Source organism: Astatotilapia calliptera, chromosome 1, assembly GCF_964374335.1.
Source record: "Astatotilapia calliptera chromosome 1, fAstCal68.1, whole genome shotgun sequence".
NCBI lineage: Eukaryota > Metazoa > Chordata > Actinopteri > Cichliformes > Cichlidae > Astatotilapia > Astatotilapia calliptera.
Window position 1 is genome coordinate 12,217,960 of NC_137422.1, and position 144,179 is coordinate 12,362,138.

Below are 144,179 nucleotides of genomic sequence, written 5' to 3' on the forward strand. Positions count from 1 at the left end.
CAGCTGAGACCTTAAGAACAGTGGTCCTTTCTTGTGGTTTACACACTCCTTAATATTTTCTGTGATGGATGAGTCTATTATTAGCTTGAACCAGCGGCACAGAAGTTGGTTACATCATATTATTGTGTTTTGTAACAATAATCTGCTGAGTAGATTAAATAATGGCTACCAAATAATCCTGCTATACGCTTCAATTACAGTGAAGGCCAATCATGTTTTACTCTGAGCACAGATGTGCGTCAACAGCAAATGACAATCGCGTACCAACACAGTCTGAGGTCTGCACGCAGAGGTTTAGGCTTCAATTAATCTAACAAGAGAGCTAATTGCTGCCAAATACTGTCAAAAATGCAGAATTTGTGAGGTTCATCCTCCTTGGAAAGCTCAAAAGCTTTTACCAACTCAAAAGCAGAATGATAGAAAATAGATAGTTTAAAAAGTCTTTAAAAATGCTTTTTTCAAGTCCACAATGTTTTGATATGCAATTTCAAATACTATAACTTTTGGTCATTTAACTTAAAAATGTGCAAAAATAATTTATTAGGAAACCAGGTTATTTAATCAATTAAAAAAGAGAAATAACCCTATTAGCAAAATCCTGTTTTATTATATTTCAATATCTTAATACTTTGGTTTTTGATCCTTCCTGCTAATAGATGCAATTTGAGGCAAACCTATGGGTAATGTTTTAGCTAACATTGAAGTAAGTAGTAGCTTCTGCACATTACATGTAAAAGGCCTACTACTGATAAAAGAAAACATTCGTCAACATTAGCTTGTGCTTTTTTATTTATTTATTTTGACACATTATTTATTATCCTTTTTGAGGTTTGAAACTAGATGATGCTCAGCTAAAGAGAGAGAAAGCCACATACATATTTAACTCAGTTAACCAGTTATCACTTCCTTAAACATCCCAACCAAAAACATCACTGTATAACCTCCATAACTACTTACACTTCTACACTTTTTGTCCTCACCACCAGTATATCATGTATACCCTCTATGAGCTATGAAGCTTCAAGGTTTAAGCTAAGCTAACATTAACTGTTAGCTTAGAAACGTGGTGTTAAACTTGTAGGCCTAAATGCACCACTTCTGTTAATATGATTAAATTTGAATAGTTTCCATGGCACAAGTAAAAGGTATTTTTGCTGGAGAAGCTACTGCATATGTAAGCAAGGCTTTCCCGGTTTCCTATTAAAAACAGAAGGAATGATAATAGCAATGCTTATATCCAGTACACTTCCACTGCTTATAAAGCGAGAAATTTATTTGAAAATCATCCACTGATAAAGACCCTTAAAGCCTCTGTGTAAAGTTGATGAAAACTTAAAACAAATGCCATGTTTAGTAGGACCAGACTATTACCTGGAGGTAATGATATTGTTTCACCACAAGGTGGAAGCAAAACATCAAATATGGAATTCCTCAAAAAGCCTTCAGAGGGTTAGACTGCTAAACAATAAGGAAATTAAGCTCCTAATGCATAACAGACCTGGTAAAATACATCCTCTTCCTCTTTGGAGAGCATAGCTAGGCCAGATCAACTGACTGCTGTTGTTTATTATTGCATTTTTCAAACCTAATGTTGTTCACATCCGTGCATGTTAGCTGTCACCGTTAATGAAGACAAGTTCTTTCCACTTCTGTTTCTTTGAGTAGAAGCATGTAGACATATGGTGGAACATATGAGCCACGGTGGCACCTTCAGATTTAATGGTCACAGGATTTGCCACCTCCACCCTGTGGATGATGTCTTTTCCTCCCACACATTTTATATGGTGTAAAGTGGAAAATTTACTTACCTCCAAAAGCCTGAATTAAGAAGTGGCAAGAGATGCAAGTTTCGCACTGTGTTACAGAAATGACCATGGGCTAAAATCCCAAATTTTCTCAAATTTCATCATTTATCTCAGAAATGCAAATTAGTTATGATGTGTGATCATAAACTGAGAAAATCCTGATATAAATAAAATCATCATGTTTAAAATCATGCTGATTTCAACTCCCATCCCCCAGATATTTTCTTCTATATTTGAAATACCCTCTCCTCCACCCAAAGTATGCAAACAGACACAGGAAATACTATTGTTCCAGACAGGAAATGCTGAGAGTGGGGCCATAGATGACACTCCTAAAACTCTGAGAATTAGGAGCAAAGTGACGCAGATATATGAGTGACATAAAAACAGACTGAGAAAGAAAACTGCGTTCACTCGGGACTCTCTTTGTCTCAGTAACCTTAACTCCAGCATGTACAGACACTTACAGTACACACACGCACGCACATAAACGCAAGTAGTTACACATAAATGGGCAAAACAAAGACTGTGTTGTGGCTCGCAGCCACTAGAGAAGACTCTCACTCAGCTATTCGGGAATCTAAGCCATGGTAACTGAGCTGGAATCTTGGCCTGTCTCTAGCATCCCTCTATTCAGCCAGTTAGTATGACAAAGATCTGTTATTCTGTGAGTGTGGGTGGATGCCTTTGTGCTACTACACTGAGACACTCAGGGTGAGAAATGCTAAGAAACGTACTCCAAAGTGAAGACGTCATAGACTCTCAAATTTCTTTGAGAAAATCAATCAAAGTTAAAGTAATTGGAGTAATAAGGCAGTGAGGTGTTGTTAGCATTAGGGCCAAATCTGACTGATGATCACTTATGTTCCTCATCAAATGTTTTTCTTGGTTTGTAATGCTTTCATTTACAACAACATAATTTGGCAAAACCAGATGACGATATCCACTGAAAGCTAAGTTCTGCCACGGTTCACCATTAGGTTATAGCATGCATGAATATTAGATTAGTTGGTGTCCTCCAAGGTGGAGCTTCTACAACTTTTACCTGTGTGTCCATTTGTATCTGCCAAGGACTCCTTTATGGTTTTATATGTAGAATTAACATCCCTTCAGTGTAGTCTGAACTTGGTGCAAATATCTAACAGACTCTTGTCTCCCCTCATTATTTCCTGTGTCGCTCACACACTTAGGCACACACACGCACACGGCAGATGACGTGCAGCCGGCTCCATGCCTGAGTAGCAGACTGCGACACAGCATCTGACTCCCCTCCCTCCCTCCGTCTCTATTTCTGCAGTCCTCTCCTATCCCGGGGTCTCTGCTCCCGCCTCCTCCCGCAGCCTTGCCTCACTGCTAATAATCAGTAATCTGTATTAGCCCATCACTAATCATATTGTGATAGACAGTGAGAGAGAGTAGTGCAGTCAGGCTTTGAGCACATCATCCGCATGTGTGTGTGTTTGTGTGTGCGTGCGGGCAGCTGGGGAGGCAGGAGGGAGGGGTGTATCTTAGCAGGGAGCTCTTCCCTGTTGTAGTAACCAACCACACGTCGACTGCCAGCCATTACTTCACTGCAGCAGCAATCAGCCCTTCCGTACTTAGTGAGCCAGACACACTAACCTGTCTGTCCCCTCCTCTTTCCTCTCTCTCTCTCTCTCTGTCTCTCTCCCTCCCTCTCCTTGTGTGCATATTCAGCAGAGCTGCCCTCCTCTCCTCCTCATCACTTTGCCACTCCTGCGGCATTGCTCTTTGCTTGAAGGGGACACCGGCCTGCTCCTCACCCACTGATTCTGCATGACTGTCACAAAGGTAAGACCGCTTCGGATCTGGAACAACTTTTAGGATCTCCACACAATTTGGCTCAGGGATGCGCTGAGGAGACCGAAAGCATTATTTTTTCTCATGCATGTGTGTTTTTGAGTAGTGTTGGAGTTCCTGTATAGAAGCTGGTTGTCAGGATGTTGCTGCCTGAGGATGTGTGTCATGTATGGTTTTAATAAGACTACAATAATTGACATTCTCTTACCCTAACTGCATTACATTACGGGTCAGCAACAGTTCATTCTGGGATGAGAAGTCTTATTTTTATCCGCATAGAAACTATTTAAAGTTCATTCAAAAAGTCCAAGATGCAATCCAGTAGGAGGCCTGGCGTCTAGTAACAAAGCAGATGCTTTGCAAGCTGTTATCATGCATATTGGACTGATGTGGTGCTAATAATGGGCTGTTAACATGTTTGGCATGTTTCTTTCATTATAAAACACGAGAATCAAATCATGAGGTTGAAAGCAATTTATGTTGTTTGCTAGCAACTGTGGGAATAAAGCATGTTTGAAAGCTCTGTGGTTGCTTTCACGAATAATCACATGTAACACTAATATGCAGAAAGATTACTTTTAGCAAATTATACCTTACATGGATGCTTAGTCCAAGTCCTTCACATGTAAACACATCTCAACTGTTAGTGGCATCAGTGTGACTTCACCCTGATCTGATGTGCCTTGGATTATATTTACGTTTGTCCAGTGATTGGAGTGAAATAATCTGCCTAATGAACAAGTGTAAAAGTAAAATGCAAAAAATGTTGTTCAGACATCAGGGGAACTCTAGCCTTATTAAGGATTAGACAAATCTGAAAATAAAGACTTTTTGGTTAAAGTTAGGTGAAGGGGTGGGGTTAGGCAAACAAATATGGTGGGAATAATGGTGCATCCTCTGGGGATATACTTTGGGGCATTATGCTGTTCTCTCAACTGACAACAAATGTGTTTGTGTGTATTAGCAGCCTAAAGCTAATCTTAAAGTAGGGTAAGAGTTCATGTGCACCTAAGTGTGTGCTGGTGGTCGTAGTTTGTGTTGACGTTCATCGGCGACTCGAATCCTCTTAATCAATTTAGCACACACACACATGCAGAGAGAGAGACAGACAGACAGAGAGAGGAAATTAGCACACCTTCTCCCATGTAGAGAATTAACCTGGACTGAAATAGATGACCTACTGTAGACATGGGATAATGGCCTATTTACACACAATCGTGGTCACACACCTCCATGTTCCACCAAAAAGTGTTGGTAATAGAAAATGAAGAGGTCTGCATTTCCAGGATGCAATCTCCAACACAAACCTGCACAGATTCACAGACAGTTGCTCTCAAAGCACAATTTTGCTGCCAGTGTATGTGTGTGAGTGTTTGTGTGTGAGAGAGAGTTTGTGTGGGAGGTGTGTGTGTGTGTGTGTGTGTGTGCTGCTGCGTAGGTGGACGTTCTCCACTATGAGAACTGAAAGAGGAAAAGGTCAGGTGCTCATGTGTTGGCACTTAGCCATAACCAAAATCTGACTGTAGACAAGACGCAAAGCACTGAAAAGAAATGTAATGAATATGACGCTTTTTTCTTACCTGTAATTATGGAAATGATGTGAGGAGGAGGAAGTGAGAGAAAAAAATTGAAAAAAAAAACATGCTTTGACATCTTTGTTAAAAAAAGAAAAGGTATGAAAGCGTTTTACCCGGTGGTATCTAAACGCTGATGGGTGTGTGGGAGAAGAAGGGAGAGAAAGAGAAGAGAGAGGGAGAGTCTTGGGAGCTGTGTTCATGGCTCTGCCTGCCAACAGCAGAGAAGTCACCTTGGGAAGGATACAGGACAAGGGCCTCTATGCTGACGGGGCTAAACACCCTTCTTCCCCTCAGCGCATAGATGCAGACTGACAATATTGTGGACAGGAAAGCCTTGAGATTCCTCTTTAGTATCAGACCAAGATCTGCATTGCCTTTCCTCGCTGTTTATTTAAAAAGTGTGGAGCTGAAATAAGAGTGTAGATATTTACACAGTTGCAGTAATGCTCTCTTTAAACAGCAGTGAAGCACAGCTCACTTATGCTGCCTCCTGAGCACCAGCATGTCAAAAACACAACAGAATGTGGATCATTTCTAAACATCAAAGAGCACATCTGCATATTTGATTATTAAAAATATTAATCAACACCGCAAGGGCTGTTAAAATCTATTTTCTCTATTTTAGTACATTATAAACATTTTAATCCTTATCCTATTAAGTAGGACAAAAGAAGAAATACAGTGGTTATATATGACTTTAGATTTATCTAACAACCAAAAATAGCTATACTTGTTATTGTTCATTCCATAAAAAGTATGTATTTGATTTGAGGGTAATGAAAGTTGCCGGAACTACAGGAACTCCTGGATGTAATTGAGAAACAGCGGTTGCTATGAAGAAGGTCCACCAACCAGAAAATGATCATTGTAAAGGTCAAAGAAGTGCGTTGCTTTCACATTGAGCTGACAGAGTGAGAAGCTACCGTTCAGTCTTTTAAAATGCTGACAGAGAAAATAGGTCATTGCACGTTTAAATCCACAGCCTTTGCTTTCAAACATGGCCTCACTGGACTGAGTTCTCTGTGAGACAGAGCCATAAGCTCTTTAGCTTTCAAAGACTGACACTTTAGAATAATTTCTTTGGGCCAAATGCTACCAGCTATTATGCTACCAAATAGCATAATACCTCAGATTGATATGATTTGTAAATACCTGAGGGCATCCCTAAACTGTATGACTTTATTATGCTGTTGGTTTACGAGCAGAATTAATGCCCTGTGTGCAACTATTCTACAGCAATATTTTTACGCTACAGAGTTGCTAAGGAGCAAGTGATCTACAACTTAGTAGAGTTTTTTTCTCAAAATGCAAAAGAATTATTTTAGAAATATCTACTCGTCTCCCCTTCATGTTTGTTTTCATTTGAAATCGATCCATCCCTGAGTTTTTAAGAGGTATGTACACACTGGAAGCAACTTGCAGCAATGTGGAGACTAAAGACCATAGATAGTGAAGATTTTCAGAAACTTCAAGCAAATAAAGGCGACACAACACTGACAAAATTAAGTGGGTGGGACCCAACATAAACTTTTCTAATCAATTTAATTTTATTTATATAGCTCCAAATCACAGCAACTGTCACTCAAGGTGCTTTATATTTTGAGGTAAAGCTCTTACAGTAATACAGAGAAAACACTCAGATGATCTTCTATGAGCAAACACTTGGAGACAGTAGGAAGGAAAAACTCCCTTTTAACAGGAAGAACTCTCCAGCAGATCCGGGCTCAGGAAGAGGAAACCATCTGTTAAGTCTGCTTAACGTGTTATTTCTGTGGAGAGGTGAATTGAATTGCTAAAGGGGTGAATCAGAATTAAATAAGAACATTTCAGTTTTGCGAGCACACAAAATGTGTAGAGAAATGTTGAGTTTGTCAAAATCGCCAAATGTAGGTTTCACTCACTCCATTTGAAAGCTCTGTTGAAACCACCAGTTAAAATCGATCTTCGACTCAGTGTCCCATTAAATCAATCTCAACCTGTACTCTATTGTAACAGACACAAAATTTATTTTTCCTGCCTCAATGCTTTACTTTTATGAATGTTATAAAAATCCTAAGTGTAGCAGCTGTTATACAGACATACCATGCAGCACTGCGAAATTAATTATATTCATTTTTTGACAGTCAATATTAAAACATACCGTTTAAAAATAACAGATATTTTTTTAACATATTTAAAATGAATTAAAAAGTAAAAGGCAAACATTAGGTTTGTGAAGTCCCACTTTGAAAACTCGATTTTTATGGGCGTTGCTATTTTGTTGTTCTGGCTGCAAAACTGTATGCTTAACTTGTTAATCATCAGTCATTAGCCAATAATATCCCAGATAATCCTCCTTTCTGAAACATATGTACAACATTTGCAAAATGGACTCAAATTTTTATTCAATATAACCTAAAATAAGTGACTGAGGCCATGCCATCAATAATAGTGTTTACAGAGGTCCAATAGACTTTTATAGGACCGGAAGTACTTTTGCAACCACATGTAAGTGAGTCAGAAGACTCAGAAGCTGAGTCTAAAAATCAGTGCTGTGAAAATAAACACATACAACAAGTAAGTATGCACAGTACTGTGCAAAAATCTTGAGTCAAACGTCATTCCTTTATGTTTTGAAACCAAGGATCAAGACTTTCTTTTAATTTTTCTGATTTTTTTTTTTTTTTTATCTTGAACTCAGCAATAGTTTTCCAGACTTTTGGAAAACTTTCTTGGAGTTTTTTTTAATATAACTATCTCTAATCTAATACTAAAGGGTGCTGGCTCCCATTAGTCTTGTTCAACTAGTTTTTGAGAGTTGCCTTGATATCAATTTGTGTCCACTGAGATTCCAAAATATCTTCAAAAATGTATTTAAGCTCTGGTGGATACTTACTTTAAGTCCAAACAGCAGACCACCAGTGTTGGGTAAGTTACTTTAAATTAGTAACTTAGCTACATTACTAGTTCCTTCTATCAAAAGTAACTCAGTTACTTCAAGTTACTTGTTACTTTCAAAGTAACTAGTTACTAGGGGAAGTAACTTTGGTTTTACTCAGAATTCTCTTGTTAATGTGTTGCATCCGTAACTGGATACCCAGCAAGATTGCCAGTCTTCTAGCTTGCTTACTTGCCACAAGTGCACTGTGCCACCTACCAATACAAAGGAAAAAATAATGTGCATATTTCCACGAGAGAAATCCCACACCTGGACCGTCGTTGACCGCTGCCATGATTCTAGCCTACGTCACAGCGTCATGTGCGCTTTTTACATACAAAACGAAAACTGCAGTCGTGGTGCTTTCAATTGTACTCAGAACTCGGAAATTCTGCCTTCCGAATAGGAAGATGTAGATAACACCAGACTGCAGATGAGCTGCATACAGGGCTGGCCTGGGACAAAAAACCTTTTGACTAGAGACTGACCCACCATTATAGCAATAATCATAAAGCCTTTGAATGAAAACAAACGCTGTTGTGACAGTGATGTACACAGTTTTGATGGAATATATGCATCAATCTATCAATCGTTTGTTGTAAGATTCAGATAATAATTTTTTAAAAGCTATACATTTTAAATGGGAATAAGAAAGAAAAGTACTTCTTTGTGTCCCCCTCTCCCTGTTAATGCCCTACCTGGCCCCCCTGGCAACACTTTGCTAGACCCGCCCCTGCACAGTTACCAGCTGTCAGCAACATAAAAAAGGATCCTGGTGTTATTTGTCTCTCAGAAACAGTTCATAACTTCCCTTCAACTCATTCATGTCACCTAAAAGGTAAACCTGTTTCTCCATCACCTGTTCAGCTCTGATGATCCAGTAAGGACATCTCCTGGTTTCATCTTCATGTTTCCCTCTCACCACATAACCAAACCGATATCATGACCAACAGCTTTACAGCTGTGGCTCCAGCAAACATCAGCTGATACTAGAAATTAATATTAAATAAATTCTAACAACAGCTGATCAAGCTTAAACGTGCTGCTGTTGTTTAGCGCGACATCCGCTGGTTTCTTCTTTCTGGCGCAAAGTGAGCGATAAACAAACAAGAGAGGAAAGCCGATCAGCTGATCATTGATCAGTTTCATGATTGAAGTAGAAACAGGCGAGAGAGGGGAGAGAATGAGAGAAGAAGAGGCAGCTGTGCAGCAAAGACACAGAGTAACTCCAGCTTTGTGTCTTTTTCATTGTAGCTGAAGTCCGGGACAAACTGTGTTCCTTTTCACCTCAACACGAAACGCGTAATATTTTCTCTGAATACGAGACGATTCCATTTTTTAGGGGATGGTTGGCAACTCTAATAATTAACCCTATGAACAAAATAAAGTTCAACATCAGTAACATCATAGCACCCACCCAGCTGTATAAAACTCTGTCATGCTAGCTAGCACGCAGTACGAAAAAGTCAGCATAACGAAAATAAACTGCACCTAAACTTGGTTTATATCTGACCCAGATAGACTGCAGGTCATAACTTCTTACCTGAAGTTCAGTTCTCCTGACACTCGGACCAGCGGTCGCCTCGGGTCTCTGCTCCTCCTGCATCCCTTTCCCACCTGCTGGCCTCCACCACTTGCTAATGTTACTGAATCTGTGGAAGCTCCGCGATAGCCACCACACGAAGTAACAAATAACGACCCTATCTAAATCCCAGTAACGTTTAACGCGTTCCTGATTTTGGCATAATAACTAGTTACCGTGCTCGTTACTACAACAATAACGTAGTTACTGTAACGCGTAACTGTAATGCGTTACTTAATAACGCGTTAGTTATTGTGAGAGCATAGAGTACCGTTGACTGACATATGAAAAATACCCACATGTGACCAGCTGTCATCTTCAAAGCAATACAACAAGCAAATTGCTTCCAGTGTGAAGCAGTTTTAGTCATCCTCGCAACTTTGGTCGTATTCAGACCACATTGCGTGAGTTGCAGTGCTCACTGTGGACATGTGACCACTCTGTTGCAGGTCAAGCACACAGAGACTGACCATTCACTACTGACCAGGCTAATTTAGAATCACAGATTAATCTATCACGTTTGCATCTATGGGCTTTTGGAGTAAAAGGAAGGACTGGGAGAAAACCCAAACAAGTACAGGGAAAACATGCAAAATCCACACAGAAAAGCCTCATTGTTATGAAACACTTTCTGATGGATCCCTAACAGGAAACTAGTGTTTTAGTGTGTTTTACCCCCAAAAAAAGAGAAAAAGAAAGAATAAATAAGTAAAGCAAAACATGTGCTTCTCACAGAGTAATTAATACACTTACAATTATACAGCATTCAATTATAGAAGTTTAGTCAGTTTAGGAGTTGTATCTTTTATCTTCCACCAGAAATCACCTTAAAGATATTTTGTGGGTAATCCATTAGAGGTCAGCATACCAAATCATAAATGCTGTGATGAGTTATTTCACATTTTATCCACAGATTAGAAAAGACATAAAAAATTAAAACAATGCTTTTCTTGAGCGAGCTGCTTCGTTCTGCACACAGCATGCTGCTCTCAGCAGGCAGCGCAGAAAGCATACTTGCGCTTGCTACCACATCAGGGAACAGCTTGAAATTATCATTACTATATCTGGACACTATGTTCTCATTTGCTGTGTGATTACGTGTCCGTCTGTGTGTGTGATGAGCCCGTGGACATAGATGGGATGGCACAAATGTGAACTGGCAGACGTGTTATGCGTAGGCTGATGGGAAACACAAATTACTATCATGAGCATAGAATATTAGAGATCTGGTAATACCAGCAAATGAAAAAAAAAAATTAAACAGTTTACCTGCTGTGTTTTTACCTCAAAATTAAGGCTTTAGCCAAAAAAAACCCTGTGGCTCACAGCTACTCCGTGCTCAGACAGTGAAACCACTCGGCCTTTGGTTTGCTTCATAAAAGACCTCTTCAGAGTCCTCCAGCAATGCAGGGGGCAACAGACACTCGCTTCAGCATTGATCGTTGCCCAGAGTTACCTTCCTGTCAGTTTTAGTTTTACTCTCTGTCCATAGGACACATGGGAGAGTCATATTAGCCACAACGGGAATTCTCTGTGAAAGAAACAAACCTCTTCAGAAGACTGAGGTCACCCAGCCCTTGATCTGCCAAATGACCTCCAGCCAGAGACGCTGGGCAGTAAAAGCACAGATGGAAAGAATTCTGTTTCAAATTTTAAGCAATTTCTGAGCATTTATCAGACTATCCAAATGTGCCACAGTGCATTAAAGAAAGGTGCCACTTTAGAAATTTTTTCCACAGACCATTAGCACTGTTCTCTTGAATACCCGCTTGATTAAAAAGCTGAAATCCCTTAAATGGTCCACTTGTTTTTGGTAAGTTACCACAGAAAGGGCAGTCTGCCAGGACTGGTGAGGGGGCGGGAAGAAGGACAGAGGGACGCTGAGGGAAGAGATGAGTGACCAAGATAGGGAGGGGCAAGAGCGGCCCCTGGTGTACCCCCTGTTTTGTTTTTTCGTTCCTTTACAGACCAGTAAAAATGATCCTCAGCTAACACCATGTGGTGATAAATGATGTCTGGCCCAACAGGGCACACAAATACGCTTACATCTAAATCTCAGTCCTCATAAAGTACGCGAGCGCACGCATATAAATGCACTTTAGTCTCAAGCGAAGGCTTTACATCTAACTTCCTGACACGAATCGAATATAATTCAAAGCAGCATTCCAGCTGTGTTGAGTGTGTTTGCAATTACATATCTGCAAACACCCCAATTATGAAGGAGGCCCACGCTGCTCTAATGTCAAGCACACATGTGGTGGGAAAGACGTCTGAAAGCCATTTTCAGAGTGTTTATGGTACAGCTTCTGCTTTTAACTGTACGGCAGTTAAGTCTCTTATAGCAGAAAGCAATTCCAGATCTATTTCAAGGTATGGAAGCTAGATATTTTTTTTCTCAGTAGACATGCTGATAATAGGGACTTAACATGTCCAAGTGAAAGAGAAAATAAACACTTGCTGCAGAGAAGGCTGACACACGCACACACAGAAATCCACACTCAAACTGCCTAAATTCTTAAGTAGCGGCACCTCGCCCACCATAAATCTTAATTGAGTCTGATTTAGACCACTGGCCATTTGTCAGGGGTAATGTTTACCCTGCACGCTCACTAACTAACACACACACCTTGACACACAGACTGGAACATTAAACTAAATGCTAAATCACTAACCTAGCAACACCAAAACCTGCTTTTCCTGAAGCAGGAAAAATACACAACAGCTTAGTGGATTAAGAATGCTAAATCCAGAATTAGGCTTTTTTCTTTAAATATTCACTCTAAATGGAGCAGATAAAAGAATTAACATAGGGGAGCAAGTTGCATGAGGAGCAGGAGCTGACAAAAAAGTGTGAGAAAATAGAGGAAAATAGGGGAATAGTTGTGAGAAAGCCACAGAAAAGCATTCACCACAGGAAGACATTCAGATCTCATGAGCTCATTGCCTGTCAGAAAGCTTCCTTACGCTGCTCTGTGTGTACGTGTCGGTACGTGCAAGTGTCTGTGAAATCTGTGCTTTTCAATTCTGTGTGAAAAACCTGAAGTAGATTTCCAAAAGTTGGGAAACTCTTCTTTCCTTGTGTCACTGCATAAATCATTCCTCAACTTCAAACGCTTTCACACAGCGCAGGCTCCTTTATAGCAGATGACCTTCTTCTCAAAATATGACTTGAATAAATTGGGCAAAGTGTGCAGGAGAAAGCTTTGGTGTGGCTAAGTTGGATATGAGTGTTCATTTTTAGATTCCCCTTTGGGAAGCTGCTGAAATGAAAAAAGCCAAAATCATGTGAAATTATTTGTGAACATCCTCCGGAGGGAGATAAAAACAGAGTAGAGGCTGACCATTATGAGCATTCCTATTCCACAGCAGCTGAGATTGAATGTACATCCCGTGTGTGTTTGTGTAGTCTGTAGAATCAACACATAGGATGTGCTTCCTGTTTGTAGGCCTGCGGACAAAGAAATAAGTAACTCCAGAGAGAACGGGGGCTTTACTTTGTAAGTGCAAGTGTGTATTGTCGAGTGTAAGTGGGAGATTGGTAGCAAAAACTATTCTCAACACTGTCCAGTGTGTGCAGCCTTTTTGTCAGATGTAAGATGAAATATTTCAGTTTCAAAGTAAAATGTTTAGCATTTATGGTGTATGTATTTATTTATTTTTTGCGTGCATGGAGAAACTGATAGTAAGTGTTTTGAGCAAAGTATAAACATGGCCACTTTATGGGCAGCTTTATTGGGCCAACTGCTCATTAACGCACATATACAATCATCCAATTACATACTGTAGCTGCAACCCAGTGCATTTAGGCGTGTCAGTATGGTCACGTTAAGGTTCTGAGCAGAAAGGGGATTTAAGTGACTGAAGGTGGCATGGTTCCTGGTCTCAGGTTGGCTCGTCTGATTATTTCAGAAACTGCTGATCTACTGGAATTTTCCCACACAGCCATTTCTAGGGTTTACACATGATTTGGGCTTGTTTTTCACCCTGCAATACTGGATTCTGACTTGATGACTTAGGAGATGCTGTCAGGCATTCATATGAAGATAGATTTTGGCTTTATAAAATAAAATAACTGGTTTGTGGACTAATGTTTGAAGGCTTGACTTTGGCATTTTGACCATTGGTGGCTTTGTGCTTTGAAGAATAACTCACTTTTCTCTGATGCATCACTGTGATTGCACCTGCAGCAGTGCATGCATGCCCATGCAGGGCTTTGCAGTGGCACTGCAGACTCAGGGTGGTCCATTTTCTTGCTGAAACAGCAGCTGCCTGTGAGACCAAGCTGTCATGGAAGTATCATGGAAACATTTTGCACAATGCTATCACATTCTCAGGTGTGAGGCTGACAATGGCTGTGCTGTGTTATTCTTTCTAGCATGCTTGTGCAGGGACAACACACAATGCAGATGCATAATGTTTTGTGATTCAGGTATGATGCACTGGGACTGTCTTGTGTATGTTACATTTAAACATGCACATTATGCATTCCTGCAAACATGCTTCATACTTCAGGTATTCTACGCTGAATATGGCGGCACTAAAAAGCTGAGTGAACATAAGAGAGCAGTGAGTGAGGAGTAGGGCAGCTAGGGAGAGCACATCCATGGAGGATGATACTTCCACCCACACTTGCGCTCACACACACACAAACACTCAGACATTCCCCATTAGAGTTCATCGGGGTCAAATTCAGCTCTGTATTTTGCCCATGGGCACTAATCACAGTGTAAATATAGAGATTCGTTTCTGAAACAAAGAAAACGTTAGTTCTTTTTTTTTTTGTGCCAGTTTCTTACCACATGTTTCTACTATTCCCACTCGTTTTCCTCTCATAACAATCTGTGTCACAGTCTGCTCAGTGCTGTTACAAATAAGACACATCGAAAGTATTCAAATGGATTTTAGTTAGGTCTGTACAAACTGATGAGCGAGCGCATCGATCTCAGAGTGTCAAATACTGCTGTCACATACTTGCGTTCCTGCCTGATGTGCTGGGTTTAGAGAATACTGAGATAGATCTGTGCCTTCCAGCTCATCTCACATGGACTATTTTAGTATCCAGCATATTTTGACCCAAACTACTACCTTCTTCTAAAAGTAACACGGTAGTTTTTACCGCTCAACCCTGAAGAGTGACTCAAAACGTAACAAATCAAAGCCCAAAATATCCTACTGCTGACTTTTTGATCCTTGAATGAAAACCATTAAGACACAAAATCCAATATTGCTAGAGCCTCAGCCAAACGGTGCCAAAAGGAACCATTATTGAATGGCAGTCTTTCACCCCCCTGGGTTAAGAATGTGGTACAGCCTGCTCTCATGAAAATGGGATGAGAGGGATGAGAATAGTTGCAGCTTCCTATAAGCTCCTTATAAAGGCTGCAATTCATGATGAAAGCGTCAGCTTTAAGGCACACGTAAAGCCTTGTGTGTCAGCAGTTTGTTACATGAGTTTAGCCAAAGCAACACATTTTAATAGTAGGGCTTGTTAGAGCTCAGTTGTAATTTGGAAAGATCAGGAATCAGGAGGTGGAGGAGAAAGAAAACAGCGTAGCAGAAACCTGAGTTCAATTTCAGCAGTCTCTTTGACTATGGAGTGGTAGTGTTGCTTTTTTGGTCACATTTGTGTCATTTGAAACATGAGGTAAAAGTTGTTGGGTTTTTTATGCTATACAAGTGACTTTTTGTGGTTGGTGTTGTATTTAGACAAATACAACCCCCGTTCAAAGTAAAAATCTACAATGAGGCAGGTAAACTCAGTGCCTAGATTCTTCTCCTACAAAGCCATGTTATTGTAATAGATGCAGTATGTCTTGACAGTGTCTTGCTGAAATATGAAAGACCGTCCCTGAGAAAGTTGTTGCCTGGATGGGAGGGTGTACTTATCTAAGACTTCTATATATCGTTCAGCATAGATGGTCCTTTTCCAGATGTTCAAACTGCCCATTTCATAGGCAAAGTTCATTCATTTTAAATTAGCTTTAGGCCAGAGAAGAACGTGCCATTTTTAGATCACGTTCACATACAGCTTCTTTCGGTGACAGAACTTTAACCTGCATTTGTGGATGGCAAGCTGTGTTGATGGACAGTGATTGCACACGTGCAGTGATTTCCATGACAGAATTTTTACATCTTTTTAATGCAGGGCCTGAAGATCACCAGTATCCAGTCTACCTTGTCCTGTGCACATAGAGATTTCTTCAGATTCCTGGACTCTTGCATGATTTTGTGTACTGCAGATGATGACATAATGAGGTCTTCATAGATTTACTTTGAAGAACGTTGTTATGAAGTTGTTCCACAGTTCCAGGTTTTCTGTTTATGAAAATCAGCTGTGTTTGTACTTAAATTTGGTGTCCCTTTTTGGAATTGGTGTTTTAGGTTTACAGACAGGTGGTTTAAACAGAGTATTATCTTCTGAAAGGTTGGCAGGTATAAAAATATGAAAATAAGAATCATATGGATGATTACACCCTGCAACAGGCGGCCAGAGAAGTTAGTAGCTCCTCCGTATAAAAATCAAGGAAATACATTTATAAAAAATCATTAATTTTATGATTTAATGATCTCAAAAAACCACTAGTTGGTGCACTAGGTTAAGATTTTTTTTTCTTCTTTTTTTTTCTTCTTTTTTTTTCTTTTTCTTTTTTTTCTTTTTATTTTCACTTACTGAATACGGGACAGACTTGACTGGGGGAAAGAAGGGGAGAAAGAAAGAGGGAAAGAGAAACAGCTGAGAAGAGGGACGGGGGAGAAGGGCAAAAGACAAAAACCAACAGAACGGGCAGAGAAAAAAAAATGCATATATCAATCACCTGGGTCACCTGCTGAGAAAGAAAAAAAGAAAACAAGCAGAAGAGAACAAGAGTAATAGAATAAACAACATCACAATGATATATGGGAATATGACAGTAAATACTAAATATTAAACATTATTGTGCAGCACATAAGATCAACAGAACACAGTGTGCTTTGAGGTAGGAGCCAAAAAGGGTGTAGTTTGTGGGTGTGATCACCCGTGTGTACACCTGTGAGCATGGACGCGCTTGTTTTTTTAAAAGGTTCCTTCATGTAATAATCTGCTAGAGGGTGTGGGGGGGCCACAGCCCCGTCCTCCAGGGCATGAAGCAGGTATGGAGGAGATCAAAACTCCAGACATCCAGAGGCCCCCAGAACACAAGAGACCAAGGAAGACCAACAGAGGGGCAGCCGCGCCACTGTCCCAGAAAGAGCTGAGGAGAGTCCCAGATGAGGGCTCACTCAGCAGCCGCGGAGCAGAAGCCAGGGGGGGTTGCAGTGATGTGCCCGTGAGCTCCGCCGGCAGCCAGCCGCGCCTGAGTGACCGAGCCCCAGGCTGAGAGGCCGGGGGCACCCCACCTCCGAAGTGGCCCGAGCGAGCCCCAGGCTCCAGGCCCCGATAAGCGGCCGCCAAGGAGTGAGCCAGTGTGTACCTGGACGCCCATCCCCGGACACAAAGAACCACCAACGCACCGATACCTGAGGGAGTCCGCCACTGGCAGGGGAAGTGGTGGTGGGGGGAGATAGGCCTCCATACCTTGGAGGGCCTGAGATGTCCCCAGAGAGGTGGCGTCTGACACCCAACCTGACATATAGACACAGACATACAGGCACACACAGATACAAACATCCATTCCCACCCTCATGCTCTCATATGCACTTACTCCACACTCAACCAACGTGGAGACAGACATAAAGAGACGCTGTACACACGATCACACTCCCCAAGCGTACTCTACAAACCGGATTTTTTTTTCTTCTGAGTAATATATTTGTGGTCCGCAACATGACACTGTACCACTGGTTTGATTTATAGCCTACTGGGATTTGTTTCACAGAAGATCATCCCAGATTTTTTTTTTTTTTGCCAGATATTTTTGGTCACAGCTGAGAAACGTTGGTATTAATGTCAATTGGCTCTTATGTTTGGAAAAATGGTTTTTTTTTAACTCCAAGTGTCTGGGTTTCACTTGCTGTCACTATAGCAACTCAGTGGGCATGCCAGTCTAAAAAGGAACAGTACAACAATTGAGGCGGGAAACAAAGAGTTTTTGGAAACGATTGGGCTTTAGAATTCATAGTTACGTCAAATATGAACTGCTGCAATCGTTGATAGCTCTGGAATCATTTATGATTACTGTAACACGTTAGACACATTTTTCTGGCAATCAACATATTTTTAAGAAGTTATTATCTTTATGCAGTTTCTACAGAAAGCCCAACATTGATCTTAATTTAAAGTTTTAAGGAACGAAAAATCTTTTTTGCTAGACACATTTATAATGTTGTTCTCACTTTTTAATAATAAGATCTATATACTTTGCACTAGACGACACATAGACTGTAGCTAACAGAATTCCTATGGGCACCATATGTTGACTTACTGTATGAATTTTCCTCGTCTCTTATTGTTTATCAGATGGATTCGCCAGCTGAGAGCCAGCTGTGTCTGCATTTCAGCTGCTAGTTTTTTCTCCGTGGGTGGTGACTGCAGCTGGGAGGATTCACTGGGTCTGTGCTGATGCCATTTATTTATGTAGTTGGTTCGTGGAGAGAGATGAAGTAGAGCGTAGGAGAGAAACAAAAGAAAAAAAAATGGCTACTTAAAGTTTCACTTGCTGGGCCCACGTCCTATTTGAGGCTTGAGACTTGAATTGAGCTGCAGTTTGGGGAAGGCCGGAAGACCTGGCAGATCCCCATGTACTAAATAGAAGTGAAGAACTTAAAGAATTAAAAAGAGGAGGGAGCACGGTGGGGCACGAAAACGAGAATGAACAGATTGTAGAACTGGGGGAACATATATAGATGAGAACCGGAAGGAGCGTGTTTGGAGGCGTGGTCCCGCTCCTGAAATTCAGATACTTTATCTCCAATTATGTTTGTAGTTTCTTTATTTTGATACATGGTTCATACATTGATGCGTCATTACCTTTGAGTCTGGGAACCTATTAAACAGAAATCTGTGGATTTGTTTTGGTTATTTTGCATTTTCTGAAAAATAAACATAAATTATTCTTTAGTGAATTAAACCTAAAATAATAAAAGAACCAGTTTTATTGTTTTAGGTTTATTATTGATTATTTCCCTTTAACTCAGGATTAAACCTCTTCTGGGACACCAGAAATCCCCACTGATAGCCATGGTTAACATAGATAATCCTCAAGTTAAAAGAATGACGCATGGTTAACATACTGTCTCGTTATATTTGAATTAAACCTGCAATTGTAATTCTATTAAGCCATTAAGAGCACCACCACACCTATGTTTTTGGCTGTAAAAATTTATATTTTACAATATAACAACCTTTCCAATGCCCCTGACAATGAAAAGTGGGATTACTAAATAGCAATGAAGCAATGATTCCAAGCCTTCACAGCATATAGGAAACAGAACATAATAGAATTATAAGCCTTGAAGTTTATCTTAATTTAGGATATCACATATAGCTCAATTAACCCTCATCCCTACAGCCTTATTTCTCTGCTACCACAGGAAAAAGTAAGGTATTTGCTGGTTGAAGTTCCCATCTATCAATCAATAAAATCACATCACTGCAAAACTCTTAATGGTTTGGCAATAGAAGCTACTGTGCCCTTACACAATTGAAACCATAGCAGATAACATCAACATTTAAATGACACAACTTGGAGGGACAGAGAGCTTACCAGGACTGCTGCTGATATCAGCTGCCTTGCTCTTGTGCTGACAAATTAGGTGCAGTATTTTGGCTTCGGTTATTTTGGTGCAAAACAGGTGCACAAAATGACAAAGAAAAATAACTCAGGCCTAACTACTACAGGCAATGCCTGGCAATGATTTTTGACCTAAATGTACTTTCTATCTACTGCAGAAGTTTTTCAGGCACATTTTTTTTAGTCTAATTTTAGTATTACAAGCATAAACTAATGTGCATTTCTATGCAAGAACACTGAAGTTTATTATTTTGAACTTCCGTGGAAGATGGACTCACTTTCTAATTCATGGTGAGTTCTTGAATGAGGTTGGTGTCAGACATATACAACCTCATAATTGTGTAAATAGATTAAGATATGTGGAAATAAAGGGGGATAAACTTGGCTAAAGTATGACTTGGGAAGCAACCAAATTTAGCATGTTGCTAATAGAGACTTCCTTATGGAATAACATCCAAAATTAAATATTATTCTCCATAGAGCATGGTGAAATTAGGTCTGTGCTTTACATATGGCCTTTAAACTGGGACACATACTGTAGCGTAGAAACCTAATTAACAGACTGGCAATAGAAGGATCGATGAAACAGACTGGAAATATGTGCATGAGTGACTGAGCTTTTAATGGATAGCTAACACAGTACGTGGTCTTACATAAACCTCATAATAAAATTCGTCAGCACGGGAAAACCTGTATTGGACATATGGAGGTTTGCTTATGCAGAATGACAGCAGCATGAGTGCTATAACCCTGTGGTTGGTTTTCTGTTGGTGATCTCTTCAGCACAGTGGAGGCTCAGAATTAGGTCAAATTCACAACACATTAACCTTCACCCTCATATGGGGATACTGTCGTTTCAATGTAGCTTATGAAGCTCACACATAGATCCAAAGGCGATTACTGATGGCTGTTTCTGCATGAGCGTGCTCTTTTTTTTGTAAGAAAAGGTCACTTGGCTCATTTTCCTTTATTTCTGTCTTTCTTTCTTCTTTTTCTCCTTTTCTTAAAACCTAAAACTGAAGAAGACATTATTTTGGAGGCAATGGAGAAATGATCCCGGATATGCAGAAGTACATACAGGTTGAGATTCTGTATGTGAGAGTCAGAAAACTGAGGAGATGGAGCAGTACGCAATAATCTACGTTGGCTTGATTTGTATCCTTGTCTATTTGGACTGGGGATATGACTTTGAGTCAGCTATATTTCAACATGCTCACTTTAGTAGAAAAACTCATTAGACGTCCTTCCTCATGACTGCTGCCCTGGATAAGTCGTAACATCTGGAACTTCCCTTCCCCCACATTGGTGCCAGAATTGCTGAAATCTGTCTGTCTCTTTGCAGCTTGCAACTTCTTTGTATGCTGCTTAACAGACTGTTGAATGCCTAATTTGAATTTATTTTAAAGTCCCATAAAAGAAAATCCTCTATATTGATATGCTCTCGTTTATTACTGTTCTCTTCTGAAGTGACTCGGTTCAATTTCTCCAGCACTGGCAAACCACAGCTCACCTTTTCCTGGCGATAGTTTAAAAGGAAAGACAGTAATTTTTTTGGTCCTGAGCTAAATTTCTTTTTATATTTATATCCTTTCCTAGTTTCCTAGTAGCTGTCATTAATTTGTGGATCTGCCCTCCCTGTGTATTAACTATTTTATTCAATTTGATGTAACCAGTGCTTAATATGCAAATTTAGCCATCCACTGAAGGTGCTGTTCAAGCACAGCCGGAAACAGAGGAAGTCATGAAACACATCAAAAAGTGACTGAAACACATTACACAGCATCCCTGTAAACAAAAACAAAACAAACAGTTATTCAAATTTAATGATCACAGAATTCTGATATGAACTTAAGATCAGCAGGTGGAGAAAAAAAAAACAATGTCTTGCATGAACTGCTTCATTAGAGGTAAATGGAATTGGGGCCAAAAGTTGACTTTGCATTCATATAGGAAAAGAAACCAAACTACACCAACCAGACATGAAGACCACCTGCCTTAACTGTTGGCCTGCTGGTCCCCCTTTTACTGCAAAAACAGTCCTGACCTGCTGAGGTATGGACTGCACTAGACCCCTGAAGGTGTGCTATGGTATCTAGTCCCAAGATATTATCAACTGATCCTTTAATTCCTATGGCACCCATGGACTGGATGGGTTTTTTTTCAGCACATCCCACAGATGCTTGATTGGATTGAGATCTGGGGAGGACAGGTTAAGACCGCTAACTCATTGCTGTCCTCCTCAAACCATCCTGAACTCTTTTTGCTTTGTGGCAGGTAGCATTGTCTGGCTGAAAAAGGTACAGTCTTTTCCTAGGGAATACCATTTCTATGAAAGGTTGTACACAGTCTACAGCAATGCTTAGATAGGTGGTACGTGTCAAAGTAACATCAGGCAGGACCCAAGGTTTCCTAGCAGAACTTTGCCCTTAGCAGAACATCACACATTTGAGCCAGCACTGTGTGATCTGAAAAACTGACGTCTATCTTTGTCAACATCAGGCTTCTAATATATCGAGAATAGGGAAACAAGCGATTTACAGTTAACTTCAATTTCAAACAAAAGCATGGAGGCGCTTTTCTTTCCAAGCTCCTTAGACTACGATGACCTGGATGACTGAGAACCTTCACAGACCAAAGCATGGATGGATAACATTAAATATTACAGACGTTATTGATAGTGATGACGGAGGTACGTGGTGCACTCTGGGAGGGTCTGCATCCTGTTGAGACAGGATGCAGAACAAATTAAACCCTGGAAGTAGGCATAAACTGATTAAGAAGAATCAACATGATGAACTACTATGCGAGAGGCTCCTGTACAAGGACAATGTTATCTCATTGCTCTGGATAACTATATCACACAAATAGCAGCATTAGCTTCTGGTATCTGTACTGTCACTAATACAGAGTTAGTGTCGCCATCACTCTGATCTAAAGCAAGATATCTCAACAACTGCCATACAGAGTGGAAAGGAAATGTTGAGGCAATTCAAGGTGACCTCATGATTCCTCAGATATTTAGCAATTACCTGTCTTCTTGTGTAGCCATCATTAGATGGGAATATTCACTTTTACAGAAGATAAACAAATCAAAAGCAATTATCATTTTTTATGAATTGTGATTCAATGTAGGACATAACCGCACACGTCAGCACAGGGAGATAAACACATTTTTTGCCTAAAGGCCGACCATGTAATTAACATGTGATTGCCTAAGTGTTAAATATACATTGCAGCTTTGTGGGTGCTCCTTTATTTAATAACCTAAATGTGACCTTTCAATTTGCAGTGTGATTGGCTTATCTGTTAATGGACAAAGTACTGACTGACATTCAAACATTAAGATGACTTATTTGTTATTGGGTCTGATGGATATTAGAGCTTTCTCACTCTCTCCCTTCTTGCATTCATTATCTTTAGCATTATCTTCAGTATTCCTACAGCGTGAACTAGTCTCGCCAAGGTTCAGACAGTCACTGTCTGCAATGGAGAAGTCCTTGGCTCGGCAGATGGTCTGGCACTTCTCTGTCTAGGTTTGCTTTTTCACGCTGTCCATCTCTCCAATCCTGTGAAGAGAGACGGAGTGAGAGAACGAGCTAGTGAAAGGACATAGGAGAGAAAAGAGAGAGCGAGACAGACAGGGAAAGATCGAAGAGGCAGTAATACCAAAAGGGTGTTGAGTCCGTCTGGTGCTGGGTGCTGACACAGTCGGGCAGGAGTGCCGAGCATACTAAAGCTCTGCACTTCTGAACCTCAAAGCTGAGCGCTTCATCCAATTTGGAGTGAGTAGCTTTTCTCAGACATGTGAAAAAAATAATAAATACACTGTAGGCCTTGTGTGAGAAGGAAAAATCAGACGAAGCAGTTGATGGATTGATGTTTTTATGGAAACTGGTGGCTGGCCATCTGTTTCAGTCTGCCCATGTTGTAGCATCTGGTTATTTTTGCCTTCTGTTTTTTATATTTGCTTAAGAAATGTTGCAATGCACAATAATAGGCCAGGTTAGGCCTTTCTTCACAGGAGACTTTTTGGCTTGACATTCTAATAAAGCACATGTTTTACTCATAATATTCACGCCCTTTTTTTGTCTCTGTAATTTGTAATTCTAAAACTGAAGCAGCTTCTATTAATTCACATCATTAACGCTGGTTTCTCATGCCAACATGTCGAAATGTCTCCTATGGCAAATCCTGGTTATAGAGTTGTTTTCTGCCAAGTTTTGACTACGACTTAGTTAAACTGATAGGAAACCAGACAAGCTCTTCTTTGTGTTTCTTCAGTGGGTAATCCAGAAATGTGTATGGGTGTGCAACTAATTTTCTTCAATCCTCCAGTGTGAAAATGCTTTGTTTTGCACTCCACAACTAGCAAAGAAACAGAACACCAACAAAACAGCTCATCCACCTACAGTCTCTTAACTCTTTAGCATCAGACAGAACTGCTGTTTGTATCTGACTCAGAGGAGGGTGGCTCTGTGATTAGCACCGCTGCCTGAACAGCGAGGGGTTCACTGTGGAATTTAAATGATCTCCACTAAACACAACTTTTCTGCAGGAGCTCCAGCTTCTCCCACCACCCCAAAAAACCTAGGTTACATCTCCAAAAGACCTAGGTGGCTGCCTGCACAGTGGCTGCCCACTGCTCCTAATGAATATGATTGATTTAACGCAGAGAAAAACATTTCACTGTAGCAAATCTAGGCATGAATAGCAACTTTCATCTTCCCTTGATTGTGGTGTCAGGTTCTTGGCACTCTCCAAGCGCTGTTATAAATGCCTGGTGATCCAAACCTTCTGCAAGTCAATATTCCCCATCAGCATTCACCAAAAGCAATACCTTAACAGATCTGAAATCATAACTCACTCACTGATTAATCACTCCACAGAGCTGTTCCTGTGCTCTTGCTTCAGCGATGGGTTTCAATAATCTGATGAAAGTGTTCCTTCATCTTCTGTCTCAGACTCTGTGCCATTTTTATTTTTTCCTCCCCGTTTTGTATCGCTGCCAGACGGCTTTCATTTCAGAGCTGATGCGATTCGTGCAGCGTGACATAAAATAACTTTTGCCCATACTGCTTCTGTCAAAGTTCTTTAAACACACAGGATGAATTGGTTTATCTGTTAGCTTTACACAAACAGATGTTCACCGTGTAAGATGAGATAACTCTTTATTGTCATTGCACAGTCATACATAGTACAATAGTACAATGAAATTGGAAAACTGTCCCAAGTCAGCACTACGTACAACAACACGACACGGTAACTTAACTTATTGATAAAATGAAGAATAAGTGTACGTGTATTGCACACTGTTATTATAGCACATTCAGTATTATTGCACCTTCTTATAAATATAAATATTATTATTGTTATTGGTGCCCTGTTGAGGCAGCGCGTGCTGTACAGGTTCTTCTGGGAGAGAAGAGGATGTCCAATGATTTTTTTTGGGCCATATTAATGATAAAGGATGGAAACTGTGTATGTATTCAAACAGACTGTATATAGGCTGGGAGTAGTCGCTGTAATGTCAGCCATTGGTTTGTTAAGTCCTGTTATGAAGCACTGACCTGAGACTTTTTCCATCCATCCATCAATTTTCTTTATATGGTGGTTATATGGTTTATATGGTATATTTCTTTTAACAAATCAGTAACCAAAGGAGTCGCCCCCTGCTGGCCATTAGAAAGAATACAGGATTAAAGCACTTTTGCACTGGCCTAAAATGTTTTATGGATTTATTAGGTTAGTATTACTAGACATTTGTCCTTTTGCTGGATTGCTGTCAGGATGTTGTTCATTAAATAATGAAGCTTAAGTGCTTTTTGGGTGATAATATTTTAATCATTTGATGGTACAATAGAATCACGCTCGCTGTGTATGCGCGTGTGCTGCAGAGCAGGCAGGTGGTCTGACAGAGGGGAGTTAATCTCTGTCTGGTAAGAGCCTCCTCTGCTCCTCCTCTCTGTCTGCTTTTTCTTTTTTTCTTTAAATATTTCATCAGTCTCTGTCGCCCAGCCTGCCCTTTTCTTTCTCTTTATTCTCTCCTTTTCTGGTCTTCCCTTTCACCTCAAATACCTTATTCTCTCTCTTTTAGTTAGCTTTTATCTCTATTTGTCTTTCCCCTCTGGACCTCCAGTGTCATCTTCTGGTTCTCTCTCTAGACTTTTCCTTCACCTTAAATCTGCAGCCCCCTTCTGTTATTCAGGGTGTGAGGCCCAGATCGCATCATTATGCTCCAAAAAGCATGTGGCAGAAACTCCTGGGGGAAAAAGAAAGGCAAGCACAGAGGGAGATTATTAATTTAGACCTTTCTTCTTGGTTTTGGATGACTGACCTTATAAGTGGTGCAGGGTAAAATGTGTCTCTGGTTTGTGTTTGTATGGAAAATATGGCATGCGTTAGTAAGAAGGATAAGCAAAAAGGCTCAGAACTTGTATCTGAAACTATATCAGAATATCTAGGAAATAATATAGAGTGTATCCATAGTAATTACATTACCTGGACGATAGCGCTGCTGCTGATAACAACCTCCTTTTACCCTCCGGAGGGATAGATGGATTCCGGGACACCCACTTCTTCGTGTACTTGTGCTCTGATAAGTGCCCTTGAGCTGTGTTTCAGTGTTTCCTGTCCATGGGCAGCGTGCTCTTTGCATTACAGCTGCTTAATGGGCCTGGCTAAGAGCAACCATTATCTGGGCTTCTGCATCTCCTGTCATTATTCTGAGTGATCCCCTATCATCAAGAAAGCACACTCCAAGAGTCACACAGCACTTGTTGTTACTGAGGCATTGACAGAGATTGATTCAGTGAGTTTCATGATCTGGTTACTATATGCCAAGACTAAAGAAACTGCGAGGTGTTCATCCCTGGGTATTGGCCGTGTAGGAGCCATATGAGTTGTTCCTTTTTTGACTAAGTGGGTTGGTTTAAATGGACTCACTGTATTGGTGCACGGGTGTGGGGCGTGTCTCATGGGTGAGGTAGTTGATAAATGTGGTTGCACTCACCTGTTCACAGCACCTGATGTTGATGAGCAGAAAGGTAGGGTGAGCATGAGGCAAAACTTTCTGTTGACCGCAGCTTGAATGATTTTGAGTTGCATGTGGAATAAAAGGAGCAAATGATACAGAAGTGTATTTCATGCGTTTATTGTTGCGCGTCATCTGTGTCCTCATGTTTAGCCTGCCGCGGCCGTTGGTTGAGACGGAACAGGCCGAACTTTTAAACGAATGTGCCTGATTTATTCGGTCCTGTCTGATTAGTTACAACAAATATTTCCACAGATATGTTTTTCTCTCTACTGTGGCTTTTTAAGATGCCGTATGTCCACTTTAAAGGCTTTTGAAAGCTGGGGTCTACTGTAGCTTTATATGGTACACACGTGGAGTTTATGTAACAACACCCCACCTCATGGATACACCAGCTACTATTGGCTGAAATGCTGACATGAAAAATGGGAATATTTTGCCCTTTTGCCCAAACCTCGAGTCTTGCTGATGCTTTAATCTGTATTCTTCACTTTCTGAGAAACTCCAGAAATGATATAATAGAAATTAATGAGCAAGATAAATGGGAGCCAGTGAGTTCCAACAGCTCCTGTGACCCTTCTTTTTAACTGATTGAAATTAATGCAGGCTCAAATAAAAGATTAGCTTTCCAACATTCCTGAACAGGCCATCTGGAAAATCTGACAAAAACTCCAGATGGGCCGATTCACTTTAGGCTGCTGGAGCAGGTGTGTTAAATCTATTCTGTTCTGTTTTATTTTATTCCATTTGCCGCTCGCTCACAGCTGCTGTCCTGTGCTGCCTCTGCCCTTCCTTCTGGAAGTGTTAGGCTTCAAATTAACTTTGCATTCATGACTTCTGTGAAAACAATCAGAGTGCTTGCAGCGCTTTTTCTGGCTGCATCATATATTATAATTCAGTTTTGAGGTCATTTGGCGTGTCAGTGTGCTTATAGTATCTTGCAAGTCCATAAAGGAATGAGGGGCTAACCTCTCATTTCTTGACAGCACATATTTTCATTTGGGATTTTGATTCAACTGCTTACTTTGGATCTGTATAGATGATAAAGTTAGGTATTTACATGCATGTAAAAGTGATGAAGAAGTCCTGCACTCATCTTCGGTGACTGTCTTATCGTAGCTCTTGTTGCCATCTGCTCAACAGCAATGCTTGCTACCAGGCAAGACAGGCAACTGCTTGTGTGGGGCCCCGAGGGCTGTCAAACTTTAAAGTACAGCACTGGAAATGTGCGAAATTTGAAGTGACGTTAGACAAGAGCTGACTTCCCTAAGGGGGACCCACTATTCATTGTAAGTGGCACGCATGATTTTATTTAAACAAACCTAATAACAACAATGAAAGCCATCCAAACAAAATGAAGAGGCGTTATCCTTATGGGAGGGGAAAAAAGAAAGAAAAGACACGAAAAGGAAAAAAAAGCAAGACAGTGGCAAATAGAGCAGATAATAAGGGTTAAATATGATGCTAACTAATTGCTGCTAGTTTAGCCTTAAATGTGGGGGAGAGACACTTGAATAACATAACAATACACTAGCATCACATTATTTCATTTATTTACTTTGATGTTTAACATTAGTTAACTTAGCAGAGCTAAGCTAGAGTCTAGTGTGTCTGAGCTCTGCTGGCTGATGTGACCGATCCGTGAATCTAGAAGCGAGTAGTTACAATATTAACGCTTCATAACCACTCAGCTCACCTTGGGGCATTGTTACTAAAATACCTGTCATCTCTGCAATTTCTAGTTTTACCTGTCATTTTATAGGACTGTGTTTGACCTTGTTGCTGTCAGATTATTCATCAAATATTTGTGATGAAAGCTGGTTAGAGGGGTGCTTGTGAATTTTTGCATAGGCCTCCAACAGACACCAGAATTCTCGCTGCATTGTGTTTGATCAGATCTCTGAAGATGGCTGTTTGGCACTAGCTGCTGTTCTAAGCTGCTGTTTGTGGGAAAAGGGAAAAATGATGTCCTTTTGCATTTAGGTCATTAGATTTTAGGGCTGTGCGATATGACCAAAATCTCATATCCTGATATAGAACATCTATCATCCCGATAACGATATAAATCACAAAAAAATTAATATTTTCTGTAAATTCTGTGAATCTCGGGTAGGTGAAGTGTTTCCAGCTGGGCGCCGTGTACCTGCAGTCGAGTGTTTTAACCGATACATGAAACTACACATTTTTAGACATAGGTTGTAACGGCCACCGTTTTCTTTGTGAGTATTTATTACAGCGTGCTGCAGGGAAAAGCCTGTTCTTACGGAGCCCCCCAGGGGACATGGGAGAAAAAAAAATTACGGAGGAAAAAAAAAAATTAGGGAGAAAAAAAAAATTAAGACGCAAAAGTATTGCGAGATCTCGCAAAAGTAAGTATGGTGTTACCGTCGCTGTTGGACAACCCATAAAAACAGGCGCTTGTCTGTCCATAGTGTGGTTATATTAAATATAAGAGAAAGAGAGAACTTTAAGAAATTAATTTAGCCACTACAGTGACCATCAAAACGATGAAAAAAATATTGCCGTAAACAGTTTATTTTGCGACACCACAAAACAAACTATAGCGTAAAATGAAACTAGACGTTTTTATATTGTAACGATGGTTAAGTGTTATTGTACATGTTGGTTATCTTTGCACACTGTTGTTGTTCTTTTAAGATTCATGTCTGGTTGTGCTGCAGGAAGTAGGGAGGGTGGTGTGGAGGAAGGGGAGGGGGGACCTGGGTTCTGTGTTGTGTGGGTGCCAGGCTGAAGAGAGGTGTAGCACGAGGGCGCTCTCCCCTGAGTTAGCAACCCGCTTGCTTATGTGCCGAATAAACGGACAAACTGAGACCCAACCGTCTGGTTCTTGTGAACGTTACATTGGTGTCAGAAGTGAAGAAAGAAAAAAGAACCCCAGAACGCCCGACACCCTGTTGCTGGCGACGCTTGCCGTTACGAGACGAGGATGTTGCCGGGCAGGATTAAGAAGGAGACGGAGGAGAGGGAGGTTCGTCCGCGCTCGCCCGCCCATGGAGTGAGGGAAACGGCGCTGCGGCTGTCTGCCGAGGCTGGATTTTCTCCAGGTTTGACTAGGCTCGGGAACTGTTCGCACAGCGGCCGCGATTCCGGCGGGAAGGAGTCGACCTCGCTTGGCGCGCCGTCACGTGATGTAAACAAACATGGCGGCGCCCAGCAAGCTGCAGCGCATATAAAAACGCCTAAGTTCAGCGGCAAGACGCCATGGGAAGTGTTTATCGCACAGTTCGAGCTGTTAGCTGTTGCAGCTGGCTGGTCTGAGGAACATAAAGCTCTCCAGTTGGCTTTGTGCCTGTGTGAGGATGCAGCTGCATGCCTGCTGCTGCTAACCGAGGAGCAGAGGGGAGATTATAATGCTCTGGTCGGAGCACTTCAGAGGCGCTTCGGGCAGTATAACCAACCAGTGCTGCTGAGGTCGGAGTTCCACAACAGACGCAGATTGCCAGGTGAGCCCCTCCGCATTTTGGCCCATGAAGTCGAGTGCCTTTGCCGGAGGGCGTATGACAGCATGCCACCATCAGTGCAGGCGGAGTTAGCTCGGGACCAGTTCCTGCAGGCCCTGAGCCCTAAAGAGCTCCGTATGCAAACTCAGCTTGCTCGTCCGGCCACACTCAGTGCAGCCCTGGAGCTAGCGTTGGAGAGGGAGATGCTTGCGGGATCCTCTGGGGGCGCTGATGACGCACACGTGGTGAGGGCTGTGTCAGCACCTGTGGAACAGACGGAGACGCCAGCGGGCCTGTGCAGTTTGGTGCAGGCGGCTTCGCTGCAGTCGCCTTCCCCTCGGGCTGGCCCACACCGCCGACCGCAGAGCTGCTGGGGATGTGGACAAGTCGGACACCTCATCAGGCAGTGCCCCAAGCTTGCAGCGGTTCAGGGAAACGCCCATGGGCCCGTGTAGGCGGGAGTACACGGGCCTGGGAGAACGACATCCCCACTCCACCGCCACCCCCACCTGGTGCGGCCATCGCTGTGGGCTGGACCCAGGTTGGCGGCTTTTGCCATGTTCCAGTGACGATTGCGGGGGTGTCCTGTACGGCCCTGCTGGACACGGGGTCCAATGCAACGCTGGTCCGACCCGATGTTGTCCCACCCGGAGCTGCTGTGCAACCGACTAATGTGCAACTTAAGACTGTGACCGGTGATCTGGCCCCAATGAGAGGGAGGGGAGTGTTCCAGTTTAAGGTGGGGGACCTCGGTGTGTCTTATGCTGCCTGGGTGGCTGACGTGCAGGACGCCTGCATCCTTGGGCTGGATTTTTTACGAGCCATTGGTGGTGTACTGGACTTAGGCAAAGGCTTCCTCGCACTCCCTGATGGGAAGAAGGTACCGCTTATTCCCCCCCCCGGTCTGCACAGCATCTGCCGCGGCGTCCACCTCCACCGCAGAGACCCCTGCAGACCCGCCAGCAGAACAGCGAGTGGAGGAGGAGGAGAGGCTCTCAGCAGTGAGGAGTATCTGGTCAAAGAACTGTGAGGGGCTGACTCCACAGCAGCAAGAGAGTCTATGGCAGGTACTAAAAGAGTTTAGTGACATTTTTGCCCTGAAAGAAAGTGATGTTGGCTTGACACACTTGGTAGAGCACGTCATTGAGACCGGGGATGCCCAGCCTATTAAAGTGCGCCCCCGCCGCCTGCCCCTGGCTCATCAGGAGGCTGCAGACAGAGAGTTGTGTGAAATGATGAAGGCGGGCATCATAGAGCCATCTGATAGCCCGTGGGCCTCCGCGGTGGTGATGGTGCCTAAGAAAAAAAGTCCTAGGATGCGTTTCTGTGTGGACTACAGACCACTCAACAAAGTGACGAAGAAGGACTCTTACCCCCTTCCCAGGATTGATGAGTCTCTCGACTTAGTAGCCGGGTCCTCCTGGTTCTCCACCCTGGACCTGCGGAGTGGCTACTGGCAGGTGCCACTGTCCCCGGAATCCAGACCGAAGACAGCCTTCTGCACTAACAGGGGACTATGGCAGTTCAAAGTCCTGAGCTTTGGTCTTTGCAACGCTCCTGCGACCTTCGAGAGGCTTATGGACAGTGTGCTGGCTGGCGTCCCACGGCAACGGTGTCTGGTTTACCTGGATGATCTTCTAGTGCACGGGAGCTCCTTTGATGCTGCCCTGGATGCCCTGAGACAAGTGTTGGAGAGGGTGGCGGCTGCAGGCCTGAAGCTGCATCCCGACAAGTGCCACTTCATGAGGAGGGAGGTGGAGTTTCTGGGCCACAAGCTGGGTCGTGAGGGCATCAGCACTTTGGAGGAAAAAATTCACACCATTACCGAGTGGCCCACACCAGCAGACCAGAAACAGCTCAAAAGCTTCCTAGGACTGGCGTCTTATTACAGGAGGTTTGTGAAGGGCTTTTCCTCCATAGCCGCACCACTCTTCCACCTGCTGCAGAAGGACCGTGACTTCATCTGGACCCAGGACTGTCAGCAGGCGTTCAACACCCTCCGCAAATCGCTGACAGAGTCCCCAGTCCTCGCCCCCCCTGACCCCACCCTGCCTTTTGTCCTGGACACTGACGCAAGTAATGTGGGGCTGGGAGCTGTGTTGTCGCAGGTTGGGCCGGAAGGTGAGAAGGTGGTGGCGTACTTCAGTCGGGTCCTGAACAGGAGTGAGCGGTGCTACTGTGTCACACGACGAGAGCTGCTGGCTGTGGTGGCAGGGGTGAGACACTTTAAGTACTACCTGTGCGGCACAGCATTTGTTATCAGAACTGATCATGCTGCCCTTCAGTGGCTGATGTCTTTCAGGGAGCCAGAGGGACAGGTGGCTCGCTGGCTGGAGGAGCTCCAAGCCTTCAATTTCACTGTGGAGCACAGAGCAGGGACGCACCATTCTAACGCAGACGCCCTCTCTCGCCGCCCATGTGCTGCAGCTGGCTGCCGTTACTGTGAGAAGCGAGAGGAAATAGAGCGGGAACTCACGACAATAGACGGAGCAGCACAGCTCGCCTGCAGGGCTCTTCTGGTGGTGGGTGCAGCGGAGTGGAGGGCACGGCAGGAACAAGACACAGACCTGCTGCCGGTCCTGCAGTGGCTGGAGAAGGGGGAGCAACCCCTTTGGGATGAGGTCACTGGGTTTTCCATCTGTACCAGGGGGCTATGGGCCAAGTTTGCAGCTCTCAGGCTGAAGGAGGGGGTGTTGGAGCGTGCCTGGAAGGATCCTGCCACGGGGGAGGAGAGGTGGCAGGTTGTGGTGCCAAGGTCGCTGAGGTCAGCGGTGCTGGAAGCCTGCAATGGGAGCACTGGTTCCGGCCACTTTGGGGTCTCTAAGACTCTCCGCCGCCTCCGCCAGGGCTATTACTGGGGTCAACAGCGGAGGGATGTGGAGGACTTTTGCCGGAGCTGTGATGCATGTTCCTCACACAAAGGGCCACAGGACCAGTCCCGGGCTCAGCTTCAGCAGCAACCAGCAGGGGCTCCAATGGAGCGAGTAGCTGTGGACGTCATGGGCCCATTTCCTCGCACAGACAGAGGAAACCGCTATGTTCTTGTGGCCATGGACTATTTTACCAAGTGGCCGGAAGCATACGCCATCCCAGATCAGGAGGCTGAGACTGTCGCTGATGTATTAGTGGAGGGGATGTTCAGCCGCTTTGGAACAGCAGAGACCCTCCACAGTGACCAGGGGCGTAACTTTGAGTCCAAGGTATTTGCTGCCATGTGTGAACGCCTTGGGATCAAGAAGACCCGCACCACCCCACTTCACCCCCAAAGCGATGGACTGGTGGAAAGGTTTAACAGGACGCTGGCCCAGCAGCTAGCCATCCTTACCTCAGAACACCAACGGGACTGGGACTACCATCTTCCCCTTATCCTCATGGCCTACAGGTCGGCAGTGCAAGACTCCACCCAATGTACGCCTGCCCTGCTCATGTTAGGGAGAGAGCTGAGAACTCCTGCAGAGTTGGCTTTTGGGAAGCCCCCGGACGCGCCAGAAGCACCACCAGGCCGGGACTACGCAAGGAAGCTGCAGGACCGGCTGGATTCTGCACATTCCTACGCCCGGGAGCAGCTGGCGAAGGCAGGCCTGCGCCAAAAGAGGAATTATGACATCACCACTAAGGGGAGGCACTTCCGTGCTGGGGAGCTGGTGTGGGTCTACAGCCCAAAGAGAAAGAAGGGACGGTGTCCTAAACTGGATAGCAGCTGGGTGGGGCCTTGCAGCGTCCTAGAGCGAGTGGGGGAGGTTGTTTACAGGGTGCAGTTGCCTCCTAGGGGGAGGATAGTAGCGCTGCACAGAGACCGGATGGCCCCCTACAGAGGGCAGTCCCTCCCCTCCTTTCCAGAGGGACGTGTACAGAGCGTCCATGACCCTGCTCAGAGGGGCCCCCGACCGGGGCTGCGTTCCCCTCCCTCGGACTCTTCACCCCAAAGCCCCGACGCTCCGCGCCCACCTCAGGGGCTCAGGAGGTCAAGGAGGGAACGTAGGCTGCCACCCCGCCTCAGAGACTGTGTCGTTCCCTCGGGGACGAGGAACTTATTGCTGGGGGGGCAGTGTAACGATGGTTAAGTGTTATTGTACATGTTGGTTATCTTTGCACACTGTTGTTGTTCTTTTAAGATTCATGTTTGGTTGTGCTGCAGGAAGTAGGGAGGGTGGTGTGGAGGAAGGGGAGGGGGGACCTGGGTTCTGTGTTGTGTGGGTGCCAGGCTGAAGAGAGGTGTAGCACGAGGGCGCTCTCCCCTGAGTTAGCAACCCGCTTGCTTATGTGCCGAATAAACGGACAAACTGAGACCCAACCGTCTGGTTCTTGTGAACGTTACAATATCGTCATCTGATATATATCGTTATATCGAACAGCCCTATTAAATTTACATGGTAGTATATTTATTCTTTATTCTTCAGTTAATAAAAAGATGTAGTCCACCCATCTGAACTGGACTAAATAAATTTGGGACAGTTTATTGTGATTCAGGCGTTTATATGGAGGGCTTTTATCCAGTTTTGGCTTTTAAAACAGCGATAATTAGTATTATTATTGCAATGCTAAGCTTTAAGTAAATGTAGCCATTGTTTTCAGCTTGATTTACTTGATGCCCTTCCTTATATAGAGCCTCTGCAACCAGGCTAATCCCACTTCCTTTGACTCAATGCAATGCCAGCAAAATAATCAGAATTAACTCTATGCTGGAAGAAGTATTCATAAAAACTGTTTACTGATCCCAAAATATTTCTGTTAGATCAGAATGCGGGAGAGGATGTGCGTTTGTACTCAAACGTATTATTTTACTTACGCAACTAGCTTAGCTTCAGTCGTAAACATGTAAGAAAATCTGCACGAGGCAATGTTAGGATCAGCACTGCTGCTGTAAAGAAGATTAACATCAACCAATGATGCGGACTTTCAGCTGATAGCGTGTAAAATGGAAATACTTTGCTTCAATAATCTGCAGCTTCACAGCACACAAAGGCCTTTTTATAACCTCAACTGTCCCATCAGGCATCGCCATAGCACTGTAGAAAATATTTTAGCACTTTCAGCCAAGCTGTGATACTTCCTGTGTGACTCAGAAATACAGAGCCCACTTCACGCTGAGACACATTTTGGCTGAAATAACCAATAGTAAAGCTCTCTTTTTGTGGAGTTTGCTCCTCGCAGAGATGGGAAATCATCATAAATGACTGTACAGTGTCAGTGCCAAGGGAAAGGAAGAAAAGACCAAACATAACACGGTGGCTTGACAGGGCTTCAGTGCGTCTGAGTGACAGGACATGCAATCTCCCCGTGGATTTCCCTTTTGTGTCTCCTGAATGGGAACGCAGATGGTTCTACTTCCTTATTTGGCACCAACGCTGATAAAATCCTGATTGGAATATTTGAACCCTATCATTTGATTTAGTGTTGTATGGATTCCTTTTTAGGGTTTATTAGGAGTCAAAGAGCTGCTCGTTTCACTACTGCTGAGGCCAAAATGAATATTCAAAAGAGTTTTTATGTAGCAGTTAGACAAGTAGTTTCAGATTTTGGCAGCTATTTAACTGAGAAACAAAAATCTGCTATTGCATATGAGGGGAAAAAAAAACCCTCAGAAAGACAAGAGGGGTCTGGTGCTCACAAAGAGCAGCAGCATTGTCTTGAGGCAACATGTAAAAAGCTCAATAAACACACTCTTCTCTCTGGAGTGCTCTGCCTTGCAGCTATGAACACTATACTGAATGTATACTGGTACAAATAGACAACAAATGGTCAGGCATGGATGCAGGTGCAGAAACCAGCACAACATGCTCACACGAACACGCACCAAACTAAGAAGCCTCTGGATGTCTCTTTCACACTGAGCCCGAAGGGGCCCGTCCACATTTCAAATACACAGACAATCATCGAGGGAGGCAATTTTCACTACAACACCTGCTTCAGTATCGAACTGACCTTTTAGAGGGTGTATGTAGTGAAAGAGTGGAAGCTTGCACAGTTATCTCTATTTCCATTAAATCCTTAAATATTCTGTAGGTTGCAGACATTTTTTTGAGTTTACCAGTGTTGTTAAAACAAAACCCTTGAAGAAAAAATGTAATTTTAAATGTAATCATCTCTCCTGCTAGAGTCGACTTAAATGGGCCATAATCTTTCTACTTTCAGTTACTAATTAATTTAACAGGTTTTCAATTTGTATATCAACTGTTCTTCTTCTTTGCCTTCGCCGCCGCCTATCCATAATCTTTGTCCAACAACAACATTTTATCTAACTCTACCACCCAGTAATCCATTCATGGCACTTTATAATACGTTTTTTTTTTAAGTTTGTTACAGGAAATTTTAAAAAGAATTATAATATAAGTACATTAAGTAACCCAGCAGAAAAACAAAGTATGTAAAAAAAAAAAAAAAAAAAAAAAATTAAGATTAATCCACGCCATAATACAGCCCGCACCCCAAAAAGTACAGCTGCTCGTTATGTAAGGTGGGAAAGTGCTGTTTGTTTTTCTGCAAAGTTACCAGTTATGTGCTGACATGGCATATTTAGAAAGTAAATCTGGTTTGTTGCAGCCAAAAACCAAACAAAACAATATTACATTCAATCACAATCAGGTTTTTGTAGTCAGATGCCCACTTAACCATGTGACATTAACGTGTTGGCCATTTTGGACATGTGACACGGTAGGTTCAAGGAAATAAGGCAGCAGTCACACAGCCCAAGATATTGGATTTGGGAAAAATAAGTATTTCGTGACTGGATGTTGATTGGCTGCCAGAAGCTGATGAGCAAGCACTTGGTGACAGTGGGAAGGAAAAACTCCCCCCTGCACAAACAGGCTCAGGGAGGGGCGGCGATCTGCTGTGGCAGAAAAAAGGCATGCTGTGGAAGAGAGCTAGAGCTTAAATATCTAGATAAGCTGGATGTAACTGTTTAATTGAAGACTTGTTTAATTGTGGTGTCGTCTTCATTTCTTGTCTGTGAATATTTCAAGTTTTACGCAAAATTCCTGATTGAATTTTACTGTTTCTGTTAGCTACAAAGTCCACAGTTGGGAGAAACGAGATTAAAAGGAAAAAGATATAAGGGCTGAAAAACTGTAAGCGTTGCTGGGAATCCGCCAGAAAGGCCTTCTGATTCCAAACAAGCAGTGGGTGGGAAAGGAAAGAGGATGAATGGGTACTTCTCTGCTAGTCTGCCTGAGCTGGAGTTTCAACTGTAGTGGACACAGAAAGAGATGCAGAGGGCTGACTGAGTGGCAGGATGGAAGAGAAGGGTAAGAGGAAGAGGAGGGGGGTGCTGGCCCCTCAGCTATCAGTGCTCGTAGGAGGAGAAGAGGGTGGGAAGAGTGAATTTTAAAGGGGAGGGCTGAGAAAAACATGAGAGAAGGAGGTAGAGTAGACACAGGCCGCCAGCTTACATTCGAAAGGGAAGGAAGGAAGAGAGAAGGTCCTGCGGCTTGTGTAGATAGGAGGGTGGATGTTTGCAATCTCAGAAAGCAGCAGGAACACTGTGACTGGAGTGTCATTATAAGGACACTTGTAAGGTAAGGCGACATTTTCAGGTGTGGAATTAAAATATGTGATGTTAATGAAATATGAAAGTGGTGAGAGTGAAGTTTATATGATTCAAACTTGGCACAAAAACCTTCATATTGTGAAAATCTGCAAGTCTGCAATGTCCTGAAGGATTCACAGTGCATACCGCGAGAAGAACTCATGCTCACAACCCACAAGTCTTGTGATATGATGGATACCAAATCATTTCTTGACTTGCTGTCTTTCTGTGTATGTGCATGCTCTGCTCATGATCTGCGTGTGAGCTGGTGTGCCGCAAACCCTCGTGAGATAAGAAAGACACAAACACGCTCAGACAGACATCCTCTCTGTGCCATACGCCGGGGACCGATGAATGAGCATCCTTGTAAAGAGAGCTCAAAGCGGACGACTCTCCTCTAACTGTCCCTTAGGCCAGTTTCTGCTGCTCTTCTGTTCCACATTAATTCTTTAACAAGCAGCTACTATTGAGCTTACACAGACCTAATATTGTCGGATCTTTACTTAACAATGTGAAGTTCTTGGAGACAACTGCTTTTTTGAGCTGGAATTAAAAGGATTTGAATGTTCGTGTGAATGTTAAATAAAGAATAAATGTTTTAGTTTTCATACTCCTGAATATGATAGGAGCAAAATTCATGCCTGCACTTTAGAGTTTTCTTTATATTCTGTTTCTTTAGACCGTACATGTGGTTCAGCTTGCTCTGTGATTAAAGGTGTTGTTTTAAACCTGTGGCTCGTTCCCCACGACAGCCAGTCCTGCAGTGTCTGCCAATGACAAGCCAGCACTTTGCATGGCAGCACAGCCTCCACTGGTGTGTGAGTGAGAGAATGAATAGTGAGAAACACCTGCTTTACATTTACCATTACCATTTGGGTTTTTGGGTCTGTTTGTATTGCCGGTACAGATTCACATAGCTAATCTAGCATCAATAAACACCTCGGACGGTTTATGGTTTTAGAGAAGATTAAGCATTTTTTCTTTGTCTTATATTTGCTCGCCTCAGACAGCTAAATCACAGTAACCCACAGAAAAACTAGTAATATAAAATAAACGTATTTTCCTGCATACGTTTGATTTATACGGGGTATAATTCATGCACTATCTTGAGTGTTGAAGTGAGGAGATGGAGGTCAGCCACACTGTAGCCTCCTGGATGCTACTTCTGCTGTCCAGTGAGAAACAGGAAAAGACAACGGTAGCAGCATGGTCAGGGCATGTTTCTATTTGCATGCATACACCCCTCCCACCAGTTCCCCTCCTTATCCGCAGAACAATGCTGAATAGAGGATTGCCTGATGTCATCCAGAATTGCAGCCACTGATCTGACAGCGGTCATAAATTCTCTTCCTCCAGTCCCCATCGCAAACTGATATAGTCTAGATTAAGTGTCACTAAAAATATGTCTTTGAACAGATCTCCCTTCAGAGAATTTTTTTTAGAAGAAATTCTATAGCCACATTCATTCACCACAACTTCTGTCCCGTTGGGTCAAAGGTCATTTAACATCCTTGTCCTGTGGCTGAGTCAACTGTTAAATCCCTATGCAGAGCCAGACCATAGCAAAAATCAAGCACTCCACCAGTGCATTCTTGTGGTGAAGTGGCAAACAAAAGAAGCATCTTGAGTCAAGACCAACCACTTCTCTTTTGTTGTGAGCAGCAGCTGCAAACAATGGTTGCTATTCTGTTGTACAAGATCCATCTGAACCAAAAATAGAGTGACAAACAATAGAATATGGTGTGTTTGTCAGAAATGAATGATTTTTGTTCTTGATTGAGATTCAGTTTGGTTTTGTTTTGTTCCACGCGTTAATCACTGACTCTGTGGCAGCGTGGAGTAGCATGAAAACATTTTCACCCAGTTTTCACCCTTCAAAAGTCTCACACCCATGACCAGTTTGGATGATTTCCCACAACTGTATGTGTGACTCTTATCATATGTGCACAGATGGGACAGCCCACCCTGCAACTGTGCTTGGAAGATGGGGACTTTTAACACAATCATAATTATGCGTGCATGTTTTCTAGCTTCTAATCACCAAAATAAGACATTTTTTCCATTTTCTATTTACATTTGTCTTCTCTTTTTATATAGACTGTATATAAACAATGTCATCATCCTGATTAACTAGCTTGTAAGCTGTCCTTTTTGAAGCCTCTCCATCTATCATTATGGTCAATAGTCAAAGGAGCTTGCAAAGAAAAGCGTCTGGACTTCTTTAAGTTGCTTGAAGACGTTTCACCTCTCATCCGAGAAGCTTCTTCAGTTCTAAGGTCAAATGGTGGAGAGTCCCAGATATAAACCTAGTGGGAGTAACCCCCCACAGAGGGACAAAAGGACCCCCTGATGATCCTCTAATCGCCTGAGCCAAGGTGTGAAACTGGGTGTGGGTCCCAATCAGCCAGAGTTTCGGTGTGTTCATTGTGAAACCTGGCCCCACCTTATCATGCAAATTCCTGCAGTCAGATGGCCCAGGATGTGAGTGGGCATTAAGGCATCTGGGAAGGGATCTCAAAACTGGATTATAGATGGCAGAGAGTTGGTGTCGTAAACCCCCGCCTCTGTTCAAAGGTGGTCGCTCACAGTGGACATAAATGGCTTCTTTCACTCCTTCAAACCATCTGTCCTCTCTGTCCAAAATGTGAACGTTGGCATCCTCGAAAGAGTGTCCTTTATCCTTAAGATGCAGATGGACTGCTGAGTCTTGTCCTGTGGAGGTGGCTCTTCTGTGTTGTGCCATGCACTTGTGAAGTGGCTGTTTGGTCTCTCCAATGTAGAGGTCTGAGCATTCCTCGCTGCACTGTACAGCATACACCACATTGTTAAGTTTGTGTTTTGGCGTTTTGTCTTTCGGGTGAACCAGTTTCTGTCTGAGCGTGTTGCTGGGTCTGAAATACACTGGGATGTCATGCTTGGAGAAAACTCTCCTGAGTTTTTCTGATACACCGGCTACATAGGGGATGACAATGTTGTTGCGTCTGTCCTTCTTATCCTCCCTCGCTGGTGTCTGGTCTTCTTTTCTGTGCCTCTTTGCTGACTTTAAGAACGCCCATTTAGGATAGCCGCACGTTTTGAGTGCTTCCTTTACATGTGTGTGTTCCTTCTTTTTTCCTTCAGGCTTAGAGGGAACATGTTCTGCCCGGTGGTGCAGGGTCCTAATTACTCCAAGTTTGTGTTCCAAAGGGTGATGGGAGTCAAAGAGGAGGTACTGGTCCGTGTGTGTGGGCTTCCGGTAAACTTCGATGTTGAGTTTGCCGTTCTCTTCAATGTGCACGGCGCAGTCCAGGAAAGGCAAACAGTTGTCCTTTGTGTCTTCCCTGGTGAACTTGATGTTTTTATCCACAGCGTTAATGTGCGCAGTGAAGGATTCCACTTCTTGTGTCTTGATTTTGACCCAGGTGTCGTCCACATATCTGTACCAGTGGCTGGGTACTCTTCCTTTGAAAGAGCCAAGAGCCTTCCTTTCCACTTCCTCCATGTAAAGGTTGGCTACAATACGTGACGCGGGGGAGCCCATGGCACAGCCATGTTTTTGTCTGTAAAAGCCTTCGTTGTACTTGAAATATGTAGTGGTGAGGCAGAGGTCTAACAGTGTGCAGATCTGATCGGGTGTGAAGTTGGTCCTGTCCTCCAAGGAGCTGTCTTCTTGTAGTCGTTTTCTGACAGTCTCCACTGCCTCCGTGGTGGGTCAATACCATCTTTTTATTTTTTTTAGCTAGAAGTGATCATATTCTACAACAAGGGTAAATGCTAGGTTTTCAACTAATGCTAGCCAACTTCGTCAGAGAACTGCAGCCATAAACAAACACAGATGCATCCCAATTATTAATTTACAAACCAGTACTAGTATTTCACGCAACAAAACTCCAGTGTAGACATCAGACAATCGTTTAGTATAATTAGTCGCAAAACACATCATGTTATTTATCAGATTACTGCCTTCACTAGAACTAGTTTCCTGAAATGTTAGGCTTTTTCTCCCCTGTTTTATATCATTGCGTTTTATAACATCTTTGATTTTTCAGATTGTTTATCTGTGACACATCTCTCTTTTTCAGATGTCATGGCGTCCGACGTACCGAAGCTCCAAGTTTCGAAATGTCTATGGAAAAGTAGCCAACCGGGAGCACTGCTTCGACGGTATCCCCATCACCAAGAATGTCCATGACAACCACTTCTGTGCCGTCAACTCCAAGTTCCTGGCAGTCGTCACAGAGAGTGCCGGCGGAGGCTCTTTCATTGTTATACCTGTATCCCAGGTAACACTGAATTAGCTCTTTGCTCCTATATCCTTCAGAATAAGAAAAATGAGTAAATTTTACAAAGTCAAACACAAATAATAGCGTGAGTAACTCATAATTAAAGAGAAATTCTTGCAGGATAAATCTGCATTCGTATGCATTTTTTCCTCTTGCTCTGTAAAATTTCTGTTACTTTAATCTTCTTTGACTGCACAGTGAAATCGGCAAGTTGCAGAGCTCTTTCCACACAAATGAAGCACAGTTTAACTGCCACTGCAAAGCCAGAATCTAAGGCCAGCATTGTAACTGGGTTGTGCTGCCAGTAGCACAATATAAAGGCATAGTGATATTGCTTATAAACACTACAAAAGGTTTCTGTTTGCTGGAAAGTTCAAAATTCCTTTTCTTATTATGGGAAAGGTAATTGTGCCTGTTCTCAATGATATTTCATTTCACACTTAGCAAACAGACCGTGCATCACTGCTTTTTGTAGGATATACAGGATGCAACACTAGTCCTGATTTGAGTAGCAACGGTAAATAGCAGCAGTAAGAAAGTGAAAAAGTTAGCTAAGAACATGTGTTCATGTAAATTTTACTGAAAGTTGTTCCCACATATTATGTGTGTTGGTTATTTTGGGTTTGATAAAAAGTTTCTGATGATCATTTTGGGGTCTTCAGTCACATCCCAATTGTTTCCAGCTTTATATCAATTGATAGTGTGTTTGTGTGAGTTCAGTGTAACTTTTCAATAAGGAGATGTTTTAGTTTGAATATCATTCCCATTTTTAGATGGCTTTGTGGGCCTTACAGAGTGCTTTGCCTCTTTAAGAGAGACCATGCCAAGGTGCTTGCAAAGCTCTTGGCTGCCAAGCAGGGTCAAGTCTGGTTGTTATCAGGCAGTAGAAGCATTCAGTAAGCTGAACAGTTTTGCTGTCCGAAGCAGAGAGACTTCAGCTAGATTTTACGTCACATCATCGTGAGCTAACGTGTTCAGTCATGGAAAAAGACCGCCTGTGTGTGCATGTGGGCGTTTGCTGTTTAGCTTATTAGATACTTGGTGTGAGTCTCTCAGATGATGTCATGCTTTTTATGCATACTCACCCGTCACAGCACTGGCCAGAGGTAATTATGCTTTCTGAGCTGCCGGTTTTGTGAAGGTCACATCTCAGGGGCAACTCTGTTTAATAATGCACTGATAATGTTTTATACAAAATAGGTCGAAGGTTGATTTTTCTGGTGATTATTCAGTGCCTTAACACAGGTAGAGAAGGGGTGATTGTGATCAAGTTTCGCACAAATCTTGGGTCAGTGGTGTAGTTTATTTATTTGAAACATTGTTTTAATGACTGTCAAGGCTCCAACTTTGTTTCCTATTAGAATCTTCTTTTCTGGTCATAAATAAAGCATAAATGTACGTAACACCTGTCATTAAATGTATTTAAGTAGATCTATTATATGAGCCTGGTTATGTGTGAATGTAAAGTGCAGCTGAACTGGTAGACAGAGCCACAGAGTGGTATTTCTAAATAAATCAAGTCCATTGATCGTCAGGTTTGGAAAGTCCAAAGCTGATGATGTCGTTATCACAGAAAACTGAAGCAATCCCTGTTGCCAGGATGCATAACTTTATATACAGATGTATCGAGTACATAATGTGCACATGCACTTAATAAGGCGTTTCATGACTTTTGTCCAGTAAAGTTCTGCAGATCTGCTGTTATATAAATAGATCAACTCAAAAATATGGGTTATATACACCATATATATACATAATATGTTTGTATACACTTTTTGTTTTAGGTACACTGTGAAATGTTACATTTAATGGAATCTTTGGTAATCAGTTTACACCAAGCACATTTTCCATAATGTTTAATTATTTGAACAAATAAACCTTTGACTGTATATAATTCAGCTGCTTTTTACTCCAAATAATTGCTTCATTTTTATGAGTGCAGAGAATCATTTTTCAAGTGATTGGTTTTGTCTGTTAATAAAAGTATTTTATTTCCAATAAATTTAATTAGGACAAGATGTTATCATTTTGTTTATCCATGCTGCTTCAGGTAGATTCATTAGTCTTTAAAACTGGTGAAGCTGTAGATAACAGTCAGGGGTGTCTTAGAAGTCTGTGCAGCACTGTTTATTTAGGCTTTTCAAGGAAGGATTCAGTGAAACAATAACACAAAAATAAAATGAAAAGACAGAAAGAAAAAAGGTTGCTTCCACACATGGAAAGAGAAAGTCTGACAGATTTCAGTGACTAAAAGAAAGAGCTGAATGTTTTTCAGTCCAGCCAGTCAGTCCAAGAGGAAGTCTCGTGAGTCAGAAAATTCACACACAGTGAGCATCAAAATGAAATGATTATGGCAGCAGTTTTATAGAAACTGTATTTTGTGACAGGAAAGAAATGTTTTTAATTATTAACCTGGGGGAAAATTGCAATAATCTAAATCTTTTGAATCTGAATCTCCAGTAAGTATTAAAATCAAACAACCCAAAACTTGTATTTCCCCACTGTACTTTTGCTGCTGTGTGTAAAAACCCAGCCAACAGCTAGAACTTAATAGATTTCTTCCTACAATGAAAGTACTGGACTTGAGCGTTTGCTCAGGTTTCCGCTGAGTGGATAAATTCACAAGTGGCATTTATCATATTCAGCAACAGCACAGCTTCTGTGTGATGGAGGCTGCTGTTTAATGCAGGAAGGCAGACATGAAGTTTATTTTGTGTTTTCAATCTTATTTTACAGGCTTCACCTAAAATAAGGCAGCATATATAAGATGGCACGTGCTGTTGTTTGTATGAAAGGGGCCATTACATGGTTACCACAGGAAAAATAAACTTTTTATTTATTTTTTACTTCTTTACAAAAGGCACCCACGCTATTTCAAAATGAAGCTCTGGCTCCTCTGTTAGATAAACAGACCAATCTGTAGGGGTTTGGCTAATGGTGAGGTATGAGCATGGCAGACATATTATGATGACAGCTGGCGAGACAGCCATATGTTTGCCCCTCAGACAGAGTCGCTAGAAAGTGGATGGACTACTGCTGGCACCACCTGGCACACAGCCTGGCTCTGAAAATGACACACAAGGTCACAAACACCTCTTCATCACCTCAGACAAAGAGGCAATTGCAGTGGGTGTGGTGCGTTGTGAATCAACATACTATTATTCCTATTACTACTGCTTTACTCTGTATGATGCAGCGTGTGGAGGATTTTAATTGGTTGGAATTCATTTCTCTGATAAAGTCATTGAGCTAATATTTTACCAGCAGATATATGCGTAATAGTGATGCATAGATAGATAGGTGTGGTATCTATCTAAGTTAAGCGTGACTCAGCGGGTTCACTTCAGCTGGCTGAGGTGTCGTAAGGCACATGGGAGATGCGCCACAGAGTATACATAAAAATATCAGGTTTATAGAACAGTGTCACCATGGCTGAGTTCGTCCTGTTCTGTTACTGAAACATAATTCCTCGTTCTCATCGGGGGAACCATATTACATTTTGGAAACATGACTCTGTTCGATGTCAGCTGTTAGTATTGCTGCAGTGACAGAGCAGCAGTGGTAAGTTGCATTAGTAAAGATTTATTGGGAATAACAGTTCGATAAATGTCTGCAGCAACCGCAGCGTGGTGCCGCTGGCGTATTGGAGATGCTGGTACCTGGCCAGCACATCTGCTCTTCTCAGAAAGTGCTCATATGTGCCACAGCCTCGGGAAATGACTAAAGACCATCAGGCCTAACGCTTTCCTGTCCGATAAAGTCTAGCGGGTGGTTGCAGCTAACGAGGCTATTTTATGTTATATTAAATTTCATGCGTGGTAGAAAGATAAAAATTGAGGGTGAAATCCAAGCTGTGAAAAGTCTGTTTTATTCATTTTATGTCCTATTATAAATGTAATTCCTTATAATACCCCTTAGAGCCTCTGAACCCTCTCATTCCCAACGGATGTTATGTTCTGTGCAGGTAATTAGTTCCACCCAAATAAGGAGTCCCTCAGATCCTGTTTCATTAATGATGAAAGTTCCCTAATAATAATGTGTCATCAGAACTTATATTGGCACAGCTTGTCATTGTTCTTTGGGGGGGTTTTTTTCAAGGGGAGATTTTATTACCCCAGTGCTCTACATTAATTATGAACTCCTGATGTGCCTGAGTTAGCTGTGTTTATTAAATCGAGTTGCCTTGCTTAGTCATTTCTTCTCTCATGCTGACTGATTGGATGTTCAGCTTCACGGTGGCTGTGTTCTGCCGGAGACTGATTTTGGCTCTTGTTCTTTGATTTGTTTGCAAAGCCCTCACTGTATTGGCAGTGTGTTACCTTGAAACTTACCTTTATTTCCCGGGTTGACTTCCTGCTTTGCTCTTTTTGAGCTGGTTGACTACAGCTAACCAAATTTGGCATTCACACAGACAAAGAATTCTTTAAATCTAAGCTTCACTGTGAATCTTAAAAAATTTTTTTCAATATTTTATCTCCTGTTGTAACAAAATTACATTTATTGTTTTCATTTTGGTGGGAAAGATTTGCAAGGAAATAGCTTGAAATTTCAATTTAATGCATTCTCAAAGATATTTATTATGAAAATTTTGCTAAAGCTTGGCAATGCCTCCAAAATAAGTCTTAAGGGTTCAGCAAGGACCGTGCATGCAGACGCACATGGGATTTCACAGGTGCATGACCCAGTGCTCTTAAGCAAATCTCTAAGGAAATCAGAAAAGAGGTCAGTGGATTGAGTGGACATCAAACATTCATGACATCATGACCGATATGAAGAGCTTCCTGTCATCTGCTGTTATGAGCCAGTGCCCCTCTGTGGACTCTGTAGGTTATTGCAGTAATAATAATAATGTGCCTCGGTTGTCCCTGTACAATAACCGGGTTTGCTTTGCTTTGTTCAGAAGTGATAGAGACATCTCACTGATGTGAGTCTTTCATGTTCACATCAAAAGGAGCAAAGATGAGTTCTGCTCAGTAACATTCTCTAAAAATTTACGCTATTCTTTAATATTGTCTTTAATATTGTCTTTAAAATGTCTTTTGTTTCGACTAAAGTTTTGTGCAATTTGTGATGATTCTGATTCTTTCCAGTAATATTCCTTTATAGTGATGCGATTGCAAACAATACCTCTTCATTTATGCATTGACATACTGTATGCGTTTCATCTGCATGTTGTACGTGCTTTCAGTCTGGCCGCCTGGACTCTCATCACCCGAAAGTGTGCGGCCACAATGGCAACGTGCTGGATATCAAGTGGAACCCTTTCTGTGAAAACATCATAGCGTCCTGCTCCGAGGACACTTCAGTAAGTGATCCACTTTATTCTTTTTAACTCCCATTTTTATGAGTTGATGACTTTTAAGATTCTAAAAAAATTCTCTTGTATGTGCTTAAATGCTGAGGTTGACAGCCACTAGTCCAGAAGGTGAATGGGTCGTCAGTTTAATATGGTCAGAGGTTACTGATTCATACGGTTTGTACTGGACACGCGCTTCTGATCCGATCCTACGGTGTGCTGTTGTTGCTGCTGTGAGGTTTGAAAACGACAAATAGGCAAACATCGTTAGCTTTTCAGCAGCTTGTTATATTAATGACATTAGGCACAAAATAAAATAGCAATCACTGTTACCCTACAGGCTGTTTTTTCGTGATACATGTACCTGTTACATTACTCTAGTGAATACTGCACAGCATTGGTAGCACTGTGCTCTGTGTAGTACTTTCACATGTTCAAAGATAATCTGATCTGGTCTGACACAGAGCCTCTATCCATAGCAGTAATCCTGTCTAATCCTAATGCAACGGGCTACATTGATAGCGCGTGCTATTTCTGATCAGACGATTTCTAGCTGTGTCCTCCTGATTGTGGTTTAGAGTTCATACTAATGTGTTGTGAAAGCACGCAGTAGTCCTGATAATTTGCTAACAAAAACAGAATAATAAAAATGTCACTTGTTATCATGTTTTGTGAGAATGAGCAAACCTGTAGGTATATTTGTGTATCCAGTAACAACCTCGGTGTGCGTTGGTAAATGTTGCAGGTGCGAGTATGGGAGATCCCAGAGGGCGGCCTGAGGCGCAACATGATGGAAGCAGTGCTGGAGTTGTACGGTCACAGCAGACGGGTGGGTCTGATCGAGTGGCACCCCACCAGCAGCGGCATCCTCTTCAGTGCAGGCTACGACTACAAGGTACAAAAACAACACAGCCACACCCCCAACAACCACAGTTATATCTCTATTTATGATCACTTTAATTGAAGTACAGCAGCCCTCTAACAGCTCCACCAAAACAATTTTTCCCGACTGAGTTAGATCCTCATCTGGAACCTGGAGATAGGCGAGCCGGTGAAAATGATCGACTGCCACACTGACGTCATCCTCAGCATGTCTTTCAATACAGACGGCAGTCTGCTGGCCACCAGCTGCAAAGACAAGAAGCTGCGTGTCATTGAGCCACGCTCCGGGAGAGTCCTTCAGGTGAGGCGGACCTGGCTGATGACGATAAACTGACATGTTTTAGTGGTTTCTGAAAAACGCTCTGCTTTCTACTGTCACAAGAATATTCTGTTAACATATTAGAGTGTTAACTTCCTTGCAAGTGTATGTTGCCTCACTCTCTCTATGTGTGCTGCTCCATCAGCAAGCCAGCTGCAAGAACCACCGCGTAAACAGAGTTGTGTTCTTGGGCAATATGAAGCGGCTGCTCACCACAGGGTTTTCTCGCTGGAACACTCGGCAGATCGCTCTCTGGGATCAGGTCAGACAACACTTCTCCATACATGCATACAGTGCCACAGCAGGTAGATCAAGTGTGCATGTGTGTTAAAAACAATGTTTGTATACATTGTTATTCCTAGGAGGATTTGTCCATGCCGATGGTGGAGGAGGACATAGACGGGCTCTCAGGACTGTTGTTTCCCTTCTATGATGCTGACACACACATGTTGTATCTGGCAGGCAAGGTCAGCCCCGATGTCCCTACAGTTGTACAAAAGTAGTCTAAAAACTGAACTGTGTTTACCATTCATTTATTGCATATCTAATACATTTTGGATGACTGTGATTGGAATTGATGATTTATTTTTAAGGGGTGTGTGTGTGTGTGTGTGTGTGTGTGTGTGTGTGTGTGTGTGTGTGTGTGTGTGTGTGTGTGTGTGTTCAATTTAACTTGAGTAATAAAGGGAAGTCAAAGTCTGAGAAGCATTGCTTGTTCTGGAAATCTGAGCACAGCAGCAAAAAAGATGTAGCTTCAATTGCTCAGAGGTAATGACCATGTTCTGTTGCTCTGGCAGGGGGACGGCAACATCCGTTACTTTGAAATCACCACAGAGAAGCCGTACATCCAGTACCTAATGGAGTTCCGATCCCCTGCCCCACAGAAAGGACTAGGTAAGCCAGTTGCTGAACAGCAGTATCTGATCTGTCCTGCCAGAGGAGAAAGAGAAATGCTAACCCAGTCATTAACTGTCTTTAGAAACGGAGAGGTGGAATGAATCACTGTGAAAATGAGCTCAGCCCTCAACACTCCTCTAAAAACGGTGTTGCGTAGCTGAAAGGATCGTATTTACTGAAGAAAATTAAAATGAGGTGTCCGAATTGGAAATTTGCTCAAAAAAGCTTAAAGAGCTTCACTAACTTGTCACGCTGCAGCAGGTTGTTTTTGTATCTTGTTGATGAGACAAACAATGAATTCTAGGAAAGGGATGTTGGCAAAACAGCCGTCACCACATGCCTCTTTTCCTGTCTGCAGGTGTGATGCCAAAGCACGGGATGGATGTGGCAGCTTGCGAGGTGTACCGCTTCTACAAACTGGTCACCCTCAAGGGTTTGATTGAGCCCATTTCCATGATTGTGCCAAGAAGGGTGAGTGGGAATGAAATTAGACTCCATTCTGTTATTATCAGTCTCATCTTCAGCAGATGATAACCAGCATTTATTAAGTCAAAAAAGCTGTTAGATTTTAGCCAACACCTCTTGGGAACACTGGACTTATAATACCTTGGTTTGTGATGAATACAAAATCAGAGCAAGAAGAAACAAGAACAGGAATAATTAATCTAATACCATTTATTTGACCTAAGACGTGTGTTTAAAAGCAGACTGGTGAATGAGCATCTCAAAGTCAAAAGGTGGAAAATTATCAAAACCGTATGTAATTCTTTGAGATAAAAACTCTTTACCAAAGACATCCGAACGTTGAGATAATCAGCAGTGCTGAGCAAATGGTTGCTGAGACATCTGAAAATGTTTGTTTGTTTACAGTCAGACACGTACCAGGAGGACATCTACCCCATGACGGCAGGAACAGAACCGGCCCTGTCAGCCAGCGAGTGGCTGAGCGGAATTGATAGAGGTAAGCAACCCGTCAGAGACGCACTTGTCTGGCTTGTTAAACAGCATTTTAATAGGGGAGCGGCATCTTATTCATTTGCTGCAACTGATTTCCATGATGACTTGCATGCAAGGTTGCCTCTAACAAGTAAACAAAGCTAATGTAGATTAATTTACAGCAAACTTCAGTCACTGAGTGTTTTTGTTTTGCTGAATCATGCACTGACAACATGTAGCTTGTGTTATCACCAGCATGGTTAAAAAAAAATCCCCACAGTTGATTTATTTTAATTGATGCAATCCAGTCCAGTTCATTAACATTCAACTTTACTATATTGTGAGCACTACTTCACAGCAATAGTCATCTCAAGCTTCTACAGTAAGAGTATTAGAGAGAAAATCCTCAATAACCCTCTAACTAACAACAGCAGGGAGGTAGAACTCCATTTTAGCAGGAAGAAACTTTAGCTGGTCTCAGCTATCAGCTGGGGTGGGGGAAATGAAAGGAGAGAAATGTGGAAAGATGGTAAACAAAAACAAGATAAAGCACAAACTACAGGACAGAGATGACAAAGTGAATGTTGTGCTTAACAGTGGCATAAAAATGCATTGGGAGTAAGAGAGAAGGGAGTGATGGAGAAGTGATCAGTGCTTCATGGGCAGTCCCCAAAGAACCCGGGCCTATAGCAGCATGGCTAATGGACTGGGTCATCTGATCTGATAACAGTAAAGAGAGTGTCTGCCCTGAACCCAAGCTGGCTCGACAGGAGAGTAGTCAGATAGATGAAGGTGCTACCCCCCATTTTAACTGTGACAACATCTAAGCTCTTCATGTTCATGTTTCATGGAGCTTTAAAATAAGAACTCAAACCAAGTGAACACTAATGCAGTTCACTTCAATTTACGTTTTTTTCATATACTGCCAAATCACCTCAAGGTGCTTTATACTCTAAAGCAGCGCACACACACACACACACACACACACACACACACACTCACTCTCAAGCATGAGCAAGTAGGAAGGAAAGTGGGAAGGAAAAACTCCCTTTTAACAGGAAGAAGCCTCCTGCAGAACCAGGCTCAGGGAGGGGCGGGGCCATCTGCCGCAACCATTTAGAGGTGAGAGGAGGAATACAGGACAAAAGACAAAAGTGAAGGCTCTGCTTCTCATTTTACTTTTAAATATCCTTGGAAGCACAAGCAAGCCGGCAGTCTGGGGGTAAAGTGCACTATTGGGGTGGTATGCTACTGAGAGGTATTAAAGATAAGATGCGGTCTGATTATTCAAGTGAAGAGAAATGAAATTCAGGATGTTAAAAGTATGTTTTGAAAGTCCCGTTCTTTCCTTCTCACATTGTGTTTGCTCTCAGTGGGTTAGGGTTAAATATGTGCATTTGCAAAAATTACCATCCGATTCACAAAACCCACACACCTGCCAATTTTGTTCTTACAACCACGCGTATTTCACTGAATCGGAATCAATGTAAATAGACAGTTTTTTTTGTTTTTTTTTCTCACGAGTGTGATTTTAATATGCTCGGCAATTAAAACTATAGTATGGTCACTATTTTGTAAAGGAAATTTTTTTAAATAAGAGATGCTTTCCAGTCAGTATTTTGTATTATTGACATTTACATTTAGTTTTTTAGTTTTGTGAAGATTTTTTGGTTCATGGGCTTTTTGGAAGATCAAATAATGACCTACAGGAGTTTTTATTATAACTAATATTGTTTAGTTTATACTATTTAAATTGTATTTGAAGAAAGTTGTCTTCATTATTTGTGTGTAGACATGGGCTGAGATAGTACTATATATATATATATATATATATATATATATATATATATATATATATATATATATATATATATATATATATATATATATTTTTTTTTTTTTTTTTTTTAAGAGAACAAATGAACCCAATGCTGATACTGAAATACTGATGAAGTCTGGATAACAAAAGCTTAGTAACTTTGGAAATTGCTTTAGGCACTGAATCCATATCCTAATCATGTTGTAGAATAACTAAACACTTGAATATGTGGATGTCCTGAAGAGCTGAAGACGTGCATGGATAAACGGTAGATTCTCTGGTGTTGATCTGTGGACGGCCGAAGCCTCTTGCTGCTTTGTGTTGGTTTTCACAGGGAAAAGTTCATTTTCTCCCTGCTTTTCAAACAGACCCAGTTTTGATGTCCCTGAAGGATGGTTACCACCGGCCAAACCAGGTGGTGTTCAAGGTCCCGGTGAAGGAAAAGAAGAGTGTGGTAGTGAATGGGATCGACCTGCTGGAGAACGTACCACCCAGGACAGAGAACGAGGTGTGTGAAGGATGACAAGTATAATATAAAATAATTGCAGCCTTTAATGGAGTGTAATAACGCTGTAACTGAACCGCAACTTGTTTTTGTTGTACAACTGATTCACTTAAAGTGGATCTCTATACATTTCTTTCCTTTTCTTCTGTATAATAGTTCAAAGTCATCTTTATTACATTATGCATGCATTAACCAAAAAAAATGTGAAACGTGCTATTTTAGCGCTCGCCCTTTGAGTCAGCTTTCTTCTGATTGGCTGCCCTTTGTGAGACTGAAAAGCCTTTGGTGACCATTTTTTGGATATCCACTGTCATACAGTTTGAATAGTAAAAAAATAAAAATAAAAAATCAGAAACTAAGCTTTTAGAGCAGTCTGACCTTTTGGCTCATGGGGTCCATGTAGTAGCTGTTCCACAGCTTTCGATCATAAGAGTAGAGCATAATGTACTGGTGCAAATGATTTCAGAAAAAAGCTGAGAATGAACCCAGCCTTACACAACTTGCCATTAAAACCAAATGTTTCGTCCTTCATCCTGCCAATGTCCTCTTTTCCTTGTTTTGAGAGCTGCCGTTGCGCTCATGTTCTTCCACGCGTTTCCCACCTTTTCCACCCAGCTCCTGCGGATGTTCTTCCGGCAGCAGGATGAGCTGCGGCGGCTGAAGGAGGAACTGACCACCAAGGACGTCCGAATACGCCAGCTGGAACTCGAGCTCAACAACCTGAAGAACGTTAGCCCCAACAACGCCTGACCTCTTAGACTCCTGGACTGGCAAAGCCTCGCTTCCTTTGCCCCCCCCCCCCCACTTCTGACCTCCAACAACCTTCTGAGCCCTTCGCCCTGCTTTTTTGATATATTTCATTATATCATAACTTCATTCTTCCTGCTGTTCCACGTAGTGCACACAATAACATGGTAACCATTGGATAATGTTAACTGATCCAAATACTGCAATATTGTAGTAGTGACAAATACAAGTAATGAGGCATGACAGATCAGGGATTGCTACTTAAGCATTAAATCGCTGATATAGAATGCAGAGAATTTTGGTATTTTCAGTTTTTATAAATGTAAATGATTGATCTAGCAGTGTTATTCCACGCCGCCTAGGTATTCGTCTCACTTTGCCTACCCTCTTGTCCATGTGGCAATGCCTTGATCACCATGCAAAAAAAAAAAAAAAAGTCCTGTACTGACCAAACCACCTCCGAATTGTAATTTTTATGTTGAGGTTAAAACTGGAGAAGACTATTATTGCTCCTATTTTTCTTCCCCAAGGCCTTAGACCCTGCTGCAGACCCAGTTTGCAGCGAGCTGCAACATTATCTCAAAATGGCAGACGAGGAGAGCTTTGCAGACATGGACCATGTTTTTCCCACCGGGCTGCTTATCCCATTACCTACAAACAGTGGCTAGAGATTTACTTTGTCACACTGACACTTAGCTACTCCAGACAGTCTTTCCCCAAGGACAGCACATAGCTCACTTTGTTCAGGTATCTCTTTATTTAAACAATGGGGACGCAGCTGAGGAGACATGGATCCGAGGGAAGCTTTGCTGGTTGTTACTGGTTTTTAGGGCTAATTTTGATGGGGTAATGTATATTTGCTTTTTATTTATTATTTGTCACATCTTACCTTTTTAGCTAATAACATGTATATTTCTTAATCCCTTTGTTTTTGTATGACACACTGCGCAAGTAATGATTGTGATGCTTGATAGATTTTGCTGAATGTTTCCGGTGGAAATGGTGCAAGACTTGTGTGAAACAGCACCTTAAAAAGGTATTTCCTATTAGCTCTTTGTCTCCAACAACGTAACTTCAGATAAGTTATGAAGCTATATAATTTCCTACTTTTAAAAGTGCAAACTGGAATAATAACCAACCATTTGACATTTAAACCAAGTATATTACTATTACTGAGAAATGTTTGTCTGTAGCCGTGTAATTTTTGCTTTCAAGACGTCAGGTGACGTGCCTCTCCTCCACCCGTACCGACAACACATACAGGAGAAATTTGCGCTGCCTCATTCAGCTTTACATTTGAGAGCATTCGAATTTAATTGGCACTATTTTAAGAGCAGAGCTGGAGAAATTCCACTGCATGCATGACAAGGATGGAAATGGTAAGTTAACAGCGAGTTACGGACTAAAGGTCACAAGTCTTTCCTCATAACATCATCGCAGGCACATAAAGGGCCAAAGCTTCATAGCTTTAGCTAGAGAAGATGAGCCCTTAACAATGAACAATGGTAAATATCTGTGTTAAATAAAAGGCTACAGTGAAAGTAGACAGATCGATGAGCTGCAGTGACAGACAGGAGACAGGTCGAGTAACTGTTTAGTCATGACATTTTTGACCAAACAGTTACTGCTGCAGACTCAAAGTAAACCCCAACTTAGATTTGCTTAGTGTGGTAGCAGTGTACTGTAGATGTATACATACGAGTTCAGTATTGTGGGGAAAAAAAGGCATTCTGTAAATTCTTTTCTTGATTTTCCATGTAGAGGATCAAAAATGACAACTGTCATCACTCCCTGGAATTCTGTATACACTTTTTTTTTTAATATATTAAACTGTGTACAAGGACCACAAACGTCAAACACATATATAAAAGGGATTTATTGAAGTGAATGGAAGGGGAAAAGAAAGAAATCAGCTGATGACAGTGGATTTAACATGTAGTGAAAAAAAAAATCACTGAGGTAGGCCAATTTGACCATTGCGTATACTGGAGGAAAACAAAGTCCAAACAGCTGACCGTTTTCCAGAGTTTACATTTTGCAACAATAAATTTTCGATGCACATACGTTGTGGCTGTAACCTCCATTTAAATCAAGCACTCCTCTACACCACCAGCACAAAATTCAAACATTGCCATCTGTGTGTGTGTCACAGAAAAGAACATGGGGGGGGAGCAAAGAAAGCAATGAGCTCTGATGTTTTGTCCTTATGGAAAGATGATGCATACAAAGTTATGTTCAAATTCAAGAAATTTCACACTGCGTATTCTTAGATAAAGCAGCATACATATTTAATATCTTATTACAATTCATAGTTTCACCTCAGTTGTCTGTTCAATGTCTGCCGTCATCAAAGAGAATACAAAAAAATAGATTTGGTCATTATTTACAAGAACACGTAATTTCCGAACTATCAAAGCTGAGGGTTTAAGAGGAGGAGGAGCAGCTTTGACAAGGGCAGACATTTTTTTGCTAGGATTTAAAAATATGTCCCGTGAGGGTCACACTGCGCATGTTCAGACAGAAGTTTCACACCAGGACAGCAGAGAGTATTGGCATACTGGTGACACTACAAACACATAACTTACATTAAAAAGAAAAAAAAAAAAGAAATACAATTAAAAAAATAATAACAATAAGTTTAAGACGAGGAGAGGACAGCCATACATGAATCCAGTAGTTGACTTTAAAATGTATTAGACATGCACTCTTTTTATTTTAATTTTTTTTCCTCCCCTCTTTTTGGGGCGGTCTTAAAATACATCAGAAATTGGTCTTACACAAACAGTGAGGAAACAAAAACGTCTCTCAAAAAGGTTTATATTTGCTATTATTTGATATTACAAAACTGGTGTCCACGAAGCAGTTAAAAGTGGACAGTAAAGACTGGAACACGGGGGTGTCAAAGGTACACAAATGTAACCTTTTCTTTCCCTTCAGGAAAACCCGTCTACCTAACTGGCCAATAACAAAAGAAACCCACTCCTACTGCAATATGAAACTGAGGGGAAAAAATACATGGGGGCTGTTGGGAAGTGACTGGGAGATACAAGTTAAAAACAGTTCACAACTTAGCTTAAAGAAGACTCTCAATCGTCATCATCTTCCTCCCCTTCTTCATCCAGGTCCCTTTTTCTCTTCTGACCTCGCTCTTCTTCTGAGAAATAAGTAAGAAATAAAAGTCACATTTATAAGACAAATACAGCATTACAGATGAAGAAAGCTCCACGTGACCAAAACACATTATCCTTGTCCTCGTTTCACACTTGTCTCCCTGTTTTGTTTGTATCACGCACACATAAGCTCCCTCTGAGGCTCAATATGAAGCCAGCACACAGGGGTGAAAACTGCAAATCATTTGAATGCCCACTAGAGGCTAACTCCCAAAGGATTCACTCCCTATATTTATTTTATTTAACCTTTATTTCTACATTTACAAGAGAGACCCGTTTCCGACAGTATAATGAAATTACAATTAAAGAAAGTAATAATAAAATAGCTTTTGGGGGACAGCTCCATATTTATTTGTACATTACTTTCCATTAACTATAAAATACCTCTGTTTGTGCACAGATAACAATACACTCTGAAATGCACCTTGCTAACAAAGCGTGCTAGCCATAGTGGCAAGGTTTAAGCATTTTTAGCATTAACTTAGCATTCTACAGTCCCAAGCACAGTCATTTCTGGCTCTCCAAAAGACAAGCTTGCAAAAACCATAATACTGAAGATCAAGGCTTCAAAACATGAGTTTACGACCTACAAGGTGCTGTCACTGTGCCTACTCCCATCCTTTATATACCGTCTATGGTTTATACATGGTGTATATATAGTGGACACAGAAACTGTAGCATCTCTCCATGTTAACGCCATGTGTAAAATATCCAAAGGGCATATTTAAATTTGCTAATTCATAAAGGTTAAGAAAAACAAAAGCAGTCCACTATAAAGAATAGCATCAAGCGTGTGCACTTATTATGCATTTGGAGAAGTTGCTCACCTTCGTCATCTTCATCGTCAACCTCTCTGTCATTCAAATCATCCTCCTCTTCCTCCTTTGTTAAAAGACAAGGCAAAGTTAGTGAGATGATTCACTTCCGGGTCTCGCGGAGTTGAAGCCAGAGGACGAGAGGCGGGATTCACCATGGCAACCAGTCTACTAACAAGAGCATTTTTACATAACTATTAGAAAAAGCATATCTCATTTATTCTCATCTCACCTCTCCACTGAGGTCTTCCTCTTCTTCTTCTTCATTCTCCTCTTCTTCATCCTCTCCTTCCTCCTCCTCCTCATCTCCCGGTGCTGCATCTTCATCATACTCCTCATCATCTACATCTGGGTGAAAGTGGTCAGTTAATATAAACGCCAGCATTAGCGTCGCAAAGACATACATGAGACCCGACATAGTCTTGGACATACCATCTTCATCTTCCTCATCATCATCCAAGCCCTCTGCATAGACCTCAGCATCAGAATCGGGTGCTTCTTTGTCATCTTTGTCATACCCATCCAGGTACGTGAGCTGGGGTAATAGCTTGAACACGTTGTCTCTGTATTCGTTCAGGTTTGTCACTTCACAGTTAAACAGATCTAGGCTTTTCAGGGTCCCCAGTTCTTTCTATCAGAACAAAAAACAAACAAAAACAATCCAGTTTGATAAACAACAACGAGCTGTTTTGCATGTTGTGCTTTTTCCCCCCCCTCATATTTCTGGGACTCACCAGTGGTTCTATTGTGCTGAGGTCTTTAATCTTGTTGCCACTGAGGTTTAGATGTGTGAGATTGGGGCACTTCTCCGCCAGAACTTCCAACCCTCCTGAGATCCTGTTATCGCTGAGTTCAAGCTGTTGGTCAATTAAATAATCAAAACCTTGCAAAACTTTACAGTCTGAAGCTACAGAGATTTGTCACGTGATGAAAAGCACCCACCTTTTTGAGTTTATTTAGCTTCGGCAAGTGGGCAACTGTCGTCAGACCAACATTGATTGTGCTTAGAAACTCCAGCTCCTCAAACTCGTCTGTTAGACCCTCGATCTTGCCTTCATTTGAGCGACAGTTGTCTAGCACTAGTTCTTTGACCTGAAGCGTAATCAAAAAATTAAAATGGTTAGAATTTGTCAAACTGCAAACATCATATTTGTTAATCCCAATCAACACATTACATTGTTGCTTTGTTACAGCAGTCAGCAATGACAGGAAAAAATGCTAACAAAAAGCAAGCACATACCAAACAACAATCCATACATTTCTGTAAATTCAAGACACATTTTATTTTCATTACTACATTCGTCTTTGACACTTTAGTTAAATTGTATCAACAATATTTGGAATCAGCTCTTAATTGTAAAAAAATATATATACACATATAAACATTTAAATTGATTTACTTTTACCATTTTTAAGAAAATAAATAAATAAATCTGAAGAAAATAAACAAACGTCCTCCTACAGATAAACCAGCTCAACACTGGGCGGATGCCACACTTCAGTGTAGCAGCAGCAACAGCGTTAATTTTGGCCCTGCGCACTGATATTTAAATAGTGTGATATGCGGTCACAGGTGGGCTGTTATCGGATATTTCACCTCGGCCTTGAACGTGACTCAGCCAATCAGCAGTGAGGACCAGAACTATAAAAAAAAAAAAAAAAAACCAAAAAAAACCCCCACTGTCCATCAGCGGTCATTGTACCGCTGTAAATATCGCGATGCGTTGACTCTTTCCATTACGTAAATATGACATTTATCTCGCTTTTTTGACACATTAGTAAGAAAGCGATAAAGTACGGCTGCCGTGTTTAAAGCGCAATAAGAGACGTGCGCGTGAGCTATGAGCGACGCAGATGCACATTAGTCAAAACAAGCCGGAGCCAAACAGACCTACGAGTCGTGCACAGGGTCATTTGTGAGTAGGAGGGGCCGCTAAAGCCGATTAGATAGCTGCCAGGCAAACGTTTTCATTGTTGCTCGCGCTAAACACTTCCCGATTGGACTGATGGTGTGTATAGACCTCTATTAACACGAAGGTATGATGACTGGTTCGTCGTTTGTGTCGAATGAACGGGATTTCGGTGTATTTCGAATAGCCTTTGTTTCTCGGTAAAATGGCGGCTTGTCCTAGTTCTGGAAAACTAGAGCAACAGCGCGGCTCGACGATTTCCCCCCCTGTTTTCACCGGGGGAGCTGGGACGCCTAAGCTTCGAGAAATCCCGATGAAAACGAGTGAATAGCCACACGACAGTTGATAATGAGTCGGGCGTAGCTCGTTTTTGATCTCTGCGTGGGGTTTTTTCGCGCAGCTTGGTGGCCGCTAACGGTCCACGGTAACGGCACTTTTATTTCGGCCATCTGTGCGCACAGTGACTCCGGATGGAGGTTTGCAGGCTCCCCCAGCGTAAAAAGCTGCTCCCTGCAGACATAAACGACTTGAACCGGACGGTTTGTGCAACTATAGCAGCGGTCTGCAGTTGTAAGGCGATAATTCGAGGCTGTGATCTTTATGCATCACTGATAATGTTCACGACTTTGAGTGCTCGCATCCTCAACGCGCCAAGTGCACGGCTTAAACTGTTTTTTTTTTTTAGGTGAACGTATTTCCCAGTCCAAGCATGCACACTGAGCCTCAGACAATGACTAAAAACAAGAATCCCGACAACGCGGGGTTCGTGGATCAAAAGTTACAAATATGGCTTCTCACACTGCTTGCCTTGTTTATACCGCTGGCATTAAAAAAGAAGCTGTGGTGCATTCTCAAACTGCACATTAAAACGTGAAGCTGGAGCCGCACTAAAAAGTTCAAGCAGCGGACCCGCGGAGCACCTGCCCGCTGTAAACACGACGGCAAAAGCAACAATGTGACCCGACGTCCCCCATCATCTTTTTAACTTGGAAGAAACTTTGTATCCCCACGCCAAGGCATCACGCGAAATATTCTCCATTAGCCGAGAGTGAAGCATTATTACAGCGAGCCGCGAGGCCAACTTACGTCTGACGGAGTGCGGTTCCGCAACTCTAGGTGAATTCTTTTCTTCATGTCCATCCTCGAAAGGCTCACCCCGTGATACGATACACACTTTTAATAATTACTGCAAATGCAACTACCACCTCCAGAGCAGGCTGCTGCTGTTCATTCAAACTTGATCCGCTCGGTGGGCGGGAGCACGTTTCAGGATTGTCGTCACCGCCGACCAATGGCACGCGCCAAATAAAGAGGGAACGGATTTACAGACGCGCGGGCCAATGAAGGCGCCCTTATCAAACTGGGTGGGGTTTTGTTGTCTAAGTTTGGTTGTTTGTTAACTTAAGTTTACATGGAAATAGTAATACTGTAATGTTTTTCACTGAATACATGCAGTCGATGCACAACCACCACCCTTAAACCTCCACCTACATCGAAGCCCAGCCCCATACGTTTTGAGGTTTTTTGAAGCTTAATTAATTTTACATTTAATTTATTGTTAAATTTAACTGACATATTAATTGTACAGCTTTTTAATTTTTATCATTTAAAAATGCACACTGTTCCATCCTGCCTCTGTACAAAACAAAAAATATAAATTATTTTAAAAAGTATAGAATAATGACACACTAAAAAATATTTTTTTTCCTCCATAAAACGTCTAGCAACTATAAAACAACAACAGCTATTGCATGTAATGTTAGAAAATTTGCCAAAAAAAGTTGACATTGTTATTGTATGCTATGCAAAAACAACTTTAATGACCCATAATATATAAAGAATAACATTTTGATATTAGAACTTACCATTTTTCAAATATTACTGATCCAGAGTGGAGAAGCAAGAATAGATAACCTAATAGTAAAATAACACCAACCGGGTTGAAAGACCTGATTTTTCTAAGTCGCATGTGATAACTGGCATTACTCATGTCTTTTAATAATGCTAAGAGCTCCTTGTGTGGCTTTGAGGTACAGTGGGTCATCCACTAATAACAGGTTGGCCAGCACGTAGACTGATGCCATGAATGCTTTGGAATAAAGGGCTAGATTAATTTAACTATTCTTCTCCAAACAAATAAAATAGCACAGTGCTGAGTTTTTTGGGCAGTCTGAGGTCCACTAGGGGTCTTCTTCACAGTTTCACTCAAGTGCTGGCAGGTCATGAGTGCTCTGCGTGTTGCTGTGTGCACCTTTTCCACAAGGGGGAAGCAAAGCCTCAACTGTATATCCAGTGACCACCAGGAGGGTGTTTAAAAAATTTCAGTTAAACTCAATTCAAATTTTTCTTTGTGTTTTTTTAGCAGAAGTAATGGGTAGAACGGATCCTAGCACAATGTGGTGAAAAGTAATGGCTATTAATATACCACAAACTTCCTGTTAGTTAATTTAATTGTAATTTGAACAGAAAATGATGAAATATATCAGCACAAAGAATGCTTTGTTTCTGCCAAATAAATACATGTCACTGGTTATCAATAAGGAGGAGTGTCCGTCTCTCTTTGCGCCACTGTCTCACTCCATATCCATGAAACTTGTCTGTGATAAATAACCTGCATGCTCATGATAAGGGCAAATGAGAGTAACCGCCAATAACGGAACTGCTGCCTTTTCATTGCCCACGGCACTCTCAGCAGCCCCTAAAACCATCGTCTTTCTCTTCTCTGTTTCGCTCCATTAATGGTGAACAAGTTGCTGTCTAACAGGAATGCTCCTGGTTAACGGAGCTAACCTTAACTACAGGGGACACCAGCCCGCTTTCTATTATAAAGTTGTGAAATTTTGTGACTCACATGTACCCTACAGTTTAATAACAAGATACAGGATGAGATAGTCAATTAAAGCCATTACCAAGTAAAATCATATAGTACAGCTACCTTCTTATATTTGCTCAGTGTTGGGGGGGCTAGCATACAACCACAAAGAGGCACAAAATAACAAACTATTATGCAGCATTAACCCAAAGAGACAGGAAAACACAAGTTTTGTGATGCAAGTAAACACAAAAGAGATTAAAATGCGGCAACAACTGAAACTGTCACAAACAGAGCTGCATTTTTGTGTGTGTTGGGTGTACTCTGGGTAAGTGTTGGCCTTTGATTTTTGAATTGTGCATCAGTTTTTTCCAGATGAAATATAATTCATTATTCCCTCATCAAAATGTTTTTGATTAGCCTCTTTGGAAAAGTTGGCACCTTTACAAAGGTTTATAATGGTTCTGTGTGACAGTGAGCCCAAGTCTAAGAATTAGCTGGGAGAGGATTGAGGAGATGAATGTAAGAACTCTGCTACTAGAGGGCGACTCTGTGCTTTTTCTCCTGGCACTTTAAACTCTGTGCACATCATATAAACAATCTGTTTACCACCTTTAGGTGTCACATTGAAGTCAAATAGGTGAAAATGGTTTATAAACGAAACAAAAACCATAAAAAGGATGTATTTACAAAAGTATATAAGAGCTTAACAACAACAGATCCTGTCACATACTGCAGAATATTCAAATGAATTTATTAGGCAAATCTGTTCAACTAGTTTTTTGCATTTGGCCTGGTTTTTCAAAAACTGCAAAGTTGAATGTTGAATGTCCACCTTTCATAGTTGTTTGCCTATCCAGCTCAATGGTTTACTGCCAACCCTGGATGGTAGGGTCAGTATGGGTCCGTCCTTGTATCAATGTTTCAGGATAGTGATAGTGATGAAACGGTGTGGAGAATCTTGGCACACTTTTGGCCCCTTTAGTCTCAGTTGAGCAACATTTAAACCACACAGCCTATTTGAGTATTGTTTCTGAGCATGTCAATCTCACTGATGGCTACTTTCAGAGGAAAATGCACCACATCACAAATGTCATATATTCCCAAACTGGTTTCTTCAGCATGACAATGAGTTGTGGCCATCACAGTAATCAGATCTCAATCTAATAGAGCATGTAGAGGAACGGGAGATTTACATCATGAATGCACAGCTGAAAAATCTGTAGAAACTGTGTGACGCCGTCATATAAATATGGAGCAAAATCTCTGAGGAATGTTTCCGGCATCTCGTTGAATCAATGCCACAACTAATTAGCACAGTTCTGTAGGCAAAAGAGTGTCCCAGAGTCACTACTAGCAAGGTGTTCCCAATGAAGTGTCTGGTGAGTGTGTGTTATTAATACATAGTGAAATCAACCAAATTAAGACACAAAGGCAGAAATAATTCTCAAAAATGATCTTGAATAATGAACATTAAATGCTAAGTATTCCCTATGAATGACATTTTCAAAATCTGGTCAAAATTCACCAATATGGTGCTGCAGTAGCGTGGAACAACGCAGCTGGTAAACAAACAAGCAAAAGTAATGGTATCTTGTGCTGAAAATAGTTATGACTAAAAATCTTGATAGATTTTGAATGACTGATAATTCATGATGATGTGAAAGGAACGTTTTAGTGCTGTTTTACCCAAAATAAAAATGGTTTAAGAGTTTTTAATGGTGGTTTCCAGAATGTACAACAACAGACAATGTTCAAGGCCAGTTTTCCAGAGATCAGGTCAGCATTCAGGTGAGTATTTCCATTTATCCAACACAGGGTTAATGCATCTAGTTTTTCCAAGAGCGGTAAATCTCTGAAAGAGACAGAACAAGACTGGCTCAGGCAGGCACATCAACAGGTTTTCTGCAAGGAGGAAAAAGACAAACACATAAGTATAAAGCACGTGGACATCAGGATAATGGGTGAATTTAAGCAGAGTAGAACCTAATACTGTTTATCTCTGTATGCTTGTTCCAGCAGAGATATCCTGCTGGAGTTTCTCCATTCCCCTGGCTGATGGACACAAGATGTTTTACATCTTGGTCAACTTACCAGAAAAATCACAACATGATATCAATGACAGCTCTCTTCATCAAGTTATCAAGCATAAGAGATTATAAGGACACATATTAAAGTACCCTGGCTTCAACTAAAACATTAGAAATACTCTTTGCTTTCACTTTATTACTCCTGAGTATCTGATATTGGTTTATTTGTAATATCAGCTTGCTCACCAGCATCAGTGGTATTTCAGAAATTGCATTTGTGAAGTCATTTCTAAAATGTTTTTTTCTAAGGCTGAGGCTTTTCAGTTCTTTTTTAGATTGTTAATAAAAATGTATGGCTCATTCAAGTAATACCAAGTGTAGTTAAATCTATAATTTTCTGTCTATAATCAAATTTTAGTGCTTGAACAATCTAACAGCTTCAACTGCACTAAAGAGTAAAACAGTAACATGTGGATTATTAAACATTTGTCTCTCTCTTCTAACTCTGTTAGTAAACAATTTAATTCAACAAATTAATTTACTCTGCCTTACAGAAAAATGGTTACAGCGGGATAATTATATTAATTTAAATTAATTAACACCCTCAAGTTGTACTAGGCGTCAGAATCCTTGAAGGACAGGTCAAGGAGGAGGAGTAGCAGCAATCTTCTCCTCCACCTTATTAATCAACCATAGATCCAGACAGAGGTTTAACTAATTTGAAGGCCTGACTCTAGCCTTTTCCACCCTATTTGGAAAACTCAAAAACCTGTTTAATTTGTTGATATCTATTGTCCACCCAGCCCTTACTAAAAGTTTCTATTTCAGGCTTTTTTTATCTGATTTAGTGCTCAGTTCAGATAAAATAATTATAGGGGGAGCTTTTAACAGCCATGTAGATGCTGAAAATGACAGCCTCAACACAGCATTTAATCTATTATTTGATTCAATTTTCTTCTCTTAAAATGCAAAAGAGCCCACCCACCTCTTGAATCACACTCTGAATCTTGTTCTGACATACGGGATAGAAAGTGAACAGCATTCTCTGAATGTTGCTTTTGTCTGATCGTTTCTTAATAAGATGTATATGTACAATAATGGATTACACATTAGTGAGGAACACATTTCACTACAGTAAATATCTTTTTGAAAGTGCTGTAACTCATTTTTAGGATATAATTCATTCACTGTTATCGTCAATGCCATGTACCAACACGGTGCAGAGCAGCTACTTGAACTTTACTCCCACAGAGGTCGATTAACTTGTTAATAGTTTTACATCTTCACTCTGTACGACTCTGGATACTGTAGCTCTTCTGGAATAGAAAACCTCAAATCAGAAGTACTTGACTTGATAGTTTCAAGTCTCAAATGTGCACCTTACAGTAGATCATTCGTAAGTTGGAGAGGAAAATGTCATATCACTGATTTACAAAATGATCATTTAACCTGGAAAAAAAGTTTGTTGCTCTATAAAAAAAAAAAAACCCTCCATAATTAATCACTGATTGAAGAAAACTGAAGCCAGGCTGACAAAGAGTCAATGTTCTGCAGAGCCAAGCATGTCTTTAACCTTAACTAGTAATGGCTTCAGCAGTTTCTTCACAAATAAAATTTTAACCTCTACAGAGAAAAATACTCGAAACCACCTCACAGACATAACATAACCACAGCTACTTTCAATAACATTGATATTTATTTACAGTTTCTCGCTGATTCGTTTTTTGGAGTTAACTTCAATAGTTACTCCTGCCAAACCATCAACATGTCTTTTACATAATAATAATAATACATTAGATTTCTATAGCACCTTTCAAGAAACCCAACATCCCATTCCTACAAGATTGCTCCACAAAGTCCTACCATCAACTAACATTTTCAACCTTAAATATGATCAATCTATTAATAGGGTACCACACGCCTTTAAGGTTGCAGTAATTAAAACATTACTTTAAATGCCTTCATTGACACTTATAACTATCTAGCATTTAGCTAATTGAAGTAATTTTTACCCGGGATATGTCCTTCAATGTGCAAATAAACAAATACAGGACTGTTCTTGCATATACACAATATCACTAAAGTTACAAAGATCCTGTCTCAGAGTGATACTAAAAACTAGTTTAAGCATTTATTATCTGTTGGACTATTGTAATTCATTATTATGAGGTTGTCCTAAAAGCTCCCTGAAAAGTTTTCAGCTGATCCAGTGCTGACAGGGACTAAAGACAGAATATATTTCTCTTGGCTTGGCTTCTCTTCATTGGCTCCCTCTTAAATCCAGAATCAGTGGAACCAGCTCCCAAATTAGATTTGGGAGACAGACATCCTTTCTCACCTTTTTTCACTCGCCATGCATTTATACACCACTCTGCATTTAATCATATTATTATTATTCCCTGTCTAAATATATTATTAATATAATATATATATTATATATCTCTAACAATATATTAATATATTATAAATATATTATTAATCTCCGGCTCTCTTCCACACTGTCTTTTGTCCTGTTATCCTCCCCTCTCTGAGCCTGGTTTTGCCAGAGATTTCTTTCTGTTAAAGGGGAGATTTTCCTTCCCACTGTCGCCAAATGCTTCCTCATAGGTAGGTCAGTATGTGACTGTTTGTATGTGAATAACTTTATGCATTAACATGTAGTTTTTTTAAACTATGTATTTGTAAGTTTATATAAACATATATCGTATGTGGACAGTAAATGCATGTTTACATATTTTTTGTCATTTAGCAGTCCATTTCACTTTTACATTAATACCTTTAGTTTCTTGTTGTTTCCAGTTCAGATGGCAAAAACAATGCATACTCATAGGGAGAATGAAGCCATGCGATTGATAAGTGTGAATTTGATAATCCATGAAAATAATATGCATGCGTGGACTGTATCTTTACAAAAACTGTGACTTTGCATGTCTTTCATACACTCCACAGTCATGACACACTCCCAGCAGATGTTTTTAACTTTATTTTCAGAATGAGACCTTGTTACAGGCCTGTGTGGGTCTACACAGACTGGGACCTAAACTAAATTTCGACGGAGCCAGAAAATCAAAGGTGTTAAAAAGCAACGAATTGTTTCAGGGTCCTGTTGTTGCCCACACTCCATCAAGCTATCAGGACTTCAGAATGATGCCTTGTTGTCTTTAAACCATATGTACTTATCTTTGTATTCGCAAGCGCCTTTATTTGGTTTTGTTTCATGTTTTAGCTTTTTCATTCATTCCCTTTACAAAAGATGTCGATTCAGTGAGGCTAATTGATTAAATAGAGATCATATGGCATACTGGCAGGATGATTATAACTAAAACACCGTCTGAGAAAATGTTTTTAATACATTGAAATGAAGATAAAAAATTATATTAGCAAAACTGATATGGAATAATCTTGAAATAGAAAAATCTTTATTGTGGTCGATACAAGTACAATAAAATTTAGACTGTTTTTGCAGGATTGTGTTAGTCTGCCTGATGACAAAAGGTCAAATAGAGAGTGCCCTGGGTGTGAAGTGTCTGAAATAACGCTGCTGACCTTCTTACTCAGACATCCTTTAAGTGTGGGAGTTCCAAGGCCACCACACATTGTACAGTCTTCATACTTTGTTGTTCCTTCAGCTGAGCAGCTGTGCAGTGTCTGCACCCCATCATGATGTTGTTTGTGCAGATGCTCTCAGTGGTGGTTCAGCAGAAGTTCAGCACAGGTTTCTGGGAGAGCTGCACTTACTTCAGCTTCAGCTCCTTAGGAGGAACTGTCTTTGTTGGGCTTTTTTGACCAGGTTTAAGATTTGGAGCTCCATATGAATGGACAAGTTGAGTCCATGGAACTTTCGTTTATTCACACTATCTACTACTTTTTTGTCTATAGAAAGGAGGAGGTGGGCTGAGCTTCCTGTTCTTCTGAAGTCTATGATTAACACTTTGGTCTTGTTGGTGTTAAGCACCAGGCTGCTCTTCCCAATCAGCCAAGTGCATCTGCGAGCAGTTTGTCATTGCCAGTCACCAGGGCCCTATTCCAGAAGGCAGGTTTAGCTAACAACTCTGTTTCAGAAAGAGAGTTAACTTGGACTCTGAGCTCGTTACTAAGGTAGCGAACTCTGTGAACCTTAGGTTGCTATCAAAGTGCACAGACGAGTGAATTAAAGTTGCAGAAGTTTACATTTTTAGAAAGACTGAAATCCCAAATTTATCCTATTTTGCTACTTTGAACAGTTTTGCAGTCATTCAGTTGAAATTCATGTTGAAATGTGCTCAGCCATATAACATCAGTCAACATTTTGAAATTTATGGTGCTGAAATTCAGGGTCTGAGGCTCCACATATTTTCTACTGAAAATCACCAAAATCGGTCTCAGTGGCTCAACCGGAAAATATCATAGCCTCTGTAATGGGTCAGCAAACTGTCCAGTTGCATGGCTGGATGGATCCAAAAGGGACAAGGATCACAGATTCAGGTTTTCTGTATTTAAGCATTTTATTCTCACCCACAAATTTTATTATAGCCTTGAACAGATGGGAGAAGAGGGTGAACAGTAATGGGCAAAGAGGTGCACGTCCTCAGCTGACTTGCTGGTGGAAGTTTAAAACCTGTGACCGTAATGAGGAAACCTCAGGCTTTGTAGTTCTGCAGAAAGGGTGCGCTGCCGAGGAATCGAACCCGGGTCGCAAGAATGGGAATCTTGCATGATGCCACTACACTAGCAGCGCCTGTACTAGTGGGCCATAGCTATATAAAATAGCATGCATGAGGTACACCTGGAAGTTAGTGTTTGTCAGTTTGGTCAAATATATGACCACGGAATAAACTTGAGGTAGACAAGTGAAAATACATTTACATTTATGAAGAACGTCTTGTCTACATGAGTCTAAAACATGTAGGTAACATGTGCTGGAACACCTGCTCTGACTTTCTTAAACATTTCTCCTCTTGAATACCCCGACATTTTAATAAAATCACTTTGAAACAAAAAAAACCTGTGAATTTTTACAACACAATAAAAATGGATAATTAAAAATACAAAAGGATCCTGATAATAATGATAATAATAACTGCTTATAGTTACTATTTGGGCCTCTGTAGAATTGAAAGCACCCATCTTTCTATATTACACTAATTCAGACTCCATAGGCTACACCTCAGGCTTTAACCCTTGCTCTGGTTTCTGGTTTGCATTCCTGTATTTTTGCATTTAGCCATGTTATTTGTGGCTCATTAAATTATGATTTACAGTCAAGTGTGACAAATAATGTGGCCCAGAAGGGTTTTATATTCTGTTGTCCTATATACTGGTACGCCTTTTCAAATTTAAATAAATAAGAAATCCTGTTGGTGTTTTAGTGTTTTAGATCTGAGAGTGCATGATGAACTGAATTTTAATAACTGCTCAGTGGAAAATGTGATTGGTGTATGTTAGTGTTTGTCTTCATCTGTCAAAGCCGGGTCTGTTTGACTAGAATAACGAAAACATCTTTGCGACCCTGTACAGGGCCTTTAGCATGACTTTTCCAACTTCAGTTACTTGGTCATAATAATGCATGCATGCGAATTAAATGTAAATAATTTCCCCAACCAGGATAAACTTTTATAGATTATTTTTAAAACCAGAAAATTCAATTCAATTTTATTTATGCAGCGCCAAATCACAACAACAGTCACCTCAAGGCACTTTATACTGTAAGGTAGACCCTACAATAAATAAATAATATTTGAACAAATATAAATGTAATGGTGCACATAGTATGGGATTGGGATGCAATGTACAAGATAAAACTGAACAGAAGGAAATATGTGTTGTGTAGGAGTAGGTTTACCACAAGAGGGAGGCATTTGTTAAGGTAGCGAGCATCAGTAGTCAGTAAAGGGGACATTGAAATGTAATTGGCTAGTAGGCATTAACTTTCAAGATTGACAGGATTAAAGAGCAAAAACAGAATTAAAACCTCACAAACAGGCTCATGTCTAAAATAAAGCGTCAATCATCCGTTTGAATTAGTCTGACTACAAAGAGCAACTTGCATCTTCTTCATCTGTCTTTAATTAATCACAAAACTCATCTTGTTTAATGACATGTGGTTTAAAGAGGTGAGGCTAATAGTATGTTGCTGTATTTATGGCAAACGGACGGCAGAGAGGAACAGCTGCTAAAGGAGCAATCCTGCTCTTCCACTTTTCTCCACATGGAAGCACTTTCTGCCCGCAGTAACCCCGAACTCAAAAGCTGGCTCATGGTAGCTGCTGCGTGAAGTCTTCTCCGTGATGTTTCTTCTTTGTCAGTTTTAATTACCTCCTCTCCCACCAGCAGCTGCCTGCAAATTCAACAGAATAAAACTGAACAGACCCGATTAGACTAAAAGTTTTCCTCTGTTGGAGTTTGGCAGCTTTCCTGTGCGGCAACCTGATGTTAAGATGCGGAACTCAGGCAGATGTGCTCAGATGGGTGAAGCCAGAACAGCTGCTGTCCTGTCTAAATATCACTTACAGTCTTTCTGCAGGTAAAATGACACTGAAGAAACTGGGAAAAATACATGAATCTTGAGAATAGTGCACTTCACAAACAGCAATATGCAGTATTGGTCATGTGATAACACTGCTCTTTCACACTATCAGTGTTGCTGTAGGTTTAGGTTAGCCCTGTCCATGGACACGTCCTTTAAAACTGTCCACTTTGGCATGTTGACTGTCACTTCCTGCTTTTTTTCCTTTCTCCCAAAAGGATTACATCTTTATGGTTACTGTGAGTCATGCAGCTGTTATTTTCACTTCAATATTTAAATAATGTTTGGTTAAACTGGTGAGAAACTCGGTGCATACTTATTATACACCCAGCCTGAGTTTACACAGTAAACACAGCACAGATATTAAATTTGCTATGCAAAGCTAACAGAGCTTCAATAAAAGGGATTAATTTTGAAATGCTAATCTCTGGACTATTTCCAATTTGAAGTAAAAAACAAATTTTTTGTTTAATCACTTACTAAAGCTTTGTCAGTAATGGATTATATAAACATTTTCTCTGTTACTGGTCTCACTGCGCAGGATCATTTTGAAGCACGCTATAAAGAGCAAAGTGTCTTCTGGAGCTTGGTGGCGACTGCTCAGTGCCTGCTGACTGGGTAATATGTGTAAGCCCTACAGCTAAGGGTGATGCAGTGGGTAAAGTGATATTAGTGGGGCAACTAATGCCATCAGTGTTTCTTGATGTAGTGGATTACATTCCTTCTCCATGTGAATTAGATCCCTTTTAAGAGCCACATTTAGCTGTTGTGGTGAAGGAGAGTGCAGAGGGGGTTTTTGTGGTTTGAAGCTTTTTAGGAGCATCTGGTGCCTTTAAAAAAATCTTAGGACCTGCTTCATATCTATAAAAAAGTTCGCTTCTTGTACCTGCTGCAAAATTAAACTGTTCTCCTGCACGTGCTGGAACAATGGGAGCTGGAACAAAATGAACACTCAAGACCAACCGCGTCAGAAGACATTCATTATTCATGTTAATTGATTCTGGCAGTTTGGAGACAGTACCTTGTAATGCAACACCCATCCAGGACAGGAAGACGATAAACACACACAAATCTCATCTAGCATGAATACAGAGTAGCCTGCTTCCTTCTCATGTGACTCGTTCTTCTCACATCAACCTGGAACTGCGAGGCACCGTGTGAGCCGGAGTATATTGTTAACATTGGAGTGTGATTTGCATCGTCACTGTGCGTATGCATTAATGTTTATCAGCGAATTGGAAGGCAATCCTTATTTTCTGAGAAACTGAACAGAGTTTTTTCTTTTGATTTGAATTTGGAAAAAAAAAGGACTAAACTATTAAAATGAACGAGAACGTTTTTCATGTGAGATCATTTCAAATAATCAGACCCTACTAAATTGACAGCACTCGCAGTGCATGCACTCGTTTGTTGGAAATGGGAAATGTGAAAAAAGAAGGTCACATGCATCTTGATGTAGATGGCAATGCACTCAACATCGTGCCGCAATTAAATTTTAATGAGGCCTCTCCATTCTACTCAACTGGAGATGCTACTGTGCAGACTCTCTCCTCTCCCTCCTTCCATGACTTCGCAGCACCCAGTAGCTTATTTCCACTGGTGTGCAGTGTCAAAACAGACCATATGTGAGGCCCATTGAAGAAGAATTCATCCATGATAGATCAGACTAATGTAGGATGAGATTTCTTTTGTATTGTCAATGTGAGATCCAGTACAGGTAATGGAAGATTTTCAGCCTATTTCTCAGTCACTGAGAAAATGTGGAATACAAATGAAGGCAAAAAATATTCACATTCACCTGCGTCATGATTTTCAAATCCACTCCTGCTTCTGTTTCCTGTAGCTCGCTTTCATGACATTGTTTTAGTCTACAGTGTTTCGCCTTACACTAATACATAGGAATACATTAAATCTCTGCCTCGCATATAGATCATCAAACATCTCCGCCTGTGGCCAATTGTATTTAAACATGGTGAGTGATGCATAATTACATATTTGCCTTGTGCTAATGTGCAGCAGTGTCCTCGTGCTAATTATGTGTCAGAGGAGCATTTGACACAGATCTTATCATCTGTGCAGGTTGTGGGAATGACTTTCAGAGGCTCACAATGTGGGTCAGTGGATGACAGTTTCTACTGCAGATGAATTAAACTCACCTTAAGACAGATAAAACCTTTTGTAGCACTTGCACAGATTACACATTTCCTCTTTTCTCTCTTGTTTCTTCTTTTCATCCATTGTCCTTTCGCTGTTTTCAGTCTTAGACTGTGAAGCAGTTTGTGATGGAAGTTTTATGAGACCAGGTTTCTCTCTGAAGTTTATAATTCAGCAGTTTTATTTATCACCTTCCTGTGCCTGCTCTCATCTCCTGATAAGAAACACAGTGAGGTTGTGCACTATAAATCCCAGCACAGACAGCAAGTAACCAGGCTGTCCTCGAGACCTTGATGGAGGCAAAACAGAAGATTTCGACGAGCCTGACCCTTTGAGGCACAAATTGTGAGGCTTCACTACACAGAGGGGTCAGTACCAACACACACACACACACACAAACTCCACTGCACTCTGAACATACATTCAAGTCTCTGTTTGGTGACTTTGGTGGTCACCCTGAACTTTCCTTTAGCAAACTAGCTGGCTGGATTCCATCAAGCTTAGGTACAGTCGATGTGTTCATGTTTACCTCAGGATAATAATATTACCTCTAGCTTTACTATCACCGATAATACAACACACTGCTTTTCATTCATCAATAAGCAACAGAAAATAGGATAGCAGTCCTATTAGCCTCAGCTTTACTTTGTATTTTAAACTAATTAGCAACTGCTGCCATGCTGCCAAGTATTAGTTTTTTGGTTTTTATCTGTATGCAAGCAGTAACAGCACAGGCATTTAGTCTTCTCATCCCTGAAACAAATCAACACTTGTAGTTGCAAGTCTCCCAGTGCTCTAACTGTTGGGGTTTTCTATATAATGTTGTGGTTTGAGGGGTGGTGTTAAACATTTGCACGCCCCAAAAGTTGGATGTCAAGTACAAGAGAAAAAGGAATTCTGGAGTAAGCTGGCTGAAGTGGCAGAGAGTCCTCCCAGGGGGAAAGAGTGATGATTGGAATAAGGGTGATGAGGAGGTGTTGGGTGGGTGTGGTGTTAAGGAGAGAAATGCAGAGGTTCTTTGCGATCTGAAAGAGATACAAGACTGAAAGGTGGTGTCAGGAGAGAAGGTGGCAAGGTGGCATTGGATGGTTGGCTGTAGGATTGTTTTGGAAATCAAGAAGAGGAAGCAAGTTAAGGTGGAGGTAAGGACCAAATGCTGGAAGTTTGTTGTGTGGATTTCTGGTTCTTGGTGGTGTTGAAGAGTAGCCTGATGACTGGGAAACTGCCAAGAATGTGATTGGTATATCCTCTGGACACTTGGAGAATTGGTGGTGGAAGGAGGAAGTACAGGTAAGTATTAAAAGGAAGTGATTAGCAAAGAAAAAGTGGGATAGTCTGGAGGTGAAGAAAGTAGACATGAGGAGGCTAGGCATATGGCAAAAAGAGATGTGGCAAAGGCGCGCCAAAAGGTTTATAGTGAATTGCTTCAGAGGGTGGACACTAAAGAAGGAGAAAAGGGGCTTGTATCGACCGGGTAAGCAAAGAAATGGAGCTGGAGAGAAGAAGAATAAAAGTTGGTGGGAAGCAAGACAGAGTACATAATGTGTGAATGAGAGAGAGACAGGTGCAAGGACAGGATGAGCTGCAAGGAGCAGAGATAGTGAATGTAGGCGAGTTTAAATACCAGGGGTCAGCCATCAAAAGTAATGGACGGTGCAGAAGGGTGGTGAAGAGGAGAGTGCAGGCAGGGTTGAGCGGGTGGAAACGAGTGTCTGGGGTAATCTGTGACAGAAGCATAGCAGCGAGAGTGAAAAGGAACATTTGCAACATGGTAGTGAGGCCTGCTATGATGTAGCAGATGTGGACTGGAGATGGTGGCACTGACAAAAAGACAGGAGGCCGATACTCGAGGTGGCAGAGCTGGAGATGTTATGATTTTCACCGGGAGCGACCAGGATGGACGAGATTAGAAATGAATATATCAGCGGGACAGCTCAGGTGGAGTGATTTGGGAAGAAAGTTAGAGAGGCAAGGCTGAGATGGTTTGGACATGTGCAGAGGAGGAATAGTGGATAACGAAGGGTGTTGAAGATGGAGCTGCCAGGCAGGAGGAAAAGAGGAAGTGCACATAGAAGATTCATGGATGCAGTGAAGGAGGACATGCAGAGGGTTGTAGTGACAGAAGAGGAAGCCAGAGATAGGGTGATGATCTGCTGTGGTGACACCTGAAGGGACCAGCTGAAATAAAAAAGAAGAAAAGCAAGAAGAAGAAGCACATTTGCACTAATTAGATATATAACTGAACTAAAGTAAAAAAGCTACGCTGGACTCGGGTCAGCTGCGATTGGCAGTTTGTTGCTTCCTAATGAAAGTACATTTTGTAATATGACAAAAGCACAATCACAACCATATAACTCAGTCATAGATAACAAGCTCCTACCCTGGTGTACCGTGCTTTGACAATCTAGCTTTGCTACTTTCAGTGTACTGCAGCTAGTAATGTCAAAATTATTTCCATCTCTGACAGCAGTGTCTGTGTTTTGGTCCAATTTAATGTCCGTGTATGAAAACGGCACTCTGTCAACCACAGCTGTGAAGCAAAGCATCTTAAAGCAACATAATAAATCATTACGTATCTTGCACACAGATGTTTCACCAGTTTGTCTCACAGACGCTCTTTACTTTTTTGCAGAAATGTGATAGTCTCGCACTGAAGCACCCTTTGTGATATGATTGACATTTAAAGACAGCCACTTGTTCCTGTCATACAGGCTGTATGACAGGAACAGGAGGGCATCGTGCACAATTTCTTTAGTGTGCCAAGAAAGAAAAAAATAAAACGGTTTCAGCTAAATTACTCCTTAAAAATCACTGCAGTGCAGAGCGATTAGTCAGTTATAATTTTTCCGGTATCAAGAACTTTTGTAATTTGCATGACTTCTTAATGTTTTTTCAAAGTTTAGTCCTCATTTGCATAATTTTCATTATCCCATAAGAAGTGGCCCCAGCTTCATAAAGCTGCTCTCCATTCCTGCTTGTAGCAGTTAGTTCTAGCTGTGTTGTAGAAAATTTGTCAGCTCAGCTAATTTTACAAGAAAAATCAGCATTGTAGTTTTTATGAGGGAAAAATTCCATATCAAGAAAGTCTTACCGATGCATCTGTAGTTATTTGTGCAGTATGTTTTTATCTTTTATACCTCTCACTTGTGGATATCCCTCATCTTTCTTCAGTGAACGTGACACGAACATGAATTTTACTTTAAAAACTGCAGTGGATTTTCTCTGAATCATGACCAGCTGCCAATGAAAACACTACACAGCAACAGCCAGTTTTATTGTTATGTGTCTGAAAAGCGTTATCTGTCCTAAAGCATTGCCATTTTAATTTACCAGTACTTATTCCAGAGTGTTTGCATAGCTGTAACAATGGCAGTGCTGATCTGATGACACAGCTGTAGCCTCCTATCTACTTTATGCTGTCTCTTCTCGCCTGTAGGAGGTAAAGAAACAGGCAGCCATTGGTAGATAAACATGCAAGCATGACTGTTTTCTCACCGGTGGAAAACTGGACTGAAAAATGGAAATTATTATCACAGTAACAGAACAAAAAGTCACCAACCGCCTGTTCAACCGTATAAGAATAACAACCAATGGACACGTTTCATTAACATGCTGAGTAAACTAAGCATGGGCCAGAGTGTGGCCCCTCGAATAAACTGAGAAATAAACCATAAAGACAAGCTTAGATTGAATTACATTTACAGAGGTCCTGTTATAGACTAACATGTCACGTGTTGTATAAAGCTGGGGTCGGCAACCCTGATCACTTGTGTGCCACAGCTGGCTCGCGAAGGGTTAACTGATGGCACGACACGCAGGGAATTAATCTGAGAAGGTGCATTAAAATAAATGGCTGGGCCACTGGTGCACATCGCAAATTAGCTCGCATAGACACATTAGTTGTGCCGCTTCTTAAAACGGTATCTTAGCTAAAAAACCCAACTACTGGATTCCACTTGTAATTGGCTAAAAATCATTTAGCCTACCGGTGAGAGAGATGTTGCTAGCTGACAGTTTTTTAAGTGTTGTTGAAATTTCCACGTTCCGCTACTTCAAATGCTTCAGGAGCTGCCCGCTCAGCGCAGGACCAGCACCTCGGACATACACACAAATACAATACTGCACTATATGCCAACATCTGCGAACAAATATAGTTCTATAAAGTTGTTCTATATAGTGTGTAACTGTTCACATAGAGCGTTATTAAATGTATTGCTAATGCAATGGTTGATATGGCACATTGAGATGGCACTCATCATCAGAAAGGTTGCCGACCCCTGGTATAAAGGCTTCCATTAGGTGATCTTTACCAATAAAACTAATATCAATTAGTCACTTTCTCTTGCAATAGTCAAAGTATTGAAATTTAAAGCTCTTGTCAAAATTTTCCATCCACTTGTTATGGGCATAAAAGTCATGATAATTTGGGGCTTTGAACTCTTCATTTTCCATGGTGGAATGATTGTACAGAGTACATTTTTAATTACTTGGATCCACAGTTTTGAATTTATTTTGGATTTTGTGTGAAAACGATACATGCAGACTCAAATATATACATACACTCCCACTAATATTTGGTTAAATTTTCCCTAGCAAGTGTCACCTTACAGAATTGGTAACATTTATTTGAATTACTTGGTTTCCTTGCACAGACACCTTTTAAGCACAGCCCACATATTTGCAATAGGCTTACAGTCAGGGTTTTATGAAATCCATTCCCAGAAATTTCATAGTTATCTGAAACTACTATGCTTAAAATGCCTTTATGTTCTAGATAAGAAATTAAGTAAGAGAAGCTTAAAGTTCTTTTCTTTTCAAACCCAGGAGGCAACCAAAAGCTCATTAATGACCAGCTACATTTTTATTACTATATTAAGGCTAACTTTTTATAAAGGTGCAATCCATTCTACCTCAGTGATCCAAATATTTCCCACAAGTCCTGGTAGAACGTGATATATTTTTAATCCACTACTAAAAGTAAAATGGCAGAATGTAAACAGCGACCACGATTTACGCCAGCCGTCTCTGATTTTGGATTACCTCTTAAAAAGTCACGACAGGTTTGCTTTCAGTGTAACTCTGAAAGATACAATGTGTGCACCCTCTGAAAAGTGCACAGACTCAGATTTGTCAAACGTATGCCTTGGCTCCGTGATAGATTGTAAGTGAAAAAGCTGAGCTTTCATTTGGCTGTCAGGAGGAGCTGCCAGCTTCAGCAGTTCTATAACCTTTTAAAAAATGAACGGCTTTATGGTAATGGCTAAAAAAGTCGTAAATAACAAAAATGAAGTGTTGCAAGTGTTTCAGCCAAAGCAATCAGTTGTATTCAAATCAGGTGGGGTAAGAGCACAGTCACATTATAATTGTTGAGTCTTTCCGTGACGCTTTTCAGAATTTCATCCTGCTCAAGGATGCGTTTTACAATGTCTTTGTTGAAGAATGTATAATTTGCATTTAATTTAAATTTAGATGCTTACACTTCTTTTGCCTCATCTCTGAATCTGTTGTACAATTAACTCCACTGGAGTTTGTGAAAAACAGTCCTCAACACAGCAAGTGAGCCTGTTTGCAATAATTTAAAGTTAGAGCTGATCGAGTGGGAGTCAATTTGCATATAAAGATTCAAAACTGGCAAATGTTACTTGGAAAATATAGTTCCAAAATCTTGTGTTTCCTCATTCATCAACTTTATTACATTACCTTTAACATTAATCAGCTTAACAGACCTTTTTTTGCGGATGGAGGATGTGTCAAAAATATATAATATATAAAATCAGCTCGCTTCTGTTCTGTCTTTGTGGCTCTCTGTTTTACGCTACTTAATATAAGTGAACTAACATTGGAAGACATAGTACATGAATCTTTTATGACCCTGAGACAGCAGATAAAGTGGAAGACAAAAGAAGCTCTGCTCACAGTGCACTCCGGACGCCGAGATCAATCAAATGTCAGTCAGACAGACTCACCTCTGTGTGGAATCTTAATCTGAGAGAGTGTGCCTTTGAGGCGAGCCTCAACTTTTAAAGAGCTGTTGTTCTATGCAAAGGGATATAAACTATATATAAACTATGTCAGATGACAGTGTGAGAAGCTGTTTTGCTGCACTGAAGATTTAACACTTATACTGCGCAAAGTGTTGCTATATTGATGTACTTGTGTACTCGTATTTCTAACCTGACTCCTAAAAGTACATTTTTACAGAATGATTATCATAGTGAGTGTATCTATCTGTCTATGTCTGTTCCCCAACTCTTCCTAGACACTCAAATCTTTACAAATTATATACATATTATCCATAGTAGCTGATCTCAAAACATTACGTGTACGTTACATACTTTTTGCCAAGCACTTTTTAGTGCAGTGGCACTTTGGGGTCACTGGAATGTGTCGCATATATATATATATATATATATATATATATATATATATATATATATATATAGCTCTGAGCACATACAAGCTCTGAGCACAAGATCCATAGAGGCTGGGGTCTATCACACCAGGCAAGACCCCAGGTGCAGGCTGTGTAAAGATGCCCCAGAGACAATCCAGCACATAACAGCAGGGTGCAAGATGCTAGCAGGCAAGGCATACATGGAACGCCATAACCAAGTGGCCGGCATAGTGTACAGGAACATCTGTGCCGAGTATAACCTGGAAGTCCCGAGGTCAAAATGGGAGATGCCCCCAAGGGTGGTGGAGAATGACCGAGCTAAGATCCTGTGGGACTTCCAGATACAGACGGACAAAATGGTGGTGGCTAACCAACCGGACATAGTGGTGGTAGACAAACAGAAGAAGACGGCCGTAGTGATCGATGTAGCGGTTCCGAATGACAGCAATATCAGGAAGAAGGAACACGAGAAGCTGGAGAAATACCAAGGGCTCAGAGAAGAGCTCGAGAGGATGTGGAGGGTGAAGGTAACGGTGGTCCCCGTGGTAATCGGAGCACTAGGTGCGGTGACTCCCAAGCTAGGCGAGTGGCTCCAGCAGAACAACATCAGAGATCTCTGTCCAGAAGAGCGCAGTCCTGGGAACAGCTAAGATACTGCGCAGGACCCTCAAGCTCCCAGGCCTCTGGTAGAGGACCCGAGCTTGAAGGATAAACCGCCCGCAGGGGCGTGCTGGGTGTTTTTATATATATATATATATATATATATATATATATATATATATATATATATATATATATATATATATATATATATATATGGGATCAACACTAATGATGGGATCGGCACTGGGATCAACACTAATGATGTTGAAGACACATCGCAAGTCTACTGGCTGAAAATGAGGAGCACGTATAGTGTGATTCACATTTAACTTTTTGAATGTAAAAGCATACAGGCACTCACAGAGCATTTCACGTAGCCCTACTTGACAATATGAATGCGCTTATGTGCCAAAAATAGCATGAGCAATCTAAGCCAACAGGCACAGTAGAAAGACTGTAGAGTTCAGACCTGCACAAAATATGCTATGAGATGTTGGATGAAAAGAGCAGGTATACACAGACAGCAGATGATTGAGGGTGTGGGTGTGACAGACATGTGACTGGACAGAACATGTGGAGGATGGATGGGGTGATAAGGGGAGGTAGGTGTGAAGAGTGGAACATAAAAAGAGGCTCAGAGTAAAACTGACATGTGCTATCTCTGCAGTGAAAGATAGCCTTATTGTTTTAGACAAACTGGAAATCCAATTGTTTTGTGTTTTGTAAAGCGCCCTTATGGTGGAGCCTCAGATAAATCAGCTACAGCTGCAGAAGCAGGTGTAGCTGATAGCGTTGGTATCAATCCGGTGCTTTTAACCTATAAAGGCAGCTTACACATGGGAGAGCAGTGTGCCATGATTTATGAGATGAATTGTCATCAATTTGCATAATCTCAACACTAAATCAGTGTCATTCTTACTCTCCACAATAAATAGTTAACACAACAAAACACAACTTTCAGCTTTTCATGTATTTTGAAACTGGATTTTTTCCCCCCCTAGACCTGGAATGTAAATGTGCTTGTCTCCAAATCACTCTGGGTTCAACTTTGGTTGATGTGCTATAAGCTATAAATTAGGGATGGGCGAACTCCAGGCCTCAAGGGCCGGTGTGCTGCAGGTTTTATCCAACACAGCTGATTTAAATGGCTAAATTCCTCCTCAACATGTCTTGAAGTTCTCCAGAGGCTGGGTAATGAACTCATCATTTGATTCACATCTGATTCAGGTGTGTTGACCCAGGGTGAGATCTAATACCTGCAGGACACCAGCCCTTGAGGTCTTGAGTTCCCCACCCCTGCTATAAATAAAATAGGTGTGACAGTCAACACAGTTCGAATGGTTCAGACATTTTTCATCGTCCATATTTGTGGTATATTTTTGCCATTTCCAAAAAATGTTATTTATTTAACACAATCAATACTACTGATACCATGTTTATACATATATATGGATCGATTCATATTGGACTGATATATTGTTAAGTACAAAGCTGTATGTTCTTCACCTTCAGATGTTTTGTCGTTGCAACATTATGGTTGCTGTTCAGGCTCGGTTTCATTTTAACTCGAGCATCTGCACCCTGCCACAGACGTCCTTTTCGGCAACATTAACCAACTCCTTCAATCTTTCTTTTTTACTTGCTCTTGATAAATCTGTCTCTGTGCATCTTATAAATATAATACAGAAAAGCTTCCAGGCATATTAATTTGTAAAGCTTGCTGCAGCCAGGCCTGTATCAGACAAGTCCCAGGGTGCCTTGTGTGAAAATTAGCATTTGATTATTTCCCTTTGCTCTCTTCTTCCATTAGCAACACAACTTTACTGTTCTCAAGGACTGAGAATGCAAATTAGCTATGTAACTAACAAACTGTTATCAGTCTGAATGGTCTCTGTGGGTTTTGCCATCTTTTATGCGGCGGCGAAAACACTCTTCATTTGTGCAAATTGTATTATGTTCAGTAATTGTGGGAAATAACTGGTGGCAAAACCTCTGAAAAAGAAAATTATGTTGTCGGACTGAAGAAAGAAATGTGTTTTGAACGCCTTCATCCACAGGAAGACCTCCCCTCCACCCACTATCTCTGTCCACACAGAGCTGTCAGTCAGTTTATATCTCTTTCTAGTGCCTGAGGTTGATATCAGATACAGAGAGCAGCGCATTAAAGTGATGCCGCTACCCTCCTTTTCCAAAAGTTAAAATGAGAAACAGACTTGGAATACAAATAGCCACAGATCAAATGAATGGTAGGGATTTTGAGCTCCTTATCTCACTCAGTCAGTCATTTTGGAGCCCAGACACCAAAAGGAGAGACTATGGGCTCAGAGGTTTTCTCAGCAAGCCCTCTGGCTGCAGCGCAAACAGGGACATCTTACACACATATCGCATTCAATTTTGCCTTCAACATTGTTATTATATTTTTGACAGTTTCTTCAAAGAAGCTATTTTTCTGCTCGTGCTTTTGCTACTGATACCATATTTTTGCCATATTTCGGCCTCCCTTTGCTTTTGGGAAATCCAGAGAAAAGTTGAGCCCCTGAGACTTCACTTTGTGCATCATTTGTAAGAAAGGATTTTGATTTTTAAGACAGGGCGTTAAGCCTGCTAATCCCCAATTTATGCTGCCGTTGCTCTGGAGCGGTTCCTGACAGGTATTAAAAGTAGGACTGGTGTTTGAAGTTCTTTTCAGCAGCTTCAGTGAGTCCACATTTCAGTGGTGAGGTTAGTTTAGACTTTGAGTGTTTGAGCCACAAAAACACACTCAGAAATCTCCTCAGCTGCGATGTGTTTAATCAGCCTTTGAATGAAATTTTTTTTAAAAAAAACCAAAGAACAAAAAAAAGCTTTTAATTTCCATAGAATTTAGTCACGGGATGGGGCAATGGTGCTCAGCAAGTGGGGTTTGATCGAGAAGGTTGCTGCTGCTTGTCAGAAATATGATTAAGCTCTGAAATAGTCTCTGCTGACTGAACGACCCTTGTTGAGTGTTCACCAAAAGCAACTCACATTTCAGCCCTGCTCCTTGGGTTCAACAGTTGAAGAAATGAAAAGAGAAAACGATCGCTTTTGAACTGCCTATATTTAATACCACATTCAAATTCTTGGGTATGTGTGTGTGTGTGTGCATGCGTGTGTTTCTCTTCTTTTCAGCAGTGAACGTGCACGATATCGCTCTGCACAGAATGAATGACTGAATAGCATCTGTGCATGCTGACAAATGGGCTATAAAACCACGTTTCCTTTACATTTCAGTCCGTTACCAGTCCCATTATTGTCTTTTTGAGTTTTGACAGTTAATAATGTCCCTTTTGATCCAAATTTGTTTTCTGATTTGAATCAATAAAGTTTATCAGAGTACTCATCACAGTACAGGGACACAAATACACAGCACAAAATCAAATAGCTTTTTTGTACCACGCTTAAATATATTTCGACACACTCAAATATCTTCTTTCTTCATTTATTTGGCAATATTGTCTCTCATAAAACCTCTCTGAGAGGTAATTACATTAACTATAAAAGAAGATGTAATATGAAGTTTCTATTGCCAAGTTGTTCATAATGACAATAACGCCCCCTCCCCCGCAGCTTTGTATAACGTTTTAGGAGAAACATCACAATGATTTGTGTGTGTGAGTGTGTGTACACACACGTGTGTGCATTTTTCCTTTGGTTTTGTAATAAAGGAATATTAGAAAACTTATAGAAAAACAACATTTTAAAAGGAATGGAAAATAAACTCTGGACTTAAAATTGGTGCTCAAAGAAACACATAAATACCTCTGTGAGTATAGAATTATCTCCATCTTCCGGACTGATTCTAGCTCTGTGTTGCTGTAGTATGCCCTTTGGAGCAATAAATGCAACCAAGCTATCATATTTTAGTTTCGTGGTTTATCATTGCTATTATCATTATTATTTATCATTAGATCCCAGTTACAAGGAAAGTCTAAAGCAAGTGAAGAAAGGAAAGGAAGTCTGGACCGGCTTTCCATCTGAAGGTCAGAGTCTGGTCCTTTTCTCTAATAGGTTAATAGAAGCTGATAGAGATCGGTGTTGAAGAGACTGGCCTAGCTCTAACTGCCTGTGTCTAAATGCCAATCCCACTAAAACTCTAATGATGCAACTTACTAGCAAACCTTGAGTGCAATCAGCTGCCACACCTGCTAACAGTAGCTCTCCTCATTGATCCTTGCACTTGGAAAAATTGCTAGGTTAAACGTTAGTGACCAGGAAATAGCCCCCAAGGATGTGTTCAATTCAAGGGCTGGAACAACCCATTAAAACTATTTGAGAGATGTAACATATAAAAAGTTTTACCTTTGTCCACAATGTTAGACTTTAAAAGCAAATGGATATTATATTTAAGCAGTTTAGCAAGGGTAAAGCAACTAGCTCGAACAAATGATAGGAATCATGACATGTGACATTCACTCATAGAAAACCTATCATTTCCTTTGCTTGTAGCTAAATACAACCGTGCTATTTTATCTTGGTTTAACGGTCTATCTTTGCTAACATTCTCCAAGTAGCACTAGAACAATCATATAGCTAAAATTATATAATATATAGTCAATAGAATTTTATTAGATTAGATACATTTCTTAAAGTAATGGCAGTCCTAGATAATTTTTTTAAAAGAAGGAAAATAAATATGTTGGTGTTGCCATATATAATTTGGTCCATTTGTTTTTGGACAATGGTAGCTTTGCCTTCACACACCACCACAGTGGAATTTAAATCAAGCGGTCAATATGTGATCGAAGTGCAGATTTTCAGCTTTGATTAAAGGGATTCAACAAAAATGTTGTATCATCTGTTTAGCAGTTACAGTCATTTTTCAACATGGTCCACAGTTTTCAGAGGATCAAAATAAAACAAACAACCTAAAATAATTTCAAATATCATTGTTTTTAATAATGTGATGAATACTATGATGACCCTACCCACTCAGCCTTCTCTGTTCTGCCTCTTTCTGGTCTTGTGTTGAAGGCAGCAGGTTGTGATAGGCAGATGTTGAGAGACGGCACATCTGTTGGCACTTGGCTAATGGTTGGCTAGTGGTTTAATGTTTAATGTTTTCACTTCTTTCAGCTGGTTTGGGTTTGGCTTTGGATTAACTTCACTTTTCTTTTAGAGACCTTTGCAACATACGTGAATTCACACTCTTCACGTGACTGATCTGGCCACTACATTTTTATTTCTTTTAATTTACATTTTTATTCCTCTAAGACAAATTTATATGTGTGATCTCCCTCCCTTTGTCTGACCTTTGGGCTGGTTTGTGACAATATGCTTTGCAGTCAATGACTGCCTGATGTCTAGAACCAGACACCACCAAATGCTGTCTTTCCTCTTTTGAGATGCTCTGCTAGGATTTTAGTGTGGACACCATTATTTGTGGGTCCCTCCAGTTTTGTCTTCAGTTACTGAAACGCATGCTCTGCTGGGTTGAAATCAGATGACTGACTTGGCCTGAACAGCAACCATAATGTTGCAATGACAAAGAATTTCCCATTTCTTTGCCCAGAGAAACTGCTGGGTTGATTTTGCAGTTTGTTTAGGATCATTATCCATTTGCACTGTGAAGCAGTATTTATCTGAATCTCAGCAGAAAGTATAGCCCTGTAAACTTCAGAATACATTCTGCTGTTCCTATCAGCAGTCACATCATCAGTGCTAGTGATCTAGTTAAATGCCTACGCCATAACACTGCCTGCACCCTGTTTGACAGATGATGTGGTATGGATTTGATCACGAGAGGTTCTCTTCCTTTCTCTTCCCATCATTATGGTATAGATTAATCTCAACTTTATCTGTCCAAAGAATATTTTTTTCAGAAAAACAACCGGGCCTTCTTGATCCTCAGTGTAGTCAGTGGTTTGCATGTTGGTGTAAACACTTAATCTTTTCCATTCTTGAAGGTCTCTCTTGATTGTAGTTTCACAATATCTCCTTGAGAGTGTTCTTGACTACACTTGACTTCTTGACTAGAAAGTATGAACACTTTTTAAACCAGTGAAATAACTCTGCAGTCATCCACTGCAGTTGTCTTCTGTGGGCTCCCAGGAATTTTGCTGTTTGTGAGCTAACTGGTGGATTGCTTCTTTTTTATGAATGCACCTGTGATGGCTGCACTTACAGCCAAACAGTGGTAATATCACCATGTTAGTGTAGAGGCTTATAAGTAACCTTGCATTCACATTTCTTTCTTTAAATATAAGAATTTATTTACAGGACAATAAATAACTGGTTTTGGTTTAGAATTATTCACATATCCACATAACACTGCATTCTAAAATAAGTGTAAGGCAAATGCCATTAATTAATTGTGCAGCTTAAAATGTTATAATGCGATGTGATGTGCTGGTTGTGGTTTGCTTACTTTAGATGATCCTGTTCATTGACTTCTAATTCACCAAAACAAAATCATTTCAGTATTCAAACCATAATGAAAGAAAAACATACAGGATCGTTCTACATGTTTTTAAAAAAACAACAAAAAAAACAAAAACAGAGCTGACTGAATTTTAAACATATTTTTAGATGAAAGAAGGGCTGAAGATGCTGGCTTGCTAATCTTAAAAGTAAATTTAAAAAAATAGGAAGAATTTAAAATAAAAGAAATCTGGATTCCTCTGAGTCCACTAAACTATTAAGCACCAGTGGACTGGAGAATCTATACCTGATTTTAATGAGCATCCACAACTAGGACAGCTAAAGCTACTGAGACTGCATTAGTGCCCGTTAAGTTAACTGCGGGGATATGCGACACTCACAGAGAAAATGTGAGAATGCTCAGATGTTGTTTTTTTTTCCCCCATCAGAGAGTGGTGCAGTCTTGCATCATGCATGTGCTGCACTCTGGGTTCCTTTTGCCTATGATGATATCATCTTCTTTTATTCTTTCTCACGTTGTACTTCATAAGACATGGGATATAGTGAAGATGACTGGATTTCTCATTTATTTAATGCTTTACTGAAATACCCTCATGCAGTCTCTTGTAAAAGATATTAGAGGTCTAAGAAAACTTAAATAATCTCATCTAATGTAACACATCTGAGAATTTCATCAGTGTTTCTTCATTCTAGTCAAAAATACTGCAGTGCATTCTGCCTCCGTCATTTACATTATGTAGAACAGTTGCTTTATAATTCTTGTGTCCTTTCTCTGCATTGCACACACCTTATAGGCAACCTGAGGCTGTTTTAGCTATCAACTGATGCAGTTCTCCACATTTTTCTTGAGGCAGAGGTATGTGCAGATTGTAGCAGTTAGGCTTTTGATTAATGCAGTGTTGCCTTAATAATAATAATCACTTGGTCACTTATGTTCTTGTTTTAGTATTTTATTTCAGGTAGTTTTAAAAAAATGATTTGCCTAATGTTAGTTGCATTAATAATACTAATAATAATGCTAATAATAATAACAATAATATTAATAATAATAATATGTAAAATGGGTTTCAAGTTAGTTAAAAGGTATATTAACTTTAGAAAAATAAAAATGCTTATTTTATTTTATTTTATTTTATTTTATTTTATTTTATTTTATTTTATTTTATTTTATTTTATTTTATTTGATAGAGAAGCAGACTGTCTCTCAGACTTTCACACAAACCCTAACAAAAACAAACGCTTCGCTCCAGCCGGCTACTGTGATTGGTCCGTAGACACCCCCGAGTTCTCGCCCTATCTCGCGATGCCAAGGATTCTTCCCAGTGAGAAGCAGACGCTGAACTGTATTCAGTCGCTGTTGTGGCTGGGAGGCAGCAGAGTCAGGCAGTATCTTTGGTTGACCGTGATCCAGCCAAAGGTAAAGCAGGAGTCTTTTAAACTGACCGACAAAGCGAAAAGAAGCTACTGACGTGTCTGGCCAAACTCCGACTTTGCACGACACCTTTCATCCTCCAGGTAAGGTTGCTACCTTTATTGTCCTGTTGGCTCCCGCTGTCCAGACACTCATATACAGGGCTAGCTGATATTTTCACAGTTGAGTTTTACACCAGCAAAGCAACATTTAACCCCCCCCCCCCCCACCAGTCTTCGCGTCCTCTTCTGTCACATTTTAAGTTATCCTCGTAAAGCACTTTGTCGATAAGTCATGAAGAAAGCCTCCAGCTGGTCGGCGTGTGTTAACGGAACCAGAGTGTGTGTGTGGGGGGGGGGGGGGCAAGCAGCAACTTCAAAGCTCACTGTCGACTCTGTCTCTGGAATGGATATCCCTGTTAGCTTGTATGCTAACGATACATCTGCTTAGTATAAAGTGACTTGGCTTGCTCACTAGCTAGCTGGCTAATTCGCTTGCCAACTCAACACAGTTCTGGGTTACTGTCCTGTCGATGAGGCGGTGGTGAGGTGGCGAGGCGAGGGAGCCATGGCAAGCTTTTTGTGAATGAAACTGACAAACTTAACTTGTTCACCGGTTAGCTAACCTGCAGGCATTGATACTTAAAGCGACAGTTCTGCTCTTGGTTTATAGTACCTTGAATAATTTTAAACCCACAAGTCTTTGCAACAGAATAGCGACTTTTAATGCTAGTACCTCTTAAGGTTCAAAGGAAGGTATCTTTTTGTGCACAAACTTATCTACAGAGATGATTTTACTCCACACATACCTCTAGCTGTGAGTTTGTTGTACACTAAAGATAAAAAACCAGCTATGTGTAAAAAGCCTTTTGAGGAGTAGAGAATAATCAGAGATTGAACTTAAGCAGCCTGAGCTCTCTGCTGTGGTAACTACACAGCTGTTAACTGTGTGCCTTTGTTATGGATCTTCTTTAAATGGCATGGGGTGATTTTAGGGAACTGATATGTTCATGTTGTTGGTTTTTCTACATACTCTTACAAATGTGTTTACTCCAGGCAAGAAAAATTACGAGCCAGATAAAGCTGTCGGAGGAAAGGAAAAAGGTCTGCAGATTATTTGGCCACAGTTTTAAAATGTAACTCTTAAAACATTTCTATATGGGCATTATTTTCATCTGTGCTGATTTTGAGATCATTGTCACCAAATTTATAGGTTTGGCCAGGCTCTACAGGCTCTACAAAGTACACATTCATTGTAAAACCAAACACACTAACATAAAATAAGCTGTAATATAGCAGTGACCGTGTTATATGTAAGACCCTGGGTGTGCCTGTTTTTCTCCTTGACGTGCTAGTCATGTATCCCGGAATGATGAAGGGGATGGAAGGAGAATCTCTTATATTTTGTTTTTGTATTTTAAATGTTTTTTGTGATTGCCCAGAGGAACGGTTATTCCTGTAATAAATGTCTGGTTGTTCAGGAAAATTTTTAAATAAGTAAATTTTAAGATGCATTTATTTATTAAATGGTGGTTGCATTGTTGCTTAGCATTAAGACTTAGTCTGTTGTGTTTGCATGATATGGTCAAGAAAGGCACATATGCCTGTTGAACTGAGCATGGAATCTGGCATATGCACCAGCTGCCTCTTTAAATGGTGTGCAGACTCTGCCTACATGGTGTACTGCATGTGTTTATGCAAGTGCGTGCCAGTATTCAGGATCTCCTACTAAAAATCTCTGCCCACTTTGGGTGTGTCTCTTCCTTTCTGTTTGATATGATGCCGAGAAAGAGCCAGCCAATACCAGTCTACTCCACTTTGAACAGTTTTCTGCACTCTAAGTGTTAGAATAGGGACTGATGTTTAGTAGACTCAAAAAAGGATGTTTCTGAGAAAATCGTAAGTGAAACAGCAGTTGTCATGTGTGTTTTGTTCATGCCGTACTGCTCTCTGCTCCCGGGTCACTGTGTAGAATTATGAACCAACACTCCAAATATGATCATGGTCAGTCCTGTGTTGACAAAGCAGTTTGAGCTACCTAGGCGTAGACTAAGTGTAAGATCTTTGAAATCATCATTTGGTATTTGGTGATGAGACAGCAGGACATTGTTTTTAAGTATTACAGAGAGAGCTGCAGCGGTTCAGACTGTGTAGGTTATTTATCCCTCCTTGAACTACTGCCGGGAGGTTCTTTTCAGTTGTCACTGGTTATGCCTCTCAAGGCCTACTGGATTAATTGATCACTTAATGCCTAGCATGTCACAGACCTTGACATGCGCTATTGCGTTGAAACAATCAGAATTATTCTCTTCACCTGTGAGATGTCATAATGTTTTAGCTCATGTGTGTTTGACACTGAATTCGTACTACCAGTTGTCACTTGTTAGCAGGGAGTACGACTTTGCAAGCAGTTTAAAGTGAATCCTGGCACAAATAATAGGAGCTGATGGCACATCCATTAAGAATGAATATTAAGGAGACCTACTGTCTTCAGAAATTAATAAAAATGCATATTGATTTGTACATTTTTTTTGTAATTGTTGGAGGAGGGGTAGATAGCTATTTAAAACTCTGTTATTACTGGTCACTTGTGGTTATTCCTCTGAAAGTGAAGGTAACTCTCTAGTATACTCTGCACCCTGTTGTATATTCTCCGTTGTACACAGCAATACTATCATTCCTAAACTAAATCCTGCCAGTATATTTATGGCTCTAGCTTTAGTCTTATTGATCTAGCATGCAGTCATACTGCATATCGATTCATTTGTGTGAAAATGAGGATTTTTCTCTAAAGGAAATTAAAATCCACTTATCTAAATGTTAACCAGACTTATGGCATACAACCTGATTTACATTTAGATCGATGGCCCCTATACTGTGTTTATTCCCATGAGTGTTGTTTGTTTGTTTGAGGTTGTGAACACATCAGAGGACATTTGTGTGGCACGATTTTTCTTTTTTTACACGATAGATTTGCAACTAGGGCTGCGCGATATGACCATAATCTCATATCCCGACATAAGACATTTCTCATCCCGATAACGAGATATATCACAATTCTGGGCAACTAGACTTGTGTGAAGTGTTTTCAGCTGGGTGTTGTGTACCTGGAGTTGATTTTTTTCTTATATTTTAGATAGAAGTTGTAATGGCTGTCATTTTCTTTGAGAGTGCTTATTACACGGCGTGCTGGAGGGAAAAGCTTGTTCTAACGTTTGAGTGTAAGGTTTATTTTGAGCACCTGGTGGCTCTTTTTTGCTTCTCATCCATAAACTCTGTCCATACTCTTTCACGTGATTGTTGTGTTTGTGGTAGAACAGGTTGGGGACCGGTTTGCGGCATAGTTTGCATAGCACAGTTTTCTGGTCCGTGTCAGAGTTTTCATAACCAAACCTTGTCCATGCTACAGAGGTAGCTGCTCGTTTGGGAGAAAGGTCCTCGATTTGACTGGTCCTTCTGTTTGGAGCTACCTGGTTCTGCCTCATCATCACTGGCCATACTTTTATACTCTGTTGCTGCATCCACGTGGTGACCATCCAAATGATGAAAAAATATTGCAGTAAACGGTGTATTCTGCAACACTACGAAACAAACAATAGATGTTTTAATTTTGTCATCCGATATATTTTGTCATATCGCACAGCCGTATTTGCAGCTCATGTTCAGTGATGAATGCCCTTACCCATTTTATATGGGTTAAAAATCTTTGAATTTCATACTTTGTTGAAATGTCTACATAGAGGACTTATCTTCTTTTTTTCAGTCAGTAAATGTAAAGTGTGGACGCCACATAAAAATGAGATGCTGGAAATCCATTTAAAAGCATTTGCAGAAGCAGGAAATTCATCATAGTAAAAATTTATCCTTTATGTTGTTGTTGATTTGAGTGCACTTTCAGTTCTGTCAATGAAAATGTTGACATGACACAGATGCAGTGGAAGCCCCTGAAAATGCAAAGTTATAGTTCAAACCTAAACTGAAATACGTTGTGCAGTTATCCAGAAACTTTATCACCTTATTGTGGCAGCTATTCTGTCATCTTTGCCAATTGACATTCATCCCCTTCTAAAGCTTGGGGGCTACGTGGTTCCACTTGGTGCTCTGATTTTACATACAGTAAAGCAGTATTAGTGTTGGTACATTTTCAACAGAAATTAAAGCTTGCTTATTCCGAATTATAGATGTTTTCTACAAAGGCAGTTTTTCCACATGAATTCCGGATAGTGTCAAGAGATTATTCTCAGACACAATCTCATGAATGGAAATTGAGCATTTGGATTACAGTGGTTCTTTGGTGGGGCATCGAGGATGTACAACACATGAATCCCACTGATTCACTGTGAAGTTTTTGGATAGTTGCCTGCACTATTAGGCTCCGTTACACACACTCTGCAATCAGAAGCTGGCAGGGTTAAAAGTGTGTTTAGTGTCCAGTCTGACTGATTCAGACATTTTGGTTCTTATGTACACCTCTGGGTGATATCTGGAAAACTTCAGGGCTGCTGCATATGCATGAAAACTCATTTAGTGACTAAAGCTGCTTAAACGTTAACGGTGCCTCAGTCTGTGCCAGCCAGCTGGTGGGAGTAAGCAAACAAACAAATGTGAAATGGTGCCAATTAATAGAAAAGAAGTAGTTTGTATATTGTTGTTTAAAAGCCAGCGAGGGTGTATAGAAATGTGCCTACATGGTTAAAGAAATAAAACCATATTCCGTGGAGCGTGAATTCATACTATTTTTGAGCTGTGGCAGATTGCAGTAACGCTGGCAGAAACTGCCAATGTGCTGATTACAGTCAGCCAATCAGAACAGAGAGCTGATTTAAAAAAAAATCCTATAGAAGACAGGAGATGGTGTATATACTAATATTTGTGCAAATATGTGATCACTGTGAATGAAATTTACAATGTAATTATTTAACCCTTTATGACCTACCATAGAACCAAGTCCGCCAGAGCTTACTTTATATTTTTACATGCTGTGGAGCCATTTTTGGGAGCATTTCAAGGTGCTATACATCAATACAACCATTATAGCCCAAATTTTAATAATATGTATGCATTAAGTCCATAGTAACTACATAAATTGCAAAAAGTGCAATAAACTACAAAAGAAAACTACGTTTTTTTTGTTAACATATATTTCTACTTAGAGAAATTTAAGAGGTTTATCTCTCAAAACTTTAAATACAAAAAAGTTGCAAAAAATAGTTTACAACAACAGGAAATTTATTTTGAGTGTCTTCATGGTTTTATTTTTGAGATACACCAATTTTTATATACTGCAGAAAAATCGAAAAACAATCCTATAATGCAAATTTGCAGAGAAAACAGCACGTGCATCAAAATAAACTATTTAAAGCAGTGCAATTTGAGTTCTAAGCATCCTAGAAACTATTCAGAAAAGTATAGAGTCAAACAGGACTTATAAAAACACCAGTAAAGGCTTATAAGGCCTACAAGTAAAAAATTTTATTTTCCGCGAAAATGACGTCACTTCCGGTTTTGTGGAGGTAATGGCGGACATGCGATAGTTCGCACTGACGTCTATTTCAATGTAGGAAGTGTTCCGAACAACTGATCGGATCGGCAAAGCCCGTTTCTGGAATATGTTTTTGTTCCTGCAAGCGCTTTTTATGCAATTTTTGCAAAGCTTTATGTGGAAGAAAACCGTGACCTAGGACAAGCTGATGGCATAAGATGTAAGTACAACTCATCTGGTTTCATATGCAAAAAAATTATTGCGCTAGCTTATGTGGTTCTGGTTCTACCGGGATTTAAATATAGTTACGCAAAACAGAGCGTGCCTGCTCCAACCGGCTTTAAAGGGTTAAAATCCATGAAGCACTTTCAAAATAATCCTTTAGTCGCTTGTGTTGATCAGACAGCTTTACCTGGCTGACTTAGATGCATTATTGCTTTTTCTTGATGTGACGCAAAATGCACCTTCTCATAAGTCACTCCTCCAGCATGATTGTGTTTTATCCACTTTTCCACTAAAATATTCAGATATGCATGCACCCTCTGATCTCTTAGCATGTTTGCATTTTCTCCAGTTTCTGGTGTCCTCTGACAGAGCCTACTCACCCAGCCCACAGAACACCAGAGCTGTTGTTCATATGCTAATCTACTGCACTTGCAACAAATTCTTTCTGAACTCTTTGTTGAACCCACATTCCACCATTTAGTCCCTTGTCTCCAGTAAATATTAAACACAGTGTCCCGTCTAGGGCTATCTGCTGAATTCGGTACCCTGCAATTTTATGTCATTGTGCTTTGATTTATTGTTGACGTCTGTCCTTCCACAGCCATTTCGATCTCTTCTCTGATGAGTGCCCTTAATCAGCACATTTTACCACACTGCCTGGAACTGTCAAGTGTCCTTGTGGCTGAAGTAGAAAAGTGCAGAAAGCTGTTAAATGATAACAATGTTTTACACTGAACTCTACTCATTTGTCATTCTTTTTTTTTTTGTGGTAGGGGTTTCACAGAGAGGGAGTAAAGTGGAAACCAGATATCTATGATGCTTATTATGCTTAAAATTGAGACCAATCTGAGACTACTTGTGTTCGATCTATCTGCTGTTTGTATTTTGCTGTTGCATGTAAATAAATAAAATTCCACATTATTTTACTAGTTCAAGTCCAGGCATGTCTATCTCTACGAAAGACAACAGCAGCTAAGATCTAAAGGCTGGGTAGTATCTCCCAGAACTTGTTATTAGGACATGTGGTCCAGCCTCATTGAAAATCAAGTGTTTATAGTTGTGAGTCATACAGAAGGGGGAGGGTTGTGGAGATTAGATATTGTTCAAAAACAGCCGTGATGGTGGGCATTTCCAGGCAGTTGCTCTAGAGAAACATGCGTGTGATATGTGCCGGTGTGGTGAGTGAGGAAAGAGGGCTGGATTCAAAGGTCCAAGCAGCTTTTTCTTCATCTCCACTCCAAAATTTCTAGTTTCTGTCAAATTTCTTTCTTTATTTTAACAGAGCGCTGATTTTTATTTATTTTTTTTAACACAAAGCATAATTTATTAGTCTTTGCACACAATATCAAGTTAAAACTAAAACTGGGGGTTATCTTTCAATTTACACACAGTAAAAAACTTGAGCTGTCACTTGAGAAGGCATCATGGTGGAAACAAAAGAAATCAGTTTAGACTTGAGAAAAAACAATTGTTGATGCTCACGAAGCAGGAGATAGATATACAAAGTTATCACATCATTTCAAAATGTCAAGAACTGGAGAGATAGAAGTATCCTCAAGAAATTCAAATTAAGCCACACAGTACAGAACAAGCCTGGCTGAGGTATGAAAGGAATGATTTCAAATACTCTGGAGAGAAAACTAATGAGAGATGTGTCTAAAGAGACCAGAACAACTGCCAAGACGTGAGTGAAAGACTTCGGCAAACAGGAGTTGTAGTCTCAAAGAAGACGGTTACAAAAAATCCTACAAAGGAATGTACTGTGAGGTTGCATACCAAGAAAAACTCTACTTCTGCAAGAAGAGACACCTTCAACCCTGAATGAAGTATACTGAGGGCAACCTGGAGAAAGATTATGCATACTGGAAGCTCATCCTTTGGTCAGATGAGATGCTACTAGAGCTGTTTTCCCAAAGAAAGGCTGCTTATGTTTGAAGGGGAAAAAAGGGAGCGGTGCACTATCCAAAGAACATCGGCCCCAAAGTAAAACATGGTGGAGGGAGTATTATGATATGGAGGTGCTTCAGTGCATCTGGAACTGGGAATCTCGTCAAGGTGAAAGGAATAAATCAATAAAGAAGGATATGTGAGATTTTGAAAGAGAACCACAAATAGTAACAAAACTGGGTCTGTGTTGTTACTTTGTCTTCCAACACGACATAAACCCCAAACATGTGTCAGCCCTGGTCAAGAACTACGTCAAGAAGACCAAAGGAAATGTTATTGACTAGACTGTCAAAACCCTTATTTGAATCCCATTAAAAATCTTTGAGGTGAACTATAGACTAAGGTCCATGCCAGACCATCGAATCCGGAGGAGCTAGAGATTTGAATGGGCAGCAAATGCTCATGAGACGTGTGTAGGACTTGTTAAAAACTACAATAGATGACTGCAGGCTGTTATCCAGCAACAAGGATACGCGAATGACTGTTAGCATTAGCTTATGAGTTTGACTCTGGTAGTTTTTGGTTTTTGTGAAATTTTGTTTCTCTGCGCAAAATAGTGTAAGCAAAATAAAACTTAAGATGTTAGGAAAACTCTGTTAAAATTCCTTGCTCTGCTTAACAGCAATAATTCAGTTCTCTGTAGCATGTGTGGTGTTAAGGTGATATTTTTCCATCAAATATGCAGCTCACGCAGACCACACATCCATGTAATATTTAGGTGTTTAACTGTATAACAGTCATTAACCTGACTATTTAGAGCTGGTTGTGTGGCATTTCTTCAGAAATCTCTGCTGTCTGAGCAACATTTGATTTCAGACTTCCACACAAGTCCTCCCTACAGCATGGCAAGGCATTGTAATTTTTTGTTCTTTTGGCTTGATTATAGCAACAGTCAGTGTGATGAGTCACTCTTACACGTTTCTCATGGTTTCTGTCAGAAACACAAGTGATGGGGAAAGCCAGCGCAGATGGGGAAATATTTGCCACATGTATAAAAGACTTCTTATGCTTATGGCAACTATCATTGTTAGCATAGCCTCTAGTGAAGTGCAGCCACACTTTGAACATTTAATTCTCTATAATTGCCAGTAAAATCAGTGTTTGTGCAGTGCTTTTTTTTCTTTTTTTTTTTTTTCTTTTGCAAATTAAAAACTGAGTTGGTGAGATAACTTGTCTCCAGAACAGTCCTGTCTTTTAAGCCTAGCAACTTAAAAAATTTAAGTATTTATAGCATGCTTCTGTGGTGTTTATTGACCATTCAAAGCACTTCACATCTCAAGCCATATTCACCCATTCACATAGCACTTTATTCTGTGCATACAGGTTCTACCCACACACCACTGGATATATCTACAGCAGTTGCTGGGGCTCGAACCGCTGACCTTCCTGATTAGTGTATGACCCCCTTTAAATACTGAGCCACAGCCACCCACTAACATATGAGCCTTGTGTAGTTGTGATCTACATGTCTATCTGTTAAGGTAACTGCATGGAGTTTTGACTCAGACTATAGTTGTTTCAAAAAACATAAATTGCTGAAAAAGTCATGGAAATTTGCATTTAAGTAGTATAAGTGATTATATATTTATATATTTTTATACTAGTCATAACTTTTTGTGGAGATTAATTGTTTGTCTTGACATTAAGTAGTCTTGTGTGTCAGACTTCAATGTGAGTTGTAGCCCGAGATGTGGACCATGGAAATGCAGATTTAAAAATGTCTGGCTTCATGGGTATGGATTGATTCCAGGATAGACAATTGGTAAATTGTGGAAGTAAAAAGGTTTGACATATCAAATATGGCCAGCTAGCCATGATCAAGAAGCCTTTCCCATATTGCAGCTCTGCACAGACAGACTCTCGTCTTCATCACTAGCCGTGTTTTCTTGCCATCTGCCATCAGGTGCTATGTCCAGAAACAGAAATAATTAGCTACCTTTAGTGACTTTGGTCACTAAAGGTAGCTAATTACCGGTAGTATAGGTTAGGTTAGGCCTGCACAGTTAATCACATTTTAATCTTGGTCATGGTTTTGGTTTCCCAGTTAAATGAACATGATCATGTGATACTAAAAATGCAGGCTCCACCAGTCGAACACAAGGCAAAAGGAAATCAAGTGGTCCCACCTGACTGCGTGTCTGCATATCCATACCTAGCTGTTACTTGCATCATGCATCTTTAAGTTCCACAGACTTCTCTGGAAGAGTAACACTACAATAAAAGACACATTTATGGAACAAAATTCATTTTTGGCACAGCACAAGGTGAACAGATCGTTTCATGACGTTCGATCTGTTGTTTGGAAATGCATTAGACGTAGCACAAGGTATGTTAATCAGGAGTAAATCGTATGCAAAGAGTGCTGTAGAGCTGTGTCCTCGCTGCAAAGAAGCATAAATAACTCATCATCCACAAAAAAAACCACATTTCAAACTGTAATATAATTAATTCATGAAGTCCAAGAAAAACAATAGAATGATTGCTAAGATGAATTGTCCCAACATTTCATATCCACATTGAGCTCACGCAAAGATGCACTGAAATCACCAAAACAGACACATTTCATTTGGCCAAAGATGTGTTTTCACTTAACTTAAAGAGCTTCAGGAAGACTGTCAGCGTACTAAACAAAAGGGGGTCGTCATCTTGTACTGTTTCTGTTCCAGAGTGGAAATACCTGTGCCGTATGTAAAACAACGCACAGGAAACGGAGAGGGGTGTCATGGCTGTTGAGTACTTTGCTGCCAGTGTTATTCAGATCCTTCATTCATGCACAATAAATGGAGGAAATGAAGAATTTGCATTTTGCTTTTAGGAGATGCGCTTGGGTCAAGATTATTTTATAAAGATGAAATTACAGGAATGTAACATAGTGTAAAGGGGAAAGTGGTGCCCTGTTGATTTAAATTTGTTTTTCTTTTTAATTATATTTTATTTTGATGCAGAGATTTGTACAAATGTGAAAGCAGAGTTCTGTGTGAGTGCAATAAAAATATATATTTTTTAATTTAAAATCAGTTAATCACAATTGTGACAGATTATCATGATCTCTGTATTGATCAAAATTATAATAATTTTAGCCATAATCAGTTTAATCAGCTTACTATGATGATTGTGATCTAAACTTGTATGGCATTAATGGAGGAAAAAAGTCATGCTCAGTGGAGCTGCAATACCAGGATTCACCAAGATAGCAGGATTAAATAAAGAGCTCGATTTTAATCTAAGGAGCTAGAAATATAAATGTGTATCATGAATGTGGACCATGATTTCTACCCTGAAAAGGGAGAAGAGGGTCGTTTTATTTGCTGACATTTACAGATACTTCAGAATGTGTTGTCAGGAAATCTTGCATGCTATGACATAGTTAAAGAATAGTCATGAAACTGTGCTGTTAAAGTGTGTAAGAACTGTGTAGTAAGCTCACCATCATTACCTTCATAGAAAAGGCTTTAAAGCTGAGGTTTATATGCAGTCAGAATAATGGCAAGGAGCACATGTCTAAAAGGGTCTTTCCTGCTGCTCTAGCTACTATCTCCCGCTGGGATTTTTGTCTCCAATGCAAGCAAAGCTGGGTTTTCCCACAGTGTTTAATAATGGGCTAACACAAAAAGGTCTTCTCTGTGCTGGATGCATGGTTGATGCTTCCAAAACTCTAATCCCTAACGTGTAAAATCTACCCTCGTCACTGGGATCCAATCCTCTGATAAGCGGCTGACTGATGATTGCACGCTGGAAGGTGGAGGATCATTTGTCTCTTTTGTGCAGTTCATGTTTGGGTATTCAGCGCAATAAAGTTGAAAGAAAGCCCCCCTGATTATATGATTGTATGTAATAATCTCCAATTTTCAGATCAGCACAGTCAGATTAAGCAATCAGTCACAAATTCTTGCAGTGATCAGGCCAAGAGACTCGGCAGGCTGCACAGTGGACCCCTACCTGTCATAGTTTACTGTTGCGGAAGTGCCAGGGACTGATCTCCACCTGACAGCACTGAGATTCATCCTTTTACTGCTTTGCCATAGTTACACTTGAGCAGTGAAGCCACTTGGTGCTCTCTGTCCCTCTGGATCAGTGCTCTGAGATGAGTTTGTTGAACCTTGTTAGAAAAGGCAAGCCATTTGGGCGTGCAAGTTTTTTGGTGTAACGCCTTGTTGCAAATTCTGTAAATTATGTTAAACTGTTTTGTTTTTAATTGCTTGCACCTTTACAATGACAGTTTCTGTGAGTCTTCAGCATTCATGTTTATGTTTTTGTAGCCTTTGCTCTTTGTTCGTTTTAACAGTGGGTTGAGGGGGTTGGGTTGGCCCAGTCTCTCTGTGGGACACCGCTGTTGCTTTGCCCTGTGACCTCCACAGTACACCCAACCATAGCCTGCTTCAAAGGCAACACGCAGACAGCTTATATTTGCATTCTTTGGAGCCGTAACCCTCCCTTGGGCACTTTCTGCTCTATCCCTCCGTCCCACCAAGTACCACCCTGCAGAGCTAAAGAAAGTGGGCCTGAAAAAGAGACACAGTCTGGTCATCTTCTGCACTTTACTTTTGAACTGTCTAACATTAATTTAGCATTATAGATGCAGATCGGATTAAAAGATGGTGGGTTCAATCAGGCTTTCCAAGGAATTGTAACACTCTACAGGGAGCGAGTTGCTCTGGTTGGCTGGCTCATGATCCTGTGTGGTGTGCTTGTGCCTTCGCCTTCTGTCCCATCTTTTATCAATACTCAAACCAAACAACCCACTGCCCACCACTTTTTTTTTTTTTTTTATAGTCATGAGTTAATCACACATTTAAACTAGCAATGTAGCATTGTTCTTGTCTCTTGCCTTACTCCAAGTGCCTTTCCAGTGGCACTGCATAGCAATGCCATTGTGTTGTGTCTCAGCTTGTGTTTTGAGCAGTAAAAGTTAACAATGTCTTTTGTTTTATACTAACAGTCCAAATGCTTCTCACTTCACTTTTACTCACTACAGCCATTCACTTGTTCAAATAATTGTAATGAAACCGAGGTTAAAAAAAACCAAACAGAGAAAAAATAACTTGGCACGAGCTGCACAAACAGCATGTTTGTCGAGGCTGCCCTGGGCTGGTGGTATTTGTGCCAGGGCAGTGTGTGTGTGCTTTTCAAAATCCCCTTTCTTTATAACTTTGTGTTAATTGTGCACTCAGTCATACAGAGTTTGAATGGCCCATTCTTTTACCTTATTTTGTTATAAAAGAAATGCACAAGCTTGAGGAAAATGGCTTGAATAATAATTGGCAACACGTAAAGCAGTGATTCACTTGGCTCTTGCTCAAGAAGCATCTGCAGGAAGTGTTGTTTGTGTTAGTATTTGATTGATATTGAGAGTTGAACATACTTGACTTGTTTAAGGTCTGCTATTTATGCGCAGAAAACTGATAAACTGCAACAAGTTTGAGACATTTTTCAAGCAAAAATGCCAAATGTTTCCTAGTAGTAAACTAAATATATTAGCATTTTATTTTTTAATAATGAAAGTGGTTAAGTAGTTTAATATTCTCGAGTAATTTATTCTTCTTTTTTAAAGGATTTTTATGGACAGAGTGAATGACCTCACAGTCAAGTTCTTGCGCTGTCTCTTGTAGTAACAAGCAAAAGTCTGTGTAGCATTACACTGGCTCTTATCAAAGCAGGTGCAAGAATAATTTAAGGCTACAATTGTATTTGTGAGAAATTCTTTTCCATCCAGCTCGATAATTGAAGGGCTCAGTGCATGAAGCTTGAGTAGTGAAATTTCCCTGGGCTACCATTTTGCATTCACTCTCATAAGAGCTATCCACTCTAACTACCCAATGTGGATAAAGAATGTCTTAGTTAATTGTTTTAATAGCCATCTTTACAACTTGACACCCTCCAATATTGCAAAACTGGGAGACTCAAAAGCTGTCTCATCTTCCCCGAGCAAAATTAGCCTTCCGTGACCTTCCTTCGCTATGCCCCTGTGACGTTCACGCTTGATTAGGCCTGCAAATGAAGTTTTCCTTCTTTTAGGGCAGGAAGCGCGACCTTGGGCCGAGAGACCTGTTAAGTCTTTATTGGATTGGCTGGACATACTAAGCTCAGAAGACGTCTCAGAAGAATTTAGTTGGACCTGCTTCATCAGCGCTTGTTTCATATTTTCATGGCTCTTTTGGAGCCTCATGTCTGAACACATGGTAGCAGGTAGCAGCCAAATACTTCAGATCAAGACTCAGTACTTAAGATCATAAGACCCCCAATTAGTCAAATTCCAAACTACTGATCTACCAGTTTTGCTGTGTTTTTAAATGTGAGCAGTCACTGAAGATATTTTTGATATGAGAACTAAAGTAGTTAAATGAAATGCCATTAATGTTTTTTATTTGAAATGCCAGTCACAAATTCTTCACTTAAAAAAAAAAACGAAACATGTATTCCAGCTTTCTGCAATTATATGCATGTACTAGAGATGGACCAATCCGATATTACGTATCGGTATCGGTCCGATACTGACGTATATTACTGGATCGGATATTGGCGAGAAATAAAAATTGTAATCTGATCCATTAAATATCAAAAAAGCACCTCACAAAACTTGCGACATGGCGTAAATCGGTTCATAACCGTAGCACGTCGGAGCAGTGTGGTCACGTGATAGAGCGGCTGTGTGTATTTGTAGCCTCGCTACCAAACTAGCATTTCATCTCTGAGGAAGTGATCCCAGAGAGAAGTAAAGCAAGTGTGTAAGTTCATCTCTGAATGTTTGTAAAGCATTCCAGCGTTAAGCTTAACAACCGATATATGGAGCGACTGCCTCTTCTCTCCCTCTCCAGCTGCTACTTCAATCGTGAAACTGATCAATGATCAGCTGATCGGCTTTTCTGTCGCCAGTCCGTCTCTCTTGTTCGTTCATCGCCCACTTCGCGCCAGAAAGAGGAAACCAGCGGCTGAACAACAGCAGCACGTTTAACCTTGATAAGCTGTTGTTAGAATTTATTTAATATTACTTTCTACACCAGGATCTTTTTCTACGTAGCTGACGCTGGTAACTGTGCAGGGGCGGATCTAGCAAAGTTTAACCAGGGGGGCCAATAGGGCATTAACAGGGAAAAGGGGGGCACAAAGACATACACTTCTTTCTTATTCTCATTTAAAATGTCTAGCTTTTAATAAATAATTATCTGAATCTTACACCCAAAGTTTTAATCTTATGTAAAATATATAGAAGTCCATTACTGTATATAGTAACTGTTAAGTCTAATATACCCTAGTAAGCTATACTACTTTTTCCTTTGGGAAGATACCATCTGTGCAGTCTGCAATTCTGTTGAAGAAAGATGTTGAATCTATTTAATTATTCTTGAAAAAGAATTTATTTCTGTGCATTTTTTTTCACACTGCATCAAATTAAAGTTGATTATGTCGATTAAGCATCATGAGGTGGGGGGTGGTTCCCTATTTTTTTTTTTTTTTTTTTTTTTGCTTGGAGTTTACAACCCTATTAGTTAGGTTGCTTAATATTTCTGCTAAGTACTCTTTAAAATACCAGAATAGGGAGGATAAAGTAGGTTTAAGTTTATTAGATTGATCAGTATTGCTGAACTATGAAATATTTTGGGTGCAGTGTATTTTTACATACAGGTATAACAGAATAGCTTTAGTGTTGTTGTTTATTTAAACTTGAGTATGAACTTATACAAAATGCAGCAAGATATTAAAAAACAGTTTTATTGATTACAAAACACACTATATCGGATTCATATCGGTATCGGCAGATATCCAAATTTATGGTATCGGTATCGGACATAAAAAAGTGGTATCGTGCCATCTCTAGTATGTACGCTGACAAGTGAATTTCGGAAAGCGCTGGAATAACATGTGGCAGCATGTCCAGGAACTGTGATAGAGCCAGATGCTTTGTACACTGGTGCACAGACCAAAGCTTTAGGCTTCCTAATTTACTTTCTGTTGCTATCTTCCCACATACAAATGAGCAGGACATTTTTCTTCTAATTTCAGCAGCCTCTGCACTAATGAGCTTCTGCTCAAACTGGCAGGCCAAAAAGGATTTAAGCTTGGGCTAACTAGTCATGTACAGGCAGTTTTTTTTTTTTCTCTTTTTTTTTTTTTTCTCTCTTCCCCCAAATATTACCACAAAATTAGGAAGGCATTTAACACACAACGGGGCAGCACAATAGCTGAGTGCGGAGCACTGTTGCCTCACAGCGAGAAGTTTTAAATATGTTGGCCTTTCTGCATAGTTTGTTTTTACTCCCCAGGAGTGGGACCCTTCTGGGGCCTCTCGTTTGCTGCAGTTCACCTTACCTTCTTGTGGCAACAGAGTCCCAGATGAACACTGCAAATCAGTGCTGGCTAGTGCACGTTAGAGGGAGGCTTACTGCATCTCTAGAGCTACACATGAAGAAGTGCAGCTGCATAAATAGGCTTGGCTTTACCATTACAGTACAGACATGTCTCCTCTCCTGCTTCTCTGGTGCCTCTATCTACTTTATATCTGTCCCCATGCCTGACTAGCATATTTGCTATTCAGCTCAGCTCTGACAGCCCTGTTAGCAGTGACGGATGTGATGGAGCCTGGCTCTTTCAACGTCATATCTTCAAGTGACTGTATATATCTAATCTATAAGGGACACTGATAGTAGTACCCAGGGAACAGCCTTGTTTGTGTGTGATGGTGTAATTAATTGATGCTGCATGTATGGATGATCATAAATAGACAGTTTGTTGACTAAGGGTTGTTTAATGGACTTTTTTGTGTAGTTTTTTTTGTTGTTATTATTTTTTTTGCGTCATTATCTGCAACCTTGTCTCTCTTTACTTTGCGTACATATACAAGAACCATTCAGAAAAGCAGCTGTAGAGCGCTTTTAGAAGTCAAAAACTCCCCTGATTACCTCTTTACAAGTTCACCTGCAGTTTTGCAACACTGTAAGATTTTTGAACACTTACTAGTCATTATTTTTCTTCAGGGGGTAAGAACTAAGATTTGTGGTATTGCATTAATGTTCATTTTGCTTTCATTCAGTGCTAAAGGGTTAGTGGATAATAATGGCAGTAATTACAAATGGAACAGCTTTCTGCTTCTACCATGGTAAAATTCCTTGTTTATGCTGGATGGTTAGTATCGCCTTTTGACATTTTAATTATCATCAAAACCATGTTTGATTAACATGCTTTTATATAACTCTGCAGACACAAAGTCAACAGCTTTCTCTCCCAGATGTAACTGCACAAGCAGTGTGGGTTTATTTTAAGGTTATAAAATATGGTGGAGATTTTTGGAGCCTTCTGAGACAAAGAAGTGCAAAGTTTGGTTGTTTTTCTAGATTGTGTTGAGGAGGACTTCTGTTGTATATGGAGGAGGGAATGGTTTGATTGTGTGCATACATCTAAGGGGATGAAATGGTATGCAACAGCGCTATAAATAACCACATTCATATGTAGTGACAGCTGCTCTGGAATTGTCAAAGAGCCTCGCCAATGTCCTACAATTAGTACATTTGGTTTTTCCTTTTATGTAAACCTGACTGTTCTAAGATGCCCCCACACACATTCAGACAGTTACCCTGACTGAGTTGGAAAAAGCAAAAACAAGCATACACACGCTTTGATCATTTCAATGAATCTCAATCTAACTTGCACATATACCAGTTTGGCTCATGTCTCGCATTCGCAGTTAAATTAAAAGTAATGTCATCATACATGTCATGTGTTTATACGTAACTTGTCTTGGTGTTAAAATACACAGTGAGAGAAGGAGACATTGTGGAGACACTGCAGATACTCTGCTTCCAGTAGACATTTGGACCATGACAGAAGTGTTATAGCCACACACATGGACATTCTGGGTTACAAACTGAGTTACAACATGAAAGACTTCTGAGCAGTGTCAACAGAACTGGCATGGCCTTGCTGTGCAATCTGTAAAGCTCGAACACTACGTTCCGTAATCCCCATAATTAAAAACCAACAGAATTACTATCTCCCTTATTCAATTTAAATATTTCTGGACCACTATAGGCACATATATCATGTGCGAATGAACTAAAAGAGATTTAAATTGCCTGAAAGCGGCAGAAGAAAATTGAGCAGAAATATCCACGAGCAATTGCATTCAAGGCAGAGAAAGCAGAAGATTGGCAGGACACTGCAGCCTTGACAGGGGTAATAATTTGCTTGGTAAGGCCAGTTAAAGGTAAACCTGCAGGATACGGTAAAGTCAAGGTCAGCTCGAAAGAGACATTTTTTAAAAATCACCTCAGGGCTTTTACTTTGCCTCTGAACAGCTTTTTTCTTCATTGCCACACATGTTCAACCTCGTTGCTGGATGGCTTGCAGTCTCTTGGCATTTCTGTCAAATTCTTTAGCTGTGTGAGCCAATGTGCTTTACATATTAAATCTCACCGACTTGACCGTCTTAACTCTCTCTTCGGTTCTCAAACAACTTTGTTCCCTTAAAATTTAAAAGTGAGATTTTGCATATATTCCTGAAAGAAAGCCCTTTTTATTGGCAACAACCTATTTTTACTGTGACTGAAGGAAAGGCATATTGCAGGAGACGTGTTATTATGCTTAATCTAATCTCCTCCCAAAGCGATGGCAATTCTCTCAATGCAAAAGGGTGCTGTTATTAAATCAACATATTTGTCTTAGAGCGCACCAAGAAGCATGCTGTGCACATTCGTGTCTTTAAAGATTTTCAGAAAGATGTAACTGTTTCTGTAATTATTCAGGCATCTAGTAATCATTTCATTATTTTAATTATTTTTAAACAAACTGTGCTACCAGGCCTTAGATTTATGAATTATTTCACTGTGCTCTGCATTTGTATATTCCTTAAAGTGAGACTATATTACTTGAGTGTGTCTGATGACCTGAAACATTTGGTGTCCCATTTCCCCAATTTTAGTTTCTATTTCTGTCTCTCGCTTTCTCGTCTTTTCAGTCAGAAATCTTGACATTTTAAGGGCAAGACGCTCTGATTGAGGAATAATGATATATGCATATTCAGAACAGAGAGGGGGGAAGAATAACCTCTGCCTCCCTCCTCCCCGAGAGGCTCTTTGTTCTCCTGTCTTTATTTTTTCATCCTGCCATATCTTCTGGAGATTGAGCGATATATACCATCAAAGCCTTTTTGAAACTTCCCACTCTCTCCCAAAATCCTTTTTGATTTCCGACAGCACGAGCTGCTTAATATTCCAAACTAGTCGGTGGCCTTTTCAGAGAACTAACAAGGTTCTGAAGATGCAAGTCTTGTCTTCATGTGAAAGGCAGCTGGGGCACAGCCCTCCTCTTTTACAGAGCTCACACCGAGGTGTCTGTGCTGCGAACAAGTTCAGAGCTGTTCGTCAGATGTACAGAGCCCAGAAGGGAATGTTCTCATGTGATTTGTCTTTATACCACATCTCAGAAATCTACAAAGAGTCTGTAAAATGACCTGAAGACTGTGAGTAAGAGCTTTGCCATCCTACAACTACAGCCTGCATGCTAACTATGGCTGTTCGCTGTGGCATTGTAGGTGCATCTGTCTGTCATCTCTCCCTCTATTTAGACCTGAATTATTTAATAACTGGAAGGTGTTGTTAGCTGCAATCTTGCTCATTTTTTTCCCAAATCAAGATAAATCTGAATATGTCGATTCTAAGTGAGCAGCACTATCTGCAGTGACCTCTCGTGGACACCATAACAGTTCAGTTGTGCTAGATACTGAGATAATGAAGACTTGAGTTGTCTTAATTGCTGCTGCTTAACGTTGTTTGTGTATGTTTATTCTCTCATTCCCTAACATATCGCTGGTATCTAATGGTCCGCTCTTACTGTAAGCAGTGTTTGCCTGCTAGCATGAAAAACGGGGTTCACTACAGTCCTGACAGGCAGCCAGGGTATTTGCTGTGCTTCTAAAAACTTCCCAACTCTTATTTACTTTCATCTTGGCTTCCTAATGCAAGCTTGCTTTTTGCTGCCTCCCACTCTGAGACTTATCCTCTCATCCTGTTTTCTTCAGTTTAGAGTTGGAACGCAAATCAGGAGTGGCTCTCACAGAGTTTTCAAAGTATCTGTTTTGTATGGCTTGCGCAGTGACTCCACCTGCCTCCCCAGAGCCTGCAAGTTCTTGTTGCCTCAACCTTTAACTGTGTCACTCTGACACTGACATTCCCACGACTGAATGCAAAAAGCATCTCAGAGTGTAGGTGTATTTAAAGGGTAAGTACTTCATGACGCTCCAAGGGAAATCTAGAAGTATGGAGTTTTTTTAGGGGGGGGATTCACAAATGGAAAATTGTTTCTGCATGAGAAAAGGGAGAGAGCAAACAGTGGAGAACAGCTGCACCCAATCTGGGAATAAGCTGGTGCAACAAAGCTGCATTTCTTTACAAGCACAAAAAAGGGAGTGACACAGCCCATAAATATATGCAAAGCAGCACTAAATAACACCACATTTTACTATCTATATCCCTAAACACTTGTGACAACCACAACGCATCTCTCAGCATGTGACGAAGGCCTTCTGAAACCCTCTTTGTTTGCTAAATCCAGTATGAAAATTACCCTAATGTTTTGAGAGTTGGGAGAGGTTGGCATGGGACTGGTGCTTTGGGAGAATGCAGCTAACACGGTGGCTAGCATGGGCCTCCAGGATTGTATAGAAAAGCCCTAAAAGTAACGATTTTTGTCTTTTTTTTTGTTGAGGTTTGCTCTATGCAGATTTAGTTATTCATTCATTTATTTATTCATTTTTCAATTTTCACAGCAGCTACAAGTAAAATCATTCTCTTCTGTTATAGCAGACCATATAAGGATGTACACAGTCCTATTTTTCTCAGTTATCTTTTCAAGGAGTGTTTTGTATATAACAGGTTATTGTGTAAATTTGCCTGAAAAGAGAAGCTTTTGACTCCGGTCCAACCAGAGATGAAATCATCTGCAGTATTGCAGAGTGGTTCAGACTATTATTTATTTTTGGGATATAGATTCGTCTCCCAAGCAATTCATTTAGATTATACTATGCAGACTATTTTTATCCAGTGACCTTGGAACCAGCTCATACTGATTTTATTTATTTATTTTTTTTAACTGTGCGTCAGAATACTTCAGACTTGTGTGTGTTTGTGTGTATGTGTGGGCAGAATGGAGTAGATTATTTGTATGATAAGCAATCGCGTTTAATCAGTTCGCTCTCCAGCTCTGCAAGCAGAAATCTCAGCTAATTGAGCGCTTCACTTTGCAGACGCAGAATTCTTGGAAATTGCTCTGGGCATCAGATGGTCAATGATAGCTGGCTTCATGGTGGCATCCGTGGTGCGATCATTCAATGTTTGGCCAGCCATTGACTCCCCAAAGAAAATGAATGTATTTATGAATGCCCAACAGATGGGTCTCCATCTCTCTCTCTTTCTTTTTTTTCTTTTTCACCCTCACAAGTCATGATAGATGGCTGCATGTGTGGTGGCGCCAGCAAATGAGTAGCGACTTGAGTAATTAATGGCCCAATATCATTCTCAGTCAAACTATCATAAAAGAAATATCCTCAGGATAATGTTCAAAATGTATTCACAGGAGACAGCCATAAAGTTGATGTCCGTGATTCATATGCAAGGTGTCAGCCCCTTGCTTAGGAGAGGTCGATTGAATGGGTCAGTATGTAAAGGCTGTTAAAACGGTGTCAGCACAGAGCAAAGCTGGGACATGCTAAACCGCCTTAAAGAGGAGTTGGAGTGCTGCTCAGCTTCCTCTGCTCTTGATTACACATCCTTAAGAGATTATATATATTTTTAGAACTCATACTGATTGAGCGTTTAACTTCTTAGAATTTCAAATATTGGTGTTTCTTGAAAAATATCTGTCCCTCCTTCAGTCTGTTCTCTTACACAGTATAAACTCATTCATCAAGTCCTTCAAAGCCTGTTTTATAAGATCTGTGCATACACAGGATTTCCCCTAGGAAATCGGTCACTAGTGTTAGTATTCAATCACCCCCTGAGCCCAAACAGACAGATCTAGAGTATTTAATCTCTCAGTGTAGTAGTCACCTCACTCAGTTGTTAAATACATGACCTTTACTGTTGATGCAGTGCAACAGATCATTTTCCTTGAAGCTCAGTATCCTTCATATTATGTTTTAATTAATTTCATCTGATATACGTGGATTTTTTTTTCCTCCAGCCAAGCCTTTTTTGCCACAATCATAAACCATCTGAGAAGGACAGATAAGGTTTATACACTCTCAAAACACCACTAAAGGCACCTCTGAGCTCAAGTTTACACTGTGCTTTTGGTTCCATTTGATGCTTGAAACGTGTTTGTTTGTGGGTTTGTTTTATTTTTTATTTTTTAAGAAACTGGTTATCCACTTTGGACAGAAGGGTTGCGGAGAAGAGATGGGGAAACATAATGGCACCTTCACAGTCATCTTGAAGCATTTAGTACAAGCGCGTGTGTGCGGTTGTCCGTGTGGGTTACAGTGCATGTGCACTAGGCCAGCTACAAAGATGCTTATTCAAGCAAAGCAACACTTTATCCAGATGTTCAGAGAGAGGTGTGTAGAATGAAATGCTGGCATGGCTGTTGCAGGATTCGCTCTGGGAAAAATGAGCTGCTCCAGGCTGATGTTTACTCTCATTTCTTACCATCTGCCTGCAGCACACCTGCCTCTAAAAACATCAGTATCCTCATAAAATAGCCAGAGAATATTGATTAAGACTGATGACATTTCTGTCTCCTTTTCACTCAGGCTTGGTAGCAGTATGCTTTCTTTCAAATAAAAGGCCACAAACACGCATGTCCTGTCCTCCTTTAAAGAATCAAGAGTGTCATTGAAATACTTCATTAACGTATTTTCTTTTGTTTCTTAGCCAGGATACATCTTTTATGGCAACTTGTTATAGACCAGCTGTATGAATAGACAGAATTGTGGCAACACAGGTCATCAGCATACTCGACGATGAAAGCTAAAGAGGAAAAAAGCAAAAATATACTTGCTACTAGTTTGAGGGAGTGGTAGCCATCAGATAGTTTTGCTTAAAATGTTCCCGACTGAGTGATCTAGAAGGATCTACGTAGATACCTCAACATCACTGGGACAATTTTACTCTTGTGTAACTGGATACCATTACATTTTAAAATATTGTAATTGTTGTTGATTTGCCAGTTTCAAATTGTTAGTGGCCTTGTCGTTCTGCGTCTGTCACATTGCAGTTGGCCGTGCACTGACAGAATGAAGCTCTGCTGGTTTAATTTCTTCGATATCTAATTTAATTGCTCTGTCAATAAGCACTTTTCATAAAAAAGATCGATATATTCTCTTTGACGTAGCGATTTAGTACCTTCTTTAATTTAATAGCTTGCCACTGCAGCAGCTAGAAATAAACTAGTAAGATTAATTGCAGAGTGAAGTATCCATGTAACTGCATATTTGGACTGATAGATTGGCGTACATTAGTGACCCTGCAATAGCTGCAATTACAAATATGCATCGGTTTTCTTATCGTAATTTATTGTGCATCTGTGTTTGTAGCATTGATTTAAAGTTATAATTTGCCACATTGAGGGAAAAAAAAAAAAAAGATACACTGGCTAATTTTGCTGCTCTGTGAAAAGGTGGTATTGAAAAGCTGCTTAGGAGCAATCAGTCATAATTTACCCCAGGAAGCGTTTAGCCAGTTAAAGGATTTCATTTGAGCGATGTAGAGCCTGCTTAAACCAGTGCACAGGAGGAATTCATTCTTCTCTACTATCAGCTAATGCTAACTGAACCTTTCCCATTCACATGTGAGTATTTTTACCTGTCTGAAGTGGGCTTGTAACCAACAGCTGCCTAGTGCATTTCACTTGGTGCATTTTTTGCTTTCATGTGACCCTCAATAGCAATAACAGATTTTGGGAAATGAATTTCAAAAAAAATGTTTGAGTAACAAGGTCTGCTTATGAGGCTGTGGGGTTTTTTGTGGCTACATTAATGAAAAATGATTAGAATTGAGCTCAGTTCAAATAAAAGCAATTCAGTTATATTAAAAAAAGCAGTACATCCCATGAAATCTGTCAGCTTGCATTTAACATGTAAAAAAGATGTTTTTTGTGGAGTATTTATCTTTTACACACCTACACATACATTGTCCTCATCATGCACGCAAAATAAAAAAATATGAGTTAACCTTTGAGAAACAATAGTGACTTTTCATGTTTTGTGTCTCCTTTGTTGGTGTTACAGATACTGCAGACAGAAAGTACCAGAAGAGCGAGCCGGGACAGGACGCTGGGTGAAGTGTGACAGGATGTTCAGCCAGTTGTTTATCTCTTTCTAAATGAATAGAAGAGGTTAGTATCACTGTCCTTACAGACGTCACCGTCAAGATTTAGAGTGAGACAGTTATATTTGTGGTCCAGGAAGCACGGACGGGGGAGAGATTGTTCTTTAAATGACATTTTGTGTAAATATTTGGTTCATGCACGCTCCTTGACTGTGACAAGTTTTAACATTGTCGATATTAAAAAAAAATAAATAAATAATGAAATTAACCAACACACTTGATGTGCACTAAAACCTCTTCCACATGCAGATTGGTGCTTAACTGCATTACATGGGCAAATTAAATCTGCTCTTATATCCACTGTGAAAAATGGCCTGGTCTCGCTTGTATGATGAAATTATTAGGCATATCTGTTACAAGTCCCTTTAAGTGCTGCATTTCTCTTCTGAAACATTTTTGATAGCATGGGGAAAGACGGAGCTCTTGGAACTAACTGTTCATTTGCTTGCGTAACAGGTAATTGTGCATCTGTGTGAGGATAAAGTGCTGGCCTTGAGATACTGAAACACACCCCCATGCAGCCCTGTTTTAAGTGCTAGATAATCGCACAGCATTTCAATCCACGGCTGATGTTTAAGGCTGTAACTTATATCACATTGTAGTGCTGCGTAAGATGTTTTTGTATGCTTTTGAACTTTAAACCAGTTATGCAGTGTTTCTCTTTAGAGATTGAATTATTCTCTTTGGCCCTTATTTTTGGTGAAATCTTAAAAGTGTTACTCTTTAGAGTAACACTAAATAAATAATTGATTCAGTACATGGTGTCCATTTAAATCAGTTATTTAAGGAAGTACTGAGAGACCTACATGAAACACTTACATGAAGAACATCTTGTAATATAGTTGCACATATTCTCACAGCCACATGCTAACATGTCATTAGCATGGAAGTATTCTATGAGTGAAGGCACGAAGTTCGACAAAGTAAACGGCACGTGAACACCACAAAACAGTTCACAACAACAAATCTGTCCAGACGGTTAAATCACCCTCACCCAGCTAAAGCCAACTAAAAAAGGCAAAGTGGGCAACGCTAAAGCTAGCCAGCAGCCTCGGTATGAGCAAGGAATCAAAGTGGTTACAAGGGAAATAATGGAGATGAGTAAAAAAAGGCAAAGGGTCGGTGTCTTGTTATCTGGTGTTATAGTTATAAACATGCTGGAAGGTTATGTGAGTAACACACATTTGTGTAATTACATACATTTCTTGCACCTGCTTTTGCTTGGTAAGCTAAAATATGTTATATGATATTTTAGGGCTGGGCGGTATAATTTGAAGCATCTGCTGTAATGATCTATATTGCGATATATTCTTTTCTTCTGTATATAGATAGAGTATAGAATGCCATTTTAAGAACATTTATTGTGCAAACGTTTTTTTTGTTTGTTTGTTTTTTAATTATAAAACTTTTAAAATGATTTTTAAGATGTAATAGATCTTTTTTCAAACAATGTAACACAAAATTCTTAAATAACAAATAAAAATGAAGATAAATGCGCAAAAATCTTTGAATAAAAAATACATGTAGAATATCAGTAGAACACTAAATTCTAAGTTGTTTAAAATAAAATGTGCCTTTGGAAAAGATCAGTCTGCCGGTGTGTAGGGCCACCTTTTTTTCTTTCCACTTGACTGACTGGGCGTTTGAGGAGAGCGCAGTTTTTGGCTTTTCTCATATTCCAGAACGTGCTTCGTCTCTTCACTATTACTGTCACCCGGCATAATTTGCAGATGATATTTTTCTGCTTAACATCAAACTGCTTAAACCCAAACCCATGTGCATGTGACCGACGTTCTTCTTCACGGGCACCTCCTCCTCCTCCCCACGTGTAAGCTCCATGCTTGCAGCGATTGCGATGATTTTGACCAGGCACAGCTTGATAGCAGCGGTATAGTAAAAATCTCTACCGTTGGCCAAATTCATATCATTTCTACTCTATACCGTTTATACCACCCAATTCTATGATATTTGTGCCTTTTTCCAGGAGCAGAGCGCTTTATATTTGTTTCAACAAGAGCCAATCCTGTTAATTACAGCAGTTTTAGGGAATATTTAAAGTTTAATTTATTGTTTTGTTATTATTAATAATATTGTTATGAAAATAAAATGTTGCATTGAAGAAAAGTAGTAGTTATAAATAGGGATGGGTACCGGTTCTGACATAAATGGTAGTAACCAGACCGAAAAGCAGCGCACATTTCGGTGCTTTATTTCGGTGCTTTTTTTTCCTGAGCTGTGATACACTTTAGATTCTAGCCAATCATTTTACGTTTCCGAGGATAGTAGGCGGGGCCAGGTACATACGTTCTGTTAGAGCAGAGCTACAGATTAAAAATGTCCAAGGCGAAGCGGTCAAAAGTCTGGCTGTACTTCATAGCAAAATATGCAAACTCAGCAGCCTGCAACAAGTGCTTTAAGCTGATACTGTGATACTGTCAAAGGAGGTAACACCTCAAATCCGATGAAACACCTGGCGACGCATAGCGTTTTTTTTAAAAGCCCAGAAATGCGCCGTATTTGATAGCTTGCTGCGAGACCTCTACTGCGGGTGGGTTGCCTGTTATGCAACATCCCCCAAAAACACGAAGAGGACAGTCCTGGCCCCTAGCCCTGCCAGTGTAGCAGAAATGATGACGGATGATGGCAGCAGCAGCCGTTCTTCTCTGCATGAGTAGCTAATTTACGTTGAGTAGGCTAACCACGTTATTACATTAATGCATGTAAGGTGAACTAGCAAACATCATCATAGCTACATGCGGCTGTCCTCTTGTTTGATGGCAGATACTCCCTTCACCCTGGCTAAAAAGGCTAAAATGACCAAAGAAAAAGTGGAAAACAGTTAAACATGAGAGGTTTAGGACAAAGTTTGTGTTTTTTCCATTGTTTAAGCACTGCTTCCAGCCAAGAGTGATACCATATATGCCCCATAGCTGCAGAAAAGGCTAACATTGTTATATTTTTACAAAAAACAGCTGAACATGAGAGGTTTTTGGACCAATTTTGTGTTCTCCATTCTTTAAGCACCGGTTTGAGCACCGTTTGAGCACCGGCACCGTTTCAAAAGTAACGATTTGGCACCGGTATCGGATAAAACCTAAACGATACCCATCCCTAGTTATAAATCAGTAACAGAACAGAAGAGAAAAAGTAAAACAGAAGTAGATTTTTTTGTTTTTGTGTGCTGGTAATTATAGTTCTGAGAAAAGAAAATGACAGTTGGCGATCAGCAGGTCACACTTCAATCAGTGCATCTCTTCTTAATATAAGACATACAATGCCATTTCTGCCCATCACTGCTGTCAAGTTATTTGTTCCTCGAAGAAGAAGACCATTAAATAACAGGATAAAATTACAGAAATAAATGATTTATTTATTTTTTTAAATGCTGGCGATGATTTATTTTTTACTTTGAGTTGAAATTACTTGACCCCAATAATCTGCTACAACTGTACACCATAGGTTAGACTTCATTCCCTTATTTTAGATCCCTTTGCTTCTCTGTGTTTAGTAAACCTGCATTTGTTTCTATGGTATTGTAGCACCAGGCATGACCCTGTATTTTTCTCGTCTCCCCTCCATTTGATTAAGAGTTGGCTAAAAATCTCAGCAGACCTTAGTTATAAGCTTTTTAGTAATGACCTGCTTAATCCGCCAAGCAGAGATTAAACACACAGGCACATTAACTTCAAAGCAGTGCACTCACTTTTCCGCTGCCTCCAAACAAAACGGAATAATTTTGCGTGATGAGGGTTTCAAGGTTTCTCATGTCTGTTTAGAACTGATAGCTGCTATCTACTATTACTGAGTATTTGAAGCGACAGTGATAGGCATACCTTTTCTGGACAGATATTGATATAGGTTTAGGTGAAATGAAGTGTTGTACTCAAGTGACTTCATACTTCTACTTCCTTAACCTCCTAAGAGCCGAACTCTTCCACAGCATGCATTTTAAATTTCTCTTTGATATTTGGACAATATTGGGGCCAGATGAATGTAAAAACAAAGAATTACCAGATTTTTTTTTCACCTTATTTTTGTTTTTAATAAAAATAAGAGCCACATATGAGGATATTCATTTAAAATTTTGATAGAACAGCAGCAGTATAATGTCCTCGTAAGTGGATATCAGGTCCTTGTAGAGCAAAATTGAGTATTTTGGTCTAAATAACCCAAAATGTGATGTCCACATATATGGACGCCAGGTCCTAGGAGGTTAAATATTGTTATTCTTGGTAACGAAAAAAAAATACTCTCTTTAAATCAAGCTGTAGACTGTATGTAAAGATGAGTCTGAGCTTGAGGCTTGAGGATTTCACCAACCGTCTGGGGTCACCATGAAAGCTACCCGGGTATTCTCACGTGGATGCAGTCTGACATAACAAAGACTTTGCACTAGGGAGTTGGCATGTTAAAGGCTGTTTAATGTCTGATCCGACTAAGTCAGTCATTTGGATTGTCTCATGCCCCTTTACGTTTGTGGTAGCATGATGAGTGCTTTGACCTTGTATAAGTTTAATAGGGGTGGGGGAAAAAATTGATACTGTGTAGTATCGTGATATTTTGTTTGCTAATAATGTATCGATACAGGGACAGCAGAAATCGATATTTTGTTACAAAAAAGGTTTTTGTGCTCAGAGCATGTTGATCCTTTTTTCTGAGGAAGAATCCTGACATTCCTTCACTGTCCAAATGTGTTTAACTTTTTTTTGGCAGCAATAAACATGACAGTTTACTTATTTTACTTTAAGACATGTTTTATTTTAATTTTAAAACTTTTTTTTATTTAATGTAAATTTATATTTTGTTTTAATTTACTTTCAAATTCTTCAGTTGCTGAATGGGCTGCATAGTTTTCATAAATTGCATAGTTCAGAATAGCTATAATTGTACCAGATGGTTGCATTCAGTTAAGTTGGACTAGACTGTAAAACAAACCGTTCAGTTTGTCAACAATAAAACTGACTGAAATGAGAGAAAGACTGAGTGCGAGACTTTGATATTAGATAAAATGAATATTGATAAAGTTTAACTTTATGTACAGAATCTGAATATTGCAAAATATTTTTTTTAAAATTGCAATAATATCGTATCGTGCGTTAAGTATTGTGATAATATCGTATCGTGGGGTGTATGGTGATTCCCACCTCTAAAGTTTAACCTGTCTTAAATATACAATTGATTACATTGCTGAGAGAGTATTTACATATCTTGATGACAGATTGTTTTATGTTTGCATGCAAAATCAATTATACATTATAATATTCTGAGGATTATAGGAGTATAGACTGTGCCTCATATAACGGGTGATACACGCAGTTCTGCTGCATGCTCAGCGGTTCATGGATAAAGATGTAAGTTGTTTATTTTTCCTGTCAGTTGTTGCCTTGAATTGTTCTGTTGCCTACGCTATCATAATCAGGCTTAAAAACACATCCAGAGTGTACACACACACATACACAAACTCCATCACATCTCTGCAGGAGCTAACATGCCTCAGAGCTTCAGCATAAGCTGATAATTTACAGGCAGTCTCAAACCCCTGCCTTACTTTACCCCTGGAGGAAGGCTGTGAAATGCCAGGAGTTTAGTTGAGGCTACAAAAACCTGCACCTCACGCATTCTGGGCTTCTGCTCCAACAGCTCCCCAAGGATATCTCATGAGCACTCAAGCTTTTATTGCTGTGATGACTGCTTGTGACTGTTACCCCTGGAGCTGGAGAAGAAAAACAACTCCATTCACCCATCTGTAAGCCCAACGCCACAACAGTTTTCACTCGGTATAAATGTTGTACATTCTGCACTGGAGACCTGGACCGAGATTTGTAGTTAGTTTAAATTGAAGTCCCCATTCAAGAGATGTGATTTTTATGGGGATTTTTAAGGTAGATTTTCAAGCCTCTGATCTGCATTAGCAGCAAAGAATCTGTGTGTTGTTAGACATACGAGTGCCCTGTGACCCCAGGGACTCATGACTGTGAATTTGCTAGACCTGTGTGTTTGTGAAGCAGATGTTTTCTCAGCCGACTACAGTGACGACTGTCAGCAGTATCATTTAGGAGTTTTCAGTTGGGTGTAAAGTCAGATGTGATTTACCAGCAGCTTTTTGATTTTACATGTAGTTGCATATACAGTGGCTTTTTATAATATTCTGGTAATTAACAATAACAACTGAATAATATTAATTATACCTGTCAACGTGTGGGTTGTCAGTCTTTGACTCTGTTTGAAAAAAAAATAGGAAAGAGTGAAAAAACACCAGTAGCCAATGATTGTATCAGAGACTTCTGTAAGGTTTCTTGAGGTTTTGTGGCACCAACAGAAAACTCCAATCTTTGCAAGTTAAAAAATAAGTGCCAATGCCTGACACTGGAAAAAGCCGGCGTGTTTGACACATCTGTCAGAAAAAGACGAAAAGGATTCAGTTAATTATATTCTTGCACTCAAGTGCAGAGAGTTGCATCTGTGCAGATTCACTGCTCAGTCTCTACCACACGTTTGCTCACATTTGTATTGCAGGGGGCTGTCGGTACATTAATTGGGTGCTGTGTTTGTGATTCCAGCATTCTTCTAGTCATGTCGAGTGAAGGGAAAATTACTTTGTAAAACTACAGGTTTTGTTCTTGGTCTTGTTGGAATGAAGGATACAGATTGACATGAGAGTTGATGTGGGCAAAAATACAAAACATAATTTCAAAAACAATTTACTGTTGTAAGTTCCTAGTGCCATCGTATTATACTATAGAATATAGAAGAAAAGCCTTCACCTGTACCTACAGTCGCTTCTCATTTTCCATAACCAGAACACTGGGATCCTGTAAGCTGAAAAGCTGCTTTTGTTTTGCAGTGGCTTTCTCCCTAATCTGTCAGGCATGGAAGACTTTTATCCTCCAACAGGATTGTCTTTCACCTGCTGTCCAGCTATATGTGCCTGTTGTAAAGATATGTTTTAGTGTCGTGTACAGTGTAGTTTTCTTCCAGATCACAGCGGTACTGTCACCCAAGGGAGTGCATCTATGCAAAACCTCCGGAGCTTATCTGATAACCAGTGGATTACACAGATGTGTATCGTATAAACAAGTCCTCAGAACGGCTTTTGCTGATCTTCCACCTCCATGCCCTCCACTAAGTAACAAATGTGGATTTCTTAACCGTTTAATCTTAATATCTTTAAGGTAATGCTTAAATAAATAAACTCCATCAAATCGAATCACTGGAGTTCATAGTGCTGAATTCACTCAGCTGTCCCCCGTCAATACCATACAACTACTGCCTGTTCTGCTGTGTCATAGCAGCCATTCATTTACATTAATTCATATGGAAGACATAAACACAAGTCTTTTCAATGATAATTAAAAAAAACACTGCTGTCTTTTGTTTATTTGTTTTTTCTGATGAAAACAGATTGCTGATAGATAGAAGTGAATTTGGGTCAAAATACACCAGAGACAACGCAGCTAGTGTCTGCATAACGAAGTGTTGTTTTTGTCTTGTAATTAACATAGCGGCAGAGATGATTTGCAAAGAAGTTCATTTGTGGAAACGGAGTCGAGGGAACAATAAATCAAACTAATTTTTTTTGTGTCAACTTGGTTTACATACTGTAATACAGACAGTTCACATTTTTCATTTGGACGGTGTTTTCCAATAAATATAACGCTTCTTCTGACTAAGTGGGGATTCGGACAAAAAGCAGTCCTGTGTTCTGACACAAAGTAACAGATTCTTTGTTTAAAGATTAACTAGAAAAGCAAAAGGTAAACATTTGGTCTGTAAATTATGCGCTCATTTTATATTTCTGCCGTGATCATGACAAAAGAAAAATCATGGTGACAACAGAGAAAACATATGGGCGTGGCTTACATAAGGTGTTTTGATGTGCTCAGGTAAGCGCATGCTTCAGAAGGTGCCCTGTTTCACCTGTTGTGAAAAGACAGATGCCCATTCTTAAAAACTGTTAACTTTCTGATTTAAACATGCTTGATGTTGCAAGTGCTACACCACTCTTTCACTGATAAAATTTCAACACTGTCTCATTTTTCTGCTTATATTTATTGCCAAGAATTTGATGGAAATTAAGTTTTACATTCTAAGGAGGGCATGCTTTCCAGTTTCTTAGAATAAACAGTTTTTAAGTCTCTCGGTTTTCTCCATCTCTGCTGTTATTTACAGTTTTTAGGGGTATTTTGGCTTTCTACAGCTAGTCCCAACCTTACAGAAACGTTGCAAATGCTTATTTGGGTGTAAGACGTGGCAGAGTGCGAAATCTCCTCAGACAGAACATTCATGGTTTGTGATCCGTAAACAAACCGCATCTTGTAATTTGCTCACCCGTGACATTAACCTCTCTTCCAGTGTGCCTACTGTTCTAGCGTGAAGATGTAAATTACGTTTGAGAAATGGGACATGCCTTTAGGTAAACCAAGTGAGCAAGAGGTTTTAGGATACTCCTCATGCTGCCACACTTAAAGCCCATGTATATCCACCTTTAGCCCAAGCCTCAACGCTAGCAACGAATCACTATAAAAAGAGCCTTTTATTTATAGTTGGAATCCTTGACAGGGCTGTTTCTACTTATCTTTCAGGGTGCAGTCCCCAGTCTTTCCGCCTCACATTTTCAACATTGTCAGAGCTCCCATCAGCCTCATCTTTTATCATTGTACCGCGCTGTCATTTCTCTAAATATCAGTGATGGTTTTTAACGTGTGGCAGTAAGTAACCAGCTGCAGACATGCACCAAAGTCTTTTCTTTCTCATAAAATCCAGCTGAAAACTTTTTCCATCCAGTAATGGAGAAAATACTCCCCCCTGTCGTGCACGGAGCCGCAGCTTCATCTGCTACAGCATGCGTTCCTTCTGTGTTTGTATTTCAAAGCATTTTTTCGTTGCAAGTAATCTAACACTTTAACTTTCTTAAGAGGCCACTAGTGTGATTATTTGACTTTGCAACGCTACAGAAGATTACTTTTGTCCAATTAATGCCCATTGATTGAGCTGACCTTCAGTTGTGGCTAGTTTAAGCTGAGATAGTGAAATGAACTTGGCGAATAGTGATTTTCTCCCTCCTCTGTCATCAGAGGACGGGGCGCTGTCATCAGTGTAATAGTAAATTTTATCAGCAGTAAGCTGTAATCAGTGTGGAGGAAGAGGCGAGGCCTAAGGATGTGTATTGATTTCTTGTTTGCTTGGCGAAAATGTCAGAGACACACAGAGGACATGAAAACAGAAGACTGATGCAGAAAGTAACACGTCTGATTTGCATGCTGCTTTTTAATTCAAAATCTGAAAAGCAGCATATCAACCAAAGTGCACCCAGATAGTTTACTGTAATAAATTTAACATCCATAAGGTGGAAATGCACAGAGCACATAATTTGATACAGAATATAAATGATAGTGACAGTAACCTTTATGTAGATTCAATTAGGGGGGAAAATATCTCTTAAGACTGGAATCAAAAATGTCAATTTAAGACATGAGAGATGGTTTAAACCTTTTGAAAGGGTAATTGAGGAGAACCTCTAAGGGACCTGCAATATGGCCTGAGCAGGATGCAATGCTTTAAAATTAAACAAAATGACCTTAAATTAAATTTTGTCTGCAGCGACTGATGGTAAGCCAGCATCAGGAGGATATGGTTTGTTTTGCCTCTAGTATTTATCTAAGCAGAAGTTGAGCATTGTCATGATGGGAAGTGCATGTCTGATGTATTGAGGTTAAGTGATCATAAAGGTGTGGCTTTGATTTTTAAAAGAGTTTTTTGCAGTGTCGTCCTCATTTTGTTTCATTATAAATTCAGAGTCACATCTGTTACATCTGTGCTCTTTATCCAGTCCTAAAGGTCACTCACTGCTTAGGCAGAGACACCGTTTAAGGAGAAGTATGACAGTCAAAGAGTGATGATGTGAAATCTGTGGGAGAACTTTGCAGCAAATATTGTTGTACAAGTGTAACTTCAAGGGGGGTAGACTTTTTGACTTCACCAGATTTGACTGTTTATTCTACAGATCCATATATATATATATATAATTTTTTTTTTTTTTTTTTTTTAACTCTGTGACCTTTGAAGCTCGATAAGTCCCTGGAGGTGTTTACTAAAGGACTTTGGTTTAGTTCAGGTCATTATGAGATGGACTTAAGAAAAAGAAGCTCCCACCTGGCACTAACCCACTACCAATGACCGTCTGCTCTTCACTAGTTCAATTATATTTAGAAATTAAAGAAATTTGCAGTTTAACTCATTCACTGCCATAGACGTCAATTGAAAAACTTACGTTGACTGCCATTGACGTCTATAGACGTCAATGGCAGTCAGCGTAAGTTGAACTGAAGCCCACCAGCAGTAAAAGTAGACCTGCAAGGAGGTGCAGGGTTTGCGCACGTAAGGGATTGCGCAGTGAGACAAAAATGTGGTGCAAGTCTTGTTGTGTTTGTTGTGAATGAGTTAAAATACAAGATTTATTTTTAGTTTGGTTATAAAATTTTATTTAAGATAATCGTAATTGTAGTAACTGTGTTTCTTGGGCAGGAGCTATAACTTTCCGGAGTCCCTGCTGGTTGCTTGGCAACTGCTGCTGGCCAAGAAGTAGCCCAGCATATATGTAAGCTTCTGTGGGAGTTAAAAAGCTATAACATTATTATTAGTTAGATTTAAAGGTTCTGCTTGGTGGATTCTGTGATCTGAGCCAGGCGAGCTACTTCAGACGTGATGTGGACTTAAGCTGGCTCTTACTGCATGGAAAGCTCAACATATTGTACTACCCCTTCATATGCAGGTGTCCTGATTAGAGGAGTTTGAGTTGCAGTGAAGACCACAATTGACTCGATGCAAAAGAGAAGGGAAAAATAAAAATCAGTTAGACTACACAAAATTATTTTTTTCTTCACATTGTTCAGTCTTAATTACAACATGAATGCACCAGCTCTGTCTTCAGGTGCTCGTGACTCATCCACGGCAACACGGCCTCCTCACCAGACAAAAGCAGGCAAAACTCTGTGTTTGACACAAATTACAACATGTCATCTATTTAGGGAAAATTGTTCCAAGCAGCTTTCACTCAGGTTTATCTGGAGTTTGATGATCTGGTGAGAGAATCACTGGAGAACAGTAGCACTTTACACTCTCCAGGCACTTACACACTGTGACGTTCACCATAAAGCTTTACTGTTATATGCTAGATTGTATCTTTTACTAGTTTCTCTTGGTTATGTTCTGACTTTTTTTTAGTGCAATAATGACCTCATTCCATTTATCTACTCAGTGCAAGTGCTATTAATGTGAATCAGCTGACTTTACTCATTTGTAAAATTGAAGTCATTGTAAAAGATCAGAGCAGTTATGTTACTCACATGCACTTAAGTAACCACTTTAGTCAGCTCTCTCCATTAAAGCGATTGTAAACGAGGAACAAGGTTTCAGTGATGGCGGTATTGGATTACAGATTTCTCCTGCACACAGCTGATGTCGCGGCCATGTGTTTGGCACCACGGGATAAAAAGAAAGCTCACACAGCAGTGCGATCCTTGTGGTAAACTTTTCACCGTCTATAAATTTCAAACAGATGCTTGCAAAACGAAAAACAAACTCACACTATAGTTTCTTTCCTTCTTCCTCCAGTTGCTCAGATGAAAACACCTTTTTTATAAAAATGTCTGATGCAGTCCTGCTTTATTATAAAGGCAGATTTTAGGTGTGTGCAAGGTGGTTGCTTTTTAACCTAGAGCATAAAGAGCAGGCTGCTGGTGTATAATAGCAGACGTTAAGCATAAATGTATTTGCAGGCTACTCTGACTCTAATGAGAGTCTTCTAATGAGTTGTTTTCGTTTGTGCTGTACAGGCAGGTTGTGATAATGCGCTGCCTGGCTGCTCGGGTGAACTACAAGACCCTCATCGTTATCTGCGCCCTCTTCACACTCATCACTGTGTTGCTGTGGAACCGCTGCTCTAGTGACACCTCCATACGCTTCCTGCCCCGTGCTGCACCGGTGGCCACGAGTTCTCAGATCGGCGATGCTAGCATCAGCAGCCAGCAGCATCCCCCGCAACCTCCCGAGCCCCCGCCTGTTGTCGGAGTTGTCGGGGGGATCAAGTATGAAGAAATTGACTGCTTAATCAATGATGAATCGACTGTCAAAGGCCGGCGAGAGGGGGGAGAAGTCTACCTGCCCTTCTCTTGGGTGGAAAAGTACTTTGAAGTGTACGGCAAAATAGTGCAGTACGATGGCTACGATCGTTTTGAGTTTCAGCACAGCTATTCAAAGGTTTACGCCCAGCGAGAACCCTACCACCCCAATGGAGTCTTCATGTCGTTTGAGGGATACAACGTGGAGGTCCGTGACCGGGTCAAGTGTATCAGCGGAGTGGAAGGTAAGTCTTGTTTGTTTAGGTTTCGATTACACGCAGGTTTCAGGTTTTCAATTCCTAATAGAAGTGCTCATGCATCTGAATATTAATGTTCTTTCTGTTGTTGAGATCCTACTGAACTAAGGCTTTGCACAAGTAGTGTCTGATGTGTGCAGCCAAAATGAGAAGCTCATCTCATAAGAAAAAAATCAAACAGACAAAAAACTCTTTAAAAAAAAAAAACCCAAACAAACATCTCAGAGAAATGTGTAATTTGCTTAATTAAGCATATTGCCGTAAAATGGCACATTGTAAATCACCTGTTTAAACTGTGAGAAAGTGAGCTGAGACTTGATTAGCAAGCTGGGCCAGATTTCAAAAAGATTTCCAGAGCACCTTCTCACTCTCTGCCACCCGGTTCCAAACATCTTTTGCCTTTCTTTAACACCAACACTGTTAAATAGGATTTGTGTCGAATCCATTAAAAATGTTTCTTTTCGTCACTCATTGTCAGTATTAGTCTGTATTGATACAAGCAGCTGGGGGTCTGTTAAGTGACCATATCTGTCCATGTTCCTCTATGCTTCTGGTCTGTCCTGAAAGCTGTTTTCTTTTGAAGGTTCCTTTTAAGATAATGGCCAGGAAAGATCAATAGCTCATTTTAAAAGCCTATTAGTTGAAACCACTTTGTCATCAATATAGGTCTGTTCCTCGCTTGCTTGAAGAAGTGGCTCTTTGTACTTGCTTGAAATTACAAAATAGATATTTATTATCTTTCTTATTTTGTCAAATAGCTACAGGCACAAAAAAGGGGGAAAGGAGATTGTGTCGGCTATGAACACAGAATATGTTGTTTGTTTTTCCCCCAAAACATAATCTTATAAATCCAGACATATCAGTGTTCTTATTGGAAATGACAGAAGCAGGAGGTAAAGGATTCACAGTTTTGAGTCCTTTACCCATCTGAGAAGAAAGCTCTTGTGGTGGCGGGTAAATGTAAGGAGGAAATGTTCAGTAGCAAAATGTCTGGTAAGCTTTATGAATAATGATGGCTACTGTCTGTGAGAGCAGTGTCACAGCAGCAAATTAGTTTTTTGTTTGTTTTTTAACTTGTGGCTGAAGCTGCTGAAATGGAAATTGCGAATCCCCACAATTTATTTTATTTAATTTTTTTACATCACGATTTCATTGGGACTTATTTTAAATTCTTATTTCAAATTCTTCATAAACTCTTTAAGAGATTGTGCTTCAAGCAAAACAGTAGAGAATAATGACATTAAAAGGCTTGGGTAGGTCAGAAGGTCACATTTAAAGCAATAATTCTGTTATGTTTATTTGGTTTTCAGCAATTTCTCTTTTGTTTTTATTAGCTCTGCAACTTAGCAATATTTTAGTTATCAAATTAAATAATTTATTATTTTCTCAGTTTGTCCACAAAGCACAGTGAGTTGCATTCAAAGCACTTGTTTTGAGAGCCTGACCGATGCTGGCTGGGGGTTATAGAAACCAATTTTTAAGTACTAAAAATAATTCAGTGCATTCAGTATCAGGTTATGTGTCCTATATACAGTCATGTAAAAAAGAGCGGAAAAATGATTCAGTGGCTTGCAAAACCACCTTTAGAAGCAATCATTTTGAATCATTTTGAACATGCTAATTGAGGCCTGTAGAGTCAGAGTTGTAGCTTTTGGGTTTTTGCAGTTTTTCTGAGTGTTATACAGTCTAACTGTCCACTAGATTTGAAGGGATATCCACCCCTGGGTAGATTGTGGCATTGTGTTGACCACCTAAATACTTTTTTTTTTTTTTAAAGAAGGCTCACATTTGCTGATCAGTTAATCAGCTTCATTTGATCAGCATTTCCTATAGAAGCAGTACTTAGTTGGCTACTGTCTGATCTGTCTAATCCTGAAGTTAGTTATTCAGCTGTATGTATGTATGTTGATATATGCAGGACAAGCACATACTTACTGCACTCACAATTTACCAAGGTCATTTAATGAAGCTCTAGGCTTCTTACTGTTTGTGCTTTTACATGTGAAGGAATAAACATCAGTGTTCTACTAAACATTTCTACAGGTGAAAATAGGCGTTCATTAATTAGCCTGTCACATTTAGATTTACCGCAGGGCTTAAACAAGGTCATGAAAGATTTTTCCTCAGTGCACCCCTGTTAACCATGAAAAGGTTATTTAACAGCACCAGTGTTTTCATAGAGATTTTACTCAGGCAGGCCTGACCAAGTATATTTAGTGGCCTATTTTAGCCTTTTTTCTTTTTTTTAATTCTTATTTTAGAATCTGGCCCAGTGAATGAGCCCATCCACAATCTAGTCTTTCCCATATATCGATTTATTTGAGGCAGCTCACCACACTGACTGTGGTGACTGGAGTACTGACTGGAATTTTTTCCCCACTATTTAAAGGTGAGACGGGTGGAAAAACTAAAGGAGAAACTTGACCTGACCTTAAACATACATGGGGGCACGTGAGGGGATAAAGTGGTTCTCTTATGGTGTGGGGTCTATTTGATGGTTTGGGTCCTCTTGGTGCCTTAGAGGAGAGAGTCACTGCAAATTATTACAAAGGACATTGGTTGATTTGCCACACCGAGCTCACCACCCTACACAAAACAAATTTCATTTACAGACCCTCACACATTAACGTTATTTATCAATAGGAGGTTTGTTATGTTATAGAATAGTAACTTTATAATTAAGACTGGTTATGAGCAATATAAATAGCCAACACAGCAGGAGACTTTTGCTAATTTGTGCATGGAAACAAATTGAAAGCATTTTAGAAAGGTAGATCGCCCCCCCCCCCCTCCCCCCCTCATTAATGTTGTATTATTTCACTCACTCACAACTCATCTGCTGCTAATCAGATGCTATTAATCATGTTAATTTTTATGACCTGGCCCACCCGCTCTGCTGATTAACTGCAGTGCCGGAGGATGTTACTGCGATCAGCACATCACTTTCAGCTTGTGATGAGATGGCTGACTGCCGTCGCCAGCTGCAGCCCAAGACAAAGAGGACGCAGCTGAGTATATTGATAAGTAATGCATTTGTCAGAGTACACAGTCACAAAACCCATTGTCTATCTTCTCATGATTTAGCCACAAGGGACATCAGCCAGTGTTTCAGGGCTTCAATTGCGACCATCCAATGACAGATAACGACTATCTGGGACAAAACGTCCGGTTTCATATGCTGGTGAATTTTACAGTCCAACTATGAATGCAGGCGTATTTTAAAAGGCATTAACTGATCTTCTTTGTTTTGTTTTTTTTTACTCAAGACTGAACATTTACTTGCTTGCATACAGAGACTGCTTAAATGTTGTGTGTCAATAAATCCTGACATGCAAGTGGAAATTCTTTTTGGCTTCCTTGCTTACAGATAGTAAACACAAAATGCAGTTTTTAAAATAAGGTGTTTATAATTAAGGGGGAAAAAATACAAACCCACGTGGCCCTGTGTGAAAAACTGACTTCTTCTAAACCTAATGACTGGTTGGTCCACCCTTAGCAGCAACAACCGCAATCAAGCATTTGCGATAACTAGCAAAGAGTCTTTTACAGCGCTGTACAGCGGTCCCTCGTTTATCGCGGGAGTTACATTCCAAAAATAACCCGCAATAGGTGGAATAAGCGAAGTAACCAACTTTATTTTTTTCAATTATTATAGACGTTTTAAGGCTGTAAAACACCGGACTACACAATTTATACACGTTTCTCAGACAGGCAGGAACATTTTCACACTTTTCTCTCTTGTTTAAACTCAAAGTTCAAACCTTCGTGGAAAAATAAGTCCAGTATTATAGAATGAAACCAAGGACACTTTTGTTGTTTGTTGGGGAGAAAACTTACAAACATACAGTGCAGCACTTCAGAGTCACACTGCTAGTGACCGAAGATTTATGTAATTTGACAAGCTGAACTCATTCTGTACTGTACAGAAGACACTGCATGCGATTGATTGACAATGGTCTACAGCCACTCAAGACCCAGAACACAAAGCGCTGTAAGAAAGGGGAAAAAAAGCATGTAAAATTCCACCCAAAAAAATCAGTGAAATGGCGAAAGGTGAACCGCGTTATAGCGAGGGACCACTGCACAGGAATTTTGGCCCACATTGGAAGGTTTTCAAGCATAATCTGCCTTTTTAAGGTTGTGCCACAGCACTTCAATTGGATTCAGGTCAGGACTTTAACTAGGTCGCTCCAAAGTATTCATTTAGTTTTTCTAAAGCCATTCAGCCTTTACTGGTGTGTTTTGGTCACAAACAGATGGCCGATATTCTCCTTCAAGATGATTTGGTAGACAGCCAGAATTCATGGTACCATTTCCCATTACTTGGTCCTGGGGCAGCAAAACAGGCCTTGTTCTCCTTGAACTCTCCCATGGATGCCCTTTTTCCTAATCTCTTTCTTATTGTTGATTCATGAACTTTGACCTTAACTGAGACATTTGAAAGCCTGTGGTTCTTTAATGATGTTCTGGGGTCTTTTGTGACCTCCTGGATGAGTTGTCATTGTCCTCTTTGAGTAATTTTGGTTGGCTGTTCACTCCTAGGACGTTTCACCACTGTTTCAGATTTTCTCCATTTGTGTATAACGGCTCTCACCATGGTTCACTGAAGTCCCAAAACCTTAGAAATGACTTTGTAACCCTTTCCAAACTGGTAGATGTCAGTGACTTTGTTTCTCAGGTGTTTCTTTAGATCGTGGCATGAGGTGCTGCTTCCGGAGATCTTTTAGCCATCATCACTTTGTCAGACAGGTTCTGTTTAAGTGATTTCTTGATTCAGCAGGTCTTTCAGTAATCAGGTTTGAGTGTCTTTAGTGAAACTAAACTCAGCTTTCCAAAGAATGTGGGTAATTAGAGTTAATTCATGATTTAACAAGAGGAGGGATTACTTTTTCAAACAAGACCAGATAGGTTTGGATAACTTTTCTCCCTTAATCAATGAAATCTTCATTTAAAAACTGCAATATGTATTTACTCTTGTCATCGATGTCTAATATTAAAATTTGTTTGATCATCTCAAACATGTAAGTGTGGCAAATATTCAATATACTAGGAAATCAGGACAGGGGCAAAAAAAATTTCACACCACTGTAGTTATAATACTCTGCAGTAACACAACCTTAAATCACGTTCTGTCTAATTTTTGTCTGGTATATTTTTTCCACCTTCCACTATCCTCTGATTGTTGATTGTTTTGGTGCAGACCAACGTCACTCCAATATATGCACAAGAAAAGAGCCCTTAAAAAATAAAAAAATATATATAGTAGGGGTGCAACGATACTCGTATCTATATTGAACCGTTCGATACAGTGCTTTCGGTTCGGTACTCATATGTATGAACAATACAAAATTTTTAATTTATATTATCAACTTTTCTTCTGACGATGCTGTCTGTGTTGAGAGCTCAGTGGATCTGCGTTCGACTACTCCGCCTAGGCTACACTGTCGAGCGCAGATCCACTGAGCGCAGCGCAAGCTAGCAAGGCAGAAGCTAAGCTGGTTGCAACATGGCAAATTGAACCTCCCCCACCCTCATTCAGATCTGGCGTTTGGAACTATTTTGGTTTTCATGTGACGTATGACCCTGAAGGTAAGCACGTCATGGACTAAAGTAAAACAGTATGTCGGATGTGCCACGCAATGCTCAATTACATTGGTGGGAACTAGTGTGTTAGCGCAGTTAGCTCGTTAACGTGTTGACACCGTCCAGCCCCACGCACGGGGCGATCAGGGGTAGCTGGTTAACGGAGATTTGCAGTGTTGTGGCGTTAACGTCATTTCAGATTAACGCTGACAGCACTAGTGGGAACACAACGAATATGACTGCACATTTACGCCGACATCATCCTAGTGCAAAGACAAGTGGAAGCAGACAAAAACAACAAGCACGCATGCTACAAACTTTACCCGAGTCATTTAGACAGCCGTTAGCACATGATTCTCCTTATGGGGACCTGATATGTTTAATATGCTGCTGAGAATATAGCCCAGAAGAAGCGTATAGTACAGCTTTTATTTTGGAAAGAGCCATTTCTCTGTAATAAACTCTCTTTTCCAAAGATGAGTGATTTCTCGATCAGATAGATTAATTATTTTATTACTTTGTTGTTTCAACAACATTAAATTTAAAATATGTATTTTTGAGTTATAATATATATTGATAATTTTAATAAATGACAAATTAAAAAGGCATGAACATTTTTTGTATCGAAAAAATATCGAACCGTGACACCAAAGTATCGAACCGAACCGTGAATTGTGTGTATCGTTGCACCCCTAATATAAATATAAATATATATATATATATATATATATATATATATATATATATATATATATATATATATATATATATTCATATTCCTAAACGTTTTATGACCTTTTCAAACAGCCATTTTATTACTTGCACACTGTGCCCATACGTACGTGACGCTTGATATATTTTACCTAGCACCTGCGCACACTCACTAATAGATACTTCTACTACTTGGATGAATTTTCTCTGAAAAGAATCTAGGATATTGGTGCAAACCAGTGTGATGTATCAGACAGTTAGTCCACAGAAGCCATAATATAATTCAGTTAAGTAGACTGAACAAGTTGATCTGTGTCCTGACAAATTAAATCAAAATACAGTCATTCTTTTGATCTGTATAATTATCCACCGGCCTTCCACCTACAGCATATGCTGCATTTAGAGCAGGTTCTTATACACACTTGCAGAAATTGTAATGTCCATGTGAATAAACAGAAAATCATTTCCCTTAAGTGCTTCTTGATGTATTCAGCTCAAATACACAGCCATGATGCAAAAGTTAAAGCTGCATTAAGTCTTTTTTTAGTTATCATACAGTAGAATTGCAACAAAACCTCACAGAAACACAACCTTAATATATCATTCATTTATTAAGTTGTTAGTAACTGTTTTCTACTTTATTTAAGCTCCCAGCAGAAAAGGAGCAACATGAAAATCCCACTGACATCATATTTTTGACAAACTGAGAAAGAAGGCACTTGAATATTCAGATATATTTATTTTCTTTAGCTCCGCTTTAGGCAACCACCAACTCCTGAGGAAAACATCTTTACCTTTAGCTCCTACATGCTGAATGTTCTCCATCAATGTACTTTGGCTGTCTTGACAGTGAGTTATTCTGAGGTGTTTTAGAAAAGAAATATTTCATTTAGACAAAGCTAAAATCTGCAAAAGTGCTTGAAATCCCTCTAAGTTCAGCACAACAGCAAGTTACAAATTACCGGCGGTGGTTCACTGTTTAATATTAAAGAAATGCTCAGTGGAGCTTACATATTCCTGACCTGGTAGAGGTCAAAAACAAAGCTTTTGTTTGTTTTTTTTTTAAATGAGAGAAAAAAAAATTGTATCAGTTTTCCTCTCCGTGTAAATTCCAGTAGGCATCGAGCCTCAGAGCCTACTGCAATTTACAGACCAATCTTTTTCTAGAAAAGTCTGCTCTTTGGAGTCAGCAAAATATATGGAGGCTTAACAGTCATTTCCATATGGATTACTTGGTGTTATGCAGTGGGTAGCACAGCGTTAGGATTTTGACAGTCATTTTCCTTAAGTTGTCAAGGGAGATGCCGGTAACAAGCCAGGCAGGGAGTTAAGGCATGGAAGTGTGTGTGTGTGGGAATGTATAAATGCGTGCAAGCTGTCTTTCTGGGCTCTTATTTATGGACAGTATAGTGAAATATCAGTTCTTGGGGCATCACTGCATCCTTTGTGCTTGTCTCTTGAAATCTAAACACTAAAATAAGTTCCTGACAGGTTATTAACAGAGTTCAGAACATCGTTGAGTCAAAGACAGCACATGAACTTGTTCAGTGCCTCCTAACTTGGTTTTACTGCCATCCAAAATTAAGAGGAGGAGGATAATTGGAGCAGTCGGATGGCACGTATTTATTGAAGCCATGTGCCCCCGATTAATGTTAGCTATTAAAAATATTTTAGTCGTGCATGTTGCGACCCACTAATGCGTGAACTTTTTAACACAAGAAAAATGAAGTGCATCGTGATAAAGCTGTTATAAAGCATAACTGTTAATTTAAGCGTGCCTCACAGGGTTCAAAGCACGTAATTGAGTGGTATGGGTGGGGGTGTTGGCGGAAGAGCTTTAGCTCTGCTTGACCTGCTGCAGCAAGGACGGACTGCTCACACAACTTATTGATGGCCACTTCTATGTCACGTTGACTTTTGAAAGGGAAACCATGAGTGCAGGCACGTGGAAAATCCTCTGTGGATCGGAGTGAATGTGTGCAGCTAGGCTGCGCTGGAAACACTGCGGGGAGCAGCTGAAAATTGTGCCACATTTTCTGCCTGTCAGTGTGACTGCCAGTCTGCAGTTAAGAAGAAGAATTCTCTCTGAAATAATTCTTCACACTTACGCACATGCAGCCCATGAAATGTAAGCTATTAATCTCTTAAGAGCTATTTGTGTCAAGTTTTCTGCGTGCAGAAGTAGACTGTAAACAGAACATGTGGTCAGACCCCTGCGAGTGTGCTTCGTAATGGATGGGCAGCCATTGGTTACTAATACCTGTGTTTTTGAATAGAACATCAATAAGTCCTTGTTGCTGCATTAACTCCTGGTGCAGTGTTTGGGAGCCCCGTGCGGAGGATCAATCGAGGTGGAGAGGTTTCGATAAATCTCCTTGCTGCCAAGTAAAAGGAAGAATTGTGTGTTGAATAAAAGGAGAATAATTAGAGTTTCTTTGTATATTTAATGGGGGTATAAACTGAAAGACTGCTGCATGATCCTACTTTGACCAGAGTGTGCCTGTATGTGTGCAAATGGATTCTTTCCTTTCTACGTGTGTGAATAATCATCCATTGTCTTTTTAACTGCTGTTGAAATTGCCTGCTCTTTTTTTTTCCTTCTTATTTGTGAGCTGAGTTTTATGTGCACAGGGTCCTAAAAAGTCATTTCCGTCATAAAAAGATTGAGCTTCCTTCCTGAGTTGGTGTCGGGCAGCTGGACTTCTACACTGTACAACAGGAGATACTAAAATGGACTTGCTATGTATGCGGTGGTGATTAGTTTAGAAGGAGGCGGCGTATTGTCAGCCCTAATCTGAGTTTATTACATTCTTCTTAGAAAGATGGGGTTTGGGTAGCACGTGTGCATTCCCTGTCACAAGGTCTTAAAATGAGCTATCTGTTAATCAGAGTGATTCTCCTGGCTGAGCTATTTTTGGCTGCATGAACATGGAAGCTCGCCTCCAGTGAAATGCAATAGATTAGGTTGAATTTCACCGCACCGTCTAATCATTTATTGTAGCTGGTGGCATTTATTTTCTAACCTTTTTCTTCTTCTCTTAAACAATTTTTTTTGTTTTGTTTTTGTTTTACTAAAGGTATTTTTTTTATTGCCCTAGTTGGCCTCTAGTCTCCAGGAGATGAGAAGTTCTAAAATTTATAGTGTTTGTATTAATATTTAATTTTGGACCAGTTTCTTTTTATACTGTGGTTATGAACTCGGTGTCATGCTGCACTTAACAGATTTAGTCAATCTTCAACAAAGTTTAAAAAAAAAAAGTAAGGCAATGTTATGACAAGTGTCATCTTAAAAAGAACATCTGCTTGAAATAAACTGCAAAGAGCTTAAAAGAAAACCCAGCTTATCATGTCAGCCAAGATTAAGAACCATCGCTGTGCTTCATAAAAGTTCCAGCCAGTTTTAAAGCGACTGCACTTCTTGCATATCAGGCTATTTCCAGTATTTATTTAACATTAATATCCTCCTTTTCTTCCTTCTTTCTTTCCACCCAGGCGTGCCTCTGTCCACTCAGTGGGGCCCTCAGGGCTACTTTTACGCCATCCAGATTTCCCAGTACGGTTTGAGCCATTACAGCAAAAACCTGACCGAGCGCGCTCCCCACGTTGATGTCTATGACACGGCCGAGGAGAGGGACAGCCGAGCCAACGCCGCGACCTGGAGTGTACCGAAAGGTTGCGGGCTCAGCCGCGTCTATGACAAGACCAGGGCTACCTCCGTGCGGCAGTTCAGCGCTCCAGGTATTTAAGCCTTCCATTAGCCCAGATGGCCTCTGGGCAAGAAGCTTATCTCGTGTTAACTGTGGCTGTAGCAAGCATCCCCTGAGGACAGGATGATAGTCTGCAGTGAGTCAGCGCCACAGGAAGAGTACGCTGACAGGCTGTCTGGTCTGACAGTGGACCCACAGCATAATGATATTCTTAGACAGTGTGATGGTTAAAGAAGCACACATTTCATCCTGTTTTGTCCTATTAATCAGACACTGAAATTGCAGCTGGTGTTAGAGACAAAAACATTTTGATGAGATTAGTTCAGTTTTTTCCCTCTCTGGTAAAACATAAGTATGTAAATGTAGGTGTTGAAATGGAACTTCACCATCTTTATTAGTCGCAGGCAAAATAAAGCCATTATAGGTTATTGTGTTCTTTGTAAGGACTTGTTTTATGTCACTTTTTGTTAACACAAGAGTACTTATACCATTTAAAAAGGAGCTATTTCCTGCCAGGACCTGTTGTAGCAGTCAGTATAAAAAGTATCTGTTTTAGCCGATTCAAAGTACATTTCTACTAGACTGTATGTGGGTATTTCCATTGCATGTGTTAATAAACATATGTAGAATAGATTAACCCTTTAAAGCAAATTGTTTTTAATGCTGATTTGCCTACTACGGTATACTAGTACAAGCATTAATAGCTGTGAAGCTAATGGTAGTTCACTATGCTGCAGTGGCAAGCTAGTGTCACTGAGTGGTCATCAGATAACTGTCACACTGTCAGAAGTGATGTATTAATGATTTTATCACTGTTGCCCAGAGTTTATTCATCAACAATTAGTTTTTTAACGCTTAATTAAAATGTATTTTAGTAACACAGTACTAGCAGTATCATAACAGAATGTGTTATTAATAATCTATGAAGGCTCGTGATAAGTGAAGGCTACCGAAGACGTTTTCTTTGTTTGTTGTCGAGGTTTCAGTGAGATTTGAATGTTGCAGTAAGAACCGCAGCAGAGACTGATGAATATTAACATATACTGCCTATTTCTCCATAAGTGCTTAGTTAATAGGGCTTCAGAAAATGGAGAATTTCATCACTTGTAATAAAACAGACTGAATAATGGGGCTGTCCTTGCTGCCATTTCGCACTGTTTCAACTATGAGGAATCTAATTTCATTCAGCTCACTCACTCATATGGCCTTCTCTCTTATGCATCTAAAAATTGATCTATAAAAAGGGGTAAAAAAGAAAAAGGAACAAGTCTCCCACTTCATGTTTTTACATTGTTCCAAACAGAGTTGTATTGAGGGCTGCAGCATGTGGTGGGTATGGATAAGATACTGCAAGTTTGAGCAGGCGACTCTTATTCTCACCGTGTGGTTGACTTGGAGGAGACGCGGTGCCATTTAGGGAGAAATAAATTGCTGTTACATCTGCTTCAGAGTATGCCTGAATAATTTCATATATGCATATTTAGACTGAAATTGTTGATCTAAGAGTGCTTAGACTGTAGCTTGTATTATGATTTATTAACTCTCTGTGACGTATTTACTCAACTCTTGTCATGTCCGTGTTAATCCTGTGAGTCGGCAAATTAAGAAAAAAAAAGGAGACTCGGCTGGTGTTTGATTAATGTGCTCTTCTGTGTAGCTTTACACTCAGTTTTAGATTCTTTGTAGAAGTACAAACATTAACAAACGACCTTATGTTTGTTTCAGATAAGCTTGCAGGTAGCACAAAGTTATTGGATTTAACACTGTAAATGCTCCCACAGAACCATTAATCTTATGATTTAATACTTGTCACAAATATGTTAGTACATTTATTTCAAATTGTTTCAGTTTGTTATTTTATTTTTTTTGCAAGAGTTTATAGTTTAAAATTGGAAGTGTGAGAATAGTCTGAGAATCCTAGGGGATGATAAATATAGAGGATCCCTTGGGAATGCTGCAATATGGGCGTCTTTCTCGACACTATACTTTACTATCGAAGACAGCACTGCACCTGAGATGTTCACTCTGTAGCATACCTTATTCCAACGATGATCTAACAACAAGTACAAAATACACAGTGTGAAACGGCAGCTATGCACTGGCTGTTGTAAAAGTCACATTTGCAGAGTATCTCTATAATAAAAGCATCAACCACTGACACAAATAATATTCCCAGGAAAAGCAGGATTTGCACGGGCTAATGTTCATTTAGGTTAACTGTAAGGTAGCAGAGCATGAAACGGTGGTCTCAGCTAAGGCTGGGGACTCCAAACGTGTTCTTTTGCTTTGGGATTCACACTGATGCTCAAATAAATACTCTTACCAGCTTGATAAATGTTTCATTTCATGTGTCTAAAACGGTGAAAAAACATCAGCTGATAGGAGATTTTTAAGTCGCCAAATATAAGATAAGATAAACTTTAATATCAGTAATGGTCTTAAAACTTGGTCAGGCTCTATTGTTAACACATGATCAGACTCTAGACAGTGTGCAGTGTTTTCTGTTATTATGTTGTGAAACAGGAAATGCAGCACCTCTGTGCATCTTTCGAGTGGTAAATTAAAGCTCTACTCATCAGATTGGTTGTTACAGTAAAGATTGGAGATCTTGGCCTAGTTTTAGAGCTTTAAAGTGACCGAGGCCAGGAGATAGCTGGCAGAGTTATTTTGGGGATCGGAAGAAGTCAACATCTTATACCCGGTGCTGACTGTGAGCTGTCTTTATTCTCCTCTGATCTCCTGCTGATGTTTCCAGGACACACTCTCTGTCCCGTCCTCTGCCGAGCTCCTGTCTCTACAGTAATCTCCCCCCCCCCCCTTCTTCCACTTTCAACCTCTCATCATCACCAATTTCTTTTTTTCCACCACCCTCCACTTTTTTCTCCCTGCTGCTTGCTCACTTTGCTTTAAAGCTGAGCTCACCATTATTGCTCTTTCCTACCTTGACTTCATGTTATCATGATCATTTCTCACTAAGTAGCCTTCATTCTCAATTTATCTTCCCTGTCTACTCCAGATTTCTGTCAGTCTTCCACCTCTGTTGACTTATTTCCACCCACTTATCGCCCCTCAGCACTCCTGTGCTTCCTAAACATTGCAGTCATATTTCCCCAATCCATTCTGATGCCTTATTCTTGTCTCTCATCAAACTTTCCTCATTTTCTTCCTCTGCTGTCAGTTTTCCTTTCTGTCTCTGCCTCCCTACACTTCCTCCTCCTACTCCCTTCTTCCTGTTGCAGTCCTTCTTTTTTTTTTCTTTCCTCCTTACTGTATCTAGGGCACGAGTGTTGAGCAATCTCTCCAAGCCTCTGACAACTGGATCAATCGTCAGTCCCCTGATAATAACCTACCATCCACCATCTGCACTTTCCTGCCCAAACGCTGTCTGCCACTGAGCACCTTTATTTTCTCAATCCCCTTGTGGTTGGTTGATAGTTCAGAAATGCACTTTGTTCCCCTGATAAGGTGGAATCACGCTATCAAAGAAAAATAGCTTTTGTGGTGTGTGCAGACGACCCTGCGCGGGTATCTGTGGTACAATCTGCACGGCAACTTTGGCATGAACAGTGCCATCCTTTGTGACCGCAACGAGTCACCCTTCACCACTCGTTCAATCGAGGAAAAGCGAGTTAGCCTGTGTCTGTGTCTGAGTTTCCAGACTTGTACTGTATCATTACTGTCATGTTGAGACCGGTTAAAGAGCAGCCTAGTCCCTCGGCAAAAGAGCAGCAACTACATACACTTACTAGTTTTGCTACAGAAACGGTGTTACTCATGAGAAATGGCTAATAGCTACTAGGGCTGCCACAAACGATTATTTTGATAGTCGACTAGTCACCGATTATTTTTGCGATTAGTCGACTAATCAGATCATCATCCACTGGACGCAAAACTACAGCTTATTGCACCAGCAGCATCTGCTCTTATATAACTATCATTAGCTTACAGCTTTAAGTGTTTATTCTTAGTTAGCGTATTGTCTGTCTTGTCTTAATGTTGGTTTAAAATGGAGCACTGTAACAAAAAATAATTTCCCCCAGGGATCAATAAAGTATTCTGATTCTGATTAAGGTCTGTGCTAACTAAAAATAAAGACAAGATGATTGTTTATTAAATTTTAATGAAATTTGCGGATTGTTTCGGTGAAGTTTAATAAACTCCTTGCTATCTAAAATATAACAGGACACTGGAGTATATTCTGGAGCATCTCACACTTCTGATAATCAGCTGTCTGCTTGACGTTTATTCAGCTGTGTAAAAACTATAACTTTAATCTCAGACAAACTGATTTACTCAGGAACAAATAAAATACTAAAAAAAAAGCCAAACAATAACATTTTAAGTTATCTAAGTGACTCATATATATTTAACCTGAGTAGCGAAAGACGCGGTGGGTTTGAAAACGATTTGCGGGGAGTCCGGTGTTCTCACGGCGCTAGTGAGCCTAGCCCCCGGCTCGCTAACGAGCTAGTGGGTAACAGATGTCTCCGAAAACGTCGGAGCGCTTTTGAAAATATGTGGTGTCCTGATAAACTGAGCAGATATTTGAGGTTTACACAGCTACATTCTCGCCTGAAAATATGTTAAACGTTTATTTTGTGACCCAGAAAGAATAATAAGAGTAACATTAAAACTAACCAGCTGCTGCCATTGTTGGAAACTGCGCTGGGCCGCGCTATGAATTCTGGGACACAGCTGCTTCTTCTTCTTCTTCGGGGTTTAACGGTAGCTGACATCCTTGTACATGCAATGCTGCCATCTTCTGTTTCAGTCCGTTATTACACTCTTAAATCCTGCCACTTATTCCTGCGTCTTTTGTGATCTTACAAAGCTTCAAACGACGCGTCGACTATTAAATCAGTCGTCGACGATTTTGATAGTCGACGTAATCGTGACTAGTCGACAAATCGTGGCAGCCCTAATAGCTACACTGCTTGTAGGATAAGCATTATGGTTGACATGTCTCAGATTAGTACAGAGCCATGGTTTCACTTTAGTAAATACTTAATAATAATGTATGTAGATGGAGAGGAAGAACAGCTAACATCAGCTACATGAGGTTTAGTGATGATACTGAACCACAGTCGGCTTACTTTGTCTTTTTTTTAATGTATGAACACAAAATATCCTTTCAGGAATTTTTCTTCCTTTTTCAACCAAACCCAGTCAGTGATCTAATAAATATGTCAGTCAATAATAACTGCTACCACAATCTGATTTCATGCTTCGAACAGAACAAGTAGTTTTTCCCAGATCAGCGGGGATCATTTAGGTTGGTTAACTTCCAGCAGCTGCTCTTTGCTCCGTTACATCCTTGCAAATCTTGGTGCTTTTTGTTTTTATTTTAATTCTTATAGTCCTATTTTGTGGGCGCTCTTGATGAGAAGTCGCCCACCTCTCGTCTGATGGCTGAATGTGAGGCTGCAGAGATAAGAGATGTGGCGTTTGCATTTGAGCAGCTTAAAAACAGCTCTGATAGAGGTGAAGGAGACTGAACTGTAAACGGTGGATTCGACATCAAAAGCGGTAGCGCCGGGTCACAGGCGTGAAACGTCTTTCTTTGAATCCTTTGTGGATTATTAAGCAATCTGAACCCATCACAGGAAAAAGAATGCAACTATACCGAGAGATTATCCTGCATGTAAATACTTTGAGGTGGTGTTGCAGAGAAAGGTGTGATTTTCAAAAAAGTCTTTAGAATTGTATCTTTTCATATCAAAGTCAACAGTGTCTGTCGTGGCTGAGTATTTATCGAGATCTTCTAGGGTCTTGGAAAAATGCTGTTTGCTCACAATCCCCGTGCAAAATAACACAAAGTTTCAAAGAAGAATGGTGCAGGGGAATTTCAGAGCATTAGGTGTAAAGCTGCTGAAGAGCTTTCTGCACAGACTGAAGACTGAAGTAACCAAAGAGGAATTTTCTCACAGTTTGGGGGGAAAAAACTGACTGATTAATCAATATCGAAAAAAAAAAACACTTTGCAGTCCTAAATACATTAAAACTTTCCAAAAAAACACCACTTATTATTGTTTTTTAATTAAATTTGCTGTTTTAGCTGTGCGTGTGCTGTAGTGATGGAAAAATCACACTTCCATCGACTGTTGTCTCGTCACTTGTCAGGTCTTTTGTTGTCCGCACATGTACTGCAGGCACTGTGCACGCTTTCAAGTGTTCGTCTCACACACTCGGTCATGTACACAAGCGTGATTTACACAGGCGTATTTCTAGCCGCATGTCATCCCCGTCTCCAGACTTATTGCTAAACAGCTAGGGAGCCCGAGCGGTGGAGGTGGAATCTCGTCTATATTCCCTGCCCATCCTTTATTGATGGCAGAGTAATCACAGGGCCAGAGTACAAATCCACTTACTCTCTGCATTGCCTTAAGTAATGGATTTATGAGTGCATTAAAGAGCCGTAGTCATCCAGAGGCCCCTGCCAGACTGTCTCTCTCCTTCATTCTCTTCCTGATCGACTGTCTTTGAGCCTCACTAGGCCTCATCTGCTTCTGCTTTCTCAGCGTATGTGATGTGAGATCTCTCCGTCTTCTGATTTCAATTGTCTCCTCACTATTGGCTCATTTTCACCCTCTCCCATCTAGGCCTGGCTTTAAGAGCTCTTGTGTGAGCCATCACTCCATTACTCTCCTTTTCCTTGACTTTTTGACCCTTTCTCTTCTTTATCCTTGGAGGAGCCTCGATTAGAAAACATTCTCCTCGTTTTTTTTGTTGTTTTTCTGCTGTGCACACCAAAGAGTAAGGCAAAAGCAGAGATCATTCTTGAACCGCTCGCTGCTTCGGGGTCTTGAAATGAAGTCGGAGCTGAACTATAGTGACACAAAGGTGATCCAGTGTCAGAGGTGGCAGTGTGGAAAGTAAAAATCATCCGAGTTTCTACTTAAGCTCTGACTGGAGGAGATGCGGGGATGCAAATAGAGAAGTTGCAGTATATCAACTTCTTCTTTCACTCTGTTGTTCCCTCATACTGCTCCTCTATTCCTTTCCACACTGTCTTCTCTCTCCTCTCTGTCCTCCTTATTAAGCTCAGTGTGCAGAGACACAGCCGTACTGCACATCCCAGGAGAAGCTCGTCCTAGTGTGTGTGTGTGTGTGTGTGTGTGTGTGTGTGTGTGTGTGTGCACTCTCTCTCACACACACACAAACAGCAAGGAACATCACATGGGTAATAATACAAAATCCAGGGTAGTTAAAATGTTAAGCTTCTGACCAGTGATTGATTCTAAAGTAGGCTCATTGTGATTGATCATTGAGAGTATTAAAAAAGGGAAAAAAAAGATGAGCCATTATATAAACAGACCACCAGAGGAGTGTATTAAGAGACAGACTCGGATTTAAAAAGCTTCCAGTAAACTAAAAATAGCACGTTATCAGCCAGTAATCATCAAGTTCTTAAAGAAGTCAGTCAAATGAGACCAAGTGTCTTTGAATAAATGTTTTTTCTCCCGCAATTTTGACTTATTTATCTGCTGCACCCACCCCACTCACTTCCCATTACCACAGACTCCTCCGAAGGCGTGTCCCTCCAGATGGGCAACTCCAAAGACTTCATCCTCAGCTTGGACCTCAAGTTTATCTCCAACGGCAGCGTGTCTGTAATCCTTGAAACCACAGAGAAGGGCCCTCCCTTCACAATCCACTACGTGACCAGCACACAGCTCATCGCCTTCAGAGAGCGTGACATCACCTACGGGATTGGACCGCGAACCGCTTGGAGCACTCTGACCCGGGATCTGCTCACCGACCTCAGGAAGGGCGTCGGGCTGTCCAACACAAAGGCTGTTAAGGCCACAAAGGTCCGTTCAACTCAAAGCGCTGGTTCAAAAAGCACCTCTGCTCAAATATTTGTGGTCTAGTGACGATGCACTTGCAGCTGGGATAATTAGTTGATTAGTTGAACTGGCAGCTCTCATTTTAAAAGCAAAAGTTCCACAAAAAAACCTTTTAATGTACTTTTTGTACATTTTTCACTACTTTCTCACATTTTATAGAAAACAGTCCATTAAGGAAGTATAGTTACATTTATGGTGATGTATGCTTTTCATTATCAAAGCTACTTACAAGTCTTTGCCACTTGTATTGTGTCAGAGGGTTTCTTTGTGTTAGATTTAACTCCATGTATGTGAACTAAATACTGTTATTATTTGGCTTTATGAAGACTAAATCTGCAGTGTGTTGAACTCATGAATGCCAAGTCCTAACTCCCTTCATCTACTGTCTCTTTTCAGATTATGCCCAGACGTGTGGTGCGATTAGTCCTGCATGGGCGTGGATTTGTTGACAACATCACCATCTCCACCACTGCGCACATGGCCGCCTTCTTTGCCGCCAGCGACTGGCTGCTGCGCAACCAGGACGAGCGAGGCGGATGGCCTATCATGGTCACCCGTAAACTAGGCGAAGGCTTCAGACCTCTGGAGCCCGGCTGGTACTCGGCCATGGCTCAGGGCCAGGCCATGTCCACCCTTGTGAGAGCCTACCTCCTCACCAAGGACCAGGCGTACCTCAACGCTGCCCTGAAGGCAGTAGGACCTTATAAGGTGCCTTCAGCACAGCATGGGGTCAAAGCTGTGTTCATGAACAAGTATGACTGGTATGAAGAATACCCCACCACACCCAGCTCCTTTGTGCTCAACGGCTTCATCTACTCCCTGCTGGGGCTCTACGACTTGACTGAGACAGCTGGAGAGAAGCTCGGCAGGGAGGCAGGGCAACTGTTCAGCCGCGGCATGGAGTCGCTGAAGGCCATGCTGCCGCTCTTTGACACCGGGTCTGGGAGCATTTATGACCTGCGTCACTTCATGTTGGGCACTGCGCCCAACTTGGCTCGCTGGGACTATCACACCACACACATTAATCAGCTACAGCTGCTGGCATCCATAGACAACTCCCCCATCTTCAAGGATGTGGTCAAGCGCTGGAAAACCTACTTAAAGGGGATTCGTGCCAAGCACAATTAGACTAAACTCCAACCCACACACTATAAAGGCTGAGATGAGAAGAAGATCGATATATTCTGTGCGACTGAAGGAATGAATGAGCGGCCTATGCTCGCGTGCACGTCCTCGATCTGGTTGAAGTCCAAAATCTGAAGTATGAGTTTAATCAGCTGAAGCTCTCAATACTCTCTCGTGTGCTCTGTTGCAGGTTTTTTAATTTCTGCAACATCCACTGTAGCTCTCCTCTGCCTGTTTCTTTTCTTTTCCTTCACCTCTTGAGTTAGTGTTTGTAGTTATGCACAAACCTCATTTCAAGGTGAGAGTGTCTGCATTCAGGAAGAAAGTGTGTATGTGTTCGTGCGTGTGTGCGTGTGTGTGTGCGTTTTTAAAAAGAATATATGACATTGGTGAAAGATTAAAAACTCTGTGAATCACATTTCAGACATTCTTCGATGCATCCAGCACATTTTTCTTCTGCAATTGTATTTTTTTTAACGTCATTTCAGATTAAAGTTTATTAAAACAAACTGTATATAACAGAATATATTATAAATTATTTGAAGGAGAACGTTGCCAAAAAACAAAAAAGCGCATCTTTTCAATATATAAGAAGCATTCGAATATTTCACCACAACAACATTTTTAATGCAAACCCTTCAATACTAAACAGTTTTAAATTACAACGCAGGACTTTTTTTTTAAGTGTCTCACATTTAATGTTTGGTTAGAGATGTTTATTAGAGAATTCATCCCTTTGTGGAAATGCTAGAAAATCAAACGTTTTATGATTCTGTCTAAACACAGATTAATGTTAGCCAATAATTATAGTATTATGTCTTTAGTAGATTTATCTTTTCCCCTCTAAAGTAAATGTGAGGCTTCTGTTAAGCTGCTTGAAAGCTGCTCTGAGTAATAATCGAGCTCGTTCTCAGTAGCAATGTGATTGTTCCTGTGGTATTCACTGAGATAAATCAATGCAGCCCTGCAATAATGCTTAAAAATGAGGAAGTTATCATAATTAGCTGTAGCTTCTGTAATGTTGCTACCTGTATCCGATGGTCAGGCAGTGATACCACCGTGTAACCGTTTTTGTTCAAGGTTGCAACTTCACATATGATTAACTTTGAGTTCAGCGTGTTTATTAACACATGTGTGTCCCATGTGAGAAATCCCAGCTGGCTGAATTTAAGACCAGGATAAATGCTCGCTTCTTTTCAGCTGCACAATCTAAAGTTTTGTTTCAAAAGGAAAAACTGTGTTTCCTACTTACACGCGTGATCGCAGGCCTGAACGAGGCTAAACATTTAATACTAGATTAACCAAGAGGCATCAGTTAAAAGGTGATACTAATGTGAAACTTTAAATGCCAAACTCCAGCTCCCCACGTCATTGTTATAATTTCAGATCTGTGTTTTTTGCTTGGTGTGAATATCAGCACCGTCAGTCGTAGCCACATTTTAATTCATTCTTGTGCCCACCCCCCTCGTTCCCCTCCTCCTTTTTGACCTTTTCAGCTCGTTGTTTACTCGGGAACTCGTCTGAAAAGCCTTTCTTCTGTAACTCATACTTGGAACATGATAATTGCAGG

General features: G+C 40.4%; 3 protein-coding genes across 6 annotated transcripts; 2 read left to right on the top strand and 1 right to left on the bottom strand.

Moving 5' to 3' along the window:
• The first annotated feature begins 3,382 nt into the window (after positions 1-3,382).
• coro2ba (coronin, actin binding protein, 2Ba) lies at positions 3,383-55,484 on the top strand. 3 transcript variants are annotated; one of them, XM_026162777.2, is made up of 12 exons: positions 3,383-3,614; positions 41,490-41,690; positions 46,879-46,995; positions 47,732-47,881; positions 48,005-48,169; positions 48,333-48,449; positions 48,550-48,654; positions 48,985-49,081; positions 49,443-49,555; positions 49,955-50,045; positions 52,208-52,347; positions 52,960-55,484. In XM_026162777.2, exons 1-12 carry the CDS (start codon positions 3,600-3,602, stop codon positions 53,092-53,094), a joined length of 1,446 nt encoding a protein of 481 aa, XP_026018562.1. In that variant the 5' UTR covers positions 3,383-3,599; the 3' UTR covers positions 53,095-55,484. The 3 variants fall into 3 exon arrangements, with proteins under 3 accessions (XP_026018562.1, XP_026018556.1, XP_026018570.1); XM_026162771.2 differs by lacking the exon at positions 3,383-3,614 and adding an exon at positions 26,426-26,452; XM_026162785.2 differs by lacking the exon at positions 3,383-3,614 and adding an exon at positions 37,246-37,417.
• anp32a (acidic (leucine-rich) nuclear phosphoprotein 32 family, member A) lies at positions 54,953-60,630 on the bottom strand. Of its 2 annotated transcripts, none has more exons than XM_026162806.2 (7): positions 60,073-60,630; positions 58,019-58,168; positions 57,811-57,933; positions 57,509-57,707; positions 57,309-57,424; positions 57,089-57,143; positions 54,953-56,242 (listed from the first exon to the last, which is right to left on the bottom strand). In XM_026162806.2, exons 1-7 carry the CDS (start codon positions 60,124-60,126, stop codon positions 56,178-56,180), a joined length of 762 nt encoding a protein of 253 aa, XP_026018591.1. In that variant the 5' UTR covers positions 60,127-60,630; the 3' UTR covers positions 54,953-56,177. The 2 variants fall into 2 exon arrangements, with proteins under 2 accessions (XP_026018591.1, XP_026018582.1); XM_026162797.2 differs by having other exon boundaries at positions 54,953-56,245.
• A 26,555-nt stretch (positions 60,631-87,185) lies between these two features.
• glceb (glucuronic acid epimerase b) lies at positions 87,186-143,123 on the top strand. The gene is made up of 6 exons (XM_026162849.2): positions 87,186-87,398; positions 111,161-111,267; positions 123,095-123,624; positions 133,423-133,668; positions 141,156-141,448; positions 141,881-143,123. Exons 3-6 carry the CDS (start codon positions 123,108-123,110, stop codon positions 142,610-142,612), a joined length of 1,788 nt encoding a protein of 595 aa, XP_026018634.1. The 5' UTR covers positions 87,186-87,398; positions 111,161-111,267; positions 123,095-123,107; the 3' UTR covers positions 142,613-143,123.
• The last annotated feature ends 1,056 nt before the right edge of the window (positions 143,124-144,179 follow it).

Bases quoted from the DNA above. Each gene is read 5' to 3' on its own strand.
- coro2ba (XM_026162771.2), top strand. The intron at 46,996-47,731 runs GTAAGTGATCCA...TAAATGTTGCAG, and splicing joins CCTGCTCCGAGGACACTTCA to GTGCGAGTATGGGAGATCCC. The intron at 52,348-52,959 runs GTGTGTGAAGGA...TTTTCCACCCAG, and splicing joins CACCCAGGACAGAGAACGAG to CTCCTGCGGATGTTCTTCCG.
- anp32a (XM_026162797.2), bottom strand. From the start codon at position 60,126: ATGGACATGAAGAAAAGAATTCACCTAGAGTTGCGGAACCGCACTCCG. The intron at 57,708-57,810 runs GTGAGTCCCAGA...TTGTTCTGATAG, and splicing joins TCAGCACAATAGAACCACTG to AAAGAACTGGGGACCCTGAA. The intron at 57,425-57,508 runs GTATGTCCAAGA...ACTTTCACCCAG, and splicing joins TGATGAGGAAGATGAAGATG to ATGTAGATGATGAGGAGTAT.
- glceb (XM_026162849.2), top strand. From the start codon at position 123,108: ATGCGCTGCCTGGCTGCTCGGGTGAACTACAAGACCCTCATCGTTATC. The intron at 133,669-141,155 runs GTATTTAAGCCT...CCATTACCACAG, and splicing joins GCGGCAGTTCAGCGCTCCAG to ACTCCTCCGAAGGCGTGTCC. The intron at 141,449-141,880 runs GTCCGTTCAACT...GTCTCTTTTCAG, and splicing joins AGGCTGTTAAGGCCACAAAG to ATTATGCCCAGACGTGTGGT.